At 42.9% G+C, this 144,179-nt stretch overlaps 4 protein-coding genes across 9 annotated transcripts; 1 reads left to right on the forward strand and 3 right to left on the reverse strand.

The window, feature by feature from the left end:
* Positions 1–19,511: 19,511 nt before the first annotated feature.
* LOC137377915 (amine oxidase [flavin-containing]-like) lies at positions 19,512–86,826 on the reverse strand. The gene is made up of 15 exons (XM_068047988.1): positions 86,591–86,826; positions 68,856–68,950; positions 67,128–67,265; positions 52,367–52,471; positions 49,589–49,680; positions 48,231–48,372; positions 46,845–46,994; positions 42,425–42,584; positions 38,851–38,947; positions 35,872–35,925; positions 32,203–32,260; positions 25,877–25,974; positions 25,173–25,284; positions 23,324–23,386; positions 19,512–20,976 (listed from the first exon to the last, which is right to left on the reverse strand). Exons 1-15 carry the CDS (start codon positions 86,646–86,648, stop codon positions 20,830–20,832), a joined length of 1,569 nt encoding a protein of 522 aa, XP_067904089.1. The 5' UTR covers positions 86,649–86,826; the 3' UTR covers positions 19,512–20,829.
* A 6,530-nt stretch (positions 86,827–93,356) lies between these two features.
* brcc3 (BRCA1/BRCA2-containing complex, subunit 3) lies at positions 93,357–114,771 on the reverse strand. The gene is made up of 8 exons (XM_068047641.1): positions 114,351–114,771; positions 108,747–108,867; positions 107,452–107,538; positions 105,917–106,005; positions 104,338–104,393; positions 103,099–103,230; positions 97,114–97,157; positions 93,357–95,115 (listed from the first exon to the last, which is right to left on the reverse strand). The coding sequence occupies exons 1-8, from the start codon at positions 114,453–114,455 to the stop codon at positions 94,964–94,966; spliced, it is 786 nt and encodes a 261-aa protein (XP_067903742.1). The 5' UTR covers positions 114,456–114,771; the 3' UTR covers positions 93,357–94,963.
* Positions 114,358–123,021, forward strand: cmc4 (C-x(9)-C motif containing 4 homolog (S. cerevisiae)). Of its 4 annotated transcripts, none has more exons than XM_068047644.1 (3): positions 114,358–114,843; positions 120,335–120,402; positions 122,650–123,021. In XM_068047644.1, the coding sequence occupies exons 2-3, from the start codon at positions 120,345–120,347 to the stop codon at positions 122,796–122,798; spliced, it is 207 nt and encodes a 68-aa protein (XP_067903745.1). In that variant the 5' UTR covers positions 114,358–114,843; positions 120,335–120,344; the 3' UTR covers positions 122,799–123,021. The 4 variants fall into 4 exon arrangements, with proteins under 4 accessions (XP_067903745.1, XP_067903746.1, XP_067903744.1 ...); XM_068047645.1 differs by having other exon boundaries at positions 114,358–114,620; positions 120,339–120,402; XM_068047643.1 differs by having other exon boundaries at positions 114,359–114,796.
* Positions 123,022–128,687: 5,666 nt separating this feature from the next.
* fundc2 (fun14 domain containing 2) lies at positions 128,688–142,856 on the reverse strand. 3 transcript variants are annotated; one of them, XM_068047648.1, is made up of 5 exons: positions 142,777–142,856; positions 137,392–137,548; positions 136,255–136,330; positions 134,183–134,311; positions 128,688–131,638 (listed from the first exon to the last, which is right to left on the reverse strand). In XM_068047648.1, the coding sequence occupies exons 1-5, from the start codon at positions 142,790–142,792 to the stop codon at positions 131,561–131,563; spliced, it is 456 nt and encodes a 151-aa protein (XP_067903749.1). In that variant the 5' UTR covers positions 142,793–142,856; the 3' UTR covers positions 128,688–131,560. The 3 variants fall into 3 exon arrangements, with proteins under 3 accessions (XP_067903749.1, XP_067903748.1, XP_067903747.1); XM_068047647.1 differs by lacking the exon at positions 142,777–142,856 and adding an exon at positions 142,650–142,683; XM_068047646.1 differs by lacking the exon at positions 142,777–142,856 and adding an exon at positions 142,528–142,558.
* Positions 142,857–144,179: the final 1,323 nt, after the last annotated feature.

Raw genomic sequence — 144,179 nt, forward strand, 5'->3', positions numbered from 1 at the left:
TGGAGTTGCCAGCACACTGCACAGTTCCTCTATGGAGTTCCCAGAACACTATACAGCTCTCCCTGCAAGTTCCCTACCTCAATACATCCCCAACACTGTGGGTCTCCCAGTTCATTATACATTATATGGCCTCCACACAATTCTCCAGCATGTATGTGTTGGCCAAGCGGCCTAGTACAAAGGTAACTTTTCTCCACCTATACCAGTGCAGCTGAGAATGCAATTAGCTGTAGAAATGGATCTTCATTAGGCATAAATTGGCAATTATATGTAGTACTGATCCCTGGTTCATTGCCAACCAGCCAAGAGATCCTGAAACAGTGGGGCAAGCAATGCTCAATTCTTACATTATCCTTTCTTCTCTCCACATTCTAGGACATAATATTTATTTTATCCACCTTATAGGGACAAAGGAGGAACGTAGGAAAATAGAAGCAGGAGTAGGCCATTCAGCCCATCGAGCCTGTTCCATCATTCAATTAGATCGCAGCTGATCATCTACCTCAATGCCACTTTCCCGCTCTATCCCCCTATGCCTTGATGGCATCAGTATCTAGATATCTATCGATTTCTGTCTTGCAAATGCTCAGTGATTCAGCTTCCAAAGGTCTCTGGGGTAGAGAATTCCAAAGATTCAACAACCTCTGAGTGAAGAAATTCCTCCTCATCTCCATCTTAAATGGCCAACCCCTTATTTTGAGACTATGTCCTCAGGTTCCAGACTCACCAGCCAGAGGAAACAGACTATCTACACCCACCCTGTCATGCCCTGTAAGAATTTTGTAAGCTTCAATGAGATCATTTCTCATTACATACGAACATACGAATTAGGAGGAGGAATATGTCACTCAACCCCTCAAGCCTGCTCCACCATTCAATAAGATCATGGCTGATCTGATTGTAACCTCAAATCCACATTCCCGCCCGCCCCCAATAACCTTTCACCCCCTTGCTTATCAAGAATCTATTGACCTCTGACTTAAAAATATTCAAAGACTCTGCTTCCACCGCCTTTTGAGGAAGAGAATTCCAAAGATTCACAACCCTCAGAGAAACAATGTTTCCTTATCTCTGTCTTAAATGGGTGACCCCTTATTTTTAAACAGTGACCCCTAGTTCTAGATTCTCCCACAAGAAGAAACATCCTTTCCACATCCACCCTGTCGAGACCCCTCAGAATCGTATATGTTTCAATCAAGTCGCCTCTCACTCTTCTAAATTCCAGTGGATACAAGCCTAGCCTGTCCAACCTTTCCTCATAAGTCATTCTTCAAAACTCTAGAGAATACAGGCCCAGTTTCTGCAGTCTATCCTCATAAGACAAACCCGCCATCCCAGAGATTAGTCTGGTGAAACTCCGTTGCACTCCCTCTATGACAAATATATCCTTCCTCAGATGCGGAGACCAAAACTGTACACAATACTCCAGTTGCGGTCTCACCAAGGCTCTATACAATTGCAGCAAGATTTCTTTACTCTTGTACTCAAAACCCCTTGCAATGAAGGCCAACATACCATTTGCCTTCCTAATTGCTTGCTGCACCTGCATGCTAGCTTTTAGTGACGGATGAACGAAGACACCCAAGTCCCTTTGGATATTAACACTTCCCAACCTCTCACCATTTAAGAAATACTCTGTCCTTCTGTTCTTTCTACCAAAGTGGATCACTTCACACGATTCACATTATATTCCATCTGCCATGTTCTTGCCCTTTCACTTGGACTGTCCAAGTCCCCTTGAAGCCTCCTTGCACCTTCTCACAACTTACATTCCCACCTAAAATAAAAGTAAAATACTGCAGATGCTGGAAATCTGAAGTAAAAACAGAAAGTGCTGGAAATACTCAGCAAGTCAGGCAGCATCTGTAGAGAGATCAGAACATTTTGATGAAAGGTCACTGACCTGAATTGTTAACTCTGCTTCTCTCGCCACAGATGCTGCCTGACCTGCTGAGTATTTCCAGCACTTTCTGTTTTTAATACATTCCCATCTACCTGATTTTGTGTCATCAGCAAATATGGAAATATTACATTTGGTCCCCACATCCAAATCATTTATATAGATTGTGAACAGCTGTGACCCAGGCACTGATCCTTATAGTACCCCACAAGTAACAGCCTGCCACCCTGAGAATGACCCGTTTATTCCTACTCTCTGCTTTCTGTCTGTTAACCAATTCTCAATCCATGCCAGTATATTACCCCCAATCCCATGTGCTCTAATTTCGTTTCCTAACCTCCTGTGTGGGACCTTATCAAAGCCTTCTAAAAATCCAAATACACTATATCCATTGGTTCTCCTTTATCTATGCTACAAATATCATCCTCAAAAATCTCCAAAGGTTTGTCAAACATAATTTCCCTTTCACAAATCCATGTTGATTCTGCCCAATCATATCATTATTTTCTAAGTGGCTCGTTATCACATCCTTTATAATAGATTCTAACATTTTCCCTACTACTGACGTCAAACTAGTAATGAGTTCTTTATGTTGTCTGATGCAACATAAATGAAATGCGTGGAGTCCAGGTCATTAAACATCTCTAACAGGTTTATTAACAGCTAAACCATTATTTACAGTACAGAGCAAACTATTTACAGAACCTTCGTCTGGGTGATCCAGTTGCAGAGTTGCCCTGGCATATTGTCACATAACTGCATCCTGGTACTTATCTCATTAGCATACTGAGATCTGAAAGGGACATCACTCTTTAGGCGATCACACAACAAAATTAACATGTTTGTAGTTCCCCATTTTCTCCCTCCTTTCTTAAGTAGTGGGGTTACATTTTCTACTTTCCAGCCTGCAGGAACCTTTCCAGAATCTATAGAGTTTTGAAATATAACCATCCATTATCTCTAAAGCCACCTCCTTCAACACTCTGGGATGTAGCTCATCTAGTCAAAGGGATTTATCAACCTTCAATGCAGTTACCTTTTTGAGTACTACCTCTTTGTTAATACTAATTTCTTTCAGTTCCTCATTTTCACAAGTCCTTTAGTTCCCTAGTATTTCTGGGAGATTTTCTGTATCTTCCTCTGTGAAGACAAACACAAAGTAACTGTCCAAGAGTCAGCTGCCTACAAATGACAGAGTGACAGTGCTGTAGGAGGCTGTGCCTATAGAAGCAGATGGTCACAGACATTTGTGCTCTGATCCACAATGACCTGAGACCTCGTGGCTCCCATGGCAGTCCCTTACCTGCAGCCCTCACGGTCACCGTCTCCCTAAATTTCTATGAAACCTGGTCATTCCAGGGATCTGCTACGAACCCAGGTGGCATTTCACAATCGGCAGCTCCTCACACCATCAGGCAGGTCACCGATGCAATTTTCTGGAGGGTGGGGGAATCCATCCATTTAGACACAGATGGGCCAGCGCAGGGACAGAGGGCTTTGGGCTTTGCTGCCATCGTTGGATTCCCTCAGGTCCAGGGGGTCATCATTTGCACCCACACAGCCATCAAGGCCGACATACCAGCCTGTCATATTCCTGAACAGAAAGGGTTACCACTCATTGTCCAACTGGTTTGTGATCATAGGAAGTGAACCCTGCAGGTCTGCGCTTGGTTCCCAGGCAGTTTTCATGCCTCCTTTATCCTGTGAGAGTTCCAGGCCCACCTCTTCAGGCCCACATCCAGACTCCGTGGGTGGCTGCTGGGGGATAAGGGTTATCTCCTAAAGGGATGGCTCCTGACGCCCTTCTGAAACCCAGACACAGACGGAGAGAGGCGCTATAACCAGAGTCATCTCCTAACATGGACCAGCATTCAACAGACCATTCGCATCTTGAAGATGCATCTCTATTGTTTTGACCAGTCAGGTGGTGCCCTCCAGAACAAGCCAGCCGTAGTGTCTCGTATCATAGTAGGCAGCTGCGCCCTGCACAGCATGACAATGCATAGAAGCCTGGAGATGAATGAAGAGGAGGAGCTGGAACGCCACTCCACCTCGGAGGAAGACTGGGAGGAGGAAGAAGAAGAGGAAGGTCTCATTGAAGAGGTGGCCGACGCCCAGGCAGTGCAGGACCCCCGGCAATGCTATCCCAGACCTCAGGGTAAACTGCAGGCTGGCATGGCTGCAAGAGCCACGCTCATACAGTAGCGTTTCACCTGGTTGCCCCCAAGCTCTTGCGGTTGACGACGCCAAAACTCAGTAAACAGCGTAAAGAGATATGATACCACCATGACCCATATCTGCGAAGTCCAATTGCCAGCCATGAGCATGCAGAATGAGGGTTCCTCCCCCAACATTATCTATCATCACAAGGCATGGACACATAGCATTCCCAGGGCCCCACATTCCCCGCCACCACCCCCCCCCCCCACCCAACCCACAATGCTACATCCCCCTTCTGACGTGAAACATCAATAACACACATATCAGACTGATAACATAAACACGTGATATTGTGATGATAACAAAAGAGCAGACAAATATGCAGAACAGCACCATAGTAACCCATTAAGTGAGGGCAATAGCATGTCACCTTTCTTTCTCTACCACTTTTACGGGATGCTCCCCCTGTGGCAGGGGATGAGGTAGAGCCAGCCTACTTCCTAGTCTCTGCCTCTGGCTGAGATGCCCGTGGCTTCCATCCTCATCTCGGAGATGCCCATGGGGCTCCTCCACAGGCTGCCAAGCCTGGGTCATTGCAGGGGCAGCCTCTGTCATAGGGCCTTGGCACACAGATGGTTTCTGAGTCGGAGGTTGTGAGGGGCGAAGGGTGACACTGGTGCCCCCTGAAGGGTGGCCCTTTAATCTGCTACTTCGACTGTCTCAGTCCTTTCCTGGCACCCTAGGATGCTGGATGAGGTCACCGACTGGGTCGCAGCTGACATATTCTCTGAGCATTTCTACGCCATCAGCACCACTGAGCGGTCAATGCATATCAGCACACTGCTCCTGCACCCACTCAGAGTGGTGCTGCAGTTGGCTCTCCAAGAGGTTGCCCAATCTCTCAATGAAGGAGCTCATGCAATCAAATCCCTGAATCATGATGGAGCACAAGCGCTGCATGGACTCCTCAAGACAGCAGGGATCTCTGACAAAAAGGAACTTTACCTCTGGTTGTTGAGGAAGATCCTCCTTGTTTGTGATGCCCTAGGCCCAGCATCTTTGCCCAGCAAAGCATCGCTGTGTCTGTCCTCTGTCCTCCGAGGGGGACTGTCCACGTCTGACTCTGCCTCACCCTCCCGCTTCCTGCTTATGCATGTTGTGATGTTCACCCAGTGCTCCCCTTTCTACACTATTCTGGGGCCCAACCAAGGTGAGCGTATCTGCGCTGGTGGAAGGTGCCGAGGTGTGATATGACAGTGATGGTTCCATGGAGTATCCTCCTGCCGGGGATGGTGGCACCAATTCAGCAGGTGCACTTTGCTCCCCTTCTGCAACTGGCCCTGTGGGAACCACAAGAAATGAGGACTCGTTCTACTCAACAAGTGCCCCAGCACAACCAACCCCTTAGATGACATCAAAACAAGAAATGCTGGAAATACTCAGCAGGTCTGGCAGCATCTTTGGAAAGAGAAGCAGAGTTAACGTTTCGGGTCAGTGACCCTTCTTCGGAACTAGCAAATATTAGAAATGTCTAAGGTTATAAGCACATGAGGTGGGGGTGGGGCAAGAGATAACAAAGGAGAAGGTGTAGATTGGACAAGGCCACATAACTGACCAAAAGGTCATGGAGCAAAGGCAAACAATATGTTAATGGTGTGTTGAAAGACAAAGCATTAGTACAGATAGGGTGTTAACGGACTGAAGATTGAACAGCAGCAAGTACAAACATGAAAAAAAACAGTGGGTAAGCAAACTGAAAAAACTAAGATGAAATGAAATAAACATACAAATAAAAAATTGTAAAAAATGTAAAAAAGAAAAAATAACTAAAAATAAAAGTAAATTGGGGGGGCCCGTCATGCTCTGAAATTATTGAACTCAATGTTCAGTCCAGCAGGCTGTAGTGTGCCTAATCGGTAAATGAGATGCTGTTCCTCGAGCTTGCGTTGATGTTCACTGGAACACTGCAGCAAGCCTAGGATAGAGATGTGAGCATGAGAGCAGGGGGGAGTGTTGAAATGGCAAGCAACCGGAAGCTCAGGGTCCTGCTTGCGGACTGAGCGGAGGTGTTCCACAAAGCGGTCACCCAGTCTGCGTTTGGTCTCCCCAATGTAGAGGTGACCACATTGTGAGCAGCGAATACCGTATACTACATGGAAAAAAGTACTAGTAAATCACTGCTTCACCTGAAAGGAGTGTTTGGGGCCTGGGATAGTGAGGAGAGAGGAGGTAAATAGGCAGGTATTACACCTCCTGCTATTGCAGGGGAAGGTGCCATGGGAAGGGGACGAGGTGGTGGGGGTAATGTAGGAGTGGACCAGGGTGTCGCGGAGGGAACGATCTCTTCGGAATGCTGACAGGGGAAGGGAGGGGAAGATGCGTTTGGTAGTGGCATCACGCTGGAGGTGGCGGAAATGGCGGCGGATGATCCTTTGGATATGGAGGCTGATGGGGTGGAAAGTGAGGACAAGGGGAACCCTGTCATGGTTCTGGTAGGGAGGGGAAGGGGTGAGGGTAGAGGTGCGGGAAATGGGCCAGACACGGTTGAGGGCCCTGTCAACAACAGTGGGCGGGAATCCTCGGTTGAGGAAAAAGGAGGTCATATCAGAAGCACCGTCATGGAAGGTAGCATCATCAGAGCAGATGCCTCGGAGATGGAGAAACTGGGAGAATGGAATGGAGTCCTTACAGGAGGTAGGGTGTGAAGAAGTGTAGTCCAGGTAGCTGTGGGAGTCGGTGGGCTTATAATGAATATTAGTAGACAACCTATCCCCAGAGATGGAGACAGAGAAGTCGAGGAAGGGAAGGGAAGTGTCAGAGATGGACCATGTAAAGGTGAGAGAAGGGTGGAAATTGGAAGCAAAGTTGATAAAGTTTTCCAGTTCGGGGTGGGAGCAGGAAACGGCACCGATACAGTCATCAATGTACCTGAAAAAGAGTTGGGGGAGGGGGCCTGAGTAGGACTGAAACAAAGAATGCTCGACATATCCCACAGAAAGACAGGCATAACTAGGACCCATGCGGGTACCCATAGCAACACCTTTTACTTGAAGTAAGTGAGTGGATTTGAAGGAGAAGTTGTTCAATGTGAGAACAAGTTCAGCCAGGCAGAGGAGGGTGGTGGTGGATGGGGACTGTTTGGGCCTCTGTTCAAGGAAGAAGCGGAGAGCCCTCAAACTGTGCTGGTGGGGGATGGAGGTGTAGAGCGATTGGACGTCCATAGTGAAGAGGAGGCGGTTGGGACCAGGAAACTGGAAATTGTCAAAATGAGGTAGAGCGTCAGAAAAGTCACAGATGTAGGCGGGATGAGACTGGACCAGCGGAGAAAGGATAGAGTCAATATAGGAAGAAATAAGTTCAGTGGGGCAGGAGCAGGCTGACACAATGGGTGTGCCGGGACAGTCCCGTTTGTGGATTTTGGGAAGGAGGTAGAAGCGGGCTGTCTGGGGTTGCGCGTCTATGAGTTTGGAAGCTGTAGAGGGAAGATCTCCAGAGGAGATGAGGTCAGTGACAGTCCTTTGGACAGTGGCTTGATGTTCGGTGGTGGGGTCATGGTCCAGAGGGAGGTAGGAAGAAGTGTCTGTGAGTTGGCGTTGAGCTTCTGCAAGGTAGAGGTCGGTACGCCATACAACAACAGCACCACCAGCAGGTTTGATGACCATGTTGGGGTTAGACCCGAGAAAACGAAGTGCCTCACGTTCAGAGGGGGAGAGGTTAGAGTGAGTGAGGGGGGCAGAGAAATTGAGATGACCAATGTCTCACCAACAGTTTTCAATGAAGAGATCAAGAGCGGGTAAGAGGCCAGGGGGAGGGGTCCAGGTAGAGGCGAAATGCTGGAGGCGGGTGAATGGGTCTGCTGGTCGGGGGGAGGACTCCTGGTCAAAGAGGTGAGCCCGGAGGCGGAGGTGACGGAAGAAGAGCTCAATGTCATGCCGAGCGCGAAATTCATTGAGGTGGGGACGAAGGGGATAAAACTGAGACCTTTGCTGAGTACAGAACATTTAGCATCAGAGAGGGAGAGGTCAGAGGGTATAGTGAATACACGGCAAGGGGTCAGATCAGAAGGGGAGGGGTCAGAGGGAAGTGAAGCGGAAGGAGGATCTGGAGGAGCATTCGACCCATCAGCTGCTAGAGCTTGCGTTCCTTGACATCTGAAAGGAAGAAATAAAGTTTTTTGTTAATGCGTCGGATGAGATGAAAGATGAAATGAAACTGTGGAGTAGAACAGCTTTGAGATAAGGTGAGGCGGTTCTGCTGGAGAGAGAGGTTCAGTGTGTGCTTAGATGACAGCTGTCTAAGATCCATAGCACACATTGGGCAGAAATCTCCTCCATGCCCTTCATCTCAAGATGGAGCTATCCAATGACCCTCCTGCTCACAGCCTCACATCACACCAATCCCTACCGACTTCTTCAAGGGGACCCTGGTGATATCCAGCGCTGCCTCCTCCATCGGGGTCAAAGTGTACAGTTGGGCCACACCACCATCTATTCTGGCCATCTCACGAGTGTTCTGGGCTCTCTTCTCCTGCAGGATGAGAGGAGGACGATTCATCAGTAGGCTGCCCTCCTTCATCTCTTCCAGCATGACATACAAGTGGGCTGATGTTCCCCTCGGTGATGTTCCTATCTGATAGGTGCCCCAAATGTAAGGGTGGCCGCTATCTCAGTGTCGTGACTGAACACTTGATCTGGCAATGTTAGAGAGAACTATGGACACTCTGTGAGGTCAGCTCGTATGCATATTGGTGCTTGCAAAGTTGGTGACCAGTCTGGGTACCACTGGTCACTCACCTTACCAGACCGCAAGAAGTCATTGAACCACTTCCTAAACTGGACCAACGTCCTTTTCGTGAGTTCCCAGCTGCTGACCTCCCTGGCCACCTCCATTCAAGCTCTCTTGGTCTCACTGGGTGGATTTCTCCATCCTGAAGCCAGGAAGAACACCTCTCTCCTCTCTCAAATCCATCAATGCCTCAGGGAAGGCATCAGAAAAACGTGGTGTCCATGCCAACACTGGCCCTTTGATCTCCCTGCTGCTCCATACCTGAAAGCAATAACAAGACCAGTCATGGCTGCCGCTTGCCTTTGCAATTCATCTTCTGTAACTCGGTCCTGCCTCTAGGACGCTTCCCGCACCTCTAACTGTGCGCCGGACTCGTCCTATGACAATTACGCCCATTCCATTTGAAAATAGTGTTGCGTCAGCATGTCGGGACCCGGAAATGTTCCGGGCATCAGGTTTCCGACCCCAGAATGAAAATCGAGCCCCATGTCTGTTCGTGGCATTTAGCTACTGGGCTTATTCTGTGCCTTCATAGGATCTATCACATTACAAGGAGCAAGTACAGTATCTCACATTCAGATCTTGTTTTACATTTAAAAGCATAAAGCAAATGTATTTAACAAGCAAATAAGTGAGTCATATAATAATTACATATGTACAGAAGGGTATTTAACTGACTTCTTGACAAAAATAAAAAACATCACAGCTGTAAGAATGAAACTAACTCTTTACAAACAACTTTCAAGCCCACAAAATTTTTCTTTTCGAAATTTCTTTTTACTGTGGGAGGTTATAATAATCCAAACTGCTTTTTGGAAATTTTAAACTGATTCTTCTTTCTTTCAAGAGTTTCAAACTGACTTATTCCTTCTTTCAATGAAGCATTGGTTTAACTTTCAATTTAAACCCAGGAAAGAGCGACTGGGACTTCCTGGTTTTGAATATCTGATCATTCATATTTTTTAAAACTACCAATTGTATAGAAACTGAACCAATCACACAGCAGTGTTTTAAGTGTGAATTGGAACAGTGTGAGGCCGAGGACAGTGAGGTCAGAGTGGGAGTGGGACACAGAATTATATGACAAACGATTGGAGCGCGACATCACGCTTGATATCACCCAATCTGCGTTTAGTCTCCTCAGTGTAGAGGAAACCACATCATGAACAGTGAATACAGTATATTAAATTGAAAGAAGTACAAGTAAATCACTGTTTCACCTGGAAAGAGCATTTGAGGCCCTGGATGGGAAGGGAGAGGGTAAAAGGGCAGGTGTTGCATCTCCTGTGTTTGCACAGGAAGGTGCCGTGGGAAGGGGAGCGGGTATTTGGGTGACGGAGGAGTGGACCAGGATGTTGCGGAGGGAACAGTCCCTTTGGAATGCTGAAAGGGGACGGGAGGGGAAAGATGTGTTGGGGGTGGCATCATACTGGCAGTGGTGGAAATGATGGAGGCTAGTGGGTGGGAGGTGAGGACAAGGGGAAACCTATTGTGGTTCTGGGAGGGAGGTGAAGGGGTGAGAGCTGAAGTGTGAGAAATGGGATAGACATGGTCAAAGGATCTGTCTATCACGATGGAGGGAAATCCTCAATTGAGGAAAAAGGGAGACATATCTGTAGGAAAATACTGCAGATGCTGGAAATCCGAAATAAAAACAGAAAATTCTGGAACTATTCAGTAGGTCCGGCAGCATCTGTGGTGCGAGAAACAGAGATAATGGCTGGATTTAGTTTAGAAGCTGCAGGTCCCAATGCCAGGACTGAAAGCGGGTGCAGTTTCAGTTCGGGCCATGAGTGGCCGGCCGCTCTGGATCAAGTGGTGGCTGTCAAATTAAGGTTAATGAGGTGCGGGGTCCGTCTAATGAAGAGGGTGGTGGCGGATGCAGAGATGGCGACAGTGGTATCAGCTGATGTCAAATTTAAAGGGCTACCAGCCCTGCATTCAATAAATGATTTTCCTCTGCAAAGTTTTCTTCAAGGAAGAGAGGCAACACAACCATGGCAGAAGGAAGACCACTGGTGGCTCCACAGTTTAGTGATGCCTCCCTCCAGGTTCTCCTCCAAGCTGCAAGGGAGGTCCTCTTCCTTAGGGATGGGAGAGGGAGACCTGCCCGCCTGACCAAGCAAGCATGGCTGCAGGAAGCGGATGAGATTAGCAACTGTGGGGTCACCCCGAGTACCTGGATCCATGCCACAAGCGACTCAATGACCTTATCTGGCCTGAGAAAGTGAATACCTCATAAACCCTTGATCTCTTGGGCCTTACATGTGTCAGAGTGGGAGGGTGTGTGGGTGGAGAGGGAGTGCCCACCAAGTCATGGGAAAAGGGTCAGGGCATAACGACACGCTGTTTGAGGCATGATTAATTGGCACTGAAAGATGCCCGTTTATCATTGAAGACCCCCACAAAGTCCCTGGAAATGGGTTGCATGCAGGAAGCATCTATGTACCCCCATCATGACCCTCTGGACCACCACCAGGATAGGTCTTGGGCTTTCCCCACAGGGAGACCAACAACGTTCACCTTTGTGCCTGCAGGAGAAGATAGCACACAATCATAGAGAGGGGGCCAAGACCGGCAGTGGACTGCCACATCTCCTTGTACTGAGCCTGATGGAGCAAGACACTATGGAGCTGGCATGACCACAAGACGGATGCTCTCTAGTGGACAGAGAGACAGGTGCGCCATCCCAAGACTGTGAGTAAGGTCATCATGGGGCACAAGGGTGCATTTGCAATGAAGGAGCCATGCTGCTCATGTGGCAACCCTTGTTTACAGGGAGCTCCAATATATGGTGGTTTGAATGTCCAGAGGGGTGATCCTTAACCCTTCAATGTCTCTGTTCTCTCATGCAGGTCACAATGAACATCAAAAAGCTGCAGTAGTGTCAAATCCTCGTTCATCTCTGATGACAGAGGGTGGTACTGCTTCTGTATAAGAGGCCTCAGCATGCCAGGGCCCTCCAGGCCTCAGGCATCCAGAGGAAGACTGCCAAGGCCATCCCTTGCTAAGGAGCAGCAAGGTCAGCAGCCTGCCTCCACTTCAGCTGACAGCATAGGGAAGCACCGCGTAAGAGTACATGCTAAAGAATAAACAGCACCTAGAAGCACCATGCATTCGCAGGTGAATGTTTAATGTAATTAGAAAGGATAGAATTTGTTGTCAGGGATATTAAAGATATGCTTCTATCTCACAGGATCTCCTTCCTCTTATTAATGGCCTTTGGAGCTTCATTTTAACCCTTCCTACGTCAAGGGCTCAAGGCGAGAGATCATGGTGCGAGTTGTCAAGTCTTCAGCCTTGCTAACTGTGCGCTGTGGACCTACGTGATGGATTGCTGAAGAAAAGAACGAGACAACAGAGCTGCATAAAGATAAGGCTTTATTGGTCAACTTACAACTGGTCGTAAGGAACATAGAAAACATGAACATATAAGGGTGTTGTGAGCCTCCATTGCACAATCTCATGACATCTTTTCTGTTGTCCCTAGGATCCTTCATCTGCCATTGCTTGACCAGTTTCCTTCTCCGCATCATCATCCGAGGAGGCAGCATGCTCCTCGATATCCTCATTGTTCAACGCCTCCCCCCTTTGTAGCAACAGGTTGTACAGTGCATAGCAGACCACCACAATACATGAGACCCTTGCCAGGGCATAGTGAAGGTCTCCACCAGACTGATCTAGGCATCTGAATCTCATCTTGAGTAGGCCAATGGCCTGCTCAATGGTCACTCGCATTGCCCGTGACAGGTGTTGGAACTCTGCTTTGCATCTGTGCATGGGCTCCTCACAGGCGTCAGTAGTCATGTCCTCAGTGGGTAGCCCTTGTCTCCAAGTATCCATCCCTGAAGGTGCATGGCAGGCTGGAAAAGCTCTGGCATCTGGGACTGCCTCAAAATGTAGACATCATGAGCACTTCCCAGGCACAGACCTGCGGGATCCATTTACGGTGGTCGCAGACAAGCTGTACTTTTTTTTTGTACATTAAACAAATAACTTTATTAAAACAGGGAAATAAAACAGAACTTAAATTAATACCTGATATTCCGCATCAATGATGTACTCCAGCAGCTGCGTGCCCACTGGTCGTGGAATGCCTCAAGTGAACCAACAGATACCACATGCTCCCTCTCCAGGGACAGCTGGGCATGAACACAACCTTGGAAGAGGAGCAGGCAATCAGGGCGGACAGACCCCCTCGATGGCCCACTGCCTGGACCTGTGAATCGTCACCTTGGCCAAGCCCAGGAGCTGACCGACGAGGAGGTCCCCCGCCTAGCCCGCCCCCTCCCGACCGGGTGCTTAAAGATCAGGAGCATGGGGCTCAAGTATAGCCAAAGCTTGAGATGCAGCTCCCCTAAGTATTCAAAGAGGGTCTACAATCTCGCATACTCCGTATAAATATGAAGCACGGACTCATCCAGGCCGCAGAAATTACAGACAGCCTGGGAGTCCAACAAATCAACTTAAAAGACTGTTGTACGGGTCTGCCTTGTGCAACACTCTCCACCCCAGGTCCCCAATATAAAAGGGGAGACTCTCACATAAAGAAACCTCCATTGGGCTCCCCCCTTGCTGCCAGATGGCAACATGCGTGTCTAGGCGACAGACGAGGGTGAGGAAATGGAGAGTGTGCAGGAGTAACCCATACAGGAAACCCCTCCGCATAGTGTGGAATGGCACAGAGGGCATTTCCAAGAGATGGCTCAAGTTACGTGGAACCGCCTCTGGGGAGGGTTTCGGGGCCCGGATCCTATAAGCAGTTCCGGCTAAGTGGAGGTCAGCTCAGCCAGGAGCACTCCACCCTCCTGAACCCTTTCGACATCCACAGTGAAGGTTGTTCCAGAGGCTTCAGCTACTTCTCCACCTGTGGGCCCATCCTCAGAGCCAGTCACCTGGACAGCCAGAGCCATCTCCTCCACCAGTGAGGGAGCACTCTGACTGGAGGCAACCATGTTCCAGACTCTGAATAGGTCCAAGTAAAAGACAGGCAACTCCCTCAGAGAGACACGTTTAACACTTGCTGACGGGAGCTGCGTGTCATCTTGAAGGCAGTGTCCCTGGCGAAAAAATACGTTGCCAGTGTACACCATCTGGGAGGACATTCTTTTTTTTAATTCATTCATGGGATGTGGGCGTCACTGGCCAGGCCAGCCTTTATAGCCCATCCCTAATTGCCCTTGAGAAGGTGGTGGTGAGCTGCCTTCTTGAACCGCTGCAATCCATTTGGGGTAGGTATACCCACAGCGCTGTTAGGAAGGGAGTTCCAGGATTTTGACCCAGCGACAGTGAAGGAACAGAGATATAGTTCCAAGTCAGGATGGTGTGTGACTTGGAGGGGAACTTGCAGGTGGTGGTGTTCCCATGTATTTGCTGCCCTTGTCCTTCTAGTTGGTAGAGGTCGCGGATTTGGAAGGTGCTGTCTAAGGAGCCTTGGTGCATTGCTGCAGTGCATCTTGTAGATGGTACACACTGCTGCCACTGTGCGTCGGTGGTGGAGGGAGTGAATGCTTGTAGATGGGGTGCCAATCAAGCAGGCTGCTTTGTCCTGTATGGTATCGAGCTTATTGAGTGTTGTTGGAGCTGCACCCATCCAGGCAAATGGAGAGTATTCCATCACACTCCTGACTTGTGCCTTGCAGATGGTGGACAGGCTTTGGGGAGTCAGGAGGTGAGTTACTCACCTCAGGATTCCTAGCCTCTGACCTGCTCTTGTAGCCACGGTATTTATATGGCTACTCCAGTTCAGTTTCTGGTCAATGGTAGCCCCTAGGATGTTGATAGTGGGGGATTCAGCGATGGTAATGCCGTTGAATGTCAAGGGGAGATGGTTGGATTCTCTCTTGTTGGAGATGGTCATTGCCTGGCACTTGTGTGGTGCGAATGTTACTTGCCACTTATTAGCCCAAGTCTGGATATTGTCCAGGTCTTGCTGCATTTCTACACAGACTGCTTCAGTATCTGAGGAGTCACGAATGGTGCTGAACATTGTGCAATCATCAGCGAGCATCCCCACTTCTGACCTTATGATTGAAGGAAGGTCATTGATGAAGCAGCTGAAGATGGTTCAATGTACAGGAATCTCTGCAGGGTCCGAAGGCGAAGAGTTGCAGCCTGAGTATGGACACACACCAGCGACTGACCACCCTCCTCAATCGAGAGACTCAGGACTGTGGCAGACACCCCGTGTTTCCCCTTGCCCCAGAAGAAATCAGGCAGCTTCTCTGGATCTCGGTGACAAATGCACATGTACTTTGAGGGAGTGGAAACCCTTCCTGTTGATGAAGGCCACTGGCTGGTGTTCAGGAGCCTTGATGGCCACATGCCTGCAGTCGATGACACCCTGCACTTGGAGGAATCCAGCAATGGCCCTGAATCCGATGGCCCTCTCAGCTTGAGTGTTGGGATCTGTGCGGAAGCTCACATAGGCGCTGGCCCTCTTAAAAAGGGCATTGCTGACCTCCTTGATGCACCAATGGGCTGCTGACTGAGATCCCACGTATGTCTACAGTGGATCCCTGGCGTGATCCAGATGCGTAGCAGTTCAGCACCATGGTGACCTTCAGTGCTACTGGTATTGGATTTCCACCAAGTCCCCTGAGGCTCAGCTCATCCTGCATCATAGCACAGAGGTCAGTGACTGCCTCTCTGGAGAGGCAGAGTCTTTGCTGGCACTGCCTCTTGGAGATCTGCAGTTAGTTTAGCCGCAACCGGTAGACTCTCTCTGAAGGGTAATGCCTTGCGTGGAAGGAGCTGTGATGAAATGGAAGAATTATGTATTTTTAAAAAATGAACTGTTAAACAAAACCACAATAATATGATCACTTAAACCACAGTCAAAATTGAGTAGTGGTCATGTGTCCCCTCCTGTACTAGAAAACAACAAACCTGTCTGCAAGAACGGAACTTGTTAACCTCATCTGAAATAGCTCTGTGAAGAACTCCTTTGAAATTGAAAAGAGCACTATTACATTAATGACTCTTATCAACATGAATGAGCTAACAAAGGATTTTGGAGACAGATGGACTCACAGCACAAACCAAAATTGAATAGTTGTGAAATAGCATCATGTTAACAGAGGGGTCCCCAGTCAGACATCAATCGATAGCCATGGTCTCCACATCCTGGTCCATTGTGTGGTCACATCAGGGCAGCAAGCCATGTGTCTTCTAATCGAAACTCTAATGTGATGAATTTTTACCTGAAAAAGGTAAACCTTTGGAGAGAGAGGGGGAGATCAAGTCAACACCTTCAGAAAGCAGCCCAGCCAAGCAAGGACGAAGCCCTGCTGCTAATTCTACACTTCAACTTCCTGCAGTAGAGAACTTAAAGTGACCACCACCTCCAATCTGAAGTTTCAACTACCAGGAAATCTACAACACCTCAACAAGTTCAAGACAACAAACATCCAGGCCTGTAACTTTAAAAGAGACTGTCCTCCTGAGAAAATTAAACAGGTTTACTGTAAACCACGAACACCTATCGCACTTTGAACTTTAAACTACTTGTCCTATTTCTCTCTATTCTAATGTACGCATGTGTGAATGAATACTTACGTAGGTGAGGTTGTGACCATTTTGGGAATTGTGTAAAAATAAATAGCTATCTTTTTTTAAACCTATGAGAATACCAATCATTTGACCTCAGGGACTAACTCATCATTTTTAACAAAATACGATTGCGTGCAGTTGGGAGGTGAACAGTGGGAACCACTCACACTCCTTTCTACCTGTCCATAACTGTAGTTTCTTCTGCACAGAGGAAGCTGCTGGCTTTCCCCACTGCACTCTCCTCCACTCTCTCGAGACCGATGCTGACCCTCCTATTGGCTCACAGGTCACTGCAGTGCCACTGCAGGTGCTTGGACCTCCCTCCTGCTCGACTGCAGCTCCTCTTCAATGGGGTCCCCGAAGCCTGGATGAATGACACCTACGATAGGCAGCCTCTCCCCAAGTGCAAGGTCTTCACTGCCAATAGCCCTTCCCTCCTTTACCCCGCTTTTCACCTCTGACAAGGTGGCATTTGCCCATTGCCCCCAGTATGGCTTCCCCACATTGCTGGCACCTTTCCCCCCACTCCTCAGTTGATTCCCAATGCCCTTCCTTCTCCACCCTGCTTGGCAATTGATGCTGCCTCTTCCGATGGCCTCCCCTGCAGGCAGCAATGAGATCCCTTCCGACCTCCATGTCACCTCCCTCAGCCAGGTGAGGTTCTGAAGCCCGTGATTCCCAAGCGCCATGAGCAAGATTGAAAACTGGGAATAAAACCTGTCAATTGGCATCTTAACTATCTTAATTGCCCACTGGGTCGATTTCAGATCTCCGCCCTCCATGTTGGCCTCTATCGATAAAATTGGGATGGGATGTCACAACATTGGACGTCTGGTCTGACGTCTCCCATCCTGCTTTGATGTCCCGCTTTCCCCGCCTCTGTTCCCATCTCCAAGGACTGATTAAAATTCAGCCCAACTTTTCAGGTCTGTGACCTTTCATCAAACAGGTCAGAAAGATGATGAAAGGTTATAGACCTGAAACGTTACTCATTCTCTCTCCACAGATGCTGCCAGACATACTAAGTATTTCCAGTATTTTCTGTTTTTCTTTTATATTAGGCATATTGGAAGCACTGGTATGGAAAGGGGCATCATCGGAACAGATGTGACAGAGCCAGAGAAACTGAGAGTTCTTACAGGAAATGGGATGGGATGAAGTGTAATCAAGGTAGCTGTGGGAGTCAGTGGGCTTACAGTAGATATTGGTTGACATGAAGATATGATGGGGAGGGAAGAGTTGGCGATGGACCATGTGAATGTGAGGGAGGGGTGGAAATTTGAAGCAAAGTGATCCAATTTGCTTACTGTCTTTGTAGCATATTGATCTTACACCCATTCTTTGTGTCCCTTCTTCTAACTTTATACAGTTTTGCCAGTACAGTGACTGAAAGTGGATAGGATATTCCAAGTATTCTTGACAGATCTATTCCATGTATCTACTTACAGCCTATTGTCTCAGGATAAGAGGTTGGCCATTTTGGACCTACATGAGGAGAAATTTCTTCACTCAGAGGGTTCTCTACCCCAGAGGACAGTGAATGCTCAGTCATTGAATATATTCAAATACTGAGATCAATAGGTTTTGGGACATTAAGGGAATCAAGGGATAGGGCAGGAAAGTGAGGTTGAGGTAGAAGATCAGTCATAATCTTAATGAATGGCAGAGCAGACTCGAAGGACTGCAAGGCCTACCCTTGCTTCTATTTCTTATATTCTTATTGCTAGCAGCAAGGATGGATGCAACATTACAGAAAATGTACAAATTTGTGATAATAGGATCCTTAGGACGAATTCTAATTTTGTGACCAGGCTAATAGTCCATACATCATTACTTCAAGAAAAACCTCTCTTGTACGCTCAGACCCAATTCACCTGTCAGGGTTTAATTTTATAGGATAATTAATTGAACTGCCATTTGGCTCCCTCCACTGGCTGTAAATGTTATTACAACTGCAAGTTTCCATTCTAAATGACACCACATTAAGATCGTCTCCATTGCATTCTTGACAGCTACATTTTCCACTGAGCAAGGGAATGCTCACTGGTTCCGGTGGATATTTAGCAGATTGAGCAGAATCGGCACAGAATTCAAACATCAATGCCAATTGCGAGCATTGATTTCTTTCCTAAAACAATTCTGCCTGTGTTTTGCTGCATTCAAATGTTACTGTTGGTTCAATACGAAAAATCAAGGATATAAAAAGACAATTCAGCTTTTTGAAGCTCATCTTTCCTGAAATTTACCTGTCCTGTTATAGCATCCTACTGTAATTGTTCCTCATATCTCATTCCCATTAAACTTAGGATCAAAGACCTAAAATTTCCTCAATGTTATTAATGCCGCTTTTGCCACTTGAAGAAAATCCTTGTACTTTCCAATGTCCTATTAAGGAAGTTACACACTAGTTCCTGAGTTAAACATTTGCACAGTTATTGGTATGGGCATTGATGTAAAATCATGTAAAATAGTTGTAAAATAAGTAGCTGGACCACAAGGAAACTAGTGTAGCTTTTTAAAAATGCCGTCCAGCTTGTGCTCTTGAGCAGAGCTCTGGGGATAAGCAGGTAAGACAGGAACAGAGCCCCGCACTTTTATTTCTCTCTCAAATTACTTCACTGCAAGTTTACCAAGATTTGATTGCAGTTGGACAGAATAATGGCCACTCCAAGATGAGCCCAGAGGGCTCCATCCAGGGGAGGAATTTAGAACTTCAGTGGTGCAAACGTTGAAGTCCTACTCAGCAAGATTGAAGACAGGAGGCACAGAGTCCTAAGTGTGCTTTCCACTAAGTCTGTCAGGGCTGTCACTCATGATGCCTGGAGGGAGGTGGCACTGGCACAGAGTGCAACTCCCTCACCACAAAGATCCAAACCAGTGTTGCAAAATGTTCAAAGCACAGTGGGGAGTGGATACAGAGCCCACACTTCCTTGGGTGGAGATAACATAGCAAGTTGTAGATACAAACCACCTCCTCTTCTGGCTGAAAGCTACAAAGAACAGATTGCAGTAGAGTTACGGTGAATTACTGCAATAAGACAGAGTGAATTTCACTAATAATTTTATTTGAAAGACGCAAGAATAGTGCAATACACACAGGATGTCACTGATTTCTTTTAAAATATGAACAAGAACTCTATAGCTTTCAGATAGGAAACAGAAATCAATTCAAGGAAATGTAAGACACCGAAAAATATTTATTTTCCAAAACAACAGTGAGCTATAAAAGGCTGAAGTGGGTAAACATGGACAGAAATCTTCACTATTCACACAGACACCGCTTAGTCCTATTCTGAGAGTTGGTTTGCAGGTTACATCATCATCTTTACTTTCTTCAGCTTGCAACCAATTACAAGACGTGCTTGATTCAGCAGCGTCTTGGGATTGGCCACTTGTGAAGACACAAAGGTATGGAGCCCAATTACAGATTGGAGAAATCTTCTGTTAGTTAATCACACAGAAATGCAGCCATCTCAAATCAAAGCATTTCAATCATTGACTTTTACAATTGGGCAGTTTTTAATTATTTTTCAGAATATTTTTCCTTTTAGTTCGCTCCTGGTTTCTTCCATCTGCTACTGAAGATTCAGAGTTACAAATCCACTGACATTAACATTCTTCATATGTGAACCAAGACAGTGAGAAGCCTGATTCTGCTCTTGCCTGATGCCCAGACGTATGCACCTTTCAACAGAATAGGGGCTACTAGACAGTGTGAATACTGACTGATTTCCCCCTCCCTAAACCAGGGATGCTGAGGCCCAAACTGTCTAATATCCAGATTAGCTGATAATCAGTGAGTTTAATTGAGCAGCTTAGATCATGTCATTTACTGGGAAAGTGACATTTCGATGATTTATAACCATGCAGTGAATGTGAAAATGAGCATTTAATAATCCCCTTTCATTTACCTAACATATATTTGGTGGTTTGTACAAGGAAGAATTGAGCTAGAAGCTGCATATGCAAATCACTGACTTGGGAGGTTAGGGATTTATTGGGACACTTTTCTTTTCTACTTACCACTGGTGGATGTCATTGCAGGAAGTTGAATGATAAACTGTTCTCAATCTCAATAATGTAGCTCCTGAACCTTACTGCCCGATGTACTTTCTTATCTTTACAGAGGTTCATTATCACATGTGGGATCACTGGGACTATGTTGAGAATAAACTAAGGGATTCTAGATTCTCTGAGCTCTAGTGTTCTTGAATGCATGAGAAAGTCATCTAATGAGATAAGTCGCCCCTTAATGAAAGATCTGATAGCTCCACGAGATTAGTTGTGATCTGTCTAATATACTCACAAATGGTTCTGCCCTTAGGTGCCCTGAATAGTTCAAGCTCTGACCTCAGCTCCAAAATAGCATAATTGATGAATTCTAACAGATGATCTTTGCAGGAACAGGTTTCCATCCACAGCAAAGCAACCCATCAACCCCTATGCAACCAGCCTTTCCTGGACATGACCAGCCCAGCAACTGCCAGACAAGTGGAAAAGCTGAACACCATCAAGAATACTGGCACGGAGGGCAGGTGTCGCTCCCAGAATGTTGTGATGATTGGGCGACCAGGAACTTCCTGAATAAAAGGAAAGAATGAGCTTTAGTACTCCCTGTTCAGCAATTCAATGTAATGTTCTTATATATCATTAATTGTTTTTATTTCAAGAAGTACATCTCCATCTGTATTGAAACAGTTATCGCTGAGAACTGGTACAAGAGTGGAGATAAATTGCTTTCAATAAATGCCAATGACACCCAAGAACATTATAAAGCACTCAAATATAACAGAAAGAACTTGAATTTATATACTGCTTTTCACATTAACAGGACCTCCCAAAGTACGTTACAACCAATAGATTATTTTTGAAGTGTAAGCACTGTTCTTTTTTAAGCAAATTTGGCAACAAGGTCTCAAAACTGTAACCCTAGAGCAATATTTCACCAACCCCTAATTCCATTTAATCACTCTCCACTCTGTGAGCACAACCTTCCTCAATTTGCTTTAAGTCTGAGTTTTGTATTCACATTTCACAGCAATAAATGTTGGCCAGCGTCCTGAGGGGGATTTCCCTGCTCTCTGAATAGTGCCAAGGGATCTTTTCCATCTGAGTAGGCAGAAAAGAATTGGGTTTAATCTTTCATCCAAAAGCGTGCATCATCCTCAGTAAAATGTCAGTGTGGATGAAATACTGAAATCCATCGTTGAGCATAAACCCACAACTTCTGACAAAGGCAAGAGTGTTACCAATTGAGCCAAATTGATACAAACCTGATTTTCATTAAAAACCTTTTATTTAGATGTAGCATTTTCTGTCAGGTAGCCCACCCTCACTGTGTTAATTTATTCATTTGCACAGCCACATGATCAGCACTAAGCAGCAAATTCAGTGAGGCTGCATTCCTGGACCAGAGTCGCAGTAGGCTGGAGCTTGAGTTAGAGATAGGGCTATAACACAATAAGCATGATTCTTTGACCGATGCTTCCCTCTAGGGAGACTCCACCCCAGGGGCACAGCATCACTAAAGCTTCCTCAAGTCTGAGAGCTGCTTATCATTCAAATTCCAGAGGTTTAGCTGTGATGATTTGAATCCATTCTAAATCCAGACTTTCAGTATCAGTCCACCTTGGAGAAGCAAAAGGAGTCAACAACAATAACAACTTACATCTATAGAGCACCTTTTCAACCATGTGGAAGGCTGCGGACAGGTCAAGAAGGGCAAGGAGGGATAGTTTACCACGGTCACAGTCACATATAATGCCACTTGCGACTTTGATAGGGGTTGTTTCAGTACTGTGGCAGGGGCGGAAATCTAATTAGAGGGAATCAAAAATGGAATTGTGGGCAAGATGGACGTGGATTTTGAAGGCAACAACATGTTCAAGGACTTTGGAGAGGAAACGGTGATTGGAGATGGGGTCATAGTTTTCACGGGCAAAGGAGTGAAGGGTATTTTCTTTTTTCAGCAGATGGGTGATGAAGGGGAGGGCGATAGTACCTGAGGAGAGAGAACTGTTAACAACATCCTCTAACACGGGAGCGAAGAAGGGAAGTTAGGTGACCAACAGTTTGATGGGAATAGGATCAAAGGGAGAAGATGAGCTCGGAGAGGGAGATAGGAAAGAATGTAGAGAAGGATATGCGTTGAGGAATAAGATAGCGGGGAAACCTAGGGGAAGTTTGGCCGGGTGGGCTAGGAGAAGGGAGGGAAGTGATAGAGACAGCTTAAAGGATGGTCTCAATCTTTGTAACAAAAATGTCCATGACCTCCTCGCACTGTCCAAGGCAGGAGTGAAGGAAGCAGGGGAGGGTGGTTTAAGAAGACAGTTTGTAGTGAAGACACATTCCTTGAATGGTGAGCAATTTTGGCAAAGGAAATCAGGACACTGTAGTGTTTTATCTGGTCCAAACGGATCTGGCATCAACTCCAATACAACACACAGTGCATGATCTGAGCACAGAATTCTCACACACTGCTCTGCATCCCATCATTCTCATTCTATGGAATTGCAATGGATTAGTTCACTTCTTATTGTACAGAGTTCCTGATCGGCATAATGTGTAAACATGAAATATTGTACTCTGGTACATTGATGACATAAATCTGGGTCCAGGAGAGACTAGTCATTCAGAGATTGTTAGCTTGCTGTTTCAATATGCCATCAGTTTTAACTCAGTCCTGTGGGAGTGATTAACCAGGCTGAGCTATCAATACAGCAGTCAGATCTTTATTCAATTTATCAACACTCTGGATCACAATATATATTTGCGTTTTTGAACATATCTTCCTGTGTCACTTCAGATTTTACTAATGCATCTCACAGGGTTTAAGCATTCACCACCAAACCCATTTTATTACTCAATCATTAAATTGACATTGAAATGGGTAGCTATTTGATTTCATTTAGTCGGTTCACCACATACCTGAACCTCAGGCTCAACGGTCCAGATTGCTGTCTCTGGAAAAATTCCTATGGCACACATTACCTACAGACAGAACACAGGCTAAATAAGGGCAGTGTTGAGCACGTGCTCACACTCACAGATAGATACATCAGACAGACCAGAAACACAAATGAAGAGAGTTCAGACTCCACAAGGGTAATCTTTACATCAAATGATAGTGTAAAATGGGAGCTATCGAAACAGCCGCCCATTATACATTCCTCACAATTTTCAATTCCATTGACTTCATTGTCCATATTACACTATACCCAATGTCAAAATTACCCCCAACCTGTATACAATTACACATACTGCATATTTGCTAGTTGGGGAGCAGACAATGGGGTGTTGATTTATAGTACTCTGTACATTACAACAGTTAGAAAGCAAGTTTTTTTAAAAGTTTTTTTACTAAACAGAACATTGGTGATTATATATAAACAGAAAATGCATGTATTCAGCAGACCAGGCAGCATGAGTAGAGAAAGAAACAGAGTTAATGTTTCAGGTTTGTAACCTTTCATCACAGGCCTGAAACATTAACTCTCTTCCTCTCTCCACAGATGCTGCCAGATCTGCTGAGTATTTCCAGCACTTTCTATTTATATTTCAGATTTTCATCATCCACAGTATTTTGCCTTTTGTATTGATGATTGTATGATAGTTCAAAACTAGTGCCCGTAAGACAGACACTGTACCCACACAAAACTCTACAGCGACACCAACAAATCAGCTTTTCCTCACCAGCACTATCATCTAGTACAGGGTTGTCCAACATACGGCCCACGGGCCAGGATCCTGCCCACTAAAGATTTCCATCCGGCCCCCGACTGTAAACTGTACCCGGGCCGTTCCTCATCCTCACCAGGGCTCTGTGACTGGAGATGGGAAATTTCCTATTGGCTTCTTCTTGCAGACCGGCTTTTAAAGAAAAGTTCGGAAGTCAGCTTCAAAGCTGACAGCAGGAACAGCCATTTCCCAAGTTCGGACAGGTTCGGGGTTTTTTAAAAGCCTGCCGGAAAACCCTAAAACTGTCCAAAGTTCAGATACTGCTATTCCCGCTTCGAGCACCTGTCAGCTGTGCAACTGACTTCCAATTTTTTGTTAAAACAGATCAACTATCAGCTGAGCATTCCTGCTTGCTGCAACTGTCAGACAGAGAGAGAGAGAGAGAGAGGACAGAGAGAGAGAGGGACAGAGAGAGAGAGAGAAAGGGGGGACAGACAGAGAGAGGACGGCAGAGAGAGAGGGAGAGGAGGGCAGAGAGGGGAGGGAAAAGAGAAAGAGAGGGAGAGGAGGGCAAAGAGGGAAGCGGAAACAGAGAGAGAGAGGGAGAGGTAGTGATCAAGATCACTCCTGACAGAATGACATCTATCTGGAATACTCTGCATCACTACAAGTGTGTGGGCAAACATTGACTACTTGTGCAAGCAAGAAAATGCCAGGTATATCACTAAATCAGTGTCCAACATATTGAAGAGAAAGTAAGTCAACAAATTAGTCTTCTCATTTAAAGTTTCTTCACAAAAATGTATATGATTGCTGAATAATAGCAAGATAAATTTTTATGCCATTATCTTTCCCCTATGTAAGACAAAAATTGGAACTTGGCCCCCCACCTGAAAAGGTTGGACAACCCTCATCTAGTACATCACTCCAACATCTCTAGACACACTTTTTGCTTCCACACAGGCAGTCAGTGTGGGCTAGCTATTCCAAAAATCTCCAGTAGTCACTTAATAATAACAGAGAAATGTACAGAAGTTAAAATGCAGTGAACTAGTGGGTGGGGGGAGGGATTGAATTAAACTCTCGCTCCTAGTGGTACCTCTCTAGCAGCGCGTTCCCCAGCCTGTACCGCTCCATCCATATAACCGCTCCACTTGGTGGCTGTCTCGGTCCCAGCAAAGTACATTCTCCCAAAAGGTTCTCGCAGAACGCTGAACAAATCAAAATCAACTTGTGTGAGTCAATCCCCTCAAACAAAATCACCTTATCGAAAATAAAAACAGAAAATGCTACAAATACTCAGCAGGTCAGGCAGTATCTATGGAGAGAAAAACAAAGTTGATGTTTTTGTCAATTAACTTTCATTAAAACTGGAAATATTTAGAGATACAACAGATTTTAAGCAAGTACAGAAGCAGGAAAAGGAGAAGGGAAGAAAGAACAAAAGAAAAGGTTTGTGATAGGGAGGAAGGCAGGAGAGATTAAATGGCAAAAAGGATGATGGTGCAAAGCAAAAGGGGATGGCAATGGGACAAATGATGAAACAAGAGATGAGCCCTGTGGTTGTAGGACTGACAGTGTGAGTTTTGTGCTCCTTCACAGTTGATAACAGATGATGACGCCTACTCAGGTTATACCATCTGCTGAAGTCCAGTGAGGTGCAAGCATGGTCTTGGCCCCAATAAGCTGGCACATTCACAGTGCACATGAGAAAGTAGAGGCAAAGCACAGCTCTCACCCTTCAGCAAGAAACACTTTGTGCTGTGTTGCAGCTATCTGGAATGAATATTCACAGGCACATACCTGCCAAACTGAATAAAGGTCCCTGGTGGGAAGTATGCAGTGTAGCAGCCACCTGAGTACTGCTCCTCACACCAGTCTTTTTCTTCATAGTGAACAGCCTGGCAACAAGAAAAGTTTGTGTTTTAATGATATGTAATAATGATTAATTCTGTTATCACTTAGTTATGTATGGCTAAACCTTCAAGCATCATCAATTTCTTTTCCAAGGTCATGGGACATAGGGGCTAAGTTGGATAAACCCCAAAATCAGGTGCAGGAATCACAAAGTGCAATTAACACATGCCCATTCAAAGTAATGCAGGCAAGCATGCTGCCTGTTGTTGATGTTGATTGTGGTGTGCAGCCCAGCGCTGGATGCACTGTTGAGTGGCTGCCCATCTCGGCAGAGGGCCCAAGTTCGTACAAGTTTAGCACCACTTAAAGCTAGCCTGCATTACTTAAAGCCAGACTGCACCTCTTAAAGGCAAGGTGCATTTTTGCTGTAGCAGGGGCTGAAAATTGTGAAAGAGGAGTTGGAAAATCTGAAGAAATTGTGTTACAGACCAAAGAATGTGCACCAAGGTTCTCCAATGCAGTGCTGGAGCCATTGGTACAGGAGACCTTTCAGGCAGATGCTAAGAAGGCAGTGGGAGTAGGTAGCCAATGTGGTTAAAGCTAGTCCTGAGAACTTGGATGCAGTGCCACAAGAAGTTTAATGGCCTCACACAAATGGTTACCTATGACACCACTAGCCTCACACACTGCTCCATATACCACACCCACTTCTCTCACCTACCAACAATCTCCATCAAGCACAACTTATACCTTGCCTTCAGAGCCTCACCTCACCCTACCACACTTAGAACTGCTGCAAGCCTGACACTCACATCTCACAGCTTGCACACACTGCCAGCTAATCAACTGTGGCAGCCACATCACCCAAACACCATCCACCACACTTACTGATACACTTCCCTCCCTCTTGCAAGACAAGGCAGCCCAAAATAGGAACCTGCAGGAAACAGGCACGGCTTCATGTCCTCACCCCAATGGAGGATGTGGTGCTGGAAATCAATGGTATGGCCACAATTGAGGCCGTAGCCAGCAGTGGGGCTGAAACCATGAACGATGATGGTATGTTCTTTCCTAATCCACCTTCTCCCATCCCACTCCCCCCTCAGCCCACAATCTCTTCTGGTTTACAAGCTACAGATGGTGCCACCACGAACCTCTTGCTTCCCCCTCCCCCCTTCCCTCACCCAATCCTACCCTCTGCCTTTATGCTTTCAGATACCCAAGAACTGCCACTTGGCCAGGCAAAGGGGCAGGTTGTTGATGTCCTTGAATAGCAAGAGACTGATGAAGAAGAAACACCATCACTTGATCTCAAACACACAGCTCAGATACTGACACTGCGCAAACATTAGTGGGTAGCTCGGAGACAGGATCTGCACATGTTAAGTCATGAATGGGCTACAGCCAAGCCAGGGGGAAAGGATAGCACAGGTGGCAGCTCCATGGAGGCTGAGATCGCACATGGATTCTGCTGCATAGGATTCAAATGAGGACTTTGATGGGCCGGCTTATACAAAAGGCTAATGAGCATGCACACAGAAATACTTATGCATTGGCAGACCAGCCAGAAAGCATACTGTTACTGCCAGGAAGCATTGAGGAGTCTGACTCCAACTTGGCATAGGGCTTTGCATGGAGCTTGGAACTCATTGTTTCCAGTGTGGAAATGGTGGCCAACTGCACGAGAGCATTTGAGGACCTGACCATGATGCAGCATCTGATGGACGATTTCTCAGCTTCCATTGCAGCACAAGCAGAAGCCCCCAATTTCTGAATGCTGCAGTGGAATCTCAGACTGAGATCATGAAATCTTCATGAAATGAAAGAACTATGATATAGTTCCAAGTTAAGACAGTGTGTGACTTGGAGGGAAACTTGCAGGTGGTGGTGTTCCCATGTGTTTGCTGCCCTTGTTCTTCTAGGTGGTAGAAGTCGGAGGGTTGGAAGATGCTGTCAAAGGAGCCTTGGTGAATTGCTGCTGTGCGTCTTGTTGATAGTAGACATATCGCCATGCAGGCTGAGACCGCTGTCATCATGGCTGCTGATCATGGGCAGCACAGTGGTGCAGTGGTTAGCACCGCAGCCTCACAGCTCCAGGGACCCGGGTTCAATTCTGGGTACTGCCTGTGTGGAGTTTGAAAGTTCTCCCTGTGACCGCGTGGATTTTCGCCGAGTGCTCTGGTTTCCTCCCATAGCCAAAGACTTGCAGGTTGATAGGTAAATTGGACATTGTAAATTGCCCCTAGTGTAGGTAGGTGGTAGGGAATATGGGATTACTGTAGGGTTAGTATAAATAGGTGGTTGTTGGTTGGCATAGACTTGGTGGGCCGAAGGGCCTGTTTCAGTGCTGTATCTCTAAATAAATTTTAAAAAATACCAGCGCTCAAAGGGACAGTCAGGGTCTCATAACATACAACAATTTGTACTCCAGTTGATTACTTGAATTCCTGCCGCAAGGGAGTGACAGTGGCTCTTCACAGCACAAACCTGTTGCCCCCTCTCAGGCTGATGTCATTTGTGCTCCCACCATTTCCACTAGCCCAGTGCCCTTGCTGTTGCTCCTCAGTCAGACAGCCCAGATGGCTGCCTCCCATGCTGAAGTAGTGCAGTCTGAGGCTGGGCCTTCTAGGTCCAGAACTGCTGAAGGGTGTCCTACATGGCCATCTGCAGTCTCCCCCACTGGAAGTCAGCAGCCTTTGACCAGCAACTGTGGTAGCACTGCATAGGAGCACTAGGCCAGGCAAAGACACACAGGCACTAAGGGAATGCACAAGGGTTATTAGTTGAGTATTGTATGAAATATTGGATGTTTTGTGATATAAAGGTGGTATGGAATGGATGTTTTGTGGTGATTTTTATTTCAGAAATTTGGTTAGGAGAGTGCTGTGGTAACTGAGGGATGATAAGGCGTGGGACTCGTGTCCAGTGGCTGGAGTTTAATCCACAGGAACCAGAGTCGAATGATGTGCTGAAGGACAGCCCATCCAGGACATGGATTTGCTGGCTGCCTCCTCCTTTCCTCCTCCTCCACCTCTTTCTTTTCAATTGCTCTCCAAATCCCTGGTAGCAAGGGTTGTGTCCTCATGTTGGCCAGGTAGTGGAGGAAATAATGGACCGCCACTGGAGGGCTCCTCCAGAGTGGTCGAGGCATTGAAACCGTTGCTTAAGCACTCCAAGCATCTGTTTGATGATATTTCTCGTGGCAGTGTGGTTCTCATTACGAGTGCTGGCAATGAGTAGTCAGGTTGTGGAAGGGAGTCATTAGCCAGCTGCAGAGCGGATAGCCCTTGTCGCCCAGCCGCCATCTTCTGGTTTGACGTGGTAGCTAAAAGATTGCTAGAACAGCAGTGTGCCACAGAATGACTGCATCATGTCTGCTGTCAGGATAGCGAGCAGTCACTAGCATGATGAGCTGACCATGATCGTACATCAACTGCACACTGAGTGTGTGGTAACCTTTGTAGTTTAGGTAGATCCACCATTGAGATGCAGTGCTTGCAAAGGCACGTATGCAGGAGATGGCACCCTGTACCATGAGGAAGTCCACTATCCTAGCAAAGCAAGGTGTGCATTCTGCGTGTTTCTCTCTGCTCAAAGAGAAGACAATTGAAAACCCCATACAGAGTCTCTGTCACCTCTCTATGATAGCAATGCACAGCGGACTAGGAGATGTTAGCTATATCGCATGTTCCAGACTGGAAGGGTTCCGATGCATAGAAGTTAAGGGTCATGGTCATCTTCACAGCCACTGGCAATGCCATCCTCACCCTGGTCTGAGGCTGCAGGTCTAGTTCCTCGAGGTGGCAGAGTTCTGTGAGAATCTCCTTGATGAATTGGAGACACCAAACACTCTGCACCTGGCTTAGGTGGAGGTAAGTGCTCCCAAATGATCCTGGATGAGTAAGGCCTCCTGCTTGCAGCCTTCCTTCCTCCCTCTGTGAGCAGTTTGTCCTCTTATTTTGTGTAATAAAAGCAAAATACTGCAGATGCTGGAAATCTGATATAAAAACAGAAAGCACTCAAAATACTCAGCAGGTCAAGCAGCATCTGTAGAGAGAGAAGCAGAGTTAACATTTCAGGTCTGTGACCTTATTTGCCTCTTATTTTGTGTCTCTGCACCATCGCCTTCTCATGCTGCAATTCAAGGGGTACTACTATAGCACCCATGACTGGGAACAAGTGGTGTGCACAGAGCCCTTGCATTCACAAGCATCGCCTTCCCCATGTGCAGCACCACTCACTACAGACTTTTCCAACTGTAAACAACTCCTCAAAACACCACGTACTTCCACAAACTCAAATAAAGCTAGTAGAAAGTAATCAGTATTTAGATAACAAGAGTTCAGTAAAAACATTTCAGTTAACCTCCCTATAAAATAAAGTCAGTACAAGATGGGGCGGCGCAGTGGTTAGCACCGCAGCCTCACAGCTCCAGCAACCCGGGTTCAGTTCTGGGTACTGCCTGTGCGGAGTTTGCAAGTTCTCCCTGTGACCGCATGGGTTTCCACTGAGTGCTCCAGTTTCCTCCCACAGCCAAAGACTTGCAGATTGATAGGTAAATTGCCCCTAGTGTAGGAAGGACAATGGTGGGGATGTGGTCAGGAACATGTAGGATTAATGTAGGATAAATGGGTGTTGTTGGTTGGCACAAACTCAGTGGGCCGAAGGGCCTGTTTCAGTGCTGTATTTCTAAATAAAAACTGCATATTGCTGATGATCCCTTTAAATAGTGCTGATTGGGGGGGGTGGGGGGGTGGTCCTTCATGCAGCTGAACTCTTTGTGTGTTTGAGAGGGCGTTAACCAGTATGGCAAGGACTAAAATGGCATCGCTGGCATTAAATGAACGTTAGACATGTATTCTGCATACTTCCGTTGCACACTCATAACACCCGCGCTAACACTCTCATCAAGATGGTGTTCGGCATGAGACACACCAGAAGTGAGCAGAAACAGCACAGATGTCATTTTGGTAATAAAATGGCAACCCCAGCACAAAACTATCAGTGCTTTAGAGCTGAGTTTTGCAGCCACAGTCTCCTTTGCAGAACTGTCTACTGGATACCAAAGAACAACTAGAGCAGAAATGAAGGTAGCTCTATTACAATGAGAAGGCCAACTAGGAGCAAAATTTATCAGTTCTAAAATGAGCCTGTCCTGAAGTGTCCCTTTAGTAACTGTGTTTGGAGTGCCCCTAATTTACATGAAATGTGAAACATCGATGACCTTATGACCTTTGTGCGCAGTCAGAATGCAGGCTCCTAGCACGCTAGGTGCTTCCTACTTGTATATCCAAGGGCTCATTGCATTGGGCGTGGACTAAGTTTGACAACAGGGGGAAGATCTTTGCCATTTCATTGTACAATATCAACGTACTGGAGTCTCAGAATATTCCGCACAGTGAATCACTCTACAAGTAATATAAAGAAATGTCCCAGCAGTTCTTCACTGCCAACATCCCACAAGTAGCACTGAGATGAATGACTAGTTAACCTGCTTTGTAGTGACATTCGTTGAGGGAGGGAAGAGTACTCCCTGCTCTTCTGCGAATCATGACATGGACGTTTGTAGATATTGGCCCCATTCAGAGTAAAGCTCAGATGTTATATTTCCGTATCTAATAACTTGTCAACAATTACTGCCTGGACCCACTCAACAAGATTGACCGTACTAATCAGTGTATTCAGGAGAAAAGAGACTACTGGGGAAAAAAAGGATATCTCACTTTCAACAACTCAACAAATCCTTCCCCTTCATAACTGCACATTGCATGCAGCAAACTGACACATTTCCTTCTCCCTTCCCATTATGAGAGGCCTAATGCCTGTTAAAGGATCACTCTGCCAAATTTGCCTGTCCTAAGTAGAGCAGGCATCGTGCTTGATCTGCTCAGGTTTTCCACGTGTGGGTGCAGCCTAACTAGCAGCCACCACCAAAGAGTTAAGCACATTTTAAAAAAAAATTCATGTGGAGCCAGGAGGAGCAGGACTACGTCCCTCAGCTATGTGACACTCTTGAAGGCTGCTGCCAGCTGCAATTGACCTCTTCTCCCTCTCCTCCCCCACTACCATTCCCAGCACTTACCTTAGAACCACTGCCAATGAGGCAAGCAGCCTGAAATTTGTTTTTAAATTGTTATGGCAGGCTCTTGCACCTTGCCGAAATTAATAAAATGCAGCCCAGGCTCAGACATATTTTTACCCCATTAACCCACATCCTCACTACAAATGCAAGAGAATTGATAGCCATGTGTCTTGTAGTAAAAGGTGCTTACATAAAGGGCTTCATCTGACTCCAGGACTCGTGCATAAATCTGGCAGATTCGTTTTTTCCTGAAAAAACAACGTTTTTTTTTTCATCCCAACGGAAATGTAGCTAAGGTTAACATTGAGGCACATAACACAGTCTCCTGCATGGCAACAGAATTTATGCTGCTTATTATACTGTAGTGTCACATGCTGTATCACACAGAAGTATTATGGATTAGTTGCAGATTAAGCTCCACTCACACTGCTCCAGTAACCACTCCCTTTATACAGAGCGTGGTGGGAGTATGGAACTTTTTGCCACATTGCGTGGTTGAAGCAGTTAAGGGAAGATTGATGCACACATGATTGAGAAAGGAACAGAGGGGTAGGGGCTGGGTAGGAAGTGGTAATTAGAGTGGGAGGACGCTCATGTGGAGTATAAACACTGGCCAAAAGGCCTGTTTCTGTGTTGTAGATTCTATATTACTTGTTGTAGGTTCAGCATGGGTTAGATACACACTATAGTTTTCTCTAACATCAAAATTTCAAAACCTGTGCGACATTTCCATTTCCTACATCTGCCATTCTAAATGTCTCTTTGGGCAAGACTGACAATTTAGTGACAATTTACACTGGACAATCTGTGTTGTTAACATATGTCAACGTGAACTGAGTTCAGTTTCGGCCAATAAAGAAAGGCGACTTTAACACAGCAATCCAGACTAGTTTTAAACTCATATTACATGGAAGAAAGGACATTTGGGTAGATCTTGACTTTGGGAGATAGTGTAAAATGAGTAAGAGTGAATCAGCAGTCTGCTTTTCATCACTACCAATTTTTATTTCTGTTGAGTTGGCTGAGTGACAGGAAATAGAGTAGTGGTGAATAATTGTTTTTTGGTCTGGAGGAAGGTTTATAGTGAGGTTCCCCTGGGGTCAATATTAGGACCACAGCTTTTCTTTATCTGTATAAATGATCTTGACTTGGGTGTCCCGGGCCCAATTTCAAAATTTGTGGATGACACAAAACTTGGAAGTATTGTGAACTGTGTGGACAGTAGTGATAGACTTCAAGAGGACATGGACAGGCTGGTGGAATGGATGGACAGATGGCAGATGAAATTTAATGCAGAGAAATGTGATGTGATACATTGTGGTAGGAAGAATGAAGTAAGGCAATATAAAATAAAGGATACAATTCTAAAAGTGGTGCAGGAGCAGATGGACCTGGGGATATATGTGCAAAAATCGTTGAAGGTGGCAGGGTAGGTTGAGAAAGTGGTTAATAAGGAATATGGGATCCTGGGCTTTATAGAAAGAGGCATAGCTTACAAAAGCAAGGAAGTTATGATGAACCTTTATAAAACACTGGTTCAGCCTCAGCTGGAGTATTGTGTCCAATTCTGGGCACCACATTTTAGGAAGGACATGAAGGCATTAGAAAGGGTGCAGAAAAGATTCATGAGAATGGTTCCAGGGATGAGGGATTTAATACGTGGATAGGTTGGAGAAGCTGGGGCTGTTCTCCTTAGAGAAGAGAAGGTTGTGAGGAGATTTGATAGAGGTGCTCAAAATCATGAGCAATCAAAATCTGTACAGAGTAGATAGGGAGAAATTGTTCCCATTGGGGAAGGGTTGAGAATCAGAGGACACCGAGTTAAGGTGAAAGGCAAAAGAACCAAAAGTGCCATGAGGAAAACCTTTTTTTTTTGCAATGAGTGGTTAGGATCTGGAATGGACTGCTAGAGGCTGTGGTGGAGACAGATTCAATCATGGCTTTCAACAGGGAATTGGATAATTATCTGCAGAGAACAAATTTGCAGGGCTACATGGAAAAGGCAGGGGACTGTGACTACCTTAGCTGCTCTTACTAGGAGCTGGCACAGACATGATGGGCTGAGTGGCCTCCTTCTGTACTGTAGCCATTCTACGGGCAGAGTTTTGACGGAGGCGGGTGGGCACAAAAATTCGCACTGCCGGCCGGGTGCTGGTTTGCTAGCACCATCCTGCTCCGGGCCATTTTCCTGGAGGCAGGATGGGGGTCAGCAGGGCTACCAGTCCGCAAGCAGAGGGTAGCCAATTAACGGGAATTAAAGGCCTATTAATACCTAGTGGTCGGGGTCTAGCCAGCTGCCTGGAGGTGCCCTCCCAACAGCAGACTCTGCTTCTCTCCCCACAGATGCTGCCAGACCTGCTGAGTATTTCCAGCACTTTCTGTTTTTATTTCAGATTTCCAGCATCTGCAGTATTTTGCTTTTATTGAGGGCCTTCCCCTCCACAATGGTGGCTCATTTTTAAATTTACATTTTTTAAAAGTCAGAGAAATGTCACCTCAAACTGGAGGTGCCCACTCTCTCTCTTACCTGAACTGCATGCTGCTGCTTCTTCAGTGCTGGAAGACCGCCTATTGGCCCTCTGGCCTCTAATTGGCCAGGCTGGTGGAAATCACTTGCAGGTGACTGTTCCCCAAGCAGTGCAGTGTCGGGACCCCCATTTGACCCTGACGTCAGGGTCTCGACCCAAAATCCTGCCCTATGATTCTGTGATTAACCTGAAGTTTTATGGGATAACTCTTCAACTTTGCACCCCAAGTAGGTGAACCCTATTCACACTATTATCTGGTAGGCCATTTCAATTCACCACTTCCTCATTCACAGAATTAGCTCTGCACTAGTGTGAAAACATAACCATTTCAAAATGGTAGCCATTTAGGGAAAGGATTAGAAGCACAGCCTGTTTACAGTTTCCCATATCTGACTCTGTGGGCTGGATTTTGTGGAGGAGGCCGGGCTCCCAGCACCAGGCCAAAATGGTGGGAAGAAACCCTGCCTCGACCTTTTCATGCCCCCCAGAGCAGGAGTTAAAATATCCCGCGCCGGGATCCGTGTCCCTTTAAAGATGGGGAGCCCGCCTCGAAGAGGTGCCAGTTAATCACAGAGCTGGCAACTCGGCAGTATCAGCAGTGCCACTGGGAGCAGTCACCACTGCCGGTACTGCAGAGGCCTTGGACCCAGGCCCAGCTCTGGAACCCTGGACCTCAGGTAAATGAAGCGGAGTCACTGGGGCCAGTCCATAAGGTCCCAGCCAGGGGATTTGGGGAGGTGGTCGTAATGTCTGGGGCAGGGGGGTCCTGGGAGGTGCGCTGTTTCCAGCCATGGCCCTCCGTGGACAGCAGATTGCCAAGGAGGAGGAAGTAACCCCCCCTCACCCCCACCAGCCTGCAGGGAGGACGCTTCATTTTACAAGCCTCCCTCCCGGAGTGTTGGAGGCACCGCCCCCACCACCGCCGCTGGTTAGATCACAGCGGTGCAGGAAGAGGCCCTTAAGTGGCTGTTAATAGGCCACTTGAGGGGGCCTCAATTGTCCTCTGGACTGGAAGGCAGTCATCGGCCTATCCCACCTCCGGCAACATCACTTGGCGATTGGGCAGCAACGGGTCCTCCGCCCCGGCCTCCCATCCCGCCTCAGTGGGGCCCATAAAATCCAGCCCTGTACGTGAGTTCTATTTAAATACAGGAGTCCTGCCGAAAGCACTGAGTGACGCTGAGGGCACAAGTTTAAGTCGATATTCCCCATGTTAAACACAGCAACGCTGCAGGAAAACTGTGAACGTACTCCCACTTATGCATGTCAGGTAGTTTTAAAAGCTATCATAGATAAGGTACACAGTATCAGCCAAACACCACAATACTCACCTCTCCGCTTTGGTGAGACTAAGTAAGAGTCGAGCCTTTCTCGCCAATATAAACCTAGAGAGAAATAACTACTCATTAATACGTTAGATATTCTGATTATCAGTAACCTAATAATCTAATTACTGCTCCCCGACATGTACGCCATCTGGGACTATCATATTTCAAGATTTGGGGAAAAAGCTGCATCTAACAGTTTGTTGAAAGGAAAGTGTATTCACACACATTTAAAAATAAAAGACAGAGACCAAAGTTGGTTAAAATTCTAATGGGCAAGATTTTGAAGTTGTTCCATACTCTGGCATTCTAGACAATAAATACAGCTGGCTATATTTTCTTTAGCACATGGCTTAGCACTCCAAATAGAATGAAAGAATTTCCATTCAATGGTTCTCAGCTGCTTAATGATGGGAAGGGTTGTAGGATGTGCAACAGGCTTCTCACTGACTCTGGGACTCATCCTGGTCACAGCTCAAGAGTCTATTAGACTTGCACTGATTCTGGGATTAAATAATACAGAGTTCACAGCTTACATGTGATTTTAATTAAAGGTTTGATCTAACAGCACAGCTGACTGAAGAGAACACTGAAATTGAAATATTTGAAGAAATGAAGCCTGAAAAAGAATCAAGAATGAGGAAAGGCCAATTGCCCATCAATCTTATCACTTCAGTGTGTCAGCCCACCTTGCCTAGTATGTAATTGTATTTTGAATGCCCTAATCAGAGAATCATAGCATGGTTAAAGCACAGAAGGAGGCCATTCTGCCTGCGTGTATGTGCCAGCTCTCTGCAAGAGCAACTCACCTAGTCCCACACCCAGCCTTTACCCCGTAGCCCTGCAATTTTCTTCTCTTCAGATAATTATCCAATTCTTTTTGAAAGCCTGGATTGACTCTGCCTCCAACACATTCTCAGGCAGTGCATTCCAGATCCAAACCAAAGTTTATTTCATACTGCTTCTGTGAAGCGCCTTAGGACATTTTACTACATTAAGGGTGGTAAATAATTGCAAGTAGTTGTGCTTGTTTACATCTTATTTATCCTGTATCATACTTTTTATGAAAGATTTAAGAATGTTTGCAGCTGCCAAGGAACTGCACTTGCTGTGAGAAAATATTGGGAAATTATGAGTAGTTTGCCAGATATGAGGACAATTTCATAAAAATATATCTTTTGTGTCCCAATGAAGTTCCCCATTGGCCTTCTTCTCTCGAGGCTGGAAAGATTTAGTGTCTCTAATCTTTCTTTATAACTCTACACTTATAACCGCTACACTTAGGATCACTTCTGTTGCTCTTCTCTGCAACCTGTCCAATGTATGTACGTTGAAAGTGAAAGGCACGACTCAACTACAAGAATTTTAGATAATAAGAAATGCTGGAACCAATCAGCAGGTCTGGCAGCATTTGTGGAAAGAGAAGCAGAGTTAACGTTTCGGGTCAGTGACCCTTCTTCAAGTTAGGTAGTGGACAGGGGAGTGTCTATGGATGTTATTTATATGGACTTCCAGAAGGTATTTGATAAAGTCCCACATAAGAGGCTGTTAACTAAGGTAGAAGCCCATGGAGTTGAGGGCAAATTATTGACATGGTTAGGAAGTTGGTTGAGTGGTAGGCGACAGAGAGTGGGGATAATGGGTAAGTACACCGATTGGCAGGATGTAACTAGTGGTGTCCCACAGGGATCTGTGTTGGAGTCTCAATTATTCACATTATTCATTAACGACTTGGATGATGGCATAGTAAGTCATATATCCAAATTTGCTGATGATACAAAGTTAGGCGGCATTGTAGACAGTCTAGATGATAGCATAAAATTGCAAAGAGATATTGACAGACTAGGTGAGTGGGCAAAACTGTGGCAGATGGATTTCAATGCGGGCAAGTGTGAGGTTATCCATTTTGGACCAAAAAAGGATAGAGCAGGGTACTGTCTAAATGGGAAGAGGTTAAATACAGTGGATGTCCAAAGAGACTTGGGGGTTCAGGTGCATAGATCTTTAAAATGCCACGAGCAAGTGCAGAAAATAATCAAAAAGGCTAATGGAATGCTAGCCTTTATATCTAGAGGATTGGAGTATAAAGACACAGAGGTTATGCTGCAGCTGTACAAAACCCTGATTAGACCCCACTTGGAGTACTGTGAGCAGTTCTGGGCACCACACCTTAGGAAGGGTATATTGGCCTTGGAGGGAGCGCAACGTAGATTTACAAGAATGATACCTGGACTACAGGGGTTAAGTTACGAGGAGAGATTACACAAATTAGGTCTGTTTTTGCTAGACTTTAGAAGGTTAAGGGGTGATCTGATTGAAGTCTTCAAGATATTAACAGGAAAAGACAGGCTAGATAAAGATAAACTATTTCCACTGGTTGGAGATTCTAAAACTAGGGGGCATAGTCCAAAAATTAGGACCAGACCGTTCAGGAGAGATGTTAGGAAGCATTTCTTCACGCAAAAGGTGGTAGAGGTTTGGAACTCTCTCCCACAAACAGCAGTTGAAGCTAGAACAGTTGTTAATTTTAAATATGAGATAGATAGATTTTTGTTCAGCAAGGATATTAAGGGATATGGGCCAAAGGCAGGTATATGGAGTTAGGCCGCAGATCAGCCATGATCTCATTGAATGGTGAGACAGGCTCGAGGGGTTGAATGGCCTACAGCTGTTCCTATCTTCCTATGTTCCTATATTCTTATGTTCCTTTTGAAGTGTGGCGACCAGAATTGAACACTACATTGCAAGTAAGGTCTGATCTGCCCATTATCAAAGTTCAGCGTAACCTCTGTAAACTTAAACTCCACTGCTCTGGCTACATATCCCAGCATTGTGTTTGCTCTTTAATTATTTCTCCATATTGTCTTGACATTGAAAGTGGTGAGTCTAATGTCATCTTACAAAGTCCCCCTGTGATAATTTTGATCATTTTAACATAATCTAAGATTTGTGTGGTGTGCATTTCTTCTGCTCTGTGAACTATACCCCATAATTGCAGGGTGGGAACCATCAGGCTTGGTGTCGTCCAGTGTCAGGGAGATAGGCGACTCCTCATCTTCAATCATCATGGTACCACAATAACCTGTCAGCAGAAAGATGCTTTATTGCAGAGCAGCAGGAAATGTTTGTGGACAGGGAACACATACCTGACAAATATTTCAATGCAATTGTTGACCTAGAATCATAAAATAGTATAACACAGAAGGAGACCTTTTTTTATTCATTCTTGGGATGTGAGCATCACTGGCAAGGCCAGCATTTATTGCCCATCCCTTATTGCTCTTGAAAAGATGGTGATGAACTGCCACAGTTTATGTGATGTAGGTGCTTTTTTCTATAGTAGTTTCATACAACTGAGTGGCTTGCTATGCTATTTCAGAGAGTAGTTAGGAGTCAACCACATTACTATGGATCTAAAGTTACATGTAGGTCAGACCAGGTAGGATGGCAGATTTCCTCCCCTGAAGGTCGTTAGTGAACCAGATGGGGTTTTAATGACAATCTGGTGGTTTCATGATCATTATTAATGAAACTCGAATTTTATTCCAGTTTTATTAAATAATTGAACTTAAATCCTCCAGCTGACATGGTGGGATTTGAACTCATGTCTCCAAAATATTAATCCAGGCCTTGGGATTAGTAGTCTAGTAACTTTACCACTATGCTACTGTGCCCCAACAACCCATTGAGTCTGCACTGGCTCTTTCAAAGATCGATCCAGTTAGTCTCACCCCTTCATTCTTTCCCCATAGCCCTGGAATTATTTTCTTCTTCAAGTATTTATCCAATTCCCTTTTGAAGTCTACCATTGTATCTATATCCACCTTCCTATCAGGCAGTGTATTCCGAATCCTAACCACTCCTTGCATAAAAAGGTTTTCCAAATGTCACCTTTGGTCTTTTGCCAATCACCTTAAATCTGTGCCATTTGGTAATCAATATAGAAAACAGCACCAATATAGAACATATCACTTCAGAGAGCTGTACTGAAAAAAAACAAACTAAACATGAATACTAAAGTTATACCATTAACCAATATTGCAATGATTATTGGAGCAGCAATGATTGCCCCCAAAAAGAGTACCTTTCTCCCAGAACTGTTCACTTTCCTTTAGCCAAAAGGGTAAAAAGGCAGTCTTCTCCTAAGCATCTACCAATATAGTAGAGTCACTGACCATAAAGAGATTGATGCGAGAGTGATCTACCACGACAATACGTTTTTCGGTACCACTCCCATTACCCAGAAATTTCATGTTTGTTATGTGAGATTGTTAAGAGCACAGCCATTCCCCACTACTCTGGAAGGTAGTACAAATGGTATATGTTGAGATCTCAAATCCATACTCTGCAATGTGGAGCTGGGCCAACCAGAATGGGAAGACCTCAAATCTAAACTCTAGAATGAGCTGAGTTACCTGATTTTAGCCAGAGTATCAATGGGGAAGCTACAATTTCCAGTGGTGTCCCTGAATTAAGGAGGAGAAAAAACATCAGCCAGGATCTTGCCCCTGATTGCTATCCAGTAGCTCCTGCTTGAAACTGGCATACAGCTAGATGTTAATAAGGAGAGGATCATCCCAACTGTGATTCCTCCTGTAAGTAAATAACTTACTTACTCTATCTGGGCACATACAATAAAAATAGTAACAGGCGAGGTAAGGGGAAGTGGGTGTGACATAGACCTATTCAGCAGTACCACAGTATGCATCAAATGTCTCAGGAATGATAGAGGTGGAATATTGAAATTAAGGAGGCTTGATTTTTTTTTATTTATTCGTGGGATGTGGGCATCACTGGCCAGACCAACATTTATTGCCCAGCCCTAATTGCCCTTGAGAAGATGGTGGTGAGCTGCTTTCTTGAACTGCTGCAGTCCATGTGGGGTAGGTACAGCACCCACTGTGCTATTAGGAATGGAGTTCCAGGATTTTGACCCAGCGACAGTGAAGGAACGGTGATATAGTTCCAAGTCAAGATGGTGTGTGGCTTGGAGGGGAACTTGCAGGTGGTGGTGTTCCCATGCAGCTGCTGCCCTTGTCATTCTAGGTGCTAGAAGTCGCAGGTTTGGAAGGTGCTGTCTAAGGAGCCTTGGTGTGTTGCTGCAGTGCATCTTGTAGATGGTACACACTGCTGCCACTGTGTCGGTGGTAGAGGGAGTGAATGTTTGTGGATGGGGGGCCAATCAAGCGGGCTCCTTTTTCCTGGATGGTGTCGAACTTCTTGAGTGTTGGAGCTGCACCCATCCAGGCAAGTGGAGAGTATTCCATCACACTACTGACTTGTGCCTTGTAGATGGTGGACAGGCTTTGGGGAGTCAGGCTTACAATGGCTGGTGATTAGCTTCCATAAGTTCAGCACTTCAGTGTGACTAACAAGACCAAACCAACAATTCCACCACAAATATAAAAATACTCAAAACATACACACATGCTGGATTGCCACGCCTTACCACCTGTCCTTTCTACAAAGCCACAACCAAACAACCACTGGCCACAGTACTGGTAAAAGCAGGAAAATGTCACATCAGTTAGACTGGTACAAACACAACAACCATACCATGCTTGTGGCCTCTTTTACAGAGTACCCAGTAGGTGGCACTATAAGGCAACCAATCCCACATCAAGTGGAGTTTGGTGAAGATGAGAACACCAGAATTTTAATTATAACTCTGCAAGGATCGAAATGACATTGGAACTTTTGGACAGTTAGTATTGCCTCTGCCTGTGGTGTTACCCATTCTCTGTCCAGTACGCCATTTTTTGGCCAGGACCCCACCTGAGCAGTAATAGCTTACCCATGTTATGTCAAATAGAGATGAAACAGGTGCTGTTGCCATTCATTTCTGATTGCAAAAAATTGTCGAAATGTTAAGTGCTTAAAAATGCCATTAGTTAGCATATTGTTCAGTCCATTTGTTTTGTAAAATAACACTTCTTAAAAACAGTTGAAGTAATTTGCTCGGCAGGATGAAATTCCAGTCATTTGAGGTCATGGCAGTCAGGTGTGAAGGGAACTTCCATTTAGTAAAAGTACTTATGGATCATATACATCACTGTTGCTGCCTGCCCTCGTCTTGTCCTCGAGCAGTGCTTTTCACATCAGATGTTAAAATGGTGATGTATTGCCACTAAAAATATTAGAATATTCAAGTAGGTTTTTAGTACTGGAAACAGGGAATAGTCAATGTGCAAGCAATGACTACTTTCTGTCTGCTATGTATCTGTTGCATATTAAATTGAAACCTCATCTCTTTGCTCAGGTGAATGCAAAACATCCCAAAGCTGTATTCAAGGAAAAGTGGAGTTTTCCCAGTGTACTGGTCAACATTCCACCTTCATTCTACAGTACCAAAAACAGATTGTCTGGTTAACTATTCAATTGCTATTTGTAATATCAATGACTACACTTCCAAAGTAATCCATTCGCTGTAAATCGTTGGGATATCCCATGGATGCGAAAGCACTACATAAATTTGAGTTCTCTTTTTAATTTCAGAATGTGCTTTGTTTATGGACTCCCTCAGTCTCTGATCAATGTGCATCTTTCAACAGATACAGACCTTTCTCCCTCCAGAAAGGCCGGCTGTAGTAAACCATACACTTAATGATGGATCCCATTGGCACACGCTGGATCAACTGGTTTCGCAATGGAGGCAGTGGAGGCCTGTAGTGAATTTGCTGAGTGAGGGCTGGTGGAATAGCACTGATGACATAATCTGCCTAGAAAAAGCACAAAAGAAATTAATCAGAACATATTAACAACCAACAGAGAAAGACTGGAGAGAATGCCAAAGAATAATTGATGAAATATTGCACAAGGAAAATATATTTTCAAATGATGGATGAAAAAGAAGTAAAGTTATAGCGAGGTTAACTGTATTCTTGATGTACTCACGTGCAGATGTATGAAGGAAATAATGAAGGGTGTACTTGTGCAATTGCCTGGATAAGTATGATCCCAGTCTGGGAGCCGACTTGTACAATCCTACAACTGCACCTCACTGGTCCAAAAAACTATATGGCCAAGCCAAGGTGTCCAAAATGGTACAGGTGCAGAATTTCTTGTAATGCTAGTAATGTCATTGTATTTGAACACTAAGGTGCTATTTCTCTAATGGGCCTCGATAGTGTGTTGATGGAGCTGCACTTCACCAATGACAACAGCTTGCATTAATATTTTACCTGTAACAAATATTCCAAGATGCTTTGCAGATAGACATTTGGCAAATAGATGCGGAGGTAGAAAAGAATAGCTTATGAAGCGTGATCAAAAACTTGGTTGAAAAGCTGAGTTTTGAAGAGGTTTTTTAAAAGAGCTGAGAGAACTGGAAAGGCAGAAGAGTTTATAGAGGGAATTCCAGAAAGTAGGATCCAGATATCTTAATCTTTTGTTGTCAATGATGAGACAAAGGGAGTGGGTGCAATATAGACCAGAGTGAGAGAAAAAGAGAGTTCAGGGGAGGTATAGAGTTGGTGTAGATTGCAGAGATAGGGCGATGCAAGACTATGGAGGGATTTAACAAAGACGTGGGCTTTACACTTGAGCCAATGTAGGCCTGCAAAGACTGAAGTGAAAGTTATGCAGGACTTAGCATGGGATAGGACAGGGTTGTCCAACATACGGCCCCGCCAAAAGTTTGCAACCAGCCTGTGGATGTAAACTGTACCCGAGCCGTTCCTCATCCTCACTAATGGTCCGTAACTGGAGATGGGAAATTTTCCATTGTGAGGCCAGCTTTTAAACTGTTGCTCTATCAATTTCACAGCTGACAGCTGCTGACATCAGGAACAGGCATTTTTCAACAGATCATTTTTAACAAAAAGTCAGAACCCGCTGGAAAACCCCAAGTCTGTTGGAAAACGGTTGTTCCCGATGTCAGCAGCTGTCAGCTGTGAAACTAACAGCGATCTTTTTTAAAAGAACTGACCAACCATTGGCTGAATGTTCCACTCTCTGCAACTGTGTGAGAGAGTGAGAGAGAGAGGAGAGAGGGAGACAGAGAAAGGGGGGGGAGAGGGAGACAGACAGACAGAAAGGGGGAGAGAGAGAGAGAGACAGAGAGGGGAGAGAAACGGGGAGACAGAGTCATAGGCCTGAATCTTACGCCACCCCTGTGAGCCGGATGGTGGAGGCGGTTAGCGTAAAATTGAGTGGGAGGCTCCAGGCTTCCCGGCCTGCTCCCGCCTTCACCCCACTTTACATGGGCTGTGCATGGTTGGGGGGGGGGGTGGGTGGTGGAGGGCGAGAAATGGGCCATTCGCCCCAGGCCAATCAAGGCCCTTAAGTGGTCACTTAATGGTCACCTAAGGGCCTTCGCCCGCCTCCACGAGTATTTTACCCATGGCAAGCGGGCATCCGATAGACGTGAAAGGCCACCCAGTGATACCTGGCGGCCTCTCAGTGCACCTGGGGAGGGAGGGGAGGGAGGGCCCGGACAATCGGGCACAGGGTGCCCGACTGAGGGCCGCCCCCACTTCCCCAACCACTCCCAGGACCCGAGATGCCCCCCCCCTCCCCTTCCCATCAGGCGACCACCCTTGCCTTGCCAAGCCACGACCGATGTGCCTGGCGAGGCAAACCTTACTCACCTTGTTCCTGGCTCCATGTCCTTGGCCAGGCTGCAGTCCCAGAAGTGTCCACCGCTCCCAGTGATGCTGCTGGGACTAAGAGCTGCTGGCCCGATGATTGGCCGGCAGCTCAATGAGACGGGACTTCCTCCCTCAAGCAGGTGGAAGTCCCGCCTCTGAACAGTTAAAGCCCGGGGACCCATAAAATGCGGGTCAGATCTCCGGGCTGGGCGGATGCAGGTTCGTCACCGATTTTTATGTCGGTGGCCAGCTCCTGTCCACCCGGCGTAAAAACCAGCCCATAGAGTCATTTACTAATGGCACAGAAGAAGACCATTTTGCCCATCAAGTCCATGCTGACTCTCCACGGAGCTATGCAGTCAGTCCCGTTCCCTAGTATGAATCCCGTACCCCTGCAGGTCTACTTCTCTCAGGTGGTCATCCAACTTCCTCTTGAAGTCACTGATTGTCTCCACTTCCACCACCCTTGTGGGCAGCGAGTTCCAGGTCATTACCACCCACTACATTAAAAAGTGCTTCCTCATATTCCCTCTGCATCTTTTGCACAAAACTTTCAATCTGTATCCTCTAGTCCTAGAAGTGGTGCGGGGGGGGGGGGGGTGGTGCGGGTGTGGGGAGAGAGAGAACAAGACACACGCACAAAGGGCGCGGGGAGAGCGGGGAGAGAGATCAAGGTCTCTCCTGAAAGGTGGACATCCATCCAGAATACTCTGCATCACTACATCAAGTGTGCGGGCAGAGACTGACTACTCATTAAAGCAAAAACAATGCCAGGTATGTCACAAAATCAGTTTTCAATATAGTGACGAGGAAGTAAGTCAATAAATTAGTCTTCTCATTGAAAGCTTCTTCACAAAAATGTACATTTTTTCTTGTTTTTATTAGTAAGATAAATTTTTAATGCCTTTATCTTTCAAAATGTGCTCACCGGCCCCCTGGGCTGAGCAAAAATTGTAATGTGGCCCTTTGCCTGAAAATGTTGGACAACCCTGGGATAGGATATGGATAGCAGAACTTTAGACCAGTTGGACTTCGTAGAGGGTAAAGGATGGGAGGCCAGGAAGTTGAGTAGTCAAGTCTAGAGATGACTAAGGCATGCATAAGGTTTTCAGTAGTGGAGGGGATAAGGTAGAGTGGAGCGGGCAATGTTGTGGAGGCAGAAGGAAGCAGTTTTTGCGATGGAGAGAATATGGGGTCTGAAGTTCAGCTTCAGGGTCAAATAGGACTTTGAGACTACAAGCACTTTGGTTCAACCTGAGAGTGACCAGGAAAGGGAATACAATCAGTGGTGAGGGAGCAGAGCTTGTGATGGGTGCTGAAGACAATGACTTTGGTTTTCTAAATGTTGTAATTACTATAAAATGCTTGATGGGCAGTGATTTCCAGTCTCAGAATGCTCAAGTCTTAGACTCTTTCCATTCCCTGCCTCATTCACTTTCAATCTTTCCCTTACTTTCACTGTCCTTCTTAAAAAAATCTCATGGTCAGGAACTTTCATAAAATCACTTTATATCCTTTTGTTTAATTATGTTGATTGTTTTTCACATTTTTTTATTGAGGTTACTGGGTAGCTTGGTACACCAGGATTGGTACACTATCGTTTCACCTCAAGAATCTGAGTTTCCGATAAACCATTGAAACTTTTCTATGTCAGCTAGCTGTGAAATGAGTTGTTGGAAAATCTCAATTTATTTCTTAATGAGTGTAAACGCACAACACAAAACTGCTCTTCATTTGGCACTGACACCATTTAACTCAGAGAGATGACAAGATCACTCATAAGGAAAGTAATGTTTTTCTGAAGTGGGGGCCAAGGCTGTTAGTTAGATATTTAGTGTACGATGTTGATACTTATTCCCAAGTTGAGAGAAAGTGTTACTTACAATCTCGTAATTTGATTAAAAAATTATAACGTTAAAAAGCCAAGTATTCATATATGGCTCATCAGCACATTTCTCAAAAAATCTCAAATGTTTTACATACAATATGTTACTTGTTATGTAGGCAAATACAACAGCCATTTTCATATAGCAAGAGTCCACAAAGTAGTGTGATGAATGACCAGTTAATAATATTTGGCAATATGAGTTAATGGAAGAATGTTGGTCTGGAAACTGGGAAACTTCCCTATTCTCTTTTGAATAGATCTGGACCTGAACTACTAGAAAGAAGAATTGGTTTAAGAGCTCATTGAAAGATGGAATGTCACTATTTGAATGATTTTTTTAAATTAAGGAGATGGACAAATCCTGACTTTATTAAAACAACCACAGCTAGCATGTTGAGTGTGACATTAGTATGTTTTACAATATGAACAAAGGATACTGGGCTGAATAGACACAGCTGACATTGTATAGTATAGAACTCATATGTAACCATACATTCACACACCTCATATTCCTCTCCATGCAGTGTCTCCACATGGATGGTCCCCTCAATTTGTTCCACTCTCACCACTGGCCTGTTCAGCTTCACACTATCTTTCATTCGCTCAGCTAAACGTTCACTGATTTGTCCCGAGCCACCAATAAACTTCCTTTCCTGATGAAATGAAAGGTTAAGCTCAATATGTTCCATCTTCAAAGAAGAATCAAGGTGAAAGGAATAGCATTAAATACAAACGGATAAGATATGGCAACATTCAGAGTCTGGGACAGAGAACAGGAGAAACATTTTTTACATAGAGGATCGTGAGGCTGTGGAATACACTAATGGAGTTACTGATTGACACAGTGACCATGTCAACATTGAAAAATAGTTAAATATGTGGTTGAGAGGAAAGATGATAAAAGAATAGAAACAGGTTGGATAGATGGGATTAGGACTACTCCTTTCTCAAATGATAAATAACCAAAAGGCCAAAAGTCCTGTTCCCATGCTATAATCCTTTGTAATTCTATGCAAAAGGAGGCCAGGATGCAGTGATACACAGTCATATCCAAAGCATTGAGGCAATATATCATGCTGGGTCGACCTTGACTATGAATGGTCGTGTAAAACAGGCGATAACAAATCAGCAGTCCGTTCTACATCTCACCCGATTTTATTCCCATTGACTTCAATTGGCACTCGCTGTTAACTGTTTTACACTATTGCACAAAGTCGAGATCTACCCCTCTATGTGTAAGTGAGCCATGTAACAGCCAATATCTCAGCAACTCAACCACTGTTTCCTGACTTTCTTGACTAAGTTCTTGTAATATAAGTATTGTTACTCTGTAATGTCAGTGTCAATAGTCTAGAAATTACTGTTGGTGACACTAGTAATCAAACATTTAAATGTCTTCATATAACATTTCTCTGACTGCTATTATAAGACAGACATTAATTCATTTATCTTAAACCAGAATGTTATGTGTTAATTATTTGTATGATATCATCAATAGTAATTACCAGACAAATGTTTCATTTTGGCTTGAATTTGTAACATAGGCTGCTTTCATACATCACAAGCTTAGTATCAGTGCAAAGTCAAACCCGCTTTGCAAAGTTGCAATAAGTTGAGTGTAAATCAGGTATGAATTCTTGAATGGACTCTAAAGTGATGCAGAGTTATAAAGTGATTGCATTTTTATTCAATTTTGGAAAAGAATTTAACAGTTATAACCTAAAAATTGTCACAATTCAATCTTAAAAGTAGTCATTAACACCCTATTGGATTGAAGGTATCAATGCAACATAAAAATAATTAAATGAATCTGACTGCATTTTCTGGGCCAGGCTAATTGTCTTAAGTGACAGTCTGAACTGTAAAAGTTAAACATCAGGCTTTCAAACCTGGCCTCCATTGGTGGTAGAAAATATCCGCCTTGTCCCTCCGCACTGTCTCACATACCACAGAAACCAAAGAGCAGAGACCTCATGAGGCTCTGAAGTGACATTCACGTTGACAAAGAGCGTTGCAAATTCTCTCGCCGCACTGTAGGAAAATGTATAGGGTAAGGGTACTGGTCAAAGCACACAATAATCTTACACTCCACTACTTGCTTTATCCCATTTTAAACAGGACCAAATGGTTGGCAGAATTAAAAGAAGGAATTCAAAGAAAGTAAATTCCCTCTTTTTTAATTTTTATCAACAGTTTCACCTATTAAAAACTCCTAAATCTTCAGAGAAGACCATTATTATAACTCCAGACCTAGAGCCTTGGCATTTCATCTCAAGTGGGAGGTCCTAATTCCAGTTTAGCATGTGTTTTAAAGGAATATGGATTGGTGTCTTTTTCCTTTCTGGAGACTGATCAGGATACCTAATCTGAGAATAATACAATCAAATAGTTTTAAAGAAGCATTACTAGATTAGTTCCTGGATTGAGAGGATTGTCCTATGATGTGGGGCTGAGGAAATTCTATACTCTCTGGAGTTTAGAAAAATGAGAGGTGATGTAATTGCAACAAGATTCTGAATGGGCTTAACAGAGTGGACACTGAGAGTTTGTTTCCCCTGGCTAGGGAATCTAGAACATAGAGACACAGCCTCAGGATTAAGGGAAGATTATATAGGACTGAGATGAGGAGAAATTTCTTCACTCAGAGGGTTGTGGATCTTTGGAATTCTCTACCCAGCAGTTTATAGATGCTCCAACGTTGAGTATACGCAAGGCTGAATAGTTGAATTTTATTTTTATCTCTCAGGGAATTGAGAGAACATGGGGAGCGGGGGGGAAGTGGAGTTTAGATAGAAGATCAGCCATGATCGTATTGAATGGTGGAGCAGGCTCAGGAGGCCAAATGGTCTACTCCTGCTCCCATTTCTTATGTTCTTAGAAAAACGCATGTTATTCCTGGTAATGTGAGTTCTTGATTCTGACACACTGATATCTTTTATCTTAATAGGTACGAAGTTCATGAAAAAAAAATCAATTTTTTCAATTTCAGGCTGTTTGAAGAAGATTGTTAAACTTGGCTATCCTATTGGCAAAAGTGTCCAATTTTGAGGAGGGCAAGACATTGTTCTATGCTTAGATTGACATACTCTTAGACAAAGCTTTTCTTTGGTGATAAATGATACCAGAATGATTGGTGCTCCTTCAAGAAAGATTATACTGAATTCTTCTTCCTGAAATTGTAGACCCTTGAGGTGTCAAGCATTATTGTCACAAACTGTTAGCAGCCACGTCATTAGGAGCTACCTACCTCGTCCAGCAGAGTTTGTCAATTAACTCTTTCATGGTCATGTTATCCCACTCCTTTGCACGTTGAGCACTCCATGGTGCATCTGCAGGAACCTAAAGATATTAAATTAATGATCATTACAATATGCAGACAATATGGGGCTGCGTTAGGATACTGTCTCTTCACTTCTAAGATTGGCTTAAAGATCCAGCCCATAGAGAGAGGAACAAAGGCCTCCTTGCTCTGGTATATTATCCAAGCTATAATATTCTTCTCAGGGATATAAATCCTGCCAAGGGAGAAAGCAACTGGCCCCAAAATTTCTGAAATTGGGGAAGGGTCAGGAATTATGCTTTTGTGGGGCCAGGAATTTCTGGTAGGGCCATGATTCTGTTGGGCATGCTCACTGGCCAAAATTCTCTTCAGTTTCAGACAGGCTGAAGAAGTGCCTTTATTCACAGTGACAGCCACAGGCAAAGGACACAGCTAGACCAAGATTGTGTAACCTCTGCATATTTATTTCCTCTTGAGAATGTACACAACTGTTTAAAGTGCACAACTTGGCAGGACCATTAATCAAGGCAATTGTAATTGATTAAAGGGATACTGTTTAATTGAGATTGTTTGTGGCCACATCTTGAGACCCACAGCAGGCTTTGGAAAATGTTACTCACTTTATACTCAGGAAACCTTCGTTACTCTTGGAAATTATTCATTTTCAACAATCACTGAGCTAGGATCTGAGGGCTGCATAATGGGCTTCCGAGTGGAAATCGCACTTTACAGTATCTGTATGCTGGAGGAGGCCATAAAGCTACAACACTGGCATCTACCTGACAATGTGGAAAATTACCCAGATATGTCCTGTACACAAAAAGCAGGACAAATTAAATCAGGCCAATTACCACCCTATCAATCTACCCTTGATCATCTGCAAAGTGATGGAAGGTGTCGTCGGCAGTGCTATCAAGAACCACTTAAACAGCAATAACCTGCTCACTGATTCTCAGTTTGGGTTCTGCCAGGACCACTCAGCTCCTGACCTCACTACAGCCTTGATCCAAACATGGACAAAACAGCTGAATTCAAGAGGTGAGGTGAGAGTGATTGCCCTTGATATCAAGGCAGCATTTGACCGAATATGGCATCAAGGAGCCCTAGCCAAATTGAAGTCAATGGGAATCAGGGGGAAAACTCTCCACTGGTTGGAGTCATACCTAGCGCAAAAATTAGTTGTGGTTGTTGGAGGCCAATCTTCTCAACTCCTGGGCATTGCTGCAGGAGTTCCTCAGGGTAATGTTCTAGACCCAACCATCTTTAGCTGCTTTATTATAAGGTCGGAAATGATGATGTCACTGATGATTGTACAATGTTGAGTACCATTCGCAAATCCTGAGATACTGAAGCAGTCCATATCCATATGCAGCAAGGCCTGGACAACATTCAGGCTTGGGCTGAGAAGTTGTCAGTAAAATTCGTGCCACACAAGTGCCAGGCAATGACGATCTCCAACAAGAGAGAATCCAACCATCTCCTCTTGACATTCAACAGCATTACCATCGCTGAATCCCCCACGATCAACATCCTGGGGCTTACCATTGACGAGAAACTGAACTGGACCAGCTACATAAATACAGTGGCTACAAGAGCAGGTCAGAAGTTATTAATTCTGTGACAAGTAACTCACTTTCTGACTCCTCAAAGCCTGTCCACCATCTACAAGGCACAAGTCAGGAGTGTGATGGAATACTCTCCACTTGCCTGGATGAGTGCAGTTCCAACAACACTCAGTAAACTCAGCACCATCCAGCACAAAGCAGCCAGCTTGATTGGCACCCCATCCACAACCTTAAACATTCACTCCCTCCACCACTGATGCACAGAGGCAGCAGTGTGTACCATCTACAAGATGCACTGCAGCAACTGACCACACCTCCTTCGACAGCACCTTCCAAACCTGCAACCACTTCCACCTAGAGGGACAAGGGCAGCAGATGCATGGGTACACCACCACCTGCAAGTTCCCCTCCAAGCCACAAACCATCCTGACTTGGAACTATGTCACTGTTCATTCACTGTCACTGGGTCAAAATCCTGGAACTCCCTTCCTAACAGCACTGTAGGTGTACCTACCCCACATAGACTGCAGCGGTTCAAGAAGGCAGCTCTTCACCATCTGCTCAAGGGCAATTAAGGATGGGCAATAAATGCCTGGCCTAGCCAGCAACACCCACATCCCAGGAACGAATAAAAAAAAGCTTAGCAAATTTGCTATGCATTCCTCTATAACAAAAATCAGCAATGCCTTCATTGCCTGGGCATCTCAATCTATAGAATTTGGCATTGTTCCCAAACAGATGACCAGGTGGGCCATCAATTATTCAGATTGTCCTGATTCCCAGAGTTGTTGGAACTGTTGATTGAACCTTGCATTCCCCATATGGAAACCCCAGATTTGGAACAACCAGAAAAATTTCATTCAGCCACCAGGTGGCTCTTAGTGAGTTCGGTACCTGGTTAACGGCTGACACAGCTTAGAGGAGAACACCTTCTCACCCCATTGATTTCATATCCACTGGAGATTTAAGAAGGGAAAATGTAAGCACTGACAGACAGTAAAATAAATGTATGTGACCCTTCCAACACAGGTTGTACTGGATGTGTATCAGTTACTCAGAGATAGCCAGCATTGCACTGCATATGTATCTGTCACTCAGACATAGCCAGCATTGCACTGGATGTGTATCTGTTACTCAGAGATATTCTTCCAATACTTCTGGAAAGAAGCAAGCGTGTCACCTCCTTTCCCATTTTGTCCAAAGTTCTCCAGAGGTTGTTGTAATCCATGTAAGCAATAGGGTTCCACACAGGAGGAAATGGCCCATTAAATGGGTAAGACCTTCCCTGCAAAAGAAGATAGTAAATGCAATGAAAAATGCAATTCAATGTGCTGGAAATGTATCTATTACGCAGAGATATCCAGTACTGCACTGGATATTAACTTGTTTCTCAGAGATACCCAGTACTGCACTGGATATAGAATCATAGAAACAATCATAGAAAGTTTAAGGCACGGAAAGAGGCCACTTGGCCCATTGTGTCTGTGTCGACCGACAAATAATCCACCCAGTCTAATCCCACTTCCAGCATTTGGTCAGTAGCCCTGCAGTTTATGGAACTTCAGATTCATATCCAGACTCCTTTTGAATGAGTTGAGGGTTTCTGCCTCAACTATGATTTCAGGCAGTGAGTTCCAGACCCCCACCATCCTCTAATATTTCTACCAATCACTTTAAATCTATGCCCCTCACTGACCTCTCTGCTAAGGTAAATAGGCCCCTCACCTCCACCTTATCCAGGCCCCTCAAAATTTTATACATTTTAATCAGATCTCCCCTCTGTTCCTTCTCTGTTCCAAGGAGAACGACCCCAGCCTATCCAATCTTTCCTCATAGCTGCATTTTTCCAGTCCTGGCAACATCCTCGTAAGTCTCCTCTGTACCGTCTCTAGTGCAATTACATCCTTTCTGTAATGAGGTGACCAGAACTGCACACAGTACTCAAGTTGTGGCCTGACCAATGAGTTATACAGTTCCAGCATAACCTCCTGGCTCTTACATTCTATACCTCGGCTAATAAAGGAAAGGATTCCATATGCCTTCTTAACCACCTTATCGACCTGTCCTACTACCTTCAGGGATCTGTGGACATTCACTCCAAGATCTCTCACTTCCTATACACTTTTCAATATTTTCCCATTAATCGTGTATTCGTTTGCCTTGTTTGACCTCCCCAAATGCATCACCTCACATTTCTCCAGGTTGAATTCCATTTGCCACTTTTCTGCCCATCTGACCAGACCTTCAATATCTTCCTGCAGCCTACAGCTGACCTCCTCACTATCTACCACATGACCAATCTTTGTGTCATCTGCAAACTTCCTGAGCATGCCCCCTACACCGACGTCCAAATCATTGATATATACCACAAAAAGCAGGGAACCCAGTACTGAGCCCTGTGGAATGCCATTGGAAACAGTCCTCCAGTCGCTAAAACACCCATCAACAATTACCCTTTGTTTCCCGCCACTGAGCCAATTTTGCATCCAACTTGCTGCATTTCCCTGGATCCCATGGGATTTTACTTTTATAATTATCTATTACTCAGAGATACCCAGTCCTCTACTGGATATGTACATGTTACTGAGCGAAACCCAGTACTGCACTGGATATGTACATGTTACTGAGAGATATGCAGTACTGTATGGATATGTACATGTTACTCAGAGATACACAGTACTCTACCAGATATGTATCTATTACTCAGAGATACCCAGTACTCTACCGGATATGTATCTATTACTCAGAGATACCTAGTACTCTACTGGATATGTACATGTTACTCAGAGATACCCAGCACTGCACTGGATACGTATATGTTACTCAGAGATACCCAGTACTCTACTGGATATGTATCTATTACTCAGAGATACCCTGTACCCTACTGGATATGTACATGTTACTCAGAGATACCCAGTACTGCACTGGATATGTATATGTTACTCAGAGAGATCCAGTACTCTACTGGATATGTATATGTTACTCAGAGATACCTAGTACTCTACTGGATATGTACATGTTACTCAGAGATACCCAGTACTGTACTGGATATGAACATGTTACTCAGAGATACCCAGTACTGTACTGGATATGAACATGTTACTCAGAGATACCTAGTACTCTACTGGATATGTACATGTTACTCAGAGATACCCAGTACTGTACTGGATATGAACATGTTACTCAGAGATACCCAGTACTGTACTGGATATGAACATGTTACTCAGAGATACCCAGTACTGTACTGGATATGAACATGTTACTCAGAGATACCTAGTACTCTACTGGATATGTACATGTTACTCAGAGATACCCAGTACTGTACTGGATATGAACATGTTACTCAGAGATACCCAGTACTGTACTGGATATGAACATGTTACTCAGAGATACCCAGTACTGTACTGGATATGTACATGTTACTCAGAGATACCCAGTACTGTACTGGATATGAACATGTTACTCAGAGATACCTAGTACTGTACTGGATATGAACATGTTACTCAGAGATACCTAGTACTGTACTGGATATGTACATGTTACTCAGAGATACCCAGTACTGTACTGGATATGAACATGTTACTCAGAGATACCCAGTACTGTACTGGATATGAACATGTTACTCAGAGATACCTAGTACTGTACTGGATATGTACATGTTACTCAGAGATACCCAGTACTGTACTGGATATGAACATGTTACTCAGAGATACCCAGTACTGTACTGGATATGAACATGTTACTCAGAGATACCTAGTACTGTACTGGATATGCACATGTTACTCAGAGATACCCAGTACTGTACTGGATATGTACATGTTACTCAGAGATACCCAGTACTGTACTGGATATGAACATGTTACTCAGAGATACCCAGTACTGTACTGGATATGAACATGTTACTCAGAGATACCTAGTACTCTACTGGATATGTACATGTTACTCAGAGATACCTAGTACTGTACTGGATATGAACATGTTACTCAGAGATACCCAGTACTGTACTGGATATGAACATGTTACTCAGAGATACCTAGTACTGTACTGGATATGCACATGTTACTCAGAGATACCCAGTACTGTACTGGATATGAACATGTTACTCAGAGATACCCAGTACTGTACTGGATATGCACATGTTACTCAGAGATACCCAGTACTGTACTGGATATGTACATGTTACTCAGAGATACCCAGTACTGTACTGGATATGAACATGTTACTCAGAGATACCCAGTACTGTACTGGATATGTACATGTTACTCAGAGATACGCAGTACTCTACTGGATATGTATATGTTACTCAGAGATACCCAGTACTGTACTGAATATGTATATGTTATGCAGGGACACCCAGTACTGCATTGAATATGTACATGTTATGCAGGGACACCCAGTATTGTGCTGAATATATTCACTGTTCAGAGAATTTCACTACAGCACTGGATGTGTATTTGTTATTCAGAGAAGCAGAATATAGCATCAGATATGTACCGATTACTCAATGATACAGAATACAGCACAGGGTATATGGTGCGTGTTGTTCAGAGATTCTCATTGCAGGACTGAATACTCAGTGGGCTAAATTTTCGGGCCCTCCTGCCATGTCGGGAACGGAGGCGGGCAATGGGGGGAGGGGGGGAAGGCCCGAAAATACCAGCGCCAGGTAGCTTGTTAATTTCAAGGTGCTGACCACACCCTGGCAATAATCACCTGGGTGGTGGGAGGGCGGGATAGGAATCTTGCTCTCCTCCCAAATGAGGCCAATTGAATGAGCTAAAAACCTCGTTAAGAGTTTGTTGAAGGGGAGGGTGGAATATTTAATGAGGTGAATGGGTTTTAGAAGCTGTCAGTTTCTGAACAGCTGAGGGGAGGCAGGTACATAGTGGGGAGCCAGTCAGGGCTGGCCCCATAAGAGGTCAGCAGGGCAAAGGGGGTAAGTAGGTGCCCTTGGCACAGCACAGGTGGCAGGAAGAGTGGGCACTCAGTGCTCAGGCATTGAACAGGGTCGTCACCCCCTGGTATTGTGGGTGCAGAAGAAAGGGGGCAAGCTGCCAATCCGAACAGGATTGCCACCTGTCTAAAAGGAAGACTGCAGCTGGCAATGGGGGCATGACCAATCTTGGACCCTGCGATGAGGGGCAACACCCTCCACAGGAAGGGCACAACCCCATATATCCGGAGGACATGGGAGAGGAAAGAAGGACAGGAGGGCAATGGAGGCCAAACCCACAGGATCTACCGCCGAAGACAGAGATGATCAAGACCCAGTGCCGCAGGAGACTGCAACTCTCCAGGCAGATGGTCATTGACATCTGTGCCCTTGTCGCCGAAGACCTCACACCATCCAGCACTCGTGGCTGTGCCTTGTCAGTAGCTGACAAAGTCACTATGGTCTTGAAAGTCTTCATTTTAGCTCCTTCCAAGGATCAGTTGTTGATCTTGGAGGCATCTCGCACACAACTGCAAACCACAGCATTTCACAGGTTACTGAGCCCTCTTGGCCAGAGCAGGACAGCACATTCATTTGATGATGGACATGGCTTCGCGGGGACAGAGGGCATTGAGTTCCACCTCCATCGCTGGACTCCCCCAGTTGCAGGGCATCATTGATTGCACCCTTGGCCATCAAGGCACCCAGAGACTAGCCAATGAGATCCAGTAACAAGAAGGGCTTCCACTCCCTCAACATCCAACTGGTCTGTAACCACAAGAGCTGCCATCATGTGTGTGCTCACTTTCCTGGCAGGTGCCATCACTCCTTCATCCTCTAGCAGTCGAGGTTGCCTCGGTCCTTCTCTCCATCCCCCAAAATGCATGGCTGGCTCCAAGGGGACAAGGGATATCCCTTGAAGACATAGCTATTCACCCCTCTATGGGAGCCCCAGACAAAGGCAGAGAGGCGATGCAACCAATGCCACCTGCTCAGTAGGACAACCATTGAGCATGCCATCGGGCTTCTGAAGATTCGATTTCGGTGCCGGACCAGTCAGATGGTGCCCTCCAATGCCCTCCTGCAAGGATCTTGGTCATTCTGATGGTCTGCTGTGCTCTCCATAACATGGCCCTCCAGAGAAGTATGGACCTTGAGGACAATAAGGCCTTGGAAGGAGACAGCTTATCGGGAGAGGAGTATGAGATGAGTTGGAGGAGGAAAAGGAGGTAGAGGGAGATGATGCTGAACAGAGAGGTGCCCCTGCTGCATGATGAGGCCTCCTTCTGCCATCCTCTGGGAAGACGACCTCACTCCTCTCCCTCACAGCCTCCTGCATTAGATCCAGGTTGGCATTGATGAAGCGAGGGGCTGCCCTGCCCCAGGTACCAGGCCTTCTGTTCTCCTGTGATATCTCGCTTTCCTCTGGTGCAGTGGAAGACTTTGGCACAAACCACAGATCTCTCCCTCAGGACTACCAGCAGTCTCAGTGTTGACTCCTGTGGGAGTCTAAATGAGTCCCATGTTTCATCTGACCTGCCACCATTCCCACCCCCACTGGCTCTAAGTGGACAAGAAACCTGTCTCCATACCAATTAAGGGCTTCTCTTTGTGAAAATCTGAAGTTTAATCAGTTTGCCCCCAGAGGCGGGTTTCTGACCCAAAAACAGACGCAGTTCCTGTTTCCTGCCTCTGCGGCAAAAATTCAGCCCACACTATTTTTCAATATCATATTCATATCAACTTCAAACTGTCTCTGATCTATGCTAACACATGCTCATAAAATGGAACTTGAGCTTAATTGGTAAGTTGAACACATGATACATTATGAAGCCAGATAGACCAGAAAGTCCCAGGTTTGATTTGCAGTCTGTGTTGAGTTAGCTAATCTCAAGGGCAGCAAGGGTGAACTGTAATTCGCTTGAGAGCCCTTGGATTAAATTAGATAGTGTTCCACTCATATTGTTGCAAGGGTCAATAGGTTAAAAATTGGATTGCTCCTGTTTTTGGGTGCAAGGGTCAGGATTCAGGACTAGCCCACGCCGAGTCCCATTGAAGCCGGCAACATGCAAATTTCTTGCTGCTCCTCATTTGAATGAATGTAGCGTTCAGCTGAGCATGATCCACACTGCTGGCTGGCTGAACATTCAACTTGGGGCCCTGCACAGGCAGGGCTAGGAGGTGTTTTAGCTAGCCTGCACCTCTTAAAGACAACCCACCCCTCTTAAAGGGGACCTCCTCTCATTACGCAGAAACTACTGCTGACTGCCTGTAGTGAGAGTGGCTGTAAGAAGGAAACCAAATGGAGCAAAAGGCAGGAGCGAAGGTTCCCAGGGCCTTGGAGATAGTGCTGGAGGCCTTAATCCAGGAGGTCAAAAGGGGGAGATAGGCCATGTTTCCACAGTGGGGGGGCCAGGAGGCCCTCAAGTAACACCCTCCAAGGGAATGGGAGAGGGTCATATAAAGTCGGGATCTGCAAATGGTGAGTCACCGGGTGCAAGGCCCATAGCTGTGTGAGGTCTTCCTACAAGGCCATCTGCAGTCTCCTCCATTGAAAGTCAGCAACCATGCTGCAGCCACTGGGGTAGCACTGCACAGGAACTCTAGGACAAAGGTACCAACAAGACAGACACTAAGGGAGTGCATAAGGGTGAACAGTTCATTTTCGTATGTAATATTGGATGGTTTGTTCAATAAAATTGTTTCGGAAAAGTTTTTTGTTGATTACTTTTATTGCATGATTTTAGCCAAAGGGACACCGTGGGCAGAATTTTAAAGCCCCCCACCGCCCATCCCTGACATTGGGGGTTGTGGCAGGGGGGGGCTGGAAAATGCCTCTAAGGGCCTCAACGCCGAGAAAGCCCAGCCCGATACTGCTGGTGGTGGCGAGGCATCATGGGGTCTGCCCCCTCCCCACCATCCCCCACCCACCCCATTCCCGCTGCTCAGTGACGGGAGCAAAATTTACATATTTAAATAAATTTAAATAAAGGTATTAATTACCTTCTCGCCTCCATCTTCAGCCCTGCTGTGATATTGGTGCCGGTGGCTGGCACTCCCACGCTTTCGGGTCCCCATCCAGGGATCTGAGGCGGATCACTGGTGCGGAAGGGGGAACAGGTAAGTTTTTCAGTGCAGGAGGGCGGGGAAGGGGGTCAAGCTAATCTCATTGGTTTAGGGGATGGTGGGAAGGGTTGAAGTTTATAGTTTATGAACTTTGTGGGGGGAAGATTAGGGTGGGCAGGGGAAGTGTTTTAGTAGGGAAAGGGCAAGTAATGCATTGAATGGTTATTGGGGAGGGGTGGGAGAGGGGCAAAATAAATGTTTTTAAAATTTTTTGCGACATCTCTCTTTAAACATTTAAATTAAATGGAAGGGCTCGAAGACCTTTAAAAATGGCATCAGCGCCTGCACAAAGGATGCTGACCACATCGGGAGGGTGGACCCCCCTGGCCATTTAAATGAGCTGTCGCATTTAATATCGTAGCAGCTCTGTGACGTGCGGTCCACCCATGGCGGAAATGTAAAATGCAGTCCTGTGATGCAACATAGCATATGGACTGAAAGGTGGTGAATTGTGGAGCAATGGTGGTGATGGGATGATGGTTTAAGGGAAACAGAGTCTCAGTAGGTGCTCAGGAACAGCCCGTCTGGAGCTAAAGGATCCCAGAGGCTCCCTCTCTGCCTCCTCCTCTTTCCTAGGTAGCTTCCGCAAGTCTGGCGGCAATAGCTGCACTCGCATAGGTTGTGGAGGATGCACCAGAGCACCGTGATTTGGGAGACAGGCTCTGGCGAGCATTATAGGGCTTCCTCTGCCAAGTAGTCCGGGCAATGGAACCATTGCTTGAGATGCCGATGCTCTGCTCCATGACGTTCCTGGTGGCTGCATGGCTCTCATTGTAGGCATGTTGTCCTTACATGCTCGGGAGGCAAAGGAGAGTTACGAGCCATGTGTATAGGGCGTAACCCTCGTCTCCAAGCAACTATCCTCTAGTTCATCATGCTGGCCCAAAGATGGCAGGAATGCCTGCCTGCCTTCCTCAGGATGAAGGTGCTGTGGCTGCTGCCAGGAAAGTGACCATTCACCAACCTGAAGTTCTGGGCACAGTCGCATCAATGAAGTGGAACCCTTTGTGATTCCTGCACCTTTCCTGTTTATATGTGGGGCCCACAGAACTATAGAGTATTAGAGTTATACAGCACAGAAACAGGCCCTTTGGCCCATCGTGTCTGTGCTGGCCATCAAGCACCTAACTATTCTAATCCCATTTTCCAGCACTTGGCCCATAGCCTTGTATGCTAAGGCGTTTCAAGTGCTCATCTAAATACTTCTTAAATGTTGTCAGGGTTCCTGCCTCTGCCACCTCTTCAGACAGTATGTTCCAGATTCCAACCACTCTCTGAGTGAAATTTTTTTCCTCAAATCCCCTCTAAACCTCCTGCTCCTTACCTTAAATCTATGCCCCTGGTTATTGACCCCTCCACTGAGGGAAAAAGTGCTTCCTATCTAACCTATCAATGCCCCTTATAATTTTGTATACCTCAATCATGTCCCCCCTCAGCCTTCTCTGCTCTAAGGAAAACAACCCTCGCCTTTTCAGTCTCTCTTCACAGCTGAAATGTTCCAGCCCAGGCAACAACCTGGTGAATCTCCTCTGCACCCTCTCCAGGGCAATCACATCCTTCCTATAGTGTGGTGCCCAGAACTGTACACAGTACTCCAGCTGTGGCCTAACTAGCATTTTATACAGTTCCATCATAACCTCCCTGCTCTTATATTCTATGCCTCGGCTAATGAAGGCAAGTATTCCATATGCTTTCCTAACCACCTTATCTACCTGTACTGCTGCCTTCAGTGATCTATGGACAAGTACAGCAAGGTCCCTCTGACCCTCTGTACTTCCTAGGTTCCTACCATCCATTGTATATTCCCTTGCCTTGTTAGTCCTCCCAAAATGCATCACCTCACACTTCTCAGGATTAAATTCCATTTGCCACTGCTCCGCCCATCTTACCAGCCCATCTATATCGTCCTGTAATCTAAGGCTTTTCTCCTCACTGTTTATGACACCACCAATTTTCATGTCATCTGCGAACTTACTGATCATACCTCCTATATTCACATCTAAATCATTAATGTACACTACAAACAGCAAGGGTCCCAGCACCGATCCCTGTGTTGCACCACTAGTCACAGGCTCCCACTTGCAAAAACAACCCTCGACAATCACCAATTTGCCAAATTCCCATGGACTGTTACCTTCTTAACCAATCTCCCATGCGGGACCTTATCAAAAGCCTTACTGAAGTCCATGTATACTACATCAACTACTTTACCCTCATCTACACATCTAGTCACCGCCTCAAAAAATTCAATCAAGTTAGTTAGACACGACCTTCCATGCTGACTATCCCTGATTAATTCCTGCCTCTCCAAGTGGAGATTAATCCTGTCCCTCAGAATTTTTTCCAATAGTTTCCCTACCACTGATGTTAGACTTACCAGCCTGTAATTACCTGGTTTATCCCTGCTACCCTTCTTGAATAAAGGTACCACATTTGCTGTCCTCCAGCCCTCTGGTACCTCTCCTGTGGCCAGAGAGGATTTGAAAATTTGTGTCAGAGCCCTTGCTATCTCCTCTCTTGCCTCACATAACAGCCTGGGATACATCTCATCTGGGCCTGGGGATTTATCCACTTTTAAGCCCACTATAACAGCTAATACTTCCTCCCTTTTAATACTAATATGTTCAAGTATATCACAATCCACCCGCTCCCCCCCCCCCGCCACCGCCACCCCCGATCTCTACACCTACTTTATCCTTCTCCATAGTGAACGCAGATGAAAAGTAATCATTTAAAACCTCACCCCTATGTCCTTCAGCTTCACACACAGATTGCCACTTTGGTCCCTCATTGGCCCTACTCTTTCCCAGTCGATAGCTCCCTGCACAATTGGGATTCCTGCTACCCTGGCAAAGCCATGTGCCCACTCCTCCTGCTTCTCTCTGGTTAGAGAGAAGACGATGAAGTCTTCTCTTCTCCCGACATATAGAGCCTCTGTCACCTCCCTGATCCAGTGATGGACAGCAAAATGAGAAATGTTGGCAATGTCACCTGCTCCCACCTGGAAGGATCAGGTCACGAAGAAGTTGAGGGCTACTGTGATCTTGGCAGCCAATGTCAGCCCCATCCACATCCTTCCATGAGGCTGCAGGACCTGTTGAAGGAGGTGGCACAGTTCAGTCACCAACTCGGTGAATCACAGGTGCCTCAAGCATTGCTCTAGGTTGAGGTGGAGGCAGGAGACGTGCCTCTTGAAAACCCTTGGTGGGTATGGCCTTCTGTGAAGAGCCCTCCTCCTCCTCCTTTCTCTGTGCACAGCTTCTCCTCTCTGCAGTCTCAGTTCCATGTCTCTGCTGTGTTGCAATGCAGGAGAAACTGCAACTACAGCCCCCATAAACAGTGTCTTCAAAAACCAGCAAGTCACCAAATCTCCTCCAAAAACACACCACAGTGCTTCCAAACTTGCAAAAGCAATAGTAAGTCAAAAGCACCTCACGTGCAAGTTGGATGGCTGACAGGTTTAGCTCTGAGTGATTAGGAGAGGGCATTAACTGGACCTGCATGGTTCAGGTTTGCAGAACATGGGTCAAATCATCCTCAGAGGCTGCTTGACGTTATAATCTGTCCACTGTCAAAGCTTCTGGCGGACTCACGGCATGCCCGTGTTAGCACCCCTCCAAGCATGAGGCGGCACGAGAGTAATGCCGAAAGCAGTCGGGAAACACTGCACCCACCATTTTGAGAGCCTCTGGCTTCTGTAGCATTGGCTGCAGCAGCACACTAAAGCTGAATTTGGCAGCCAATACCTTCATGTGGGGATGGGGACAGAAATTTAAAAAATGGAGTTCCATCTGAGCTAAACAACTCTGTTAACATGTCAGTAACTAGATATAATTTGAAAACAAATGTTCTCCTGAGTTTCCAAAATGATGACCTGGTGTGCCAATCACGAGGAGCGTAATTTTAAAGATGAGCGGGATCAGTGCAGGTGAGGACCAAGGCAGATGGTAAGCCCTCTGGCCCTCTGCAACTTCTGTGTTCCATCTAAATAATCAGAGGAAGACTCCTGTCTAAATTCGGCAGGAAGAGCTGGGGACCTAATCAAACGGTCCCTGGCAATAAGGTATATGTTTGGGATGTTGTTTAGAGGGGAGGGAGGCCTGGGACAGGGAGGTTTGAGGTTTCCTTGTACAACCCAAAAGAACACTCCTGTTCATCCTGGCCGATAAAAAAGACAGACTTTTTTTTTACACAGCTTCCATTTCTGGGCTTCTTCTGGCCCAAGATCCATTTCCCAACAGGTTTGACCTGGTTTTTTGCTGGGTGAGGTAAGGAGTTAAAATTCCCCCCTACATCTCAAATGTGGAAAGATTGAAAACATAAACCTTTCTTTAAATTATTGTACAAAATCTAAAAAGGTAAGGAAATGCAATGATGACATTTATTGCTTTAGTGTGAAATGAATCCTTGCTAGCACTGGAACACTGGTCAAATAAGGATTTCTTGTGTTCTGTCAAACAGGAATAACAACCAATTCCAAAGGCAACAGGATACAGTCGCTAATCAATCAGAAATTTCAACAATGTTATCATCAGAAATGTCACCGTACATGGCGTGTCATTAGCTGCAGCATCTTATCAGTGGATACAGTGAGCAGGAAGTCTCCGGCTCCTTGCCCAGCACTGTCTTGATCCATGTGCTTGCCGGGAAACATGATACTCTATAAGTACACACCAGGGAAACAGCAGCTCAGAAAGGAGAACAGCTCTTGTGTTTACTAGTGCAATGTAACTCCGCATTCCAATTTATTTACTGCCCATGGTTTACATCCTAACTATTTATGATAGACAGGCCTTCATGCCACTTACACTAATTTACTTCTCTATTCTATGTTTCTTATGCATGTTCATACACAGGAAATATATAAACAAGATTTAGCTGATGCTACATTATTCATGGTCTTTGGCCAGTCACACAGTGACAGGGCTACACTATTATAGATGTAGTGATCGTGTTGAGCAGTTTATCCAGCCAAACAACAGGGTCACACTATATCTGGTACAGTCAGTCAATCACACAGTGACAGAGTCTCACTACAGTGGAGTTTAGTCAGTCAGTCATGCAGTGACACACTTTTTGTAGGCTTCAGACTGTCAATGACAGACTAGTATGGACTTCAGTTAGTTTAAAGCAGCGGCCTAGCAAACTAGAAAGCAGGCAAGAGCTCACCAACAGCATCAAAAAAGCTGACAATGCAAGAACAATCTGACATGTGAAAATAAGTAGTTACACAGGCTTTGAAACTTAAGTGGTAGGTATTCACTTGTGTCAGGGAGGAAAAATATAAGCACATGAAGGGTTGAAGGGAATAAAATTGGTATTGCATTTCTAGGGACTTTGGGGGGCATAATAACCCAGAAAATTTTGACCTTTCACATTAAGAAATGCTTTCTGGTTTATTTTAAGCACTCATATTTCACACTTGATACATTTTACACAAGCAAGGTGTCATTTGGACTTTAACAGATCACACAGGCCATGGTTAGCGCAATGGAACAGGTATCTGTAACCTCCCCAGTTTGCTGCCAGTGCTGATCGCAAGGTTTAAAGTCCCTGCATATTGTAGGTCTCTAGTCAGTAATATAGAGGTCACAATCCTGACCAGTAGCATTGAACACAGCATGTGGAGGAGACAGGAACCCATTCTGGTGTGTTGGTTGCTGAATTAATTGAGGTATGGGGCTGGGGTGTAGGAGGTTGGGGAAGAGCTGCACTAATTTTAGTGAGCAAATAATGACGCATGACTAATCCCTCAAAATGTTGCAGAAAACATTGACAGTTGGCATGCGTGCAACAGGATCATACCATCATGGTGTGCAGTAAATCATTCACATAACAAACCACACTCTCATAAGGTTCATTCATTCCCACAGCAAACAGCTCGAGTAATATAGGGTTTAATCAATCATACCATGACAGGGTTGTGTTATCATGAGGAGTTGGTCAGTCATGCAACAATGGAACTGTCTTGTATAAAACAGCAACTCCATGCTTTTAAAATAATGTAATAGAGCTGGTGTTCATTACAGGGCAGATACAAACATCAATTACACATCTTTCTAACTTGAGGAGAATATATAATGACATGCATCACACATAAGAAAATAGCACTGGAAAGGATATCTGCAGAAGCCAATAACTACCCATTAACCCTGAGAGAATTATCCTAGTGCTTCAATGCTGAAGGTATCCATAGCATTGACAAATTACATGTGTGAGATCAGCTGGTGTTATATGACCATCTCTTGTGTCCTGATATAAACTGAGATCTAGGTGTGTTGAGGGTAGGTTTTACTCAAGGACATAATCCTATAAAAGACATTAAGTACAATGATGGAATTATGCCTGACTCTTCCAGCGCATAAATCTTAAAGATTATAGTTGCAGATCAATACATCCAAACAGATGTATTAAAGATGACAGTCTAGCTTCAGGACATTTACTTTTATGGTGTATCCATGACAACTAAAGCAAAGTACAAGCCAGAAAGGGCAATCTCTCTCTGGAAAACAGTTATAGAAATACACTGCCATTTACGTCAAAAGAGGGAGAAAAGCCTAGACATTTTATCTATAGTTAAAATGAAGAAAACTAAAAACTGACACAAAGTAGAATACAAGAACGTTTCCATATGGGTTTAATCGGCTGATAACTGCTGACACTTTAATAGTGGCTCATTGGCACTGTTTAACATAAAGATTAAAATTTTGGTTTTTCTGCAAAGTTTTAGTATATAAAATAAGATTACCACCTTTTGCCAAGTCCAGCACTGAACAAGGGTGGAATGTGGCAGGCTGAGACTGGAATTGTGGTTTCAATGCCAATGCTTCTTTTACCTTTGAAAATTCATCAATAACCTTTAGAATTAATGCCACAACATCATAAAACACAGAAGTAAGTGGTAAAATGTACTATTTTGTAAGATTGACGTTTGCTGTCGTATTACATTTTAGAAATTTGAGGACAGCACACTTAAAAACAAGAGTGACAAAATACTTTAACAGTGTCAAGGAGGGGTAGGGAATATAGCAGAAAATTAATTCTCCCAAATTCTTTTTTTAACTGCTTCTTAATTCATTCCACCTTTTAATGTCTTCTGTCTTTCTAGTCTGGATTTATGTGCTATTGAACAAGGACATCCTGGGCTGTCAATATTTAGTGGTCATTTATGTCATTTCTCTGGGATTTCTGTCGATCTCCCCTGAAGTTATGGTGGGACAACAGAAGATCCTTCCATGGAAATTTTACCCCAAAGTATTTAACCTAGTGAAAGGTGTGAAAGACAGCAGGGATTTGTGTTCCAGCAGTGTCACACTAGTTACTGGATTACTGAAGAGAATTCAGTCCAGTAGGGGGCACTCTCACGTGTAGTTTAGAATTTTGTTGAAAGGCTTAAGACTATTGCCATGCCAACACAAGAAAGAAATGTCATCCTAGTTCAATTTGCTATTCCTCTGCAGCAGGCTAGAGGTGCGTTTTTAGGATATTGCAAGGACATCCTGGCAATGTCCACAATCCACTGTACCTAACGTCCACAATCTGGTATACTTAATGTCCACAATCTGGTGTACCTAATGTTCACAATTTGCCGTAGGTCATGTCCACAATCTGGTGTACCCAATGTCCACAATCTGATATACTTAATGTCCACAATCTAATGTACCTAATGTTCACAATTTGCCATAGGTCATGTCCACAAACTGGTATACCCAATGTCCACAATCTGGTATACCCAATGTCCACAATCTGGTATACCTAATGTTTATATGTAGTAGCATTAGTGACGAACAAAAGCGCAAAAAAACTTCATTCTCCAAAACTACATCCCTCCCTTTGAACATCATCATGTTTATAAAATTTAGTATGACGTAGAATATTTTACCTTCACAAAGTGAATCAGCTGTTCTTTCTCATTTACTTGGTACGTATTTACCCCCAGCTCCTTAGCTAATCGCAAAATCCGATTTTGAGTGGGTCCAACATATGCTCCTCCTAAGTCAACATACTGGAACTCTGGACCCTATGATAAATAATTATATCAATAACATGATTATCTGTAGCATTTTTCTTCTTAATTTCTTGCCTGCTATCCTTATGACAATGACTCCTGCAGGTTTTCAATTGTCTGGCATCCTTCTGTTATTCTTCATTTGCGAGTCTTGACAATGGTTGTTGACAAGCTATTTTACAGTGTGGGCATCACAGGCAAGACGGATTCTATCATTGTATGATCATTGCACGTGCGCTCTTTCCAGCCGGAATCAATTGATAGCAATTGGAATCAGTAATTTTTGCTGGTTTACAACTCTGTCAGGCAAGCCCCCACCTGCCAAAAATGAGGAAAATTAATTTTGCCACATGGACATTGATTTTAAACTATTGTTGGTGAAGAAAGAACTTGCTTTAAAAAACAATTGAAGCCCCTGACTGGAAAGGCATTTGCATAGTAACAGACAGTGTTGGAACAAGGGACCCAGTCCTTGCTTCCCCAATACACAGAAGAAGTGGTCAGGCTAGTTTGGTCACATAACTGGCTGACTGTTGGAGTTTTTTGAATTTGAACTTCCAACAGGGAATTTAAAATCAGAAGGCTGTTTTCTCCTGGACTGAGAACACCTCTTCCTGTCTGTTCTCATCTCACTCTCCCCAGCTTCGGAAACCATCGAAGACACTTGAACCCCAAGAGAAAAAAGACTCCTACAGTGAACAAGGTTTAAGAGGAATAATGGGCCCCAACGAAAAGCAAGACTATTTACAAAAGGACTACAGTGAGCTCGAAGCACTGTAAACAAGAAACTCTTCTGATATTGCCTCAAACCTCTCCATTTTATTTTTCTTCTGGTCTTTTCTGTTCCTATTTGCATGTGTGTATAATGTGTGCATGCTAGTGTGTGTGTGTTGTATATCCATAGGCATTAGCCGTATTAGAGTTTAAGTTTAAGGTTTCATAAATTTCACTTTTCTTCTTTAAACCTAAGAAAACCTGGTGTGCTCATCTCTTTGCCTAATAATTGGAAAGCTGTGAACAAGGATTCACCAAAGCGGGAGCTCAAAACACAGTGTGTTTAAAATTAAACCCTGTTACAATAAGACCAGGTGAAGACAGTAAGAGACCCCTGGACACCTTTCTCACCTGGTCGTAACAACACTAAGGCCAATCTTGCCAACTGCACTTCAGCTGATACAACAATAATAACTTGCATTCCTGTTGCTCTCCTTATATACAGGAAACTATCTCAAAGTGTTTTACATTGAGGAGGTAAGAAATATACTAGGCCTTAGCAGGAGGGAGAAAGGGAGAATAAAGAGAATTTGGTTGAAAAGACATGCTTGAAAAGGTTTGTTAAAGCAGGGAGAGAAATGACAAGAAAGAAATCAAGGGAAGAAGGTTCAGAGCACAGGAGTATTGTGGTGGTCCCAGCACGAGTACTCCTCATGGACCACCTGTGCTGACCAAACATCCTTCACAAATGCCAGACAATAACCTGCTCCTCCACAGAACATGTCCTAGACCCTTTCAATTCCTGTTGATCAGCCAGCTTCTACATTGGTATTTCTGGAACTCTGCAATTCCTGAAATGTAAAAGTTGGAGTCATTTTCATTACTTACTTGAACAGTGTATGTTCTTCCTCCAACACGATCTCTGGCCTCCAAAACTACCACTTTCAGACCGCTTTCTGTTAAGAGTTTGGCAGCCGACAGACCTAAAGAATGAAAACAGCAGGATTAGATAGGAACCATGGGGTCTGTATGCCAAGGAAAAGCCTAGACCAAGACCAGAAAATGAGGTTGCATCAAGCAAACAATTTTGCATTGCAAGTCATCCCATGTTAATTCATCAGATTCTGTCAGCTCTTCAGCATGATATTGATTAGGGATAATATTACAATGCTGGAGAGAGAGGATGTCCTAGAGGAGTCAAGGATAGAATCTAATTGATTAGAGCTATTAAACAATAGAAGTACCATTACACTACCGGGTGTATTCTATAGGTCACCAAACAGTGAGCAAGATACAGAGGAACAAATTTGCAAGGAAATTATACAGCGATGCAGAAACTGTAGAGCAGTTATAATGATGGACGCTAATTATCATAATATAGACTGGAGTAGTAATAGTGAAAAGAGGAGAGAGGGAAAAGAGTTTCTGAAGGATGTTCAGGAGAATTTTCTAGATCAGTATGTTTCCGGTCCAATGAGAAAGGAGGCATTGCTGGATCTGGTTCTGGATATGAGGTGGGACAAGTGGATCAAGTACCAGGAGGGGAATATTTAGGGGACCGTGATCATAGCTTGATGAAAACCCCACATGCCAAATGGAAATATTAATTTCATTGTGTGGAACTTTGCCTGAGATTTTTCCTGGAAATTGTTACAAATAACTTTTAAAACAGAACAGCTAGCAGCCAAGATGGCCATGCACAATTTGCATACGAAAAACTCAAAGGATCAGGCTGGAGACAGATGCAATTACTCAGCCTAGCCAGAACAATGGGGTGCTCTCTGATTCATTTATCTGATATAGCCTTGTTAATAAAAGCAAAATACTGTAGATGCTGGAAATCTGAAATAAAAACAAGAAATGCTGGAAATACTCAGCAGGTCTGGCAGCATCTGTGGAGAGAGAAGCAGAGTTAACATAACTCCCAGTTCTGATGAAAGGTCACAGACCTGAAACGTTAACTCTGCTTCTCTCTCCACAGATGCTGCCAGACCTGCTGAGTATTTCCAGCATTTCTTGTTTTTATTATAGCCTTGTTAATGTTGATCGTCAAAAGTCATCGACACCCATTGACTTTGAAAGAGCCAACCCCCACCAAGTATGTCTGAACAGCTTGAGGGAAGAGCCTTGAATTTCAAAGACCCTTCCAGAAGATTCTGATTCAAACACATATCACATGACTGCTTGGGCCACTCTGGAGATTTGTGAGCGGTGACTCAGAAGGCAGACTGTAACTGAGATCCAGCAAGAGAACATCTCTCTCTCTCCCTCTCCTCAGTAAAGTCCCAGAGAAGCCTCGGCTGCAACTACTAAGCCTCAAGTCTACAGATCCTTACAGTCAGCAACTAGGGGACACAGATAAAGCCCCTCTTGTGCCTTCCGGAACCTGAGAAGAGGCCCAAATCGTGTACATGGCCCAGCGTGAACTTCAGGACTACAATTCCAACTAAAGACACTGAGATTCAGTATTTAAATTCCATTTATTAAGGACTCTACTCCAACCTCCCAACTCTTTTTTTCCCTCTGTAATCTATTTGTGTGTGCGTGTGGCTCTTGTGTGAATGTGGGCATGGATGCGTAACATATTTTAGTAATTTTAATTGGTTTAGAGTGATAAGGTTAATAAACTTACATCCTTCTTGTTCAAACTCAAGAAAACCTGTCGGATCGGTTCATTGGCAATTATATTAGAAGAACAGGAGTAAGTGCTCACTGAGGTGGTAAGTTAAATCACTGTGTTATAAAGGATAAACCCTGTTGTGGTCAAATCAGAGAAGGGGCGAAAAGGGAGCCTGAGACCCCCCCTCCTCACCTGGTCGTAACAATAGTATCATAAGGTTTAGGCAAGCTGTGGAAAAGAAAAGGAACAATACAGAGTAAAAATAATTAGTTGGGGGAGAGACAATTTCAATTTGAATGAGAACGGATCTGGTCCAGTTAAATTGGAATCAAAGATTGGCCAGCAAAACTATAATTGAACAAGAGCTGTCTTTAGAGAGGATGTAGCTCAGGTACAGTCGAGGTACATTCTCACAATCGGAATAGGTAGGACAAACAAAGCCAGAGCTCCCTGGATGATGAAAAATGGAGTGTAAAATGAAGCAGAAAAAGGGTGTGCATGACTGATGTCAGGTTGATAATAGAAATGAGAACCAGGCTAAATATAGAAAATTCAGAGGGGAAGTGAAAAAAGAAATGAGATGCAAAGAGAGAATATGAGAAGAAATAGGCTGCTAACATAAAGGGGAATCCAAAAGTATTCTATAGGCATATAATTAGTAAAAAGGTGGTAAAGGAGGAGTAGGGTCAATTAGGGTTGTCATGCAGGCCTCCATCTGCCAAGAATGAAGCACATTAATTTTGCCACATGGACATTAAATTTCAAATTGTTGCTGGTGAGAAGAGAAGACCTGTGACTAGGTGTTGCCAGGCCCATGGCTGGAAAGACATTTTTGCATATAAACAGACAGTGTTGGAACAAAGGAGCTATCCCCTGCTCCAATACAATCCACAAACAGACCAGGTCAAACCAGTTAGTCACATGACTAACCTGCTTGGCAGTCTGGGTATTTTTCTGAATTATAGTTGTTTGAATTGAGAGTCGGAAGAAAGCTGTTTGCTCCTGGATTGAAAAGACCTCTCCTGCCTGCTCCCATCTCTTTCTCACAGAACTCCAAAAACCCACTGAAGACACATGACCCCCAAGAGAGAAAAGTCTCCTACAGTGAACAAGGTTCAAGAAGAATACTGGGCCCCAACGAAAAGCAAGATCTACCTACAATCAAGGACTCGACTGTGAGCTCGAAGAACCATAACAACAACTCTTCAGATATTGCCTCAAACCTTTCCACTTTATTTTTCTTCTGCTCTTTTCTGTCTCTACTTGCATGGGTGTATCACGTATGCATGCTAGCATGGGCGCATCATGTATCCGTAGGCATCAACCAAATTAGAGTTCAAGTTTAAGTTTAATAAAATGTTTTCTTTAAACCTGAGAAAACCTGTTGTGCTGGTTTCTTTGCCTTATAATTGGAAAGCGGTGAACAAGGATTCACCAAGGGGGGAACTAAAAACACAGTGTGTTTAAAATTAAACCCTGTTACAGTAAGACCAGGTGAAGGCTGAAAGGGAACCCTAGACCTCTTTCTCACCTGATCCTAACAGGGACCAAAAAGGGGATTGAAGCATGGAGGCTGACGGCATGGCTGAGGTACTAAATGAGTAACTTGCATCACCAAAGTTGTAGTGAACGATGAGGTAGTTGAGATACTGGATGTGCTAAAAATTGATAAAGAGGAGATTTTAGAAAGGCTGGCTGTACGAAAGTTGACATGTCACCAGGATTGGATGAGATGCATCCGAGGATTATGAGGGAAGTAAGGGTAGAGATTGTGGTTGCAGTGGCCATAATCTTCCAATCCACAGGCCTGTCAGTTTAATCCCAGTGGTGGGAAAGCTTTTAGAAATAATGAACTGTAACAAAATTTACAGTCACTTGGACAAGCGTGGATTAATTAAGAAAAGCCAGCATGGATTTGTTAAGGGCATATTGTGTTTAACTAATTTGATTGAGTTTTTTGATGAGGTAACCGTGAGGGTAATACGGTTGATGTGGTGTACATGGACATCCAAAAGATATTTGATAAAGTGCCACATAACAGACTTGCCAGTAAAGTTGAAACCCGTGGAATAAAAGGGTCAGTTGCAGTATGGATATGAAGTTGGCTAATTGACAGCAAACAGGGAGTTGCCGTGACAGTTGTTTTTCAGGCTGGGGAACAGTATATAATGGCGTTCCCCAGGGTGTTGGTATTAGGACCCTTGCTTTTCTTGATATACATTAATGATCTAGACTTGGATGTACAGGGCACAATTTCAAAATTTGCCGATGACATAAACTTGGAAGTATCGTGAACTGTGAGTTGGACCGTGATAGACTTCAAAAGGGCATAGACTTGGTGAATGGGCAAACACATGGCAGATAAGATTTAATGCAGAGAAGTGTGCAGTGATACATTTTGGTAGGAAGAACAAGGAAAGGCAATATAAAATAAAGGATAAAATTCTAAAGGGGATGCAGGAGCAGAGGGGCTTGAGGGTATATGTGCACAAATAGTTGAAGGAGGCAGGGCAGGTTGAGAAAGCCATTAACAAAGCATATGGGATCCTGGGCTTTATAAATAGAGGCATAGAGTACAAAAGCAAGGTAGTTATGGTGAACCTTCACAAATCATGGGTTCGGCTTCAAGTGGAGTATTGTGTCCAATTCTGGGCACCACACCTTAGGGAAGATGTGAAGGCATTGGACAGCGTGGAGAAAAGATTTATGATAATGATTCCAGGGATGAGGGACTTCACTTACAAGGATAGACGGGAGAAGCTGGGGCTGTTCTCCTTAGAGAAGAAAACGTTGAGAGGAGATTTGTTAGAGGTGTTCAAAATCATGAGGGGTCTGGGCAGCGTAGATTGGGAGAAACTGTTCCCATTGGTGGAAGGGTCGAGAACTAAAGTGACTGACAAAAGAACCTGAGGCAATATCAGGAAAATCTTCTTTACGCAGCGAGTGGTGAGGATCTGAATGCACTACCTGAGAGTTGGGTGGAGGCAGATTCATTCATGGCTTTCAAAAGGGAATTGGAGAATTATCTGAAGAAAAAAAATTGCAGGACTACAGGGAAAAGGCAGAGGAGTAGAACTAGCTGAGTTGCTCTCATAGAGAGCCAGAACAGACACGATGGGCCGAATGGTCTCCTTCTGTGCTGTAACCATTCTATGATTCTATGATATTCATATAGTCACAACAAAATAAAATGAAGCTGATCAACTGAGTTGGGCACACTTAAAATCAGGCTCAGTACATTTGTGATTCTTTATAGTAAACCGAGGCGAACATAGGAAAAAATGTTTGTGAAAATTAACTGGGCAATGGACGTTATCTAGGGAGTGTATAGTGTGGATGCGAACTGGTGGAAGCCTTGATTGGGTAATGTCAGGAAATTAGTGTGCATGTGCCATCACTCTATGGCTTCACCCACTGGTCCTGCTCACTCTCCCTCCTTTTTCAAAAGCTGCATGTTAAAATAAAATTCTCTTCCAAAACTCCAGCAAATTCAGTTCCAAAAATTACAAAATAAATCTTCTGCACTGTAAGAACCTTTCACTTCCACTACCAGTAAACTTTACAATCGAATGATCTTTCACTGATATAAATCACTTCAAAGTCATCCATCTGCATTCAGTACAGTGCTTGCCTCCCACTCATTTCCGAAGCACTGACAGTACAATAAAGGTTTCTGAGATGATTTCTTCAAGCTATTGAGGTGTAAATCAATACACGTCAAAGTACAGCAGCAGGACAGGAAATTACACGCCTCAGCAAGAGGGCTGTAAACAATTAAATAGGAATGATTTCAGAACACCAGCTGTTGTTTCTGGGTCTACACATCTTGCTTAATTTGATTCATTTTAAGGACCCAATATCCTGTTACTGTCGTTCAATTATAATTAAAACTGTCAAAAAGTAAGTTTCCATACTACTTTTGCTTTGTCTGAAGCTATTGCGGTCATTTGGTAAAATGCAAATGAAGAAGTTAACAAAAATGTAAAATATGATCAAATATATTTTGTACATAAATTCTACCCTTGTAAGTAATTTCAGTGGCCAATTTCTTTACCACCACTGTGTTGTGATGTAGAGTTGTGAGCCATGCTCAGATACTGAGCCATGCCCCTCTACATGTCCATACTGCCACATTTATGGCATTGAAATATTCTTGCTGTCGTAGGGATACCGACTGCAGGATGATCATGACATAAGTATGATCTTTGGCAATTCCTTTTGTTCTCATTTCTGATGACACTACAAACTTTTGAGCTGCAGATACAAGCACTCTTAGGGCTGAATTTAGTGGAGTCAGTGGGGTCCTGACACTGGGCTGAAAAGGTGAGGGGAACCCTGCCTCGGTCCTTTGGAGAACCCCTGCACAATTTAACAGCACTCGGGCGCTTAACTGCCCGGTGCCGTGGTCCCCATCCCTTTAAGGACAGGGATCCTGCCTCCAAAAGCTTCCATGTTTAATGTCCTTGCTGATCTATGTAGAATCTTAGAATGGTTACAGCACAGAAGGGGGCCATTCAGCCATCATGTACATGCGGCTGTTTGCAAGAGCAACTCACCTAGTCCCAGAGGCCTGCCTTTTCCCCACAGCCGTGCAAACTTTTTTCTCTTCTGATAATTATCCAACTCCCTTTTGAAAGCCACAATTGAATCTGCCTCCATCACACTCTCAGGCAGTGCATTCCAGATCCTAACCACTCGTTGTGTAAAAAGTTCTTCATGTTGCAGTTGCTTCTTTTGCCAATCACTTTAAATGAGTGTCCTTTGGTTCTTGATTCTTCCACCAATGGGAACAATTTCTCCCTATCTACTCTATCCAAACCCATCATGATTTTGAACACATCTATCAAATCTCTTCTTAATCTTCTCTTCCCCAAGGAGAACAGCCACAGCTTCTCCAATCTATCCACGTAACTGAAGTTCCTTTTCTCTTGAAACATTCCAATGAATCTTTTCTGCACCCTCTCTAATGCCTTCACATCTTGCCTAAGGTGTGTGCCCCCAGAATTGGACATAATACTCCAGTTGAGGCCGAGCCAGTGTTTTATACAGGTTTATCATAACTTCTTTGCTTTTGTACGTCATGCCATTGTTTATAAAGCCCAGTATCCCTTCTGCTTTATTAACCGCTTTCTTAACCTGCCCTGCAACCTTCAATGACTTGTGCAGGTCCCTCTGCCCCTGCACCCCCTTTAGAATTGTACCCATTATTTTATATTGCCTCTCCTCGTTCCTCCTATAAAAATGAATCACTTCACACTTCTGTGCATTAAATTTTATCTACCACTTGCCCACCCATTCCACCACCCTATCTGTGTCCTCTTGATGTCTGTCATTATCCTCCTCACAGTTCACAATACTTCCAAGATGTGCGTCATTTGCAAACTTTGAAATTTCGCCCTGTACACCCAAGTCTAGGTCATTGATATATATCAAGAAAAACAGTGGTCCTAACACCGACCCCTGGGGCACCCCACTATATACCTTCCTCCAGCCCGAAAAACAACCGTTCACCACTTCTCTGTTTTCTGTCACTGAGCCAATTTTGTATCCATGCTGCTACTGTCCCTTTTATTCCATAGGCTTCAGCTTTGCTGACAAGCCTGTTATGTGGTACTTTATCAAATGCCCTTGGAAGTCCATATACACCACATCAACCACATTACCCTAATCAAACATCTCTGTTACCTCATCAAAAAACTCAAACAAGTCAGCTAAACACGATTTGCCCTTGACAAATCTGTGCTGGCTTTCTTTAATAAATCCACATTTATCTAAGTGATTGTTAATTTTGTCCCAAATTATCATTTTGAAAAGTTTTCCCACCACCGAGGTTAAACTGACTGGCCTGTAGTTGCTGGGCTTATTCTTACATCCTTTTTTTAAACAAGGGGTAACATTTTTAATTTGTCAGTCCTCTGGTACAACCCCTGTATCTAAAGAGGATTGGAAGATTATAGTCACGGTCTCCACACTATCCACCCTTACTTCCATCAGTATCTTTGCAAGCATCTCATCCAGTCCTGGTGACTTACCTACTTTTAAGTACAACCAGCATTTCTCATACCTCCTCTTTATCAATTTTTAGCCCAACCATTGTCTCAACTAGCTCCTTTATCACAGTGATTTGGGTATCTTCTTCCTTGGAAAAGACAGATGCAAAGTATTCATTTAGTACTTCAGCTATGCCCCCTGCCTCCAAGCGTAAATCCCTTTTCAGGTCCCTGATCAACCCAACTCCTCCTTTTACCAACCTTTTAGAAGACTTTTGGATTCCCATTTATGTTAGCTGCCAGTCTTTTCTCATATTCTTTCTTTGATTCTCATTTGCTTTTTCACTTCCCCTCTGAATCTTTTATATTCAGTCTGATTCTCAATCGTATTGTCCACCTCAAATCTGTCATATGCTCTATTTTTCAGCTTCATCTTACTCTCTCTTCATCCAGGGTAGTCGGGATATGTTTGCCCTTCATTTCCCCCTGGTGGGAAGGTACCTTGACTGCACTCAAACTATCTCCCCTGTAAAGCTCCATAACAGTTTTGCCTGCCAATCTTTGATTTCTATTTGCCTAGGCCAGATCCGTTCTTACTCATGGAAGTTGGCCCTTCTCCAAATAATATGCTCACTGTCCCCTAAATGTTCCCCTACTGACACTTGATCCACTTGACCCACCTCATTCCCCAGAACCAGATCCAGCAATGCCTCCTTCATCATTGGACTGGAAACATACTGATGTATAAAATTCTCTGAACACACTTGAGAAACTCTTGCCTCTCTCTTGAATGCTTGACTACCCATTGCCTCTTTGCCTGCATATCCTTAAGCTGCAGGATGACCACATCTATAACTGTGCTATCCACAAAACTCTCAGCCTCGCGGATGTGCCACAGTGATGCAGCTGCTGCTTAAACTCTGAAACCCAGAGCTCAAACTGCTGCAGCTGATGACACATCCTGCATGTGTGATTGTCCAGGACGCAAGAAGTGTCCTGGAGTTCCCACATGGAGCAGGGTGCACACTTCATGGAACCAAGCTGTCCTGCCATGCCTCTATTTATTTGACTATCAAGCTTACTGTTACGGACAGGTGGTAAGGGGTGTGGGTGGTTCCCACTGTTCACCTCCCAACTGACTGCAATCGTGTGTTATTTAAAATGATGAGTTAGCCCCTGAGGGTTTTACTTGCCAAATAAACAGATAGTGAAAGGTTTTCTTGTAGGTTTAAAACTTAAGATTAACTATTTATTGAACAATATTAATTCTCTGAAATGTTTGCAACACTACTCATGCACGCATTCACTCTCACGTGTACTCTTAAGAGAAAATAGATAGAAAGCAAAGGGTAAGGGTTCAAGGTATGATAGGTGTTCATGGTAAATCTTGGTGAATCTTCTAAGTATAACAGTCATTTTTAAAGATGTAGGTCTGGATTATTTGTAGTCATGACTTATTGAGGTGTTGTAGATATCTGGTGGTTAAAATTTCAGATTGGAGTTCTTTGCTATACCAAGTTGAAGTGTAGAATTAGCAGCAGGACTCCTTCCCTGTTTTAGCTGGATCTCTTTCCACAGCCTCTTGCTGAACTGCTTTTCTGTGATGTTGCTGTGATCTCTCTCTCACTCGCCAGAGGGTTACCTTTTAAGGTCACAATTCATCATTAGCATTTCTGGTACCTGACACATGGTTTTCCTCCCCTGGTGTGACCACACAATGGACCAGGATGTGGAATCCATGTCCATCCATTAATGTTTGGATGAGTATAATCCTGTTATGATGTGGCTACTTAGCACCTTCTTTGTTTCAGAAGAACCCATTCACAGAATCACAGAATTGATACAGCACAAAAGGAGGCTAGTCAGCCCATCATGTCTGTACCAGCTCTCTGAATGAGCAATTCACCTAGTGCCACTTCCCTGCCTTCTCCCTGTAACCCTGCACATACTTCCTTCCTAGATAACAGTCTATTCCCTATTGAATGCCTTGATTGAATCTGCCTACATGACACTCTTAGGCAGTGCATTCCAGAGCTTGACCACTCGCTGCATGAAAAAGTTTTTCCTCACGTTGCCATTGCTTCGGTTGGCAATTACCTTAAATATGTGCCCTCTTGTTCTTGTTCCTTTTACGAGTGAGAACAGTTTCTCCCTATCTACTCTGTCCAGACCCCTCATGATTTTGAATACCTCTATCAAATCTCCTTCAGCCTTCTCTTCTCCAAGGAAAACAGTCCCAACTTCTCCAATCTAGCTTCATAACAGAATTCAGGAATGTCTCTTGATGTTTTCAGGATGGGTGTAATTGATACCTCCTCGTCTGGAATGTATCCTTTTATTCTTAACAGACAGTGAGGCAGTGTTCGAATACACAGGCCAGGTCGTTTGACCTTCAGCAGCCATCTTTTGCAACATTGTCCACATTTCTTTAAAAGATAAAGTCAATTTTAAACAGTCCACCTTGAATAAAGATTGCATCTTAAAAGTAGGAATATGATATGTCTTTACTGGGCATAACACGATTTAAATAAATAAAGGCTCACCAGCTACTAACCAATCAACTGTTTGTCTTAGAGTCAGAGAGAGATACAGCACTGAAACAGGCCCTTCGGCCCACCGATTCTGTGCCGACCAACAACCACCCACTTATACTAATCCTACATTAAATCCCATATTCCCTACCACATCCCCACCTTCCCTCAATTCTCCTACCACCTACCTACACTAGGGGCAATTTACCATGGCCAATTTACCTATCAACCTGCAAGTCTTTAGCCGTGGGAGGAAACCAGAGCACCCGGCGGAAACCCACGCGGTCACAGGGAGAACTTGCAAACTCCGCACAGGCAGTACCCAGAACTAAACCCGGGTCGCTGGATATGTGAGGCTGCGGTGCTAACCACTGTGCCACTGTGCTGCCCCATCTTGTGCTGACTTTATTTTATAAGGAGGTTAACTGAAATGTTTTTACTGAACTCTTGTTATCTAAATACCTTAGATTCTATTTTATTGAAAAATTCAGAACCCTTTTGTGTTACTATCCTTTGCTATTAAATTTTAAGTTTATCTCCTAGATTTGATTAATTAATGGAACACTGATTGTAAAGTGTCAATTTGGCCTGCAAAATTTTTGCCTGCTCCTCAAAAACTGATGCTTTCTTTTACCCCGAATACTTCCAACCTCCTCCTTTAAAATTTTGGTGCAGAAACTTTAAAACTGGACACCCTGCTGGAACACTCACCCCTAGATTGGTGAACTGCCTTAAGGAACACATGCTGCACTCGCAGTTATCTGAGTGAATGTAAATGAGGCCTGACCATGATAATGGTATGGACCCTATGCTGACTCCTTTGGATGGGCGTATCACATAGCCTGCCCACCACATGCCTGACAAGGCCTCAAGCAAAATATTTCCCCCAGATCTCCTCTATGTACATGGTCATGTAATACATTATACTAATATGCTGTGCAACAGAGTAGCAGGATACATGTTTTTATCCATAAGTTTTCTCACATGCAAGTTCTCAATGTTGGGCTGGTCATCGGGGCAAAGACCCAAGTGCTCACTCAAAATGATGTAGGAAAACTGGCAGGCAACTCACTTAGTGCCTCTGTTCTGCACTTGTGACTAGCTCAACAATAGCATTATCAGAAACCAATCTCTTGACTAGGAAATTCCATCATCTTTGAACTACTTCTTCAGGACAATTCCTGTGTTACGACCTCAGTGAGACCATTAACATCACAATACGAGATAAGAACCCCAGACCAATTTAAAGAATTACACAACAAGATTTCACATTTTTAGACTTTTATTATAACAACTAAACTGAAAGAAATCCCCATTAACCAGAAAGTACTTTATAAGTAGCTGATACCCCAAATTACAAAGAAAGGTATTTACTTATTAGAATACTTGAAAACTTCACACCACACTTATACGTTACACAGTCCTTTTTTGATAGAAAAATCCCAAACTCCTCCCAGTAGCAATGGGTTGGATCTCCCAGACTTTTTCAAAAATCAATGTCCTCTTTGCTCGCTTCTCCAAGCACTTCCGACCTGGACTTCTGTGAATAAGAAAATTCCTGGTGATCCTGTTGGGCTTTTACTTCTCCACAAGCTTCAACCTTCAAAACAGGTTCAAGTCTTCGCAACTTTTACTGTACCAGGCTTCCAAGAATAGGTGTCCCCTCTCTCTCTCTCTCTTGAGGCTGCCATCACTGCTTGTCTTTCTTACAGCCTACTCTGAGGCTGCAATCGCTGGGTTCCCTTTTTATAGCCTGCCTTGAGGCTGCAAATGCTGGTTTTCTCTTACAGCCTGTCTGCCTTCAGAAAATCTGTGAAATTTACTTGGACTCAAAAGTCAACAGCTTATTGTCCAGTATCCTATATGCAAAGTCCAGAAGTCTGGTTTCACAGAGCCATCTAGGCCTCCCATTGTTCCCAGGTGTTAACAGCTGCCTGGTACATTTGCATCTTCAGAATCACTGACTGTTTGCTTTACGACCCAAACGTCTGAGAGGGTGAAACCCATTGTTCTTCAGGTGTTATCCCTGCAGTCTCTTTTTTTTAAAAAAGTATTTGATCTGTATTCTCTGTTGTCCTGGTAACCAAGACTTCTGTCTTGTCCTTTCACAGAGTGGATGTGAGGTCACCTGACTTTCCAAACTCCATCTTAAACTTTTGAAAATCACAATTTTTAAAAACATAATCATGTTACAAAATCTAGCGTTCGTAACACCTGTAAAAATCTCGTCTGAGATTTTCTCACAGGCCTGCGGAATTGTTTAAAACAAAACATTGAGGAAAAAATGTCATATTTGTGGCATATCGCATCTCATCAGAAACCTGATTAACCTTGGATTATTCTAGCCCAAGAAACATCTTGTTCTTAATTTCATTTAGGATACTCCACATATATTCTGTCGCAACTTGTACAATAAATCAAGCCGGTTCTTTTTAGAAATAATCTTGGCTATACTCAAAGATCAGAAAGTCATAACATTTTATCTCTCTGTTCCCCACATCAAGATTATATCCTGTTCTACATTATAATTAAAGAAGCAAAGGTAGTAAATTAGTGAGATATTTTGACAAATTCTTTATCTTTGTTACATATACAATAAAGCTATGAATTGTAAATCTATCTATCCACAGTGGCCCAGTACAACGTCCCATAGCGCTTCACAGGAGCATTATCAAAGAAAATATGACACTGAGTCACAGAAGGAGATATTAGGTCAAAGATATAGGTTTTAAGGAGTGTCTTAAAGGAAGAAAGCAAGTAGAGTGGCTGAGAGATGTAGGGATGGAAATTCGAGCTTAGGGCTGAGGCAATTGGAGGCGCGACTACCAATGGTGGAGCGATTAAAGTCGGGGATGCTCAAGAGGCCAGAAAAAGATAAGCACAGATATCTCGAAGGATTATGGGCTGGAGGGGAGAACAGAGATAGGGAGGGGCGAGGCCATGGAGGGATTTGAAAACATGGATGAATATTTTAAAAGCAAGATGTCGCTTGTCTGGGAGCCAATGCAGGTCAGCAAGCACAGGGATAGGTGAACAGGACTTGGTGCAAACTAAATCACAGTCAGCAGAGTTCTGGAAGACTTCAAGTTTACGGAGGGTAGAATGTGGGAGACCAGCCAGGAGTGCATTGGAATAGTCAAGTCTCGAGGTAACAAAGGCATGAGTGAGGGTGTCAGAAGCTGATAAGCTTAGACAGGGATGAAGTCGGGTGATGTTACGGAGGTTGAAATAGGCAATCATAGTGATGGCACGATCATGTGGTTGGAAGCTCATCTCGGGGTCAAATATGATAATAAGGCTGTGAACAGACTGGTTTAGTCTCAGACTGTTGCTAGGGAGACGGATGGAGTCGGTAGCTGGAGAACAGAGATTGCAGACTGAAAACAAAGGCGTCAGTCTTTTTGTTTGGAGGATATTTCTGCACATCCAGTATTGAATGTCGGATAAGCAATCTGATAATTTAGCAACAGTGGAAGAGTCAAGAGAGGTGGTGGTAAGGTGCAGCTGGGTGTCGTCAGTGTATATGTGAAAAGTGTGCTATCAGATGATGTCGTTGAGGGCAGCATGTCGATGTGAAATAGGAGGGGGCCAAGGTTAGATCTTTGGGAGACACCAGAGGTAATGATGTGGAAGAAGGAAGGGAAGTCATTGAAGTAATACTCTGGATACGATAGAGAAGAAAGGAAGCAGGTGAGAGCAGTCCCACTTAACTGGATGACAGTGGAGAGGCGTTGGAGGAGAAAAATGTGATCAACTGTGTCACAGGCTGCATACAGGTTGAGAAGGACAAGGATGGATAGTTTACTTTTGTCACAATCACATAATATGTCATTTGTGACTTTGGTAAGAGCTGTGTCAGTATAGTGGAAGGGCGGAAACCTGATTGGAGGGATTCAAACATGGAGTTCCGGGAAAGATGGGCACAGATTTGGGAGGCGACAACAGGTTCAAGGACTTTGAAGAGGAAAGGGAGGTTGAAAATGGGGCAGTAGCTTGCAAGGATAGTGATATCAAGGGTTTTTTGTGAGAGGGGTGATGATGGCAGATTTAAAGGAGAGAGGGAAACACCTGAAGACAAAGAACCATTAACAATACCAGCTAACATGGGAAGGTGGAAGGGAAGTTGGATGGTCTGCAGTTTAGAGGGAATAGGGTCGAGGGAGCTGGAGGTGGGTCTTAAGGACAAGATGAGCCCGGAGAGGACAAGAGCGGAGATTGAAAAAAAACTAGAGAAAGATGCAAGTTCAGGGCTAGGGCAAGGGGGAGCTTTAGAAGAAGTTTGGCTGGTGTGCTAGTGGAAGGGAGGGACTTAGTAGTGGCAACTGATCGGATGATCTCTACCATACTGGCAAAGAAATCTATGGGCTCCCCACACTTATTGTTGGAGATGAGGGTGGAGGAGACAGGGGATAGGGGTTTAAGGAGATAGTTTGCGGTTTACAAATAGAATAGAAACAGAATACAAAACCTCACCAACCTCACAAAGCCCTGTGACTAATAAATATAACTAACATTTTGTACTTTTAAAGGTGAGTTTAAAAGGTTCATTGCTATGATTTTTTTTTGTTACTGGCATTTTCCCATTTAAGTCTAGGGAGGTCTGAAAATTATTTCCATCTATGGTACATACGAGCATATGAATTTAGGAGTAGGAGTAGGCCACTCGGCCCCTCGAGCCTGCTCCAACATTCAACAAGATCATGGCTGATCTGATTGTAACCTCAACTCCACATTCATGGTTTGTCATTTAATGACATAATGGCAGACCAATCATAAGGAAAGATATTGGCCTGGATTTTGCAGTAGTAATTATGGTGAAACTGGCAGCGTTTGCTGTCATTACCCTTCTGAAACTGACAGCAATTACTGGAGTCAGTTCGTGCGCAGTAAAACGCGGAAATCCAGAAGTTGCTTCTCCATAGGGTGCACTGTTGAAGGTTCCCTCAGACTGCAATCAAGCAGAAATCACTGAACTGATGAGAACTTGCCCTTTTACATGTCTACTCTTGCTGGAAAAATCCTTGAAAAAGTTACACCTTGTTAAATGAGGTACAATTTGGTTTTTAACAGTGTACTTACTAAGTTCATAATTACTACTGAAAACCTCTCTGGCCCTGGAAAACTAATTTTATATTTGTGGAATGCCATATTTCTTCATTATGATAAATTTCACATATTTTAAAAATATTTCAGTTCCTACCTTAATCCCATGTGTATATCCCAATCATTTATTTTACTGTCTGTAAAATGTAATTAAAAGTGAAGGATAATCAGTGTATTTTGCTCCATGGCATGCTGTCTGTGAAAATACTTCAATGTGATTCCCTTTTAGAAACTACCACTGAATCTGCTTCCACCACCCTTCAAGACAGTGAATTCCAGATCTCATCACTCACTAGGCAAAAGAAAACTTCTCATTTCCTCCCTGGTTCTTTGGCAATTATCTTAAATCTGTACCCTGTGGTTACCAACCCTCCTGCCAGTGCAAATGGTTTCTATCTGTATTGAAACCCGAACTAATTTTGACCACCTACCTCTATTAAATGTCTCCTTATCCTTTGCTCCTCTCAGGAAATCAACTCCTCCTTCTCTAGTCTCTCCTAAAGTTCCTCATCCTTGGTACCATTCTAGTAAATCTTCTCAAAGGCTTTTACATCTTTCCTGAAATGTGCTGCCCAAATATGGACACCATATGCCAGCTGAGGCCAAGGATTGATTTCTAAAGCTTTACAATAAATTCCTTGCTTTTGTACTCAATGCCTCTGTTTATAAACCTAAGGATCCTGCATGCATTTTTAACAGCTTTATCAACTTAGCCTACCTCTAAATATCAGGCCTGAGATGAGCGTGCATCGCATTTGTGATGTTGGCATGGTGAGGATTCAGCAAGTCTCATTTTGGGATGTTTACATAACATCTCATGTATCAAGTGAGTGGAGGTGTACCAGTCTCCACAATGGCATACGTGCTCACCACCCAAGACCCTAGTGTCATCCGTGCCAGGCAGGCAATTTGGACAGGTACTCATGCTCAAAGGATCACAAAATTAGTTCTATAATCTCTAAACAAATTTTAAACAACAATGGAATACATTTAAAAAATTAACCCATTATTAAAACACATTGGGCCAAATTTTCATGGAAGAATATCATGGAAGAATTAATGGCATGCCATTATTAATGTGCACATCAGCAAGCATGTTCAGAGGATGAACAAATATGGTATGAGTTGCACATCTTCATAATTTGCTGGTTGATTTACACTGCTCTGCTGTTTGCCTCCTAGAAACAGCATCTCACGCTGAGCCTCCCCATTAGTTTTAAGAAATAACTGCATTTGCACGTTAATTGCCCTTTAAACTCACTGCAAAAAGTTAGGGTTCATAGTTAACAGTGTAAGCACCCTTTCGATAGCATGATAATTGTTAATACAATGCCAATTCATCTCTCAGGCCCGGAAAGGAGCGATTTAAATTGTTGAGTCCTTCTGCATGTGGTAAACTCTTCCTAGCCATTTTAAAAAATTTCAAATGTTGCTTTTTTTTTCTTTTCAGTCTTATTTCTCTTTCTCTCTTCGTCCAATCTTTCTTTCCCTCTTATTATTTCTCTTTCTGTACATGATTTGACTCTAATTCACCATCATATTCTTTTCTTTGTGTTTCTTTCTCATTGGCCACTAAGGTCTTGGATGCCCCATTGCCATCAACACTCTGTTATCAGCCTGCACTTTCAGAAACTTATGGGGCAAAAATTTGAGCTCAAGGCTGCAGCAAAACATCTAACTAACGTGCATGTTGCAAGATGCCCGACTCTGGCAAGATTTGGCTCTTGATGTTTTACATCCCTTTGTTTATTTCCAGTCATCTGTTGAGTTAATCAAAACAATGTCTGTTTGAACAGCAAGAGCTGATTGCCTTGCTGGTGGAAGGGGGAACTGGCTTAGAGGGATTAGTCTGACAGTCTGTATACACAGTGAAAATACACATTGTTAATGATATCATGAATAATAAAGCAACTATATAGAATGCCTGCTCTAAAAAGTGCCCATTATTATAACATACTCTGATATCACACAAATCATTTGTGGCTCTGCTTTTAACAGACATGTAACAGATAGCTCACTTCAATGAGGCGTGCAGCTCCCCAGACATGAAGTCTGTATTTTGAACAAGAACTAAAGTTCATTGAAAACTAAAACATTTGCTGCTTTAATATTTTTAAGATAAACTGGACAAAATTACATCTTTCAGAAATGAATAAATTATCATATTCAAAAAAGTATTAAACCCCATCACCCACAAATATGAGATGACAGCAATCCAGATTATTTCTTCCTGAATTATTGTCCTAAAGCATAATACCATTCATTCATAAAGCATAAGCTGCTTTCCATTTGAATGATTCCGGCTCTGAGTCCAGTTGTGCTGGACTATGTAGGGAAAGAAGCGTGATACTGAAAAGGAAGCACAGCAAAGAAACTCACCCGACAAGCCCCCGCCAATGATAATCACATCTTGCTTTCCACTGGACATTTTCACCATGTCTGTTTACACCTGTCTTTTTCTGCAAACGGTCTTGAATGTGGCTGTTTGATGACTTCTGTGGTCTTTGTACAATTTGTTGGTGTTTGGTTCCAGACTGCAGATAAATCAATCAGTGTTCACTTGTGTGCTCTGGGTTGCACCTGTTCATCCCTTAGACTGCCTGACACAGATGTACTTCTTTTGTCTCCGTGTGTGAAGTCTCCTGCTCAAGAGGAGGGACCATTGACAGGATTGTTATAGGTTATGCATTTAATGCTTCAAGTGAAGAATCAAAGATGGGAATCTAATGGGGAAAAACACATAATAACATTACACATAAAAACAGAGAAAGGGATAAAACCAAACACTAAACAGAAATATTAAATTACCTTGCTCAGAGCTGCCAATTAAGCCATATCCTAAAGTTCTTTAGAGGACTGCATTTCAGATCACAGTGTTGAGCACATTAATTTGTTATTACTATTTAAGCTAAATGTTCCAATATAGAGACAGAATCCAGACAGATTTATGTTTTACTGGTGAGAATCAGTATATGCCTCAAAAGTTGCATGATCGAGAGCTTATAATAGCTGAATTCAGGCAACACTGAATCACAGAATGGTTACAGCGCAGAAGGAGGCCATTCGGCCCATCGTGTCCACACCGGCTCTCTGAAAGAGCAACTCTCTCAGTTCCATTTCCCTGCCTTCTCCCCATAACCCTGCACATTCTTCCTTTTCATATAACTGTCTAATTCCCTTTTGAATGCTTCAATTGAATCTGCCTCCAACACGTTCTCAGGCAGCGCATTCCAGAATTAACCACTGGCTGCGTGACAAGGTTTTTCCTCATGTCACTTTTGCTTCTCTTACCAAATACTTTAAATCTGTGCCCTCTCGTTCTGGATCCTTTCATGAGTAGAAACAGGTTCTCTCTAGCTACTCTGTCCAGACCCCTCATGATTTTGAATACCTCTATTAAATCACCTCACAGCCTTCTCTTCTCCAAGAAAAACAGTCCTAACTTCTCCAATCTATCTTCATAACTGAAGTTCCTCATCCCTGGAAACATGCTTGTGAATATTTTCTGTACTCTCTCCAACACCCTCACGTCTTTCCTCAAGTGCGGTGCCCAGAATTGGACACAATACTCCAGCTGAGGCTGAACTAGTCTCTTATACAAGTTCAACATAACTTCCTTGTTCTTGAACTCTATGTCCCTAATAATTAAGCCCAGTATACTGTATGCTTTATTAACCGCGCTCTCAACCTGTCCTGCCACCTTTAATGACTTATGCACATATACACCTAGGTCCCTCTGCTCCTGCAACCCCTTTAGAATTGCTTAGACCATGTATAATAAAAGTACAGTTTTAACTTCTCAGGAGCTTGACCAGTTACCCCAGGATGAATCTATCTTTTCTGGGGATAAGGAATTAGTTATTATAAAATACTTCCGTTTTCTAGCCAGAGGGAACCTGTTAGTAGACCCAACAAGGTATTATGGTGTAGCTTTACCAATTCATATTATGATTTGAGACAGCTAATAATATATAAGTAGAACCTCAGAGATCAGCAATATTTGGCATAGGAAGATAGGGCAATGTAAAGCATTCATAGACACCGAGAGTTTCAAAATTATGCCTTGCATTTTTTAATTGTTGTGTCCAATTGGGAATCAGAAATACTCTTGATAGGAGCATAGAGATGGAAAAGAAGGTAAAAAAATGAATGAATGAATTAGTTCATAGTACCTTGTCATGCCCTCATGTCATCCCAAAATACTTTACAACCAACTGATTACTTTTTAAGTGCAGTCACTGTTGTGCTGTAGGCAAACATAGCAGCCAACTTTCACATAGCAAGGTCCTACAAACAGCAAATGTGATAAATGACCAAACAATCTGGGTCCGATTTTAATTCTGTGTTTGTAAATGGGTTTTGAGTGAGTTAAAATAAGGCCCAGAGGCATACTCCAGAGACATATTGAGCTGGATTTTAGTCAATGGCAAAGCAATGACATTCACCGCTGACCTTGAGAAAAGCCACTTACAAAGATCTAGCAATCTCTGTGGTATGGTCTTCCCCTTTCACAACGTCAGTTTGAATTTTGCGCCAGGTCAAGGGGATCTCCAGATGTCCAGCAACAATGATGTTATCAAGCAGGGTAATCAATCAAGTATTCTCACAGACAGCAAACCAGGAAATAAAAGCCACGGAATCCCTTCACTTTTAATGTTTAAATTTTACAGAGTGAAATTAAAAATTGGGACACACATGGGATTAAGGTAGAAGCTAAAATATAAGAAATAGACTTTTAAAAAAACATTTTAGAAATAGAATTTATCATAATTTGACATTCAACAAATATAAAATTATACTTTCAGTGCCAGTGAGGCTGTTTAGCGATAATTCTGAACTTAGTATGCCATTACAAACCTAGGTACACCTCATTCAAAAAGATGTAACTTTTTCAAGGGTTTTACAGTGAGCTTAAGAACTTAAGAGTGGAATTTCAGGTCAGGTCAATGATATCTAATTAATTGCATGTTGGAGGTGTTACGACATGACCGCTCAAGACAAAGCCCCAATCAAAATATATGATTCTGATTGCAGTGGGAGCAATGCACTGTCAATTCAGTCCCATCACTCCACAGATCGCATAACATAGCACTTTAAAATTTCCAAATTAAAGAAAGCGACAGCTGAATTGAACAATCTATTAATCCCTGAATGAGGCAAACCAAACCAGGTATATTTAGATCAACAAATTAACTGTTTATTAGAAAAACTAACTTCTTAAACACTAAGATAAAAACATTTTTTTAAAAATAGGAAAAATTGGAGTCCTTGCAGATTTACACTTCCTAATGAACAATCCTCTGATTAAAGACCACTTGCAATCTTCCAGGGTCCGATGAGGAAAGGAAAACAGTCCGACATCCGAAGCCTGAAACTTCTCGTTCTTCCATCGATGACCACAGCAGATCAACAACTCACAACCACTTTCAATAGAATCAATCTGACTTTAGAATTTTGAGGGATGAACAATAGTCACAGTTTAAATTCTTCCTTCAGTTTAAATTAACAGAGATCTGTGTTCAGTTCATGCTGGCCCAGCCGTTTGTCTGTTAGAACAGTCTGTCTTAACAAAAAGCCAGTTTAAATGTTAGTTACAACATTGTATATTGACCCTCAATCTCTGAGCAGCTTTATCCAAGGCAACCAGGATGCACCTTCTGCAGCTGGCTGGTTACCCCTCTCTGTGTGGTTGTATCCAACAGCAACCCAAATACACCTTCTCTGTAACTCCTGAGGCTTGCTTGTTCTTAAAGCAGTACTGAGCCTTTTCTGTCTTAAAGACACATTGCATACATCCCCCCGCCAAAAAAAAACAGGATCATGATGGATGGACTTCAACAGTGCACCCTCTGGACAAGTGTAGAATCAGTGACAGCAAGGTCTGGATTTCCACATTTAACTACACATCTGCAGACTCCAGAAATTGCTGTCAGTTTCAGAGACGTAATGACAGCAAATGCTGACAGTTTTGTTGTCATTACTGCTGCAAAATTGAGGCCAAAATCTAGGCAGATATTTCAATGAGGCAGTGAGGGAATGCTGGAAGTGCTGTCTTTTAGATGAGACATTAAATCATGGCCCAGTCTCTGCTCTCAGCTTGATATTAAGACCTCATGGCGCTATTTAAGAAGAGCAAGGGTGTACTCCTGGTGTCCTGGTCAACTTTTATCTCTGAGTCAACACTATGAAAAAGAACAGATTACTTGGTCATTAATCTCATTGTTGTTTGTGGTATAATGCTGTGCATAAATTACTTACTGTGTTCACCTATACTATAACTATGACAACACTTCAAAAGTACTTCATTGACTGTAAAACCCTTTGGGACATCCTGAGGTTGTGGAAGGCAAAATATAAATTCTTGTTCTTTCTAAATTTAGACATAAGCCAATGCCCCCTGCCTCCTCACACGGTTATAAATGATTCTAGTCAAAGAAGAGCAAGGAGTTATCATTGTGTCCTGACATTCCCCCTCAACTAACACTGCCAAAAGTAACTATCGTGTCATGCATTAATATGCTGATTGTGGGGCCTTGCTTTGCACAAATTGGCTGACACATTCTGCTTCATAATATTTATTGAACTTCAATAGCAATTAGTTGGTTGTGAAGTCCTTTGCAAAGTGGTAAACTATGTAAACATAAGTTTTTTTGGTTTCCCTTACATACTGCAGTTGCAAAAATGATTTAATTCAATGTATGCATATATGATGTAGTTGCACGAACAATTCCTCACACATAGTTAATTCATTGTTTTTCCAGGCAGTTACTTCCATAAAGTACAAAAGTTCATGTTTTGCTTTATTTTCAGTTACCTTCACTGGTCCAGATGATGGAGTTCTAGTTTTTTTGTATGCTTTTATTCCCTTTCCATTGCTTCACCAGGGAAGATGGGGAGGGGGAGGAAGAACAGATGGGGATTACAAACAGCGATTCTTGACACATCCTACAAATAACTAGTCTTGCTATCAATTATAGCAACATAGTGTGATATGCCTCCACATTCCAAAACATCATAGCGTTAATTACATTCAAAGGAGAGATAGTCTGGAATTTAACATCAGGCAAGAGGTCTGGCCACTGGCTGAAAAATCAGGACGAGCCTGCCTCCAACAGGTCTGGGGAGCCACACCGGGATTTTTCACTCCCTAGACCCTGGGTCTCGGGCGGGACTTCCACCCCCTTGAGGCAGGAAGTCCTGCCTAATGGAGCTGCTGGACAATCAGCAGGCCTGAAGATCTTAGTCCCAGTAGCGCCACAGGGAGCGCTGGCCACTGTTTGGACTATACCTAGACATCACAAGCAACGTAAAGGACGGCACCGGAACTCAGTTAAGTTTTTGGGGCCTCGCCAGGCCCTGGCAAGCCAAAGGGGGTCGGTTGGGAGGAGTGTTGTGCAGTGAGGATGGTGGGGGCTTTGGGGGCAGCCCTCTGTGGGGCACAGGGTGACCGATCAGGTGGGCCCCTCCCCAGCCCACAAGAAGGCTGCCAGGTTTTACCTTGCGGTGTTCTTGGGACCTTAGCCGTCTGCCCGCCTTTAATTGGCCACCTAAGGACCTTGATTAGCCTGGGGCGGGCAGGCTGTTTCTCGCTGCCGCCACCCCAATTAAAATTACAGCGGGGGCAGGAGGGGGTCCCCGCTCATTGGGGGACCGTAAAATTCTAGCCATAGTCTTAAAGTGCATGCAGAGACACAGTGGCGCAGTGGTTAGCACCGCAGCCTCACAGCTCCAGCGACCCGAGTTCAATTCTGGGTACTGCCTGGGTGGAGTTTGCAAGTTCTCCCTGTGTCTGCGTGGGTTTTATCCGGGTGCTCCGGTTTCCTCCCACAAGCCAAAAGACTTGCAGGTTGGTAGGTAAATTGGCCATTATAAATTGCCCCTAGTATAGGTAGGTGGTAGGGAAACAGGTGGGGATGTGGTAAGAATATGGGATTAGTGTAGGATTAGTATAAATGGGTGGTTGATGGTCGGCACAGACTCGGTGGGCCGAAGGGCCTGTTTCAGTGCTGTATCTCTAAACTAAAAACTAAACATAATGCACATATTACTTACACAGCAACACTGAAACTTATCAACAGCATTGTTCAAAGCACTTGCAGAGAGTAACACTGGTGCATTGTGGAAACTAGTCTGTTGAGAAATTAGAGCTTGGGAAGTCCCATGAAATTAAGGTCTAAGCTTCTCAAAGATGGACAAGGTAGGAAAATACAGAAATGTCTCAAATATCCTCTATCAAAGAACATTGTTACACACACACTGACAACTGTCCTGGCATTATTTAACTATCTTACTTATTTTGTAACTTATGTCTTTATTATGTTAAATATCTTATTTCCAATACCAAGTGCTCAGTTTAATTTTTTAAAAAAATGACAGGCAACACCATTTTGAACTATTGATTGGTTCCTGTTCCCATCCACCTCCTTGCTATTGTTTATTGCTAGGTTTGAAATCTACTAATTAAAATGAGTAGGCCCTTTGTAGTGCTTAATTTGTAGTTTTCATTCCTGCTTTTGATTGGTATTTTCCTTATTTAATCTGTGCAATTTCTTGTCTTCATGATTAAATCTAAGCCAATTGGCTGCAAATGTCATACAAAGGTTTGCACACATTAGATAATTTCTGAATTACTAGCATCGCTCCCCAGGTTATGTCAGTGGATTTGCTGCTTGATAAAGACAGGTACATACCAAACAAAAACACAACATATTATTCATCTACTAAAGTTTAAATGTGCATGTGTCCCTTTCAGGCTACAGGCTAAGAAAACAAAGGTTAATGGTGATTTGGGCTGGAAATCAGAAACTTGGTCAATCAGGAGTCTTCAGCCTCTGCTATTTTCTGTTCCTGGAGGGATTTTCTTTTCTTTACCAATTATTGTTCTTGCATGTATATGTAACATAAATCTGATGTGTGGTGAATAGGAAGTGTGTGCATAGTTTTTTTTTATATCATATAGATAGATCTTTAGTGTTAGTGCTCACAATGAATCCGTTACAATTTGTCAGAAATAACATCAAGGCAAGTGATTTATGATGAACAAGTCAAATTTTGATTTTTTTAAAAACACGCCTTAGACATAAGTCTTTTTAGGATTCAACAAACATGTATAAATGTAAAATAAATAAGGCAGAAAATGCTTTGATATCTTATTCCACATCAGTAGAAGGCAGATTTTATTCTTAATACTGTTTAATTACAAATTACATTTTAAATACAAATATCCAATTTAACCAATACCCACATCAGTGCATATCTAGGCTGAAGGCTACAAAGCTGTTTCGGTTTATCTGCAGAGGCCAGTGCACCAGAAGTCACAAATGGGCAGTTAGTACAATAGTATTATGCAAACCAAAATTTTTATTATCCTTAGAAACTAAAATCTGGCAAGATGTGCTGCACATGTCATTACGGGTTGTGGTTGAACTATTTCTACAAAGTATTAATTCAAACCCATACAGACTCCCAGTACATTTCAGACTGGATTGTGGCTGTTGTTCCTGTACCAGTTTAACAGCTCACCAGATGTATATTAATAATTAAATGTATTCAGATCTAGCTCAGATACCAATAAACACAGCTGAATGAAAATGGTAATTCAAATTGTGCTTTAGACTGAAAAAATCAAAGGCGTGCTCAAGGTTGTTTAAGCAGTCGAATAGACAACATAGTAGATTGTAAAGTGGGGCTGTCATGTGTATTCAATTAAATCAAACTATGTAGCTTGGCTGCAGTTCAAGAGTTCCCCTTCACATCTGTAAAAGAGTCATCTGTGTGCAATTTCCTATCCCTCTTCTCACAGCTCCTATAATTCTTTTCCCTTTAGAGCTGCTAGTTCCCGATAAAAGCTGGTCCTTCTCTTGTTGACGTTCCAGGATTTGCTGTTTGTTTAATGATTCACTCAGATGCCACAGAAAGGGTCTGAAGTGCTGAAATTAGTCAATATAATGCAGAATGGTAATGTGCTGACACTCTGCTCTTGATGTCAAAGCATCCTAAATATATCTGAAGTTGAGAAGAAAATTGTTTACGCACAGAATTATCTCCACTTTACTCACCAATTCCATTCACAGGGAGAATAGCGAGAAATAAACAGTCTAACCTCTCTATATATAGCTGATGTTTTGTGATATCTTATGGCATTGAAAGATATGTTCTCCAGTATATGCCAGTTCTTAATTTTCCATCTGGCATGTACAAAAAACAAACAGAACATCTAGTGGCTAAGAGCTATCTCAAATTTCCAGTTTCCATTAGGCAGACCACAAATAAAAACACAAGCAGCCATTGTTTTGTTGACAAATTTATCAAATAGTCAACAACTTCCCCAGTCCTGATAAGTAATGTTAATTAAATCAACTTCTACCACCACATTGTGAAACTAAAAGAATGATTAGTTAAAACATTGATAGAAATTTCGTCTACGCAACAACTTCATGTAAATAGAGCCACCAATTCCAGTGCTCGACTCCTGAAATGTGGACTCCGAGATCCAGCAATGACTAGAACAATCCCCCTTTGACACAAAATCCAACCAAAGCTGCAATGTGCCTGCTTCCATTTGTTTGGGCATAAGATTGGCTTGATAGGCAAGAAAGATCAAGGACACAAAAGGAAGGTGGGTCTTAAACATGACATTAAAGTATTGCTAATAGCTTTGTTGCAGTCCAACAGCTTCCTTGCTCATCAGTAACAGAAGAATAATCTGTGTGCAATTTTCTGTCCCTCTTCCCTCAGCTCCTACAATTCCTTTCACTTTAAGGCCGCTAGTTCCTGCAGCAGCTGTTCCTTCTCCCGCTGAAGTTCCAGGATGTGCTGTTTGTTCTGATCTAGACGATCCTCCAGCCACTGTAGCAGAGGACCGCTAATGGACGACATCTGGCTACACAGATTCTTCGTGAAAACTAGAGAAATAGAAGACAAAAAGGGAAATATTTCCAGTCAAGGCATTTAACAACTTTTCAAACCATATTGGGTACATTCCACGTGGTGGATATTTTTGTTCTCAAAACATAAAACAGTTGAATCCTAAAAAATGCGTAACTAATTTAGAGCAAATAAGCACTACAAATGAAACTCTAAGTACACCAAACCCTGAATCTAGCCCACCCTTACTACAAATATTCAGAATTACACCTACTTAGTGATTTGCTCTCATCTAGGCAAATATCAAGTCAAAATGCTCATTCACAGTGATGCCTTGTACCCAATTATCTATTTTTAATTGGATCAATAATTTTACATATTCAAGAAGAATATTACTGTAGGGTAGAATATAAATTGTCTCTATTTTTGATTAGACATTTCCTCCCGATCCTTTCATTCTCTTAATTCAAGCGTTGGGATTTATTTAATAATAGGCCTGCTTTTGAGCAGGTGAATTCCCAGTTTCAGATGCATTATAGCATTTATCCAACAGCAGAGAGTGAGAAAGTTAGCTAGATGTCAGATTTCTCTAACAGATTTGGCAACTTTTTTTTGTTTTAAACTAACTTAAAGCTAACTTCTGTAATGTTGCCCTTTGAAAGCAAATAATCTACTGAATCAATTTGTTTGTGGAAAAAAAACATATGTTTCACATCGCACAGGTCGTACACCCTTTGGTGCACAATCTCAGAACTCTCTCACATTCCACATCTCATCCATCACCAAAAGCACCTATTTTCATCGAGGTAGTATCGTCTACCTCATCACCCCCGATCGTCAATGAAACCCTCATCCATGCCTTTGCTACCTCTAGGCTCAACTTCTCCAACACTACACAAGTTCTACAAATTCCAACTCACCCAGGGCTGTATACAGAAAATTTAGAGTTGTACATACTGCTTCCGCTTGTTGACCTCACCTCTCCAGCAGCTATTGGCACATGCATTTCTGGGCAGGGGTGTGGTGTGGTGTAGGGCGGTGGGGGTGCGGTGGAGGCTGGAGTCCAGGCGGCCAATACCCTAGTCAATTTTGAACTTTTGAAATGACCTCAACAATAATTATCCTTTCTCTTCCACTCAGAGATCCTATTTCCTACAGTATGCTGGAACTTTTTTCCAACTCCCCCAGTACAACAGCACTCTTCCCCTTCCCCCCATTTAGAAAGACTGAGCACTCAAAGAAAGGATTAGCTTTGTTCACTATAATCAATCTGCATCATCAACAACAATATTCGGATAAGACATTAATCAATTGTAAAAGCATATCCAATAATGGGGAACAGGAAAACACTCAGTTAACAATAAGCTCTAATTCGGGGTGGCAATTACCACAGAACATGGGTTCTTTCACAATATACTCCACATTTTAACTTACAGCTGTCAGTTCTACCTAACAACTAAAATTCTACAACCGTAATGTGATTTACACTGCCTGTGTATCTGTGGCATAGCTCCCAACATATCGCAAACACTATAAAACTTACAATGTCACAGAAAATCAGGCAGCCTCACAGCAGTATCTTAGAAGTTTCCTCAATTCAAAAAGCCTGTCTGTTTATGGCAGCAGTAATTCTTCAAGGTGCACTTGAACATAGCGCTGAACATTTTTGTTAAGGCTATGCATAAGTACTCAAAGAATACCAATCGCAAAGCTTCAAACATCACCTCTTTCACAGCTGCTTTCTGTAATTTTGTATCTTCTGTATAGAAGTTTAAGCACATAGCTAATCTTTCTCCCTGCAGAAAACCTTTGTAAATTGCGAGGAAGAGGAAAAAAGGGCTCATCTGTGAAATGGATATTTTTGACTTCCACATAGTTCCCTCCATCCTACTATTATTTCTCCAACTCTTTATGTTTTTCCAGTAATCATCAGGATCAAAGGTGTAAGTCTCCTGCTGTACTCTTCTATTATGTCACTTAATATGCCATTTTGTTTTGCAAAAATAGGGTTATGGAGGCATTGAGCCATCATCTACCTGATCCATTGTGAATCTTGGTTATAGGGTCCAGATGTGTCAGACTGAAATAAATGATAAAAAGTTACAGTTTATGGAGAAATCTTCTATTGGATACAAAAATCCACTGGCAGCAAGAAAGTGAACTAGATTAGTAAACTTTAACCATACCAAAAAAAGAGGCAAAATCCACATTAACATATACTAAGCCACTAGAATATGATTATTCTGTTTCCAATAATATGAACACTAATAAAGTAAAAGTAAATTTAAGGTGGGATGGGAGGAAGCATACTAACTGAAATGCCTGCTCCAGGGAGGAGGAACGTCTCATGATTGTGTGTATAGGAGATTGTCATGCAGAACACCACCTGCCAAGAATGAGGCACATTAATTTTGTGATATGAACATTGATTTGAAAACTGTTGCTGAAGTGAAGAAAGGACTTGTTTAAAAGAAGAATCACCAGGCTCTTGGTTGGAAAGACATTTGCATATTAACAGACAGTGCTTGTAGAGACTTCCCTTATCCAGTTTAACCCACAATGGACTTTGAGCATCAGACATTGAAGGTGAGGGAGCTCAAATTTCAGGATGACTTCTTGGATGGCCAGTGAAGTAACTTGGGATAAGTTAAAAGCACTGTCTATGGAGGAGTTGAGGAAAATGGCTGAGCGGTGTGGGATCGCTGTACGTGGCAAGCCTAGGAAGTCTGAACTCCTAAGGCTAGCGACCAACCATTTTTCCCTTGAATCTGAAGAAGTAGAAACAGGGTTGGAAGTAGACTCCGACAGGGTATTGTTAGCAAAGATACAACTGGAACAGAGGAAATGTGAATTAGAGAAGGAGAGGGAGAAAGAAAGAGCCTTCTAGAAGGAATGTGAAAAGGAAAGACAGAAAAAGGAACGAGACAGAGGAAGGGGGGGGGGAAGAGAGAGAGAGAGCGAGAATATTCCAGAAGGAATGCAAAGAGAGAGAGCTGAAGCAGCTTGAGTTAACTTGGGGGAGCGACAGAGTGACCCCACTGAAAGCATGATCAATATGGAGAAGTGTAATTCAGGGCTGGGTACAGAATTGTTAAAACTAGCTCAACTAATCCCGAAATTCAATGAGGATAATGTAGAAACATTTTTTGTGTCCTTTGAGAAACTGGTAAGGCAGCTAAAATGGCTAGCTGAGACCTGACTCTTTTATTACAAAGCAAACTAACCTGAAAAGCCCATGAGGTTTATTCCCTGTTGCCAGATGAGAGTTCATCAAATTATGAACTGACAAAAAATGCTGTCCTCGGGGCATATGAATTAGTACCCGAAGCCTATTGCCAAAAGTTTAGAACCCTCAAGAAGCAAATCAATCAAACTTATCTGGAGTTTGAAAGTAAGCAGCTGGCTTTTGACCGGTGGCTGAGGGCTCTTAAAGTACAGCTCAGATATACTCCCACTCTCCATAAAGACCCATAGAGAGGAGGAGCAGGTTCAGAGAGCCCGGCAAGCAGCCGTTCTGGCTGATGAGTTTGCTTTAATTTATAAGTCGGTTTCCCGGGGAAAACCTTTCCTAATTACCCCACAAATCCAAAAATGTCAGAGGGCGGGAAGGTGATAGAAGCCAAAGCAGTCCTGGGAGAGAAGGAAAAGCAGGAGACACAGGGGACCCTCCTCTAGCAAAAGGGAAAATGTTGTCAGCAGGAATGAGACCCGGAGACCTATCTGCTTCCATTGCAATAAGGCAGGTCATCTAAAAGCTGACTGCTGGAAACTAAAGGGAAAACCTGTAGGGTTAATCGGGGCACATCCGCTCAGTGAAGAAGGAATCCTGAAGGAAAGCACAACAGAGCAAGCTGTAGCTTTAACTACAGTAAGAGTGTAACACAGGAAGCTTACTATAGCAAATGCAGGAAAAGTTAATAGGATTTCTGAAGGTTATCCAGGTTTTGTGTTTGAAGGGAAAGTAACCCCATACCCCTTGAGTGGGGCAAACAAGCCCATAGTAATTCTCAGTGACACAGGGGCCACTAGATCCCTTTTACTGGGAAAAGGCCTGACCTTTCCCCCAGAGAGTGCAGTGAACACCAGAATGGTGGTGAATGGTATTGGAAGGCAGTGTATGCCTGTACCTGTACACCAGGTGCACTTGGAGTATGACCTAGTTTCAGGACTGGTGACCGTAGGGATTGTCCCTAGTTTGCTTGTGGACGGGGTTGACCTGCTCCTAGGTAATGATCTGGCGGGGGTGAAGGCGGTGGTCCCCCCAGTGGTGAAAGAAAGACCGCAGGAGGTCAGAGAGACAGGGCAGTGGCAGGTGACGGTTCCCTGCAGTCTCCCTGAATGTGTAATGAGTAAGGCCATGATCAAACCAGCTCCCCCAGAGGAGACTGAATTGGCACTGCAGGCAGATGAATATGAGGTCTGTCTATCCGAGACTTTCTTTAGAGAATTAGAAGACCCAGGGAATGAGTCAAATGGATTTTCCCTAGCTGAGTCTCAGCAAGCTGACCCAGTATTGCAAGAGTTAGCACAGGCTGCCCAGTCTGAAAGTGAAGCAGAGGGAGTCCCTGATTGCTACTATTTAAAGAATGAGGTACTGATGAGGAAATTGAGTTCTCCTCACAGACCAGAAAGCAAGGAGTGGACAGTTGTTCACCAGTTAGTGGTGCCGCAGAGGTACCGGAGAGAAATATTAAGATGGGCCCATGAGACTACAGTAGCTGTACATGCGAAAAACCAAAGCCCGCATAAGACAGCAGTTTGACTGGCCAAATCTCCACAAAGAAGTGGTGGAGTACAGCAAGAGTTGTCACATGTGCCAGGTTGAGAGGAAACCCCAACCTACAGTGAAAACTGCATCCCTTAAGTCCTGTACTGGTGTTAGGAGGACCCACCAGCAGAGGGCTGGTGAACTGTAAGGGACCCCCACCGAGAACAAAAGGGGACAGGCAGGCACAAGGCTGGCAAAAGGTTAGAAAGGGAAGGGGAAAAAGCGACCGAGGGCAGGTTAAAGGAAGTCTGGGAGGAATCCCGGATGAAAACCTCTACTGTCCGGTCAGCCAACCCCGAAAAATTTGAAAAGTTAGACCCCAAATCCTCTTGTGTAAATGCAGACACTAGAAGCACCCCAGCAGAGCTGCTAACAGCATTTACAGGAACCTGCAGGAACAAAGAAAGACCTCTAGGGGGCAGAGAAACCGTGAGTCTGATGCCTCACCTAGTTGAAGTGCCACAGGAGAGTGTTGTAGAGTCTGTACAAAAACCTGCAGGTAGGAGTGTTCCAGAGGACAAAGGGGAGATTAGCAAAGAATCCTCCCCCACAGTCAGAAAAAAAAGAGAACCATCCATCCCCTGAAGTCAAACGCCTTTGCATGACTCAGCAAAGCAATGAAGGAGAGTTCAGGATAGACCCGCCCACTACTGACTCTCCTGGAAAAAAAATCCAATTTAGGGCTAATGAAATCTAACTGGAAAATCTTGACTGGAAAGACATTTGCATATTAACAGACCATGCTTGTGGAGACAAAGGGGTCACCTCCCTATCCGATTTAACCCACAATGGACTTTGAGCATCAGACATTGAAGGTGAGGAAGCTCAAATTTCAGGATGACTGCTGGGATGGCCGAATCCACAAACAGATGTGGCCAGCTGGTCACATGTCTAGCCAGCTTGGCAACCTGGTTTTTCTGAATTGTACTAAGAGTTTGAACTCAGAGACTGCAGTATGCTCCTGGACTCAAAAAGACCTCTTCTGTCTGGCTCTTCCTCTCTTTCTCACGGAACTCCAAATCCATTGAAGACACATGAACCCCAAGAGAGAAAGGTCTCCTACAGCAAACAAGGTTTAAGAAGAATACTGGGCCCCAACGAAGAGCAAGATCTACCTACAATCAAGGACTCTACAGTGAGCTCGAAGAACCGTAACAAAAACCCTCTTCAGAGATTGCCTCAAACTTCTCCACTTTTTTTTCTTCTGCTCTTTTCTGTCTCTATCTGCATGTATGTAGCACGTATGCATGCTAGCGTGGGCGTGTCGTGTATCCGTAGGTGTTAAGTGAATTAGTTTAAGTTTAAATAAAGTTCAACCTTTTTTCTTTAAACCTAAGAAAACTTGTTTGGCTAGTTTCTTTGCCTTATAATTGGAAGTTATTGAACAAGGATTCACTAAGGGGGAGTTAAAAACAGTGTGTTAAAAAAAAACCCTGTTACAGTAAGACCAGGTGAAGACTGAGAGGGAACCCTAGACCCCTTTCTTACCTGGTCATAACAAGATATGAATAAAACTGATGCTTGTGCCAGTTACAGTGGTGTTACTCTATTCAAATGCACTTGTAAGAACAAGGGCAGCTTCTAAATAATGGCTTCAACAGAAGTATTCTGTTCAAAGATGTAGGAATTTCAAAGTGAAAAAAGCTTTATTAATGTGGACAGCACCAAGCTAGTTAGCTTCATGTAGTACCTATGGAATATATACTGGCTTCAATTACATCAATTAAGAAAAAAATAGATGTAACTGAACCAGGATCACAGCATTTGACCATTGTGAAGAAGGGGAAGATTGGATGGTCCATTGGATTGATTGCTGTTCTTTCGCCTCTATGAAGGAGTCAAAGTTCACTCTCTCTGAAGGCCATCAAAAGTCTTAAATAAAGTGGGTTTGACTGTCTCAATCTCATACCTGTGAGCTTGTATTTGTAGAAAAAAATATTTAGCTCAGGTTCTAACATTCAAATTTAAATCTGATGCAGATTTAAGTTTCACCCAGCATTAACGTCAGTCTAAAATAGATCACATAGATGGCTGATGTAAGCAAATGTCACACAGGGTGCTCTTTGAAGGCTTGGATTGTTGGGGTAAAGTATCTGTATCTGACCCATGTCGTATTTAATTTTGTTGCACTTGATGATGGCACTAGGTGCCCAAAGGGCACTAACATTCCAGCATTAGCACCCCGTTTTGCTAAGCACAACAATAGTTTAAAAAGGAAAACAAAACCATTAATACAAATGTTTATATTAAAAAAAAATTCAACAGAACCATAATGTGACTGACAAAACCATAACATAATTCATTTTTATGACATGGGGAGAGAATATAGTATAGTTCTTTAGTCTGCACTGTAATGCAGATTCAGTACAGCACTGACCTCAGTGCTTTCTCTCCATAGTGATCACATATCCACTCAAAGGATTAAATGGTTGCAACTGAACTCCTGGACTTCATGGACAATAGATCATATATACAACATAAACATAGGAACACAAGGACAGGAGTAGCTTATTTAGCCCTCGAGCCTGTTCCGCCATTCAAAGGGATCATGGCTGATCTGTGACCTAACTCCATATACCTGCCTTTGTCCCATATCCCTAATTCCTTCGGTTAATAAAAATCTATCAAGCGCAATTCAAAATTAATAACTGATCTAGCAAAAATTGCCATTTACAGAAGTTCCAAATTTCTACTACCCTTTGCATGAAGAAGTGTTTCCTAATTTCCATCCTGAAAGGTCTGTCTCTAATTTTTTTGACTATGGCCCCTAGTTCTAGACTTCCTAAGCAGCGGAAATTTTTTCTCCCAATCTACCGTATCTATTCCCCTTGTTAACCTAAAAACTTCAATCAAATCAGCCTTTAACCTTCTAAGTTCCAGGGAATACAATGCCAGTTTGTGTACTCTCTCCTCATAATTTAACCCTTGCAGTCCAGGTTATCATTCTAATAAATCTATGCTCCTCCCTTCTTCCTAAGGTGTAGTGCCCAGAACTGCTCACAGTACACCAAATGTGGTCTAACCAGGGCTTTGAATAGCTGAAGCATGACTTTTATCCCCTTATAGTCTATTCCTCTCAATATAAAAGCCAGCATTTCATTAGCTATTTTGATCATTTTCTGTACCTGTTCATGACATTTTAATGATCTGTGTACCTGGAATCATAAATCACTTTGGATCTCGTACTGTTTCTAGCTTTTCACCATTTAAATAATGCCTGATACACAAAGCTACATCTCATTTTTTACTGTACCTGTGAATTCTTCTATAAGCATCCTGCTCCTCCTGACAAAGAATTTTTGGAAGTTCCACAGCAGACTCCAGGCACACTTTACCAATGGTTTCATGGGGAACTACGTGGATAGGAATTTCTATTCGTTCATACCTGTAACCAAATTATCAAAGGTTAATGCCATTCAGGTGACATCCTATCCCAGGGGTCTGCAACATTTTTTCCTTACCCGAAAAGCCTTTTTAAAAAAAAAAATGCCTAAAATTAAAACTATTGGGCGCCACAAGACGTAAATTAGGCATTTCTAAACCAAAATACTTGACAAACTGTAAAGTCTCTGGTACAATGCATACTTTCATTATATAATAAAAAGTGTTGAATTTATGTATCAATAGAAAGAAAAATCAAAATTAAAATAGCCCCAACTCTGAATTATTGCAGTTTTTGACTTTTTTAAAAAAACTATAATTTTGTCAGTAAATTTATTTTTAAAATAAACATTAGGTTAAATTAAGACAATTTTTTGGCTATTGATTCTCATGATCAAAAAAATAGTTTCTAATAGCATATTTAGAAAGATTTATCATCTCAGATATAATAGAAACAATAATGGCCGCAACCATAAATCCTGTTCCTTGAACCAAAGACAATATCTAGAACTATGGTGTAGCTATACCACTCAAACAGATTTATTTAGAGAATTATGTTGTTTCTTGTTAAAATAATCATTTGAAACTGTAAAGTGTAGCATAATGATTAGCCTTTTATCCCTACAATACAAACATGGCTCTTACTTTTCTTGACCTCATTTTTTTTAGGCTTTTTCACGTTTCTGCGATCCAACTGAAAAAAGTTGGGAACTGCAAACAGTTCCGGAGCCGTAGGTTGCAGATCCCTGTCCTAGCCTATAAGCTTAGTTCAAGTACTTTACGATGTTTGTATGACCCCAGAGATTAGATTACAGCCCTACCAACTTTTACATATTTTATGCACAAGTCTCAAACTTGAAATTGTTTTTGTCCACCAACTGGTTATCTCACACAGAGTTCAACCCCTGACAGAGAAGGCAAGCAATCAGCTCTTGTGAAAAGTACCCTAAAATTAAAGTGAAGACATATGCATGGATGAGCCAACTCTCCAATTTGTCCATTCCTTTCTATTGACGTTTCCCCATAATAAGATTAAACACCTCACATTAAAAACCAAGATCCTTGGTATATATTATTTTCACTAGAATAACATAGACTGCATTATACTTACTCAGAACCTTTCTGCGCTTGAATTGACTGGAAACAGGTATAGAGAACTCGGCCGGTCTGTAGGAAACATGTAAAAAGGCAAAATATATTGATTAATCCGGCCATCTAAATTTTTTATGTCTTCTCAACAAGCTAATTAAACTGGTAAGAGCTACCACAAAATCTGGATGGAATTTAATCATTAACTGTTCACATAAACATGCTGCTTCTTGGAATTGTAATAATTTTGCAGGAAAGCACTGAGACCTTAGCTAACCTTGCTCTGGAAGCGATTTAGTAAATCATCCTTTCTCTTTATGGTCATGTATTCAAATCTAAGCCAGATTGAAGAAATAAGCGTGATTTATCTCTCTGATGGATGTTTACATCATGGATATAAAATGAGTTTGGAGCAGTATCAACCTAAGCCAGAGCACAAAACTATTGATAAGTCAATACAAATTGGCAATCACACTCTTCAAGGAAACAAGGAGGGTTTATCTGGGAAATGAAGATGTTAGAGAAGTGCAGAAGATAGTACTCTCTTTAGTTTGGATTTTTAACTCATTCATAGTATGTGGTCATCACCGGCAAGGACTGTATTTCTTGCCCATCTCTAACTGCCCTTGAGAAGATGATGGTGATCTGCCTTCTTAAATCACTGCAGTCCGTGTGGTGAAGGTGCTCCCATACTGCTGTTAGGTAGGGGGTTCCAGGATTTTGTTCCACCAATGATAAAGGAATGGCAATCTGTTTCCAAGTCAGGATGGTGTGTGACTTGGCAGGGAACTCAGAAGTGCTGGTATTTCCATGCGCCTGCTGCCCTTGACCTAATTAAGGCTGCCATGTTGGAGCAATAGCTGCCACTTGAGCACTTGTTGACAGTGATTGCAAAAATATTCTCCTGCGCAGCTCTGATGCCCTTCAAATAAAAAAATGGAAAATGCACTACAGGTCAATTGACATCTGAAAAGGAAAGACAGAAAAGAACTTGGTTTTAGATGGTGCTTTTCATGTTCTTAGGTCATTCCAAAATGCTTCACAGCCAATGAATTACTTTTGAAGTGAAGTCATGGTAGTTTTGTGAGAAAACATAGCAGAAAACTTGTACGCAGTAAGATCCAAATGAGATGAATGAACAATTAATCTGTTTTTGGAGGTGTTGTTTAGCAGCTATGTGTTGGCCAGGAAACCAGCAGAACTCCCTGATCTTCTTCAAATGGTGCTGAAGTCGTTTACATCCACCTGAAAAGGACTGTTTAATGTCTCCTCCAAAAGATGGCACCTCCAATAATGCAGAAATCCCTCAGAATTGATGCTAACGGATCTGCAGTGCATTCTCAGCATTTTCTACATTTTTATTTCAGATTTTCAGTTTGTTTTAAGATCACAACAAAAGGATAACTTACCAAGAAAATGACAAGTTATCCTTTTGTTCTGTCTGACATCAGCAAAGGGTGCACTAATGTCGCTTGTTAAAAGCCACTAAAGGGCAACAAAAGGCCCAGTGATTTTCTCTCACACCTTTTGAGGAAGCAGTAAACCACTGCTGACTTCCACCAAAGGAACGAACGCACAAAAGAACAGAGAGCAATATAGACCTTGGTGTTCTTGTCCTCAATGAAACAGGAGAAGATCAGCCCTACGAAGCCCTGGTCCATCATCTGGTACATGGCCTGAGTACGGACATCTGACAGAGATAACAGAGAAATTACATAGAAATTGATCATGCTTTACTTCTTGAACAGATTACTTATGTGCAAACTGAACTGGCAAGGAAACGAAATGGACTCCAAACTATTCCAACAAAAAGACTTTAACATAGTTTGGATCTGAATTGGCATATTAGGGGCGAAACAGATTTTATTGGCAAGATACAACCTTATTGTGACCTATTGTTCGTGGGATGTGGGCGTCGCTGGCTAGACCATCCCTAATTGCCCTTGAGAAGGTGGTGGTGAGCCACCTTCTTGAACCGCTGCAGTACTTGGAGTGCTGCTACACCAACAGTGCTGTTCGGAAAGGAGTTCCAGGATTTTGACCCAGAGACAGTGAAGAAATGGAAATATAGTTCCAAGTCAGGATGGTATGTGGTATGGTGTAGGATGGTAATGCATAACATCCCAATAGCCAACATAATAAGAAGATAGCCCTCCTGCAGATTTACTAGAAAAACCTTCAAGTGAAAATATCTACTGCCCAAATAGTGAACAGGAAAGAATCATTTTTTCTCTTTTTTAACAGATACAAACAAAACATTGAGAAGTCACAATGCTGCATGTTATATTACAAAATTTCTCACAAATTAAAAACACTGGGTAAGCTCACTGATGGCTTAGGAGCAAATGCAAAACCATGCAAAATGATAAGTACAAACGTGAAAGGCCTTTTGGTCTATTTAGTTCATCTTTAAATGCAAGTCTATGGTCGTCTGTCGAAGCATCCAAATGTCTCTTTAGTAACTTGAATCCATTAGACTCAGATTCCAGGTTCCAGATTCTGTGCTAAGTTCGCCAGTCTAGGAAATCAACAAAGATACTCCAACTGGGTTCTAAAATGCAAAGCTAGGCAGGAGGGAGGGGGGGGGGGGGGGGGGGGGAGAAAAAAAAAAATCAACAAAAAAAAAAAATCGGCCTGAGTTCCTATGTCAGTTCATCATCCAGTGAACCCTGCTGGTAGGTGCACGTGCTGTGGACAACCAGTTAAAATACAAATCAGGTCAGATATGATGCCTTTAACAATCAAATGGCCAGAAAAATACATGTGATAGATTTTAAAATGCGATCTGGGCAGTAAAGTTGGCGTATTGGATTGGTCACTCGTTCCGCACATGGCCGATTTTTCTTTTCCATCGGAGTTGGTGGGCAGGAAGATCGGGCGGAGTGTATAATGAACAGCCAATCTGCAACGCCAACCTCAACATCCAGCAGTGCAAGTTAAAATCTATCTCAGTGTCTTGGCTCATACATTAAAAAAAATCTAGTTGAGCAAGGTACCAGAGGCCTGTCAAAACTGTGGCAGAAAGGAGCAAAGGCGAAAAAGATCACTGCTAACAAGGAATACCTACTCTCTAAACTGCTCACACAGGAGATGTTGGTTCCACTGTTACTTGATGCCCAGTTAAGTAATGACTTACCTACGTGTGAAGGCCATACGGTGATATGAGGGTGAGAATGGTACCATCCCACCACTCTCATTGGGCGGCCAGTCATTTCAGCTAACCTGTGCGAGTTGTCAAAGATTATATATAAAACCTCTACTACCAAAAGGTAATGCATCTGCCCCTGAATTCTGCAAACCCACAAGTTCTATATAATGCAATCCTCCCTAGAACCCAGTGATATCAAAGTCTTACAGCACACCAAAAGTGAACTTCTAATCTAAATAGAAATACAGAAAAATAAGGTTGTGAAGGAATATTCAGTTTAAAAAAAAAATTCCTTCTTATCCCAGTATCTCCCAGTTGAATAGGCAAAAAGTTTACATTTGTCCGTTTCATATTTTGATATAGTACAGAGACATACTCTACATCTCCTAAGAAGTTTTATTCTGCATCTAACTTATAAACTCACATATAAGACTAACATTGATATGTCTTTATATAGAACCAAGAATTAGAGGTTGGGGGGTGGGGGGGGGGGGGGGGGGTAAGGGGTGGCCCATTTTGTAAGTAGATCACATCCTTCCTTGGGTTTCTTTCTAGTGGAGAAATTTCTCTAAAGACAGTGGACTCAGCAACAGTATACCAATGTATTCCTATTCGCTAAATGTCAGCTGTTGCTAAGCTGCTCCAGTGCTGTGATATTTAAATGACAACTTTCCCTTCTGACTCGTGTGTCCAGGCTTCTGTTTCTGATTTTCTGACAGCCCAGCAGGATAGATGCAGGGAAAAAATACAAAATCAGCAACAGAAGCCAGGACTAAAATCAAAATTGCCACTGAAATATGACAACAATAGCGTACTGGAGAAATAAGCTAATGGGAATGCACTGCACGAAATGAAAGTGTATTTGTGGATCTGTCTACCTATACAAAAGGGAGAATTTAGGTTATTAGAAGTCATTTTGGCCTTCAATTTATGTGGAGGTTATGGATTTTTTTGGGTGGATATTGTGGGTTGCCTTGTACACGAGTAAATATGGTAACAAATGCTGTATCTGACCAGGGTCTGCTTCACAAGGTGATGGAGGAGGAAACTTTACTCTCCATCTAACCCATGTTATGTTCAATCTGGAACTGCCTAATGAGGACACTGGGTGCAAAGATCCTTATTCCCCAGCATTTAGATACCTCAATCTTGATAAAATATGAAAAAAATCTGACAACATTTGCAATAGGTAATGTTGCATCTGCTGGCCAAAAATGTGATTGTTTGTGAATCCCAGTGTCTATCGTAATCGTAATCTCTATTTTGGCATCACTGAAAGGATATTTCAGCTTCAGTTGAGGCTGCAGAAAGTTGCTCTGGAGAAATTTCCACCCGATCCTTGCGCTTGTCTGAGCGGCGTAGAATGATGACAGAATGAATGTGAACTATCCTACTTGTGTCAACCTAAGGAAAAAAAATGAAGAAGTTTATTATCTTCCATTTCTTTCCTAGCCGATCAAAGGGAATTGGTGACACACTGGATTAGAACATCATCTCTCATCCCTGGAACCTGGTCTCGCATCCAGCCAGATACAGATGAAAATCTCCACTCTCTCTGCTGACTGTGAACATCCTAACTGAAGTGAGCTTGTGCAGTTTCAAACAAACTGAGACCAGTGTGAGAAATAGAAATGTTACACTGGTGCAGTACAGCTTGATCTATTGAGAATCCAATTGAGACACATTATTGGAGTAGAATAGAGCGAACTCTGCATCTCATTGATGTTATATCTGACCTAGGAGTACTTAATGCTGACACTGGATAACTAAAATTTAAAGTGTTCTATTCCCCCACTGGTAACATCCTTCACTGACTAAAATAAAACTGAATAAAACAAAACACAAAAATACTGAGGAATGCTGGGAATTTTCATGGTAGTTCTCCAATCAACCTTCATAACTTTCGTGAAAACACTGTTTATGTGGTGAAATCTGGGTTTCCACCAATCTTGAAGTGGAGACGGTCAATTGAGAGAATCTCCGAGGAAACTCCCGAGATAGTCTGTTCTTTTTAGATTGAATCTACATACTACATACTGCCTTGCAATGCCTGGAAATATTTATACAGCAGAGACCAGGAGGAGTGGGAGCTGAGCATTAGCAAAGTGGGATAAAAGGCATGTGGCAGAGCAAGCATGTGGCCGGAAGCCACATCAGAATGAGGTTGGACTCAGTATGGAGAGGAAGGAACGGCAGAACCTGAGGGAACTAAGACCAGTATCAAGGGTAAGTATTGAGGTAAGGATCTAAGATAATAAACTAAAATAATTAAATAGAGTTTTTATTCTTAAGTTTGTTTTTAAAGTCTTAAGTTTTACTTCTGATACATTTAGTTCGTAGTCCGATTAACAGAGGTATGGCAGGGCATCTCATCTAATTAGGTGCACATCCGGCTCCATGTGGGAACTCCAAAAAGCTTTGTGTCCTGGACAACCACATGTGCAGTAAGTGTCATTAACTGGAGGAGTTTGAGCTCCAGGTTTTGGAGCCTGAGCAGCAGCAGAAATCACAGTGGTGCATCCACGAAATTGAGAGTTTTGTGGATGGCATTTTTCTAAAGGTGGTCATCTGCAGCTTAAGGGCATGCAGGCAGAAAGGAATGGATGGCTGTCAGATAGTCAAGCAGGACCAGGTAGGTAGTGCAGGAGATCCCTGAGTGCATCTTGCTCTCCAACCAGTATTCAGTTCTGGTTTCTCTGGGGAATGCAGCCAGAGCCAAGTCCACGGGTAGCTCAGCTGTACAAGGAGGCAGGAACAAGATTGGGAAAGCAATAGCGATAGAGGAATATAGAAGATATATTTATTCAGAGAAGTGAAAAAGGAAAGAGGTAAAGAGAGAGTATGAGAAGAGACTGACAGCTAACATAAAAGGGACTCCAAAGGTCATCTATAGGTATATAAATAGCAAAAGGATAGCATGAGGGTGTGCCAATTAGGGACTAAATAGGGGATTTACGCATGGAGGCAGGGGGCAGGGCTGAGGTACTAAATGAGTACTTTGCAGCTGTCTTTACCAAGGAAGAAGATACTGCCAAAGACACAGTAAAAGAGGAGGTGTTTGAGTTACTGCTTGGCTAAAAATTGATAAAGACCAGGTATTAAAAAAGGTTGGCTGTACTAAAGGTTCATAAGTCACCAGGACCAGATCAGATGCCTCCGAGGATATTGAGGGAAGTATGGGTGGAAATTGCGAAGCGCAGTGGTTAGCACCGCAGCCTCACAGCTCCAGCGACCCGGGTTCGATTCTGGGTACTGCCTGTGCGGAGTTTGCAAGTTCTGCCTGTGACCGCGTGGATTTTCGCCGGGTGCTCCGGTTTCCTCCCACAGCCTAAGACTTGCAGGTTGATAGGTAAATTGGCCATTATAAATTGCCCCTAGTATAGGTAGGTGGTAGGGGAATGGGGGGAAGGTGGGGATGTGGTAGGAATATGGGATTAATAGTATAAATGGGTGGTTGATGGTCGGCACAGACTCGGTGGGCCGAAGGACCCGTTTCAGTGCTGTATCTCTAAATAAAAAAATAAATAATCTCCCAAATCTCCTTAGGTTCGGGGGCGGTTCCAGAATACTGGAGAATTGCAAATGTTAAACCCTTGTTCAGAAACGATAAGGTCAAACCCAGCAACTGCAGGCCAGTCAGTTTAACCTTGATGGTGGAAAAGATTTTAGAAATGATAATCTGGGACAAAATTAACAGTCACTTGGACAAGCGTGGATTAACTAAGGAACACCAGCACGGATCTGTTAAAGGCAAATCGTGTTTTAACTAACTTGATTGAAGTAACAGAAAGGGTTGATGAAGGTATTGCGATTGAAGTGGCATACATGGACTTGCAAAAGGCATTTCATAAAGTGACACATAATACACTTGCCAGCAAAGTTGGAATAAAAGGGAAAGTGGCAGCATGGATATGAAATTGGTTGAATGACAGGAAACAGAGAGTAGTGGTGAACGGTCGGTTTGTGGACTGGGGGTAGGTACACAGTGGGGTTCCCCATTGATCGGTATTAGGACCACTAATTTTCTTGATATATGTTAATGACCTAGACTTGGGTGTACAGGGCACAATTTCAAAATTTGCAGATGACACATAACTTGGAAGTATTATGAACTGTGAGGAGGAGAGTGATAGACTTCAAGAGGATATAGACAGAATGGTGGAATGGATGGACACATGACAGATGAAATTTAATGCAATGGAGTGTGAAGTGATACATTTAGGTAGGAAAAACGATGAGAGGCAATATAAGATAAAGGATACAATTCTAAAGGGGGTGCAGGAACAGAGAGACATGGGGGTATATGTACACAAATCATTGAAGATGCCAGTGCAGGTTGAGAGAGAAGTTTAAAAACATGCAGGATATAAATAGGGGCATAGAGTACAAAAGCAAGGAAGTATTGTGTTTAATTCTGCGCACCACATTTTAGGAAGAATGTGAAGGCTTTAGAGAGGGTACAGAAGAGATTTACCACAATGGCTCCAGGGTGAGGAACTTCAGTTACTTGGATAGATTGGAGAAGCTGGGGTTGTTCTCCTTTGAACAGAAGGTTGAAAGGAGATTTGACAGAAGTATTCAAAATCATGAGTGGTATAGACAGAGTTGATAGAGAGAAATTGATCCCATTGGTGGAAAAATCGAGAACCAGAGGACACAGATATAAGGTGATTGGCAAAAGAACTAATAGTGACATGAGGAAAATCTTTTCAAAGCAGCGACTGGTTAAGATGTGGAATGCACTGCCTGAGAGTGTGGTAGAGGCAGATTCAAACGGGAAATGAATAAGCACCTGAAGAGAAAATATTTGCAGAGCTACGGGGAAAGGGTAGGGGAGTGTGCATAGCTGAGTTGGTCTTGCAGAGAGCTGGCATGGACATGATGAGTTGATTGCCCTCCTTCGGTGCTGTAATCATTCAGTGATTCGATGAGCAGTTGGTTTCCATGCATTTTCTCCAGTTAAGTACTACTTCTCTCAGGAAAGCAGCAACTGCAAATAAATTATTTACAATTTCATACGGAGGTAAATTATTGTAGCGCTTGGACATATTTTGAATAATTTAAATCTTCACTATCAGTAGTCCATTAATAATATCTGATAATTGTCATCAATTGTTTTGAAAAAGTGCATTTGTATTTAATTCAACCAAAATTCCCTTTGCCTGAAAATCCTAGTAGGTCAAATATCACATGAATAATTAGTGTGCAGCTAAATAAAATTTTTCACATTTATATAAGAATCCTGAAATGTTTTGAGACTTCAGTTATAATCTTAGACAAATATCTGAATGCTTTTATAAATGAAACTACCAACACAAGTACAGAATTGCAAGCTGCTAAGGAGCACTGAAACCTAGGTGATTCAAGGAACAGAAAGAACAGAAATTGAAGCTTGGTTGCTATTGGGTGACTGAACTTGTTGTATCCTCCCCCAGATATGAACAATGATAACTAATAGCTAGTTTCTGGGCTGAGTTACACAGTTGTTGAGTTCAGTCAGTAATGGACTAAACACCTTGGACTGTTGCGGAGATGGTGGTGGACCAAATCCCCTTTGCTGGAGGTAATGCTATATCAAGACATTTCTCAGAATTTTAATACTATAAATCACTATTGAGGGGAATAGTATAGATGCATTTAAGGGGAAGCCAGATAAGCATATCAGGGAGAAGGAAATAGAGGGTTATGCTGATAGAGTTAGATGAGGAAGGACGGGAGGAGGCTTGAATGGAACATAAACACCATCTTGAACTGGCTAGGCTGAACCTATAGTCTATGTAATTCTAGGTCTATGCACAATAGTGGGGCTCCCAGATACCACAGGGATTTCCCCATGCACAGAAAAAAACTATTTAAATGTTTCTCCTACCCTTAACTACAGCCTAAATGAATACTTTTTAAGCAGACACAATCTAAACCGGACAACCGGTTGGGCAGGGAACATAGGAATTACTTGACGAAGAAAGGCAAAAGGTCCATCTAGTTCACCTTTTACCATTCTGGTAGATGTATGATACAATTATAGTGGAGTCATTGACTAGAATCATAGCAATCACTCTCCATCAATTACTCTTAAAAAAAAATGTGAGCAAAACCCAATTTCAGTCAGTAATGGACTAAACACCTTGGACTGTTGCTGAGATGATGGTGGACCAAATCCCTTTGCTAGAGGTAATGCTATATCAAGACATTTCTCAGAACTTTAATGCTATAAATCACTATTGAACCATAGGTCCAAAGTCACTTGTTCTTCCCAAGCATGCTACACTTACCACATGTCAGGTCTCAAAATAACTCATATATGGTATCCCAAATATTATTTCCTGAAAGAAACCTATCAATTTGCATTTGAATTAAACAATAACAACAACTTCCACCATCTCTACAGTGAGCCTATTGGAATATTGTTTCCACACAGGGCTGGGCTCACAGCTTGAGTTCCAAGATTTGCTCTGAAATAACCTTAGTAATTAATCCTGTACATTAATTGGGGGGACTAATTGGATTAGCTCTTTCAAAACCCCAGAACAAGCAGCATGGGGCGAATGACCTCCTGCTGCGCTCTACGATTCTGTAAGAAGCATCCCATTGACGGTCCAGTAGAAAATCAGGCAGTGCCAGTAGGCTTGTCCTGGTTATAGGATGGAGCAGCCATTATAATGATGGCCACAGGCCTGATTCCTAGGGCAATGCCCCAGTTTGTAGCGGGCGGCAGACACCAGGCCTCCCTCCTTACTAAAGTTCTGAGGAGGGGACGGGGAGGCCGGGTAGCGAAGGTAACAGTCCCCAGTCCCATTGCTAAGATGAGGCCCTGGTTGTCGGGAAGGGGGCGGTTGCTAGGGTGACGGTCTCCCAGTCCGGTTGCTAAGGAAAGGCTCGAGAGGTACCTCTCCAATACAGAGTCCCATCACTTCCTCTTTTTCTGTGGACAGGGCGTGATTCAAACATACGAGGAATGCGTCCGAGTCCAGATGAACCCCGCACACCGCCATGTCCGCTTGGCCGATGCTGGGAATCAAATCTCAACTCGATTTAACCAAACCGGATCCTCCGCCTTCCCGACAACAGAAAGAACAGTCGACGCCGGATGAAAAACGCGCGTCGCAACTGGGTTCCGGGGCATTCGTCGAGTGACATTGTACCAATAGCCCAAAAAGATGAGTGATAATAGTGTATTTAAAGTTCAAGGTTGGGGGAATTTGCATTATTCACATCGGTGGCTATAACGCAGGTTTGAGGAAATGTTAATATTTGCTTCTCATCGGTTCATTCTGCAGCGAGGTCTGAGCTGAACCCGAACAGGTTATGAGGTGACACCGACGCTTCACTGCAGGTAAAGGGCGGGGGGGCGGTGTCTGGAAACAGGGTGAAGGCAACTTGGTGAGAAAACACATCACTCTTAAAATGGCAAGTTATTATAGTTCACGGCAGTTTCTTTAAATCGACTCCTAAAGAGAACGTATTAACTTTTGTATTTTGAGATTCATAAGCATCCCCCAGCCAGGAGTACAAATAAAGTAGAACAAACACATCAATCTTGGCGATTGTAGATCTGTCGATGTTAAAGCAAGTTTGCGACTAAAGAGAGAAACTGGGTGCAAACACACGGAGATTTTTTTTTTACATAGATGAGATACACCACATTAGTTATCTTTAAACCAAAATCTTTAAGACTTGATAGGTTTGTGTTTGGGAGTACGATATGTCTTGGGTTGGGGCGGGGTGTGGGGAGGTGGTGGTAGTTGATTGTGGAGGTAATTACAATATATCGAAGTATCAGCATAGATGTCCCTGCTCTCATGCTCACATCTCTGTCCTGGGATTGCTGCAGTGTTCCAGTGAACATCAACGCAAGCTCGAGGAACAGCATCTCATCTACCGATTAGGCACACTACAGCCTGCCGGACTGAACATTGAGTTCAATAATTTCAGAGCATGACAGCCCCCCACTTTACTTTCATTTTTAGTCATTTTTAGTTATTTTTTCTTTTTTTTTGCATTCCTTTTTACATTTTTTGCATTTATTTCATTTCATCTTAGTTTGTTCAGTTTGCTTACCCACTGTTTTTTTCAGGTTGTTTTTCTTCAGGTTTGCACTTGCTGATGTTCTATATTCAGTATATTCACACCTAATCTGTACTAATGCTTTGTCTTTCAAAACACCATTAACATATTGTTTGCCTTTGCTCTGTGACCTTTTGGTCAGCTATGTGGCCTGGTCCAATCTGCACCTTCTCCTTTGTTATCTCTTGCCCAACCCCCACCTCACTTGTTTATAATCTGTGACTTTTCTAATATTTGTCAGTTCCGAAGAAGGGTCACTGACCCGAAACGTTAACTCTGCTTCTCTTTCCACAGATGCTGCCAGACCTGCTGAGTGAATCCAGCATTTCTTGTTTTTGTTTCAGATTTCCAGCATCCGCAGTATTTTGCTTTTATATGAGAAGTAGGGGAGTTCTATTTTAAGAAATGGACTTTGGGTACCTAATTTATATGTTCAAAATTTCTGGACAATTTTGTCTCAACTTAGGAACATAGGAACAGGAATAAGCCATTCGGTCCTTTGAGCCTGCTCTGCCATTCAATAAGCTGATCTGGTTGTGGTCTCAACTCCACTTTCCTGTCTCACCCATGACCCTTAACTCCCTTGTCTATGAACAAACTGTTTAACCCAGCCTTGAATAAATTCAATGACCCAGCCTCCATTGCTTTCTGGGGAAGAGAATTCCACAGACTAACGACCCTCTGAGCAAAAAAAATTCTCATCTCTGTCGTAAAAAGCAGATCTCTTATTCTTAAACTGTGTTCCCTAGTACTAGTCTCCTCCACAAGAGGAAACATCCTCCCGGTATCCACCCTATCAAGTCCCCTCAGGAGCTTATAAGTGTCAATAAGATCACCTCTCATTCTTCTAAACTCCAATGGATTTAGACACAACCTGTTCAACCTTTGTTCATAAGATCCCCGGAATGAGCCCGAGTGAAACTTCTCTGAACTGCTTCTAAAATGCAATTATATCCTTTTTCAAAAAGGGAGACCAAAACTGTACACAGTACTCCAGATGTGGTCTCACCAAGGTCCTGTACAGTTGCAGTAAAACTTGCCTACTTTTATACTCTATTTTCCCTAGCAATATATGCCAACATTCCATTTGCCTTCCTAATCACTCGCTGTACCTGCATGCTAACCTTTTGTGATTCATTTATCGGGACATCCAGATCCCTCTGTACCACCAAGTTCTGCAGTTTCCCTCCGTTTAAATAATATACAGCTTTTCCATTCTTCCTGCCAAAGTAGACAAGTTCACATTTTCCCACATTATATCCCATCTGCCAAATTTTTGCCCACTCACTAAACCTATCTATATCCTTTTGTAGACTCTTAACCTTCTCTTGACAACTTACTTTCCTTCCTATCTTGGTGTCATTAGCAAATTTAGCTACCATTAATGTGGTCCCTTCATCCAAGTCACTGATATAAATTGTAAATAGTTGAGGCCTCAGCACTGATCCCTGTGGCACTCCACGAGTTACAGCTTGCCAACCTGAAAAATACCCATTTATCCCTACTCTCTGCTTCCTGTTAGCTAACCAGGCCTTTATCCATGCTAATATGTTATCCCCTACACCATGTACTTTTACTTTGTGTAGTAAATTAGAATTAGAACATTACAGCGCAGTACAGGCCCTTCGGCCCTCGATGTTGCGCCGAACTGTGAAACCATCTGACCTACACTATTCCATTTTCATCCACATGTCTATCCAATGACCACTTAAATGCCCTTAAAGTTGGCGAGTCTACTACTGCTGCAGGCAGGGCGTTCCACGCCCCTACTACTCTCTGAGTAAAGAAACTACCTCTGACATCTGTCCTATATCTATCACCCCTCAACTTAAAGCTATGTCCCCTCGTGTTTGCCATCACCATCCGAGGAAAAAGACTCTCACTATCCACCCTATCTAACCCTCTGATTATCTTATATGTCTCTATTAAGTCACCTCTCCTCCTCCTCCTCTCCAACGAAAACAACCTCAAGTCCCTCAGCCTTTCCTCGTAAGACCTTCCCTCCATACCAGGCAACATCCTAGTAAATCTCCTCTGCACCCTTTCCATAGCTTCCACATTCTTCCTATAATGCGGTGACCAGAACTGTACGCAATACTCCAGGTGCGGTCTCACCAGAGTTTTGTACAGCTGCAGCATGACCTTGTGGCTCCGAAACTCGATCCCCCTACTAATAAAAGCTAACACACCATATGCCTTCTTAACAGCCCTATTAACCTGGGTAGCAACCTTCAGGGATTTGTGCACCTGGACACCAAGATCTCTCTGTTCATCTACACTACCAAGCATCTTCCCATTAGCCCAGTACTCTGCATTCCTGTTACTCCTTCCAAAGTGAATCACCTCGCACTTTTCTGCATTAAACTCCATTTGCCATCTCTCAGCCCAGCTCTGCAGCCTATCTATGTCCCTCTGTACCCTACAACATCCTTCGGCACTATCCACAACTCCACCGACCTTAGTGTCATCCGCAAATTTACTAACCCACCCTTCTACACCCTCTTCCAGGTCATTTATAAAAATGACAAACAGCAGTGGCCCCAAAACAGATCCTTGCGGTACACCACTAGTAACTAAACTCCAGGATGAACATTTGCCATCAACCACCACCCTCTGTCTTCTTTCAGCTAGCCAATTTCTGATCCAAAGCTCTAAATCACCTTCAACCCCATACTTCCGTATTTTCTGCAATAGCCTACCGTGGGGAACCTTATCAAACGCCTTACTGAAATCCATATACACCACATCCACTGCTTTACCCTCATCCACCTGTTTGGTCACCTTCTTGAAAAACTCAATAAGGTTTGTGAGGCACGACCTACCCGTCACAAAACCGTGCTGACTATCGCTAATGAACTTATTCTTTTCAAGATGATTATAAATCCTGTCTCTTATAACCTTTTCCAACATTTTACCCACAACCGAAGTAAGGCTCACAGGTCTATAATTACCAGGGCTGTCTCTACTCCCCTTCTTGAACAAGGGGACAACATTTGCTATCCTCCAGTCTTCCGGCACTATTCCTGTCGACAATGACGACATAAAGATCAAGGACAAAGGCTCTGCAATCTCCTCCCTAGCTTCCCAGAGAATCCTGGGATATATCCCATCTGGCCCAGGGGACCTATCTATTTTCACACTTTCCAAAATTGATAATACCTCCTCCTTGTGAACCTCAATCCCATCTAGCCTAGTAGCCTGAATCTCAGTATTCTCCTCGACAACATTTTCTTTCTCTACTGTAAATACTGACGCAAAATATTCATTTAACACTTCCCCTACCTCCTCTGATTCCACACACAACTTCCCACTACTAAGTAAAGCAGAGGTGGGGCAAGAGATAACAAAGTGGAAGGTGTAGATTGGACAAGGCCACAGAGGTCAGCTATTCTGTGGCCTTGTCCAATCTACACCTCCTTTGTTATCTCTTGCCCCACCCCTGCTTTACTTGCTTATAACCTTTGACATTTCCAATATTTGCTAGTTCCGAAGAAGGATCACTGACCCGAAACGTTAACTCCGCTTCTCTCTCCACAGATGCTGCCAAACCTGCTGAGTATTTCCAGCAGCCGCAGTATTTTGCTTTTATTTTAGTGTTTGACTCTGTCTAATCCCATTATGATTCTCTAAGTATCCTGCTATAACCTCCTTAGTAATGGGTTCTAGTAATTTCCCTGTAACAGATGTTAGGCTAACTGGCCTATAGTTTCCTCCTTTCTTGAATAAAGCTGTTACATTTGCTATTTTCCAATCTGCTGGGACCCTTTCAGAATCTAAGGAATTTTGGATGAATTTTGACTTGTTGACAATGAAAAACTATAGTTAATTGTAGCTACCAGTTCCAGTCAGTCCTGTGCACACTGCCTGGCAGGAACTTCAGTTCTCTTTGCTGCCAGTAGTTAAAATATTTAAATTAGCTGTACACAGCTTTAAAAAATGTCACACTGGGGAGTCTCATATTATTTCAGAGTCAGTTTATGTCTCATATCTGAAATGATATTGAAACTTTAGCATTACTGTGAAGTTGCAGTATAAATGCACCTAGGTTTTTGGGATTTAAACAGAATATGGAAATGACAAAACCAACTGTTAGATGTAACTCTTATTTTTAATGTAAACATGGGAATCTGGCTCGAGCTCTGATGGTTATTGTGTCCCTAATTATGTAGATACTTAACAGTCTTGCATTTTGCATGAGATCATTGCAACTCAAAGATATCACATGTGAAAATGTTACACACGCAAAATATGTGTCACATTTGCCACTGATTAGCTCAAATATCATACAGCAGGGTATTTTATTCTTTGGGGATCAATGCTTGCAATTGTAAAAATTAAAAGAGGATAATATTTCCACTTTTATTACTCAGACTAGGCATTCACAGGTTTGCTGTAGAATAGAGTTCTTTCTATTCTTTTCCAACAATGTATCTTTACTGTGAGCACAGAAAAATACCCTCTAATACATAAATTATCACCTCCCTTCAACTGTCCTTGTAAGCTCTCATTAAGATTGTCAGTTCAGTCCTAAAGGTGCCAGCATCCTGTCTGTCAACGGAGGAGAGTTTTCTCTCAGTTTGGGCTGGCTTCAAAAGCATGTTCCATTGATGGATTGATCAGTTATTAGACTAGTTTAATAAGCTGGACACATTGGTATCTCTAATTGTGTGTGATTGCTGCCCGATATAGTTTTGATAAACAAATACTTTCCATAAGGATCAACTTCTGCATTTAGAGGAACCAGAGGAAGTGAAACAATTGTATAAAAATGGAGAAAATGCCATATATGCCCTTTTTATTTTTTCAGGCACACTACAATGTCTACCAAAGACCCCTGCCAGAAACAGGCCTGTGAAATACAGAAGTGTTTACAAGGTGAAATTTAGGATTTTTCCCATTTCCTTTAGTGTGCTTAGTTTGAAGCATCTCAATCTGACACTCATCCTATATCCTGTATCATAAATTAGTTTTAATCTTAGAGACAATAAGGTAATAGAGCTTGTTTTTTTTACTATTATTAAACAGCTTCACGTGATGTTTGAGATCTTATCACTACAACATGTAGATGATAGATTATAAAATAAATTCAGTTGTGCACTAGAACATTGGGCTGATGTGAAGTTCAGCTTCCAACACTGAAACACAATTTCATACTTTTGTGCATTAATTACTGTTACAAAAAAACTGACTAAAAAAGGATGATTATCAGCTTCCAAAAAGTTAATGAGACAAAGCACTTTTACACTTCATAATAGGAATTTGAATTTAGAAAAAGAAAGTGACCTTTGGAGTTTCCATAAACCAAGCAGACCATCACTTGCCTGAAAGTTACTTCAATAGGTACTCTAACATCCAATTCCCTTTCAGAGACACTACACCCAATTCAACTCCCCACCCATTCAAAGGCATTGCACCAGTAGCACAGTGGTAATGTTACTGGACTAGCAATCCAGAGGCCTGGACTAATGCTCTGGAGAGATGAGTTCAAATCGCACCACAGCACAATTGAATTTAAATTCAATTAATTAATAAATCTTTATAAAATAATCATGAAACTATTGGATTGCTGTAATGTCCTTTAGGGGACAAAATCATTCTTATCTGGTCTAGCCTACATGTGACTCCAGATCCATAAGACTCTTAACTGCTCTGTGAAATGGCGTAGCAATTAACAGTTATATCAGATCATTACAGAGACACTGTGGATGTACCTACACCACATGAACTGCAGCAGTTCAACAAGGCGGCTCATCACCACCTTCTCAAGGCAATTGGGGATAGTTAATAAATGCTGGTGTTGCCTGCAATGCTCACATCCCAAGCATTAATGAAATATATATTTTTTTAATTCTCACTTGTTCAGATGCACACTTCTCCCTCTCCCCATCAGTTAAACCTGGCACTCTTCCTCCCCAACCCAGTTGACCCAGTACTTTTCTTCCATTTCCCCAGTTAAAGATGTCACACCCCCACACCTCTCAACCCACGTTCATCTGACACTCTATCCCATCCCCCAGTTCATGCTGGCACTCTATCCTAGCTCCCTGTCTGTTATTTCTGGCTATTTCCTTCCTTTCCTACCCCAAAGCACTAGTCTCAGTTGCTTCCCCTTTTCCTCTAGTAACATTCCCTGTCCCTTTCTATTCCACCTGCTCCTACCAGCATTGGTTAACTAATTCCTGCCTACTGTGTACAAAGGCTGCAACCTCAGAGTGATGGGAATGGAACAAGGAGAAGGCATGAACTTGTTCAGATGCATTTGCTACAGTTCTCGGGAGGGGAGAGAAAAGAGCCTAGTTGTGCTGATTTTTGTCAGCAAGCACTGATGGTTGGCATGTATGAGATACATTGGGAGAGATGATTCATTAGTCACCCATTATACTTTCTATTTGGCATATCCTATATTGCTTAGTATAACTCATAATTTTATGTCCTCTAGGGTGTTATCTTTATTTTTCCTCCAAATTCCAGCCACTTTTCTCCCCTTTCATGTCTTTATCAGGCTGTGAATCTCCTGCAACTTAGACCTGCTTCCAGGTCAGTAGCTTGGAGAAGTTATGGGCCGGATAAGTTAAGTAGACTGTTATTATCAGGATAGAGTGCCTTAATTGAGGCAGTATTTGGGACAGTATGATCAATCTGAGTAGCCATAGCTTACGAATGGGAAGGAAAAGTAAAATCAAGCACAGTTCTTGTTCCTAATCTTTTCCTGCCCTCAACCAATATGCACATGCACACTTTCCAGGATCAGGCTTTGCTGTGATACTTCCCACAATTCAGAAGCTTGTCACAGAATATCTAGACTCACAAACAAAGGCTGGCCACTTGAATCCATAGAACCATGAATAGTTGCCTTTAGAAGAGGAAAAAGAAACAAACGGCAAAAAGCACAAATGGTGCTGCAGTTTCAGGTCCATCAAGTTGTTCAGCACAGTAATTCTACTCCCCGAGAAGTTCCACCAATAATCAGCAGTAATTCCTGGAGGAAAGAGGTTTTCCCCTCTGTTTCTTGTCACCAAAGAGGACCAGCTGAGGTCAGTGGTAGAAGCTCGTATGAGAGCTGAACTGGTTGAACATCTCTGATAATGGAATGCTTCATACTTTTTCATGTTTCCTTTACAGCTCATCATTATCAGGAAAGCAAATGTCAGCATGTGATCCAAGAAATGCATAAGTGCTGTAGAACATATGCAAAGACATCAGTTTGCTGTTCAGGCTTTTTGAAAGAAGAAGAAAAGAAAAGCCTACAGATATCCACTCATTGCCAGTGAGTGAAAACCATTTGCTCATGCTTCACCTTTTCAGATTGCTAAGGTATTGCATAAGACTTTGACTCTTTAAGCCATGTCACTACTGACCACTTAGGATTGACAAGAAGATGTAACAAGTGCAGTGCTGTTCTGAAATCTACTTGCAGTCAAATATTAAACAAGAAGTGTACAGAATACCACAAAAATTGAATTGAATAATGTATTAAAATTTTAAACTTGACAATTTTCTGGCCATCAAATGTACATTATTTCTTTGTAAAATGTCATTAATAGTATCACAGTTATTTAATCCTATATTTTTTTAACAAGAGCATCCTAATGTTGGAAGCAAACTCACTGTGTAGGATTTAGACCATTTAATTTATTGATTATAAAAGTGGGCAGGAATGCAGTACAAACCACCCTTCCGAATATACAAGAACATCTAAACCCTCAATTAATTAATGTTATTTGCTCCCTGTTAATTGGTCAGAAAGCCGAGATAAGCATTTACTAGCAGGAAACGTACTTGCCTCTTGTCTCCCTCCAGAGGCATTAAAGTACTTCACCAGCCCTCTAGTAAGATAGCCATCCAAAGTCACCAGCTAGTATGAAGTAATTATAGCAAGATGTTGAAGCAAGCATATTAACTGATCTGTATCAGGACATTCAGTCCTGTTGAGAGTTTCCAGTTATCATAGAGTCATAACAGCACAAAAAGAGGCTATTTGGCACGTTGAGTCATTCATTCCTTAATTTCTTTTTTTATTTGTTCATGGGATACGGGCGTTATTGGCTAGGCCAGCATTTATTGCCCATCCCTATTTGCCTTTGAGAAGGTGGTGGTGAGCTACCTTCTTGAACTGCTGCAGTCCGTGTAGGGTAGGTATACCAACAGTGCTGTGAGGAAAAGAGTTCCAGGATTTTGACCTAGTGACAGTGAAGGAACGGCGATATAGTTCCGAGTCAGGATGGTGTGTGGCTTGGAGGGGAACTTGCAGGTGATGGTGTTCCCATGCATCTGCTGCCCTTGTCCTTCTAGGTGGTAGAGGTCACGGATTTAGAAGGTGCTATTGAAAGGGCCTTGGCGCATTGCTGCTGTAAACCGTGGCGCGGAGTCAACTCCCCCTTGGCCCCTTTATTCCCTTCACCCACTTGATCCTGGCCGTCACGTGGGACTAAGTCTTCTTAATTCAGGCTCAGGCTGGGTGTTTGAGATATTGGGGTTACATGAGAGCCACCCTCCACCTAATCCACCGGCTACGGTTAATGGCTTAGTACAAAGAGGAGGAAACTCAGTCCTTTCTTTAACTATCAATTTACTTTATTCACGTTGTTGTACAATGCAAGAATAAGGCTTATACACTTGGTTAGACAAAAGCATGCAGCTCAAACTGGGGGTTATACAGTTAATAACAAAGCTAGCTAGAATCAATAAGCACACCCACTAGGTTCCTCTGACCTTGTCACAGAAAACAAAAGAGTAATACCCGAAAAAGGGGAGAGCTGACGCTGGCCAGGCGTTCCGTCCTCTCTCTCTCTTACGCCGTTGCCGTGTTGCTCACGCAGGGTCTTCCACTTCCGCGATGGTTGGTCTCCGGAGTTTCTTGCTGGTTCTATGCCTGAGATTCTCCATACTTATTCTCTTTATTATCTCTTCAAACCTGTGCTGTCTCTTTCCTGTTGGTTTAGGCCTGCTCACCTCGTTCGTATCTTCTCCTTATTGGCCCAGGCCCAAAGACCCCAGTATCAGTGTCCAAATAAGGCTCTATTCCTGTGATCTCTCCTTTGTCTTTCACATAAATTAATTAGTTCAAACTGGTTTTTACCAGCACAGGCCAGTGTCTGAGCTCAGGTTACTTTAGTTCACAAGCAATCCAACAGTGTCTGAGCTCAGGTTACTTTAGTTCATGAGCTATGCAACAGTTTGTAACAGACTCTGTACTTGTTGCAGCCCCTGGCCAACACTGCAGTGCATCTTGTAGATGGTACACACTATGCGTCAGTGGTGGAGGGAGTGAATGTTTGTGGATGGGGTGCCAATGAAGCAGGCTGCTTTGTCCTGGATGGTGTCGAGCTTCTTGAGTGTCATTAGAGCTGCACCCATCCAGGCAAGTGGAGAATATTCCATCACACACTTGACTGTGCCTTGTAGATGGTGGACAGGCTTTGGGGAGCCATGAGGCGAGTTACCCGCTGCAGGATTCCTAGCCTCTGACCTGCTTTTATAGCCACGGTATTTATATGGCTACTCCAGTTCAGTTTCTGGTCAATGGTATCCCCCAGGATTCCATGATGGTAATGCCATTGAATGTCAAGGGGAGATGGTTAGATTCTCTCTTGTTGGAGATGGTCTTTGCCTGGATCTTGCCACTTATCAGCCCAAGCCTGGATATTGTCCAGGGCTTGCTGCACTTCTACACTTCAGTGGCTGAGGAGTCGTGAATGCTGCTCAACATTGTGCAATTATCTGCGAATATCACCACTTCTGACCTTATGATTGAAGGAAGGTCATTGATGAAGCAGCTGAAGATGGTTGAGCCGAGGACAGTACCCTGAGGAATTTCTGGAGCTGAGTTGATTGATCTCCAACAACCACAACCATCTTCCTTTGCGCTAGGTATGACTCCAACTAGTGGAGAGTTTTCTCCGATTCCCATTGACTCCAGTTTTGCTAGGGGTCCTTGATGTCAAGGGCAGTCACTCTAACCTCACCTCTTGAGTACAGCTCTTTTGTCTATGTTTGAACCAAGGCTGTAATGAGGTCAGCAGGAGCTGAGTGGCCTTGGTGAACCCAAACTGAGTGTCACTGAGCAGGTTATTGCTGAGTAAGTAGCACTTCATAGCACTGTCAATAACACCTTCAATCACTTTATTGATGATTGAAAGTAGACTGATGGGGTGGTAATTGGCCTTCTCCTGCTTTTTGTGTACAGGACATACCTGGGCGATTTTCCACATTGCCAGGTAGGTGCCAGTGTTGTAGCTGTACTGAAACAGCTTGGCTAGGGGTGCGGCAAGTTCTGAAGCACAGGTCTTCAGTACTATTGCTGGAATGTTGTCAGGATCCATAGCCTTTGCAGTATCCTGTGCCTTCAGTCATTTCTTGATATCACGCAGAGTGAATTGAAATGGTTGAAGACTGGCATCTGTGATGCTGGAGACTTCAGGAGGAGGCCGAGATGGATCATCCACTCTACTCTTCAGCCTCATCTTCAGTGTAAATTCAAGTGATGCTGAGTAAAAACACTCTTATTGTACAAGATTGCTTTCTTGCAAGGAATTCTCCATAGGAATCATCTTCACCCTGCCTAAGAAATCACCATGTTAGAAGTGACATGACCTCTAACCTTCAATGCTGGATCGCACCTTTCCAGAGATTAACAAAGTATATCTCGATATTGCAAAGTATCCTGCGCACTCCAACGTTGATTTCCTGGACTCTAAATTTGTATGCCTAAACCCAACTAGACATGAGTGTTTAGATGTGCCTTGATTCCTGTACCAGTCTCTTGTTCCCAACCCACCATACAGAACAGTAAGCATTATTGTTATGCTGATAAGTTTATAAGATTGAATTTGGTGGGGTCAGCCTATAGAAAACATCTGTGCAGTGCTGCTCCCTCTATTGTGGATAAAATCCTAAACTGACGGAGTCAGAGGGGAGACTGGTATTGGCAACCTTAATATTTATGTTAAACTAAGTTTAGGAATGTATCAAATACAGGCAGTGGTGCTGTAGAGTCAAGGTGAGTAGGACTGAGCTTTTGCATAAATCAGTTTTGCCAGGGCCCTTAATTTATAAAACTAAGTTTTAATTGTCCCTTTTTATAAAGGGTTTAGGAATGTTCTTAAATTGAGAATATTCAGAATATTTAACAAAATGTATTAAAATACGCTAATTTAGTGGTGTCAGAAAAACTCGACTTCATGACATTGCCAGTACCCGCTTTGCTGGTGCCACCTCTCTATGTGCAAAAGTAATCATCAAATGCACTGGGACACTGTGATCAGCTTCACTATGGAATGTTTTTGCATGGGACTTAGTATGAAATGAGAGTGGAAGCATTCCATGAACATCTTGATGTGCATTCAAACATTAAATAAGGCTCTGTAGTGAAGCAAAAAGGAACAGAGTTTAAGATTCTTGATTATGGAGGCTTAATGTGTCTGATTAGCGATGCGACAATTGAGAGAAGCTATATCCGACGCTACATGCACAAACTACCTGTTGGGCTGTGTTTTGTAGAACAGGGTCCATCTTAGCATTAACCTGTTCTAGGGACAGGTTTTCTTTATCTTTTTCTTGAAAGAGGCACAAGATATGAGGAAGGCTATTTGGCTCATCTTATCTATCCTTGCTTATCACAGAATCCAGCTGCTTCTCACTATTGTATCCAGAAGCCCACCGCATGTGCTGCTTATTCTGTGTGAATTTCCTGACAGCAGACTACAATACCACAGTCAGACAACAGATTCTCCCCACAAGGAAACAGCTGCTTTGGAGCACATTATTTTCATCTATTTCGATTCAAACTACATTTCCAGACCCCTTTCCACTAAGGATGAATGCCATTAGCAGAGAAGACAAATATTGCAAGAATTACATCTTGTTCAAGAGGCTGCAACTCACTAAGGTTTCTTCAGACATACCTCTCAAACCCAAAACCTCTACCATCGAAAGACAAGTGCAGAAGGTGCATGGAACACCACTATCTTCAAGTTATACACCAGACACAGTTGGATATGTATTGCTGTTCCTTGTCACTGGGTCAAAATCCTGGATTTCCCTACCCAACAGCATTTTCAGAGCACTTCCATCATCTATTGTACTTCAAGCAAGCTGACAATCACCTTAGGTTAACAAATGGCAGCAACGCCTAAATCCCCAAAACAAATTCGGGACCTGCCTGTAAATCCTATGTAATAGTTTTATCTAAATATCCTTTCCAAAGAAAATCTAAGAATTGCCAATTGTCAAAACTTTATCCCATCAACATAAGCCTTGTGCACCAGTGCTTTGATTAAAGATTCTCTAGGCCTGATCAAACCTCTTCAACAGCCACAATGACCAATGTCTAGTTGCACAGTAGATCCTATGAGTTCTCCTCGGCCAGAGAAAGCAACAAGTGAAATCTTACTGTGAGGAGGTTGGAATAGTGAGTCAAGAAGCAGGAGGCATCAGGGAAAAGTGCCCCTGCCAGTTTCTCACACGAGGATGTTTGGATCCCTGAGCCCATTAAGTATTTATCCAAAAGGGAAAAAAAAATAATGGGGAAAGAGACTATTTGGATAGCTCTACCAAAGAGCCAGCACAGGCACTATCAGCCGAATGGCTGCCTTTTGTGCTGTACTATTCTGATTTTCTCCACCCCTTCCCAGAGGAGGGAAGTACGATTGTGTTTTTACTGTACTTGATTTTGGCTTTGTTTAGGCCACCTGTTACCATCCCAGGGACTACCTCCAAGATCTACTGGTACTTCTTATAGCTCACTGGGGTCACATGTAAAAGGAGGCTATAATAAGGTCTCCTGCCAGCCCAGTGGCAACCCTATCAGAATATCATATTTACCACAGTCCAAAAACTTCATACAGGACTGCAGCAATAACTTCACAGCTTGGCTATTGTCTACATCAGGTATTAGGTAGCACCTGATTAAATGCAGGACCCACATTTGTGAAGCTTGGCACGAGATTGTCTTTATGCATGGATATGGGCTCTTGCCATGATTGGGATATTGATAAATACAAAAGGCAATGAGATACACATTTACTAAAACTGCTTTATGGAGCATTTTCTCCATACCAAGTTATCAGAGTAGTGCATTCTTTTTCAAGAAACAATACAATTCCTAAAGTACAATCATAAGGTGAACATAATGTAAATAGGAGGCACAAGATGGCAAAACATTCAGTAATGCAGATATTTATATTAAGTGAGAGAACTTGGTGTACATTTAAAAATAAATCTATACATACATGAGATTTTAATGTAAATTATCAATAGTTTCTCAAATACATCAGATGGCAGGCCACAGCACTGCCTTCACCTTGGGAGACATATAAATGCATTACAATACCATATACTATTGCAACATACTAAGATGCCCTCCAGCTGCATTTTAACTTCAAATCCGGGAAATAAATCTAACAAAATCACTAATGCATTAATTTTTCCAACAAGCAAACTGCTTCTTAAAAAATATTACCTTTTAGATATAAAGACAAGCAAATACCAGTTTAAAGTGAAAAAAAAACTGAATTGTACTTCCACTGAATGAATATACAGTTTGCAGTTGTAGCAGCCCCCACCCACCCCCAATCACATCCCATTATATTTACTTGTGAACAGGACAGAAACGTAACTGTAGTGGTGGGGTAGAAGAAAATAAAATTTACACAAATTTTTAACACTTAATTTGAAAGGCTTTAGATTTTTTAGAATCAGTGATTGAAGACTAGGACACATTCTGTACACTTACTGTAGTGATCCTTCCCCTTCACGCAGAGGTTTTGCCAAAGAATCAGGAGAAAAGGGCACATCAATTTTTGAAGGAAGATTCCCCATTTCAGGTCATGTATTGCTATGACTAAATAACAAGCGTCTTCAAAAATATGCTGGTAAACTTTCTTATTCTATGGTAGGTTACGGTCTTCAACTTAGGAATTGTAATTAGAGTTTAGTGGGCAGATGGAGGTGCAGATATAGCTGTCCTGTGGACTTAAATGTTACTTCATTTTCTCAAATTGAAACCAATTCCCAGACAGGTAATAAATTAGCAATGCAAACATTTAAGCTCCCCATAACAGAACTTACATTTCAATCCAAGTTCAAAATGGAGATTTCTTTTGGGGGGAGGGGGACGGACAAACAACCGACCAAGGACATAAAATGCACTATGCCCACTATGATGAAAGTGGCAATATTTATATTTTTATCAATTAGTAAATGAGAAGTTAAGTACTAGAAACTCACCGATGTTCAGTAAAACAAATCTGAAGAATTTAGGTCAGTGAAGAATTATTTTTGAAGTCCATCCTGAGTAGTGCAGGCAAAAAATACCATTTGCTCTAAGTGAATAGCAGGTTTTGTTCTTTTAAAAAGAGCAAATTCACTGGTTCATTCAGAAAGCTGGTGTGTAAATGTATAAAAGGAGTACGGGTTTTATAAGCATTCACCAAAAATACATGTTACTGTCCAACCTTCCATTCTCAAGTAGCAAATGGAAATTTTTAACTTAACCTGCTTAGTGACTAGGTAGCTTACTTATAAAGTTACATTTGTTTTTTTTTTAAAAAGACAAACTTGCATTTACGTAGCACCTTTCATGCTGTCAGAAGCCCCAAGCACTTCACATCCAATGAAGTACTTTTGAAGTGTAGTCAAACACAACAGCAAAATTTGCACATAGCAAGGTCCCATAGTCATCAGATAATCTGTTTTAGTTATTCTGGTTGAGGGATAAATACAGGCCAGGCCACCAGAACTCCCTTGCTCTTTTTTGAATAGTACCACAGGTCTTTGATGTTTACCTGGGAAGGAATACAGGGCCTTGGTTTAATACCTCATCTGAAAGACGCCATCTCCACCAGTGCAGCACTCCCTCAGAACCGCATTAGTGTCAACCTAGATTTTATGCTGAAGGCCCTGGAGTGGGACATAAACACATGGGCTTCTGACTCAAAAGCGAGTCTTAGTTTTAGAAGCGGTGGTATAACAGTGCAAGTGTGTAAAAGGCAAGGCATCATTAAAGCCAGTAATATGACAAACACAGCTCCACAGCAAATACATTGAATCAGAAATACATACAGTGCTTTTCCTTTTACCATGAGAACAGGGTCTTTAGGTCCCAGTGTTATGACTCCTTTATGCCTACTGCTGAAGCATAAGTAGTTATAACCCCTAGGTGTGCTGCAGCAATTGAACCATAAACATCAGGCTTTGGAAAGGCATATGATGATTTGGTTTTGCTTATGAGCGACATGATCTGAAAACACTTATGGCAAAGCAATTAATAAGACAGAGAAGATACCCGAGAGTGACTTCAAAAGCTAGAACATAATCAAGATGCTCAAAAGACAAAAGCAAAACAAAAAAAAGTGTTCATAAAAAATCATCTTAGGCAGTCATTGAAACTCAACATCACATTGAATTTGTCGATATATCCGTGTCATGCTGCCAATTGCAGCATGTGGTGTAGCACAAACACGCAGCATATGTTCCAGTCCTTCCAAAGTATCATTATGGGGAGTGCCCAGTCTTCATAAACATCTCAACATTTAGCAAATACATATTGTTAGAATTGTGTAGCATATAGCTCAACAAGCATGCAAACACAAAGGCAATGTCAGTTCAGAAGTAACACGTGGTGATAAAATATTCAACATGTCAAGTACTAGGTGTCAAGATTTTTATTCGATAGGGAAAGACCACTAGAATGTGAGATTATATTATGAAGCAAGTCAATTTAAAATGCAAGTCCCACTCCTCAATCAGTGCAACCAACCATGCTATAATATTGTACCACCAATTTGATTACGGTTATTAACCAGGGCAAAAGCAAATGTTGATATTCTTCTGAGTCACATATTAAGAACAGTGAGGCCACGGAGTCAATTCAATAATGCAAATCCCCACCAGTACAGTATACTGAAACAGCACTGGCTGTGGGGTGCTCATACCCTACATACAAGCACATAAAATCTATCAGCGGTTTCAAGGCCAGGGAGGGAAGTAATAATGGAGTGTGGTTCTTAATCGAAATAACATCTTCAACTAATCCTCATGATGCAAGTCCAATTAGGAATCCACCAACAAACCCCCCAGTGAGGACGATATTCTTCTTCACAAACACAGTCACCTGTGTGGAGGAGAAAGAAAGGATAGAATAGTTAGCATTTAACATTTCACAGCATCAATGGAGGAGCAAATGATACCCTAACTTGGAACAGGACTCCGTGTTAAAGTTGTTCCTAAAACAGTGATTTCTAACAGGGTACAAACCATAAATTTATCTGATAGACATTGTAGGCAGCTGTAACAAGTACATACTTCATTTATTTTTGCATGCCAAACTTAATTTTTGGTTTGGCAGCATTTAATTAAACATAGCTTAACAATCAACTTTCAAATAAAAAAATAAACTCCTCAAATATCATTAGGTTTACAGTAGTTTTGGAAAAGGACAAGGAACAATCAAAAGTGAAGATACTTAACTGGAAGAGGGCTAATTTCAATGGATTAAAAAAGGATCTGGCCCAGGTGGATTGGAAACAAAATTGAACAGGTAAAACACTAATTGAGCAATGGCAGGCCTTCAAAGAGGAGATTGTTCATGTACAGATGAGACATATTCTTTCAAGGGGAAAAGGAAGGTAGATGGCAAGGCTGAGGTACTAAATGAGTACTTTGCACCTGTCTTCACAAAGTAAGAGAATGCTGACGATGTCACAGTAAAGAAGGAGGTAGGATAAAAATTGGATAGGATAAAAATAAAAAGGTACTTAAAAGGTTGGCAGAGCTCAAAGAAGTAATCACTCAGTCCAAATGGGATGCATCCTAGGATGCTGAGGGAAATAAAGGGGGAAATTGCAGAGGCTCTGGCCACAATCTTTCAATCTTCCTTGGATGTGAGACAGGTGCCAAAAGACTTTATGATTGCAAATGTTACACCTATTAAAAAGAGAGATGGATAAACCGGCACCTGGCAACTATAGGCCAGTTAGGCCACTTGTTCGTGGTGAGGAAACATTTAGAGACAGTATTCCAGGACAAAACTGTCACTTGGAAAGACGTGGGTTGATAAATGGCAGCCAGTATGGATTTGTTAAAGGAAAATCATGTCTGACAAACTTGATTGAGTCCTTTGATGAATTAAGAGAATGTTGAGGAGAGCAGTGTTGTTGATGTGTATCTGGACTTTCAAAAAGGCATTTGATAAAATTTCACATAATAGATTTGTTAGCAAATTTGAAATCCATGGTGCTAAAGGAGCAGTGACAGTGTGGATACAAAATTATCTAATGGGACAGAAAGCATAGTAGTGGTGAACAGTTGTATTTCAGTTTAGAGCGAAGTATATAGTGGTGTCCCCTAGGGACTGCTCTTTTTCATGTATATTAATCACCTAGACTTGGGTATACAGCAGCATAATTTCAAAGTTTGCTAATGGAACTCAAATGTAAACAGCGAGGATAGTAGCAGACTTTAGGAAGTGGAAACTTCGGGACTGCTAAAAAGTGAGTCTGCACACTTTCACAATCAGGATTGGGCTCAACTGTGATGCCCATCACAGTGAAATGGCATGCCAGCATACAGTGCCAAACATGGAAAATGAATGCCTGGACAAGTTACTGGAAGATTAGCAATGCATATGCAACAATTATTCTGGCATGAAATCAGTGTGGTCAAGAGAAAAGGAGAGAAATTGGAAAGAAGAGATAAAATTAAATCTCTAGTGTCCTCAATTACTGCGGTAGGAGGGAGCCTTTTGAAGAATTAACTTGAATTAGTGTTTACTAATTCAGTCAACATGATGTCATCAAGTTTAAAACAAAAGCTACTATAAATCTATAATGGCAAACATATTGCTCCCATCAGTACTCAGACCTTAAGTACTCCTGTTCTAGATCTTTGAATTTAAAACAGATTCAAAACCTTACAGCAATCTAATCAAGTCTGCCCATGGGATAAATATCCTCACTGTGCCTTATGTACCCATATTGTACATCAAACACAGATATATTTATAGCTCTCTTCCCCTCCACACTGACTGTGACTGAATCCAATTACACCACAATTATGGCATCATATTTTCCACGGCCTTTCTCTACAGAAAAAATGTGACCATATAACAGTAACAGTTTATTTTTATATAATTGCTTCTTGTATGCAAGAAAACATCTCGGAGTACTTAATGTGGTGGGAATGACACTAGACAGAAGAGATTAAAAAAGTCAGGAACTGGTGGAACGGAACTCGACCGACACAGATCACTGACGATTTTTAGCAAGGTTGTGAGGACAGAGAGTTAACAGATTACACAATTAAAGCAACTTAAAGTTGAAACGAAAACTTGGATATTCCGGTCATAACTTTAAGAATGTTACTGTTCTTACAGAAACAAAAAACTAGTTGCCCAGCTTTATCAAAGCTACCATTTTGGAATCAGGAATCTAAACAAGGCTATTCCTGCTTTAGGTATAGTACACAGCTACAGTAACATATAATTTTTCTTATTTTTAGTTTAAAAGTCTTACTTATACCAAAATTAAAGCATGCAGCTCCATTAATACGATGCAACTGAAAAAACAAATACCAAGAGGGATTTGTTTTCACCACCTTAACTTTTATTTAATGAAACTGTACTGCAATAAGTACACCACTCTTGTCATCATCTCCCTACCTCATCAATTACACCATGTACTTCTGGAGTGACCTTATTCTTGCCAATTTTCAACTGTTTCTTTGCCTTGTTCACATCTCTCTCCACTCGCTTCCAGTCAACAGTGATGTACCCTGTGTGATTGGCAATCTGGAAGAAACAAAATAGACCATGCCCACTTTTGAGGAGGCTCTAACAATCACAGTGTTCAGTGTTAAGATTCGCAGTACATTCTCCTAATGATAAGTGTATTATTTGGAAGGTGGCTGTATGCCTGTTTCTTGCCATACACTATCAATATAGTTTTTCTCTTCCTCACAATACCAAGTGGAAACAAGAATATGTTATGAGTAAGTTGGTTATCACAGTTTCCACAGCAGAAGTGAAAGTGGGCACCTTTTTACTTGTATTCTGGAAATTGGATTAATTTCTGTGCTCAACAGCACTCATTCTGCTCTCTCTAATGTATACGTGATGCCCTAATTGGTGCAAGTGTTTTACATTTGCATGTTTGTTGACTATCAGTCTAAATCTGGGCAGGTCATGCTTGACAAATCTTTTGGAATTCTATGATGACATTACGAGCAAGGTGGACAATGGGGACCCAGTGGATGTGGTGTACCTAGATTTCCAAAAGGCCTTCGACAAGGTGCCGCACAAGAGGCTGCTGCATAAGATAAGGATGCATGGCGTCAGGGGTAAAGTATTAGCATGGATAGAGGATTGGTTGACGAACAGGAAGCAGAGAGTGGGGATAAATGAGTGCTATTCTGGTTGGCAATCAGTCACTAGTGGTGTGCCTCAGGGATCGGTGTTGGGACCGCAATTATTTACAATTTATATAGATTATTTGGAGTTGGGGACCACGTGTAGGGTGTCAAAGTTTGCAGATGACACCAAGATGAGTGGCAGAGCAAAGTGTGCAGATGACTGTGAAACTTTGCAGAGGAACATAGATACATTGAGTGAGTGGGCAAAGGTCTGGCAGATGGAATACAATGTTAGTAAATGTGAAGTCATTCATTTCGGTAGGAGTAACAGGAAAAAGGATTATTACTTGAATGGTAAAAAGTTGCAGCATGCTGCTATGCAGAGGGACCTGGGTGTCCTTGTGCATGAATCGCAGAAGGTTGGTCTGCAGGTACAGCAAGTAATTAGGAAGGCAAATGGAATTTTGTCCTTCATTGCTAAAGGGATTGAGTTTAAAAGCAGAGAGGTTATGTTGCAGCTGTATAAGGTACTGGTGAGGCCGCACCTGGAGTACTGTATGCAGTTTTGGTCTCCTCACTTGAGAAAGGATATACTGGCACTGGAGAGGGTGCAGAGGAGGTTCACTAGGTTGATTCCAGAGTTGAGGGGGTTGGCTTATGAGGAGAGACTGAGTAGATTGGGATTATATTCATTGGAGTTCAGAAGAATGAGGGGGGATCTTATAGAAACATATAAAATCATGAAGGGAATAGATAAGATACAAGTAGAGAGGATGTTTCCACTGGCAGGTGAAGCTAGGACAAGAGGGCATAGCCTCAAGATTAGAGGGAGCAGATTTAGGACTGAATTAAGAAGGAACTTCTTCACCCAGAGGGTTGTTAATCTATGGAATTCCTTGCCCAGTGAAGTAGTTGACGCTTCTTCAGTAAACGTCTTTAAAGCTAAGGTAGATATCTTTTTGAACAATAAAGGAATTAAGGGATACTGTGGGAGCGCGGGTAAGTGAATCTGAGTCCACGAAAAGATCAGACATGATCTTATTTAATGGCGGAGCAGGCTCGAGGGGCCGGACAGCCTACTCCTGATCCTAGTTCTTATGATCTTATGATAAATCCAACTTGGAACCCTCAAAACTATCAACGATATTATTATTTATTTTTCTACAGGATTGAATTCTTAGACCAACAAATACATATATAAGCCCAAAAATATACATGCATTTGGTGCATGGGTTATGACGGACCACCACCAGTTTAAGTATTGACTCAGCTTTTCAGCCCTCCCCACAGTTGTTTGCTCTTCCTGAAGTTCCTCAGCTTGAGATATAAAGTAAATCACTCACAGAAGATTCTTGATTTACCAACTCAATGACTGAGTCTCACCTGGAGCAGGAAGAAGCCTCCACCAACTGCTGTTGCAGCTAATTTTCCAACCTTCTGAAACAGGAACCCCGCACACCTGCAAAAGAGAAGTGACATACGTTTAATATCATTTAGAAATTTACGCATCACAGCAGGAGTGTAACTAACACAGAAACCAAGGGAATACAGGTCTCTGTGTTGCAGAGGGATACAAAAATCGTAAATGTGTCTGAATGCAGTTTAGACCAATAGTATGAAAGAGTTAACTGACAGCATTAAGGACCCCAAGTGAAATGAATTGAGCGTAATTACCCTAGTTCCTGTTGATCACATGAATCCACACCAACTATCCAAAGTTTGACACAAATTCGAAGCCTTATTCAGAGGTCACAAGGATGGCTGGTATAGGAGGCGACTGAGGTTGAAATTATTCCACATTATTGGGCACTTTACCTGGGAATGCTTGATGCTGACACTAAATACAAAAAGTGGGAAGTGTTCCATTGTCAGTACTAAAATCCCTAGTCTTGAAACCACTCCTCTTCAGCTAGAGATTTGGAATGTTTTAAATACTTACACTAATGGAAACTGCTAAGAGCACACCAGGACAAAAATTAAAAGATATTTTGTGTATTAAAAGTGATTTAAGGAATAGCCAGGGACACTCAAATAGGAATGAAGAGTCACAGTTTTATTAAATACTCGTTCCATTTTATTCAGGCAGCCTAAAACTGTTTGAACTGCCTTGATCTTCATTTCTTTGGTGCAGATCACAATGGAGGTGATACACCAGTCGCTTTCTTCAATGTTATGTAGACTTACTTAAAGGCATGTTACTGCATTACACTGAGAATTCATTCACTAGCATACTGCAGTCAAAAGGAAATTCTCCCATTTCACTTTGCAGTTAGAATGAATTTATGTGGGTTCTGTCTCAATGTTTCTTAAAAAGTAAGTAACCTCATCTGGCAACAATGATACTTCTTTAGAATTTGCTTGTGTTAATCTACTACCAGAGGATAACATGAGCTTTCCAATACAATGTGCAGCATCGCATCCTCTGTCCACTCTCTCTTCTCAAATTTTTTTAATGTGATACACAATGAGCAAAAAATAAAACCCTCTACTTAAGGTCAATATTAAAAGTGTAAAGCTTACCAACCACTGGCTCCTCCAATCATCAGCTGTGTTGCTACTGTATATTTCTCAGCAATTGGCCCAGAATTTCTTCCAAAGAATCGATTCCACCATCTTTGTCGTTTGGCATATTCAGCCAAATCTAACACCTCAAACTGGCCATTCTCATTGCCCTGTTCTAGAAAGAAACAATAAGATTTCAGTTTTTTTTTGTAGAGCACATCCAGATATGTCATCCTCTATCTGTGTTATATTCTTCCATTAGAATGATGGATGAACAGGTAGCAACTCTTGATAGCTGCTGTCCTCCCATATGCATGTTATTGGATGGAAGTCATTGGTGCAGATACCAACATTGCACATTCTACCAATCATTCTGAACAATGGAAGCGAGTGCCACATGATGTTACTCCTCAGATCAACAGGTATATCCTTGCATGGTGTTCAGATTTAATACTTCCAGAAAATCACTATATTAGTGTGTAAATTTACAACATGCCCGTAAGATAATTTGACCTAGTGATTCAGACATCTTGGTAGGGTACAAGAATGCTGCAACAGTGCATTGCTCTCTCCTTTTTTTCTTCCCTTTTAATATTGCCTGGCTTTCTCTCCATCATGGTGCATTGTACAAAGACTCTTACAAATGGGCCTAAAGGCACACTTGCTCCTGGACCCAAAAATATTGGGAACATTTGAAGGCGCAGTATCCCAACATATACATTTGGAAAAGCTAAAACCAACTCGGAGGTACAAAAACCATATTTTTTAACTTCCAATAATGCTAAAACAATGCACATTACTTAACAATTGATTTGAGAAGTGTTTGCATAGCAGAACATGGTTGAGTCACAGTTCAGTCCTCACTGGAACACCTGACAGAACCTCACTGTGGCAGTTACAGGCACAGCAAACCAGTTTTCTTTTTAAATAGGAGGTATGCTAATTGACAGCCAACAAAACCCAAACCTTAGTGGGTACTCTTGCTCTGAATAAATTCCCCATGATAAGTTATAAATAGTAATATATTGCACTGTGCATCATAGTGATTGCAAAAGAGCCACTGGTTATTGAATCCAGGACAGCACATCACTGAATACAACCAGGGATAATGTGAACATGCCTATCAAATACACTATGCAAGAATTTATTTTCAGTTGCATATTTTTAACTCTGATCTTTTCAAAGTTTTCAAACCAAAACACAAAATGATATCACTAGAGAAACACAAAGAGCCACAAAGGACAACTCGGAGACAGTCACATTTTAGATCTCAGTTCAGAAATGCTGATGGGTTATCAGCTGGGATATTTGCAGCTAATTTTTCTTAAATTGTTCTTGCAGTTTGAGGACACAGACACAGCTAGGGTATCATGATATGTCACTATTTCACTTTGCCACTGAATGGTAGGACAACAAAAATAATTGAGGTCACTAACACAAAACAGAGATGTGGAAGATTGTTATTCAGTAAAACGGCTGAACAAGCAAAACAAAAATAATGATGCAATTATACTTATTGGTCAGCTGGTAATATTTATATTTTAGATAGGATACCACTAAAACTAAGTGAGCCTGAGGTGCAGTGACCCTATAATCTGCATGTAGTCCATTCCATTTTTAAGAGTTCACAAACAAAACTTCTGTCTCAAATCATTTCAGCCTTCTGAAGCGAAAGATCATACATCAGGATCCAAGAAGATCTGATGATCCTGCTTTTAAATCCTAAACACCCACATCAGCTGTCACTTTTCAACAAGCTCAAACCATGAAAGGAATGCTTACAGGATTTCAATTCAGCAACTGTAAAGTGACAGACATTAACAGCTGCTTTTTGTACTATCACACAAAGTGTATGTTATCAAATGAGGGAAGGGTGAAAAAGTTTCTTGGGACATTCTTGTGTCAGCTCCAGAATTCCTTCCAAAAAAAGTACAGTGCTCCTTTTATCCCCAAACCAATCCTCCCTTTATCCTAGTAGTACCCAGTATTTCCCCATGTGCCCATTTTAAAGCAGATGAGGAAAACAAGTGTTGGAAACAAGACAACAAGGAGATGATTAAAACCAATTCCAATCCTTTGCTCTTTAAAATACAGGTCATCCAGCAGCCATCAAGATCAGTAACCCTGGCCGACTTTTCGCCCTTAACCAGAGCACTAAAATTGTAATCAGACAAAAATGGATGCTGAGCCAAACTAGGACATGTTAGAAGGATGATTAAATGCTTGATGAAAGAGTGAGGGGTTTAAGGGAGGAATTCCAGAGTGTGGGGCCTACATAACTGAAGGCACAGGTCGACAAGAGGTCGAGGGGAGGGGGGGGGGGGGGGAGGGAAGGGCGCGAGGGGGGGGGGGGGTGTACTGTCAATGTGCATTGTAGTGCTTGATGTACTGTAAGTGTCCGTGTACCTATATATAGTGCCTGACCTACACTGACACTATTACAGTACACCAGGCACTATGACGTATACTGACACTATTACAGTACACCAGGCACTATAATGTACATTGACATTATTACAGTACACCAGGCATGATGACGTACACTGACACTATTACAGTACACCAACACTATTACAGTACACCAGGCACTATGACGTATACTGTCACTATTACGTGCACTGACACTATTACAGTACACCAGGCACTATAATGTACACTGACACTATTACAGTACACCAGGCACTATAATGTACATTGACATTATTACAGTACACCAGGCATGATGACGTACACTGACACTATTACAGTACACCAGGCACTATGACGTATACTGTCACTATTACGTGCACTGACACTATTACAGTACACCAGGCACTATAATGTACACTGACATTATTACAGTACACCAGGCACTATGACGTACACTGACACTATTACAATACACCAGGCACTATAATGTACACTGACACTATTACAGTACACCAGGCACTATGACGTACAGTCACTATTACAGTACACCAGGCACGATGACGTACACTGACACGATTACAGAAGTCACTATTACAGAACACCAGGCACTATAATGTACACTGACACTATTACAGTACATCAGGCACTATAATGTACATTGACATTATTACAGTACACCAGGCATGATGACGTACACTGACACTATTACAGTACACCAACACTATTACAGTACATCAGGCACTATGACGTACACTGACACTATTACAGTATACCAGGCACTATGATGTATACTGTCACTATTACGTGCACTGACACTATTACAGTATACCAGGCACTATGATGTATACTGACACTATTACGTGCACTGACACTATTACAGTACACCAGGCACTATAATGTACAGACATTATTACAGTACACCAGGCACTATGACGTACAGTCACTATTACAGTACACCAGGCACTATTACAGAACACTGACACTATTACAGTACACCAGGCACTATAATGTACATTGACATTATTACAGTACACCAGGCACTATGACGTACAGTCATTACAGTACACCAGGCACTATTACAGAACACCAGGCACTATAATGTTCACTGGCACTATTACAGTACACCAGGCACTATGACGTACACTGACACTATTACAGTACACCAGGCACTATGACGTATGCTATCACTATTACAGTAGTCACTATTACAGTACACAGTCACTACTACAGTACACCAGGCACTCTAATGTACATTGACATTATTACAGTACACCAGGAACTATGATATACAGTCACTATTACAGTACACCAGGCACAATGACATACAGTCACTATTACAGTACACCAGGCACTATGACGTATACTGTCACTATTACGTGCACTGACACTATTACAGTACACCAGGCACTATAATGTACAGACATTACAGTACACCAGGCACTATGACGTACAGTCACTATTACAGTACACCAGGCACTATTACAGAACACTGACACTATTACAGTACACCAGGCACTATAATGAACATTGACATTATTACAGTACACCAGGCACTATGACGTACAGTCATTACAGTACACCAGGCACTATTACAGAACACCAGGCACTATAATGTTCACTGGCACTATTACAGTACACCAGGCACTATGACGTACACTGACACTATTACAGTACACCAGGCACTATGACGTATACTGTCACTATTACAGTAGTCACTATTACAGTACACAGTCACTACTACAGTACACCAGGCACTCTAATGTACATTGACATTATTACAGTACACCAGGAACTATGATATACAGTCACTATTACAGTACACAAGGCACAATGACATACAGTCACTATTACAGTACACCAGGCACTATAATGTACACTGGCACTATTACAGTACACTGGCACTATTACAGTACACCAGGCACTATAATGTACACTGGCACTATTACAGTACACCAGACACTATAATGTACACTGACACTATTACAGTACACCAGGCACTATGATTTACAGACACTATTACAGTACACCAGGCACTATGATGTATACTATCACTATTACAGTGCACCAGGCACTGACGTACACTGTCACTATTACAGTAGTCACTATTACAGTATACTGTCACTACTACAGTACACCAGGCACTATAATGGACATTGACATTATTACAGTACACCAAGAACTATGATATAGTCACTATTACAGTACACCAGGCACAATGACATACAGTCACTATTACAGTATACCAGGCACTATAATGTACACTGGCACTATTACAGTACACCAGGCACTATAATGTACACTGACATTATTACAGTACACCAGGCACTATGATTTTCAGACACTATTACAGTACATCAGGCATTATAATGTACATTGCCACTATTATATTACCACAAGTACTATAATGTACATTGACACTATTACAGTACACCAGGCACTATAATGTATACTGACACTATTACAGTATATCAGGCACTATATATAATGTACAAGAAATGCTGGAAATATTCAGCAGGTCTGGCAGCATCTGTGGCGACAGAAACAGAGTTAACGTTTCAGGTCAGTGACCGTTCTTCAGACAAACGAAAATCCTGTCAGAGAGAAGAGCAGAACTTCTTCAAGGTAGGCATTCACTGACCTGAAACGTTAACTCTGCTTCTCTCTCCACAGATGCTGCCAGACCGGCTGAGTATTTCCAGCATTTCTTGTTTTTATTTCAGATTTCCAGCATCCGCAGTATTTTACCATATATATTGTACATTGTCAGTATTACATCAGGTACTATAATGTAAACTGACATTACTGGACAGTTATATATTAATAATGGATATCGCTGAATGACCCTCCCGCAGGCCTGCCGATGTAACCTTGATTCCACTCCCACATTCTCGCCCTCTGACCTTTACCAGTTCCTTATCCTTTATCTCCTGCGGTCTCTCGCTGCTTGTATGACGAATATTAGTTCCCAGCCCGGCAAGCGTCCCACTTTCTCACCTTTCGCCTCCGCCATCCTGCTCTGCCCTCTTACCCGGAAACGGTCGTCCCACGCCAGCGGAAATGATCTAATTGAACCTTCCACCGCCCCCGTCAAGTCTGAGCGCACGCGCTCCGGGGAACTGTCAATCATCAGTTGGGTTTGTGTGCTGCAAATGTTGATGGAGGTTGCAAGCAGTTTTTGCAGTTATGTGTAATATATTTTCATTTTTTACAAAACTCTATAATTTGTAGATTATGTGCATGGTTAATATATATTGCAAGATCTCCAGTAATGTTAGTGATGCAACTTAATAAATAGTGCCAGTTTTACACTACAATATACATTGTTAATATATTTTGTTATATACGATAATAACGTGTCAGTGATATACCTAGTAAAATGTCTGCAGTAATAAAGTTGAACGGCCAGTTTCCATGTGGTAATTTCTGTGTACTCGAATGATTTATCGTGCAGCGAAGAAGAAAGCCATGCAGCCCATCATATCTGTGTCGGCTCTTTTGAAAGACCTATCTCAATTACACCCACTCTTCCCTTCTCTTTCCCTATAATCCTATAAATGATTTCCTTTTCAAGTATATAGCCACTTCCATTTGGAAAGTTAGCCGTGCAACTTCTGTCTATCTAACAATATATGTATTTGTCTGCCTATTTAGATTAGATTAGAGATACAGCACTGAAACAGGCCCTTCCGCCCACCGAGTCTGTGCCGAACATCAAACACCCATTTATACTAATCCTACACTAATCCCATATTCCTACCAAATATCCCCACCTGTCCCTATATTTCCCTACCACCTACCTATACTAGTGACAATTTATAATGGCCAATTTACCTATTAACCTGCAAGTCTTTTGGCTTGTGGGAGGAAACCGGAGCACCCGGAGAAAACCCACGCAGACACAGGGAGAACTTGCAAACTCCACACAGGCAGTACCCGGAATCGAACCCAGGTCCTTGGAGCTGTGAGGCTGCAGTGCTAACCACTGTGCCGCCCGTATTGACCTGTATTTTCTAAAAATCTATCTACCTATCTGTCTTTCTAACCAGCCATCAACTGTTTTTACCTATCTTACCATCTTGTGGGTTCAAGTGCAATAGTACTCCAAAATGGTAATCACCATTTGGAGGAAACACTGAGGGCAGCAAGGAGACAGATGGGCCGAGTGGCCTCTTTCTGTGCCGTAGACTTTCTATGATTCTATGACAGAATGTACTCTGTTGGGAGTCTTCAATGTGTGGCTGGGTTGCACCAATACTGGCTGAGCTGACAGTGTCCTGAAGTACGTAGCTGCCAGACTGGGCCTGCGGCAGGTCGTGAGGGAACCAACATGAGAGAAAAATCCAATTGACCTCGTCCTCAGCAATCTACCTGTCACAGATACATTTATCCATGACAGT

Source organism: Heterodontus francisci, chromosome 15, assembly GCF_036365525.1.
Source record: "Heterodontus francisci isolate sHetFra1 chromosome 15, sHetFra1.hap1, whole genome shotgun sequence".
Taxonomy (NCBI): Eukaryota; Metazoa; Chordata; class Chondrichthyes; order Heterodontiformes; family Heterodontidae; genus Heterodontus; species Heterodontus francisci.

Bases quoted from the DNA above. Each gene is read 5' to 3' on its own strand.
- LOC137377915 (XM_068047988.1), bottom strand. From the start codon at position 86,648: ATGGTGAAAATGTCCAGTGGAAAGCAAGATGTGATTATCATTGGCGGG. The intron at 48,373-49,588 runs GTAGGTAGCTCC...ATTTTCCTACAG, and splicing joins GACAAACTCTGCTGGACGAG to TGCGGCGAGAGAATTTGCAA. The intron at 42,585-46,844 runs GTGTGTGAATGT...TGCTTTTTCTAG, and splicing joins TGCATGGAGAGGAATATGAG to GCAGATTATGTCATCAGTGC.
- brcc3 (XM_068047641.1), bottom strand. From the start codon at position 114,455: ATGGCGGTGTGCGGGGTTCATCTGGACTCGGACGCATTCCTCGTATGT. The intron at 108,868-114,350 runs GTACCTCTCGAG...TTTTTTCCTTAG, and splicing joins TGGGACTCTGTATTGGAGAG to GTTGACACAAGTAGGATAGT. The intron at 95,116-97,113 runs GTAGATGATGGC...CTATTTCTCTAG, and splicing joins CAAGATTCACAATGGATCAG to TTTTCACGAAGAATCTGTGT.
- cmc4 (XM_068047644.1), top strand. From the start codon at position 120,345: ATGTCTACCAAAGACCCCTGCCAGAAACAGGCCTGTGAAATACAGAAG. The intron at 120,403-122,649 runs GTGAAATTTAGG...TTTCCTTTACAG, and splicing joins AATACAGAAGTGTTTACAAG to CTCATCATTATCAGGAAAGC.
- fundc2 (XM_068047647.1), bottom strand. The intron at 136,331-137,391 runs GTAAGCTTTACA...TCTCTTTTGCAG, and splicing joins ATTGGAGGAGCCAGTGGTTG to GTGTGCGGGGTTCCTGTTTC. The intron at 131,639-134,182 runs GTAGGGAGATGA...TCCTCCACACAG, and splicing joins TACATGGTGTAATTGATGAG to GTGACTGTGTTTGTGAAGAA.